Raw genomic sequence first — 144,179 nt, 5'->3', positions numbered from 1 at the left:
TGTGTTTTAAAATGCATATCTAGAATGAGACCTCTTGACTCTCTTATTTTAAAACATGGGCTCTATTGGACAAAATATAATGCTAAGAAAGGCTCTTTTCTAGATTTCCTGGGTGCATAGCTGCATGTGTGTTCAGTCGTGTCAAACTCTTTGTGACCCCATGGACTGTAGCCAGCCAAGCTTCTCTGTTCATAGGATTTTTCCAGAAGAGAATACTGGAGTGGTTGCCTTTTCCTTCTCCAGGGGATCTTTCCCACCCAGAGATCGAACCCAAGTCTTCTGTGTCTCCTGCGCTGGCAGGTGGATTCTTTGCCGCTAGCACTGGGAAGCCCATTTCCTGGGTCTGAGTCACTCAGCCACGTACAATTTTTGAGATCCCATGGACTGCAGCACACCAGGCTTCCCTATCCATCACCAACTCCCTGAGCTTGCTGACTCCGAGTTAGTGATGCCATCCAACCATCTCATCCTCTGTTCTCCCCTTCTCATCCTGACTTCAATCTTTCTTGGCATCAGGGTCTTTTCCAGTGAGTCAGTTCTTCACATCAGGTGGCCAAAGTACTGGGGCTTCAGCTTCAGCATCAGTCCTTCCAATGAATATTTAAGACTGATTTCCATTAGGGTTGACTGGTTGGATCTCTTTGCAGTCCAAGGGACTCTCAAGAGTCTTCTCCAACACCACAGTTCAAAAACATCAATTCTTCAGCACTCAGCTTTCTTTATAGTCAAACTCTCATATGCATATATAACTACTGGAAAAACCAAAGCTTTGACTAGGAGGACCTTTGTTGGCAAAGTAATGTCTCTGCTCTTTAATATGCTGTTTAGGTTGTCATAGCTTTTCTTCTGAGGAGGAAGTGTCTTTTAATTTCCTGGCTGCAGTCACTGTCTGCAGTGATTTTGGAGCTCCCCAAAATAAAGTCTGTCACTGTTTCCATTGTTTCCCCATCTATTTGCCATGAAGTGATGGGACAAGATGTCATGATCTTAGTTTTCTGAATGTTGAGTTTTAAGCCAGCTTTTTGACTCTCCTCTTTCACTTTCATCAAGAGGCTCTTTAGTTCTTCTTCGCTTTCTGCCATAGGGTGGTGTCATCTGCGTATCTGTGGTTATTGATATTTCTCCCAGAAAAAGCAGTTTTCTGGGTAGTATTCAGTTACTTCTGACTTTGTTCAAAAATATTCTGACTTCAAAGTATTAGAGTACTATGGGATGACATATTCTTATCTTCTCATCTACTTTTATTTATGCGTATTGGAAAAAGAAAATGAAAAAGATATCTTGAGACATCCGAATGAAATGAAAGGCCTCAGGGCCCATGGCCAAATTGTTTCTAAGAACCAAGTGCTTCCTTTCTCGAGCAGAGATTGCCTATGTGGTCATTTTGTTGCAGATACCATGTCAAACCAACAATAGTTGTAATACATGGTGATTACTGTCTCATACTTTCCTTCTCTGCACTCTGCCCTTTCCCTGCTCCTCCCCTTCTCTCCTCTCACTACCTTTTCCAATTTTTCCTTCTTTTCTTAAGATTCCATTTTGTGCCAGGAGGTAGAGATTAAAGACATCTGCACTGTTCAGAAACATCATGATTTTCAAAAGTTGTTTCAACTTAATGCACATACAAAAGTCAAAATGTTCACTAATCTTGTTTTCTAACTGTTATTTTTCAGTTAAAAAGAAAAGAAAATGATAACAGAATTAGAGGACATAGTATAATTAAATTTTTACTCATTTTGCTTAATGATTAAGAAATCAAATCCTGATCCCAACTGCCTGAGCTTGAATTCTAACTCTGGGTTATGAGTTATTTCACCTCCTGAAGTTTATTCACCTGCAAAATGGGAATGTAAATAATACCAACATCATTCGGCTGCTGGAAAAACTGCAGTTTATGGAAAAATATCTGGTGTTCAGTAGACATCGCATCATGTCAGCTATTTTTGTGGTCACTATTATTATGAATAACAGTCTAAGTCATTTCAGTGCATTGGGAGGAATTCACTATTCTGGTACAATGAAGTCCATATTTGAGAATCATGTATTAATTTTTAAAAATTAGTGTTAGAGATACTATACTAGAAGCATGTTCAGGGCAAGTATCAATGGGTGCACAATGAAAAAAAAATGAACTAGCTTTATATATGTATTAGTTGTTCTAGTGAACTACTTTGACAACAAAGGTCCATCTAGTCAAGGCTATGGTTTTTCTAGTGGTCATGTATGGATGTGAGAGTTGGACTGTGAAGAAAGCTGAGTGCTGAAGAATTGCTGCTTTTGAACTGTGGTGTTCTCAAGAGAAGACTCTTGAGAGTCCCTTCGACTGCAAGGAGATCCAACCAGTCCATTCTGAAGGAGATCAGCCCTGGGATTTCTTTGGAAGGAATGATGCTAAAGCTGAAACTCCGGTACTTTGGCCACCTCATGCAAAGAGTTGACTCATTGGAAAAGACTCTGATGCTGGGAGGGATTGGGGGCAGGAGGAGAAGGGGATGACAGAGGATGAGAGGGCTGGATGGCATCACCGACTCATTGGACGTGAGTTTGAGTGAACTCCGGGAGATGGTGATGGACAGGGAGGCCTGGCATGCTGCGATTCATGGGGTCGCAAAGAGTTGGACACAACTGAGCAACTGAACTGAACTGAACTGAATGAACAACTGGAACTGCTCTAAGAAAACACAGAAAGTGTTCACTAGCAGAAATCCAGCAGAGGTTTCCATATCAGAGGACCCTTAAATTCAGGGAATGGGCAGAGACTAGGGACAGGTTGTATGGTCTGAGTTCAGCCTAAGTCTTCTCGCTCTCCCTATGCTCTTCCCTTGGTTCTAAATACCTGAAATGACATCCCTACCAGAGATACTGTTGGAGATGCTCTAGAGACTTGAAGGGTGGTTGAACTGTCATCATAATGTGTAAACAAAACCTCTGGTATTCTTTGGTGATAAGTTTTTCCCACCCTCTCATTCCTCCCTCCTTCCCACTTCCTTTCTTTTAAATACCCACCTTCTTATAATATTGAATTACAAGTAGAGCATTGCTAGTTGTCCTTTCACTTCCTTACCTGCTCTTCAACTAGGAAGTATTGGGAGAGGCAATCTCACATCAGCCCTGACTTCACTGAACATTCTCACCAGTTATGCCAAGAATACAAAGATTTGGCCATTCTTTCCTGGGGCCACTTTTCCAATTTCTCATAGTCTAATGTTGTAGATGTGTTTGCATTGAGAATAGTCTCAAGATTGTGTTTGCAGTGATAACCTTGAAGGAGAAGGTAACACCTCCCTTCAGGCAAAGAGTAGGCTTACTTACCTACAAAAGCAATAAATAGCCCATGCTCGTTTTTTCCTCTCCTAAAGCTCAACAATCACCTCTCCCATAATTTCATGACAAATAGAAGGAAAAAAAGTGGAAGCAGTAACAGATTTATTTTCTTGGGCTCCAAAATCGCTGCACATGGTGACAGAAGCCATGAAATTAAAAGATACTTTCTCCTTGGAAGGAAAGCTACTACAAACCTAGACAGCATATTAAAAAGCAAAGACATCACTTTGCCGACAAAGGTCTGTATAGTCAAAGCTATGGTTTTTCCAGTAGTCATGTATGGATGTGAGAGTTGGACCATAGAGAAGACTGAGTGCCAAAGAGTTAATGCTTTTGAATTATGGTGCTGAAGACTCTTGAGGGTCCCTTGGATGTCAAGGAGATCAAACTAGTCAACCCTAAATATTCATTGGAAGAACTGATGCTGAAGCTGAAGCTCCAGTACTTCAGTTGCCCGATGTGAACAGCTGACTCATTAGAAAAGACCCTAATGCTGGGAAAGACTGAAGGAAAAGGGAGAAGGAGGTAGGCAGAGGATGAGATGGTTAGATAGCATTACTGTCTCAGTGGACGTGAATCTGAGCAAGCTCCAGAAGATAGTGGAGGACAGGGAAGCCTGGTGTGCTATAGTCCACGGGGTTGCAAATAGTTGGACATGACTTAGCAACTGAACAACAAAACTCAACAAAAAGCATTTATAGAAATCCATCTAATCCCACTTGTACCATACATCAGGGAATCAATGTAAACCAATATAAAGCTTAAGATTCTTGCTGTGCAATAAGTAATAAAGTCCTTTATCTGTGATCTCTGAATTTCATGTCTTATGCCAGCATCTGTGAAATAGTAATAAGCTAACTCAGCTTGCCAATAGAGCACAATGTCAGACCCTTCAAAGACCATAACAGAAAGTATCTGGAACTTTACAGTTGAGACATTTTCAGTGTAAGGATTAAGGAGAAATTGTGTAAACTACCAGCAGGCATATGACCTCTTTGTTCTTGTAAGAAATATGCACTGTGGCTTGAGAGATACAACTGAGGTTAATTTAAAACAAGAGGGAATTTGACAGCTCAAACAGCTATCATTTTGGATGCTTCATCTCTCAATTCTCCACTCATCCCTTTCCAAGGTGAACATGCATACTTTGCTTCTTAATACTTTTACTCTCTTTTCTTGGTTACAATATCTCCATAAACATTGTGTTATCAGACAAAAGTAGTCTAATACAATTATGTCTTGTTAATGGACCCAAGTGGCGCTAGTGGTAAAGACCCGCCTGCCAATGCAGGAAATGTAAGAGAACTGAGCTTGATTCCTAGGTCTGGAAGATCTCCTGGGGGAGGGCATGGCAGTATTCATGCGTGGAAAATCCCATGGCTAAAAGAGCATGGTGGGCTACAATCCATAGGGTAGCAAAGAATTGGACATGATTGAAGCAACTTAATACTCACACGATGGACCCAACTACTTGAAATCTATGAGCCATGGCACCAACTACATCACTTGTATGCAGATGACTTTGCCAGTGGGGTGGGGATATTTGAAGTCCACTGGTGAAGCTTCATTTCCTTTCAATTATTTTTAGATCTTTATTGTAATTGTTTGTCTCCTTGATGCTTTTGTGAACTTCTTTGGCTGACTCTTCTCCTTCCTTTTCTGAGTGACAGGTAGTCCTTTAGAAATGTTAATCCATTTAATCAGAGGAATACACTAGGAGGAATATGCGCTGTTTTGCTTACATCTCTTAAGTGTTGATTTTTATACTTTAATATTAAGGAATAAATTTTTAGTTACATAAATTTAAACTATAAAAGTAATATGTGCTCATGGCAAAAGATTATTTAAACACTATATTATTAAATGAAAAGAAAAGTTCATCTCTTCCCCACTTTTGCCATATCTCATTCTGTGTTTCCAAATATAACAACTGTTAACTATTTCTGTGTAGTCTTCTAGACATTTTCTAAGCAAAGGCGAGTAAATATATTTCGGCATAACTTCAAATCTTAACAGAAACAAGAGTAGTCTAAAAATGCAATTTTCTTCATTCCCTTAATACATTGGCTATTATTCCAAATAAGCTCAATCATATCAACTTCATTATTTTATCAGATGTGTTTTACTCTAACATTTGAATATACACTGAAATCTGTACTTAAACAAACATGCACACCTATTTTGTAAGTAGATAAGAGTATGGAGTCCCCAGAGAAAGAGAACTAGACATGGCTTTCTTGGCATAAGAAAAACCATTTTTGGGCTAAGCCATTTTGTGATCTAAGCCTGACCACAGTGCTTGCTCTTGAACAGTTCTCAGTAACCAATTATCTTAAGGGAGCAAAAGAATACAAAGACAAATGACTGCCGTCAGGCAGAAGAAGCAATAGCAAAGATTCTGTGTCAAAGGTGAAGATTAGCCTAAAGCACTTAACTGCCAGTTCAACTGGAACCAAAGGGATGATGATATTGACCTTTTCTGACCCTCCTGACTTCAATCAACTAAATCTTGGTTTCTGTGGACTGCCCAAACCCCTTCATAAATATGCTACCCATAACTTAAAACTTCCCCAGTTTGTTTGTTTGTTTGTTTGGGGAGACCCTGCTTTGGGAAACAGCCCCAGTGTTCTCCTTACTTACTGCAAGTAAAAAATCCTTCCTTCTCCCAATCTTTGGCTTGCAATCATTTTTTGGTTCTACATCCACCAAAAAGTGAATCTAGTTTTTCAGTAATAGTGTGTACCTATGTGTATGAATTATGTATATTTTTAGTGTACCTATGTGAATATAGCTGCTAAGTCAAAGGATTTATGCATTTTAGATTTTGATTAATATTGTCTGATCGTGTTAAAGAGTAATTTTATTTCTCCCTTTTCTGGGTTCAGGGAGGGATAGACATTTCACAACAACCCTTAAGAAATCATGATGCAAGGCAAAGGTGAACATAGACAATTGGAATTTGAATATGGTCAGAGAAAGCCCCTAGCATGGTAGAGACTTTCATAACAGAAATCTTATAAAATTAGGGAGGAAATGAGAGTTTAGCTTAAGGACCAGAAGGGTTGGAGAGAGAGAGGGCAGAGAAGGGGGAGAGAAACAGCGGTATAGCTTTTAGAAAATTGCCACATACAAACGAAGTGGACTCTGGGGATAAAAAGCATGTGGGGAAAAGAACCTCAATCATAACGGTTTAAGTTTTTAAGAAAGGGAATGTGTTTACATGTTACTTATGCAGAAAATAAAATCAGTAAAAAGAAAATGAATCTGACTTTTCTACATAGAGAATGAGAGGATGGATGTGCAGGAGGCAGATTCCACCTCAGTTGGAGGAAGGAGTTTTTTTAATAAGGACAACTGTCCACACTGGGAATGGGTTGCTTTGAGCCTATTGGGTGGTCTGACAGAGGCTGGGTGCCCAACCCTCAGCCAAAGCCCTTCCTGTAGTGGGCAGGAGGACAAGGCTCTGTGAAATGACCTCTAAGACTCTATTATGCTACCCTTCCTTGAACTAACATTGATTGTTTACTTTGTTCCAGGTGTTCCACTGAAGGGATAAATGTGGGTTATCTCACTGAACCTCACTGAGAGTCTGTGAGGGAAAATGCTTATGTATAGTATTTTCATTTAACAGACAATAAAATCCCAGTTGTGAGTCTTTTGTTTTGGTTGAGTTTTTTGTTTTAATCTGAACTTCCCCTTACCTCTGTGGCTTCCAGTCCAAGTTTTGGTTTGAATATGGTGACTCATAGACACCAGGAAGTCACAACATTCTTTAACTGGGAAGATATAATATAATACACTGAGAAAATTGGCCTCATGATGTTGTTTGTATGAATGTTCCGAAGGGAGGAGGGAGAGAGTCTTCATTTGAAACATAATAATTGGTACCTTCTGTTGCTAGATACTGGGCAGGGTACTAGGGATACCAAGGTGACCTGGACTCAGCACTTGTCTTTAAGGAGGTGTCAGGTTAGTGGGAGATGCAGCCAAGTGAACAGAAATACAAAGCAGTAAGCGCTTGACTTGAAGTTAACACAGAACCTCCCTCTGAGTTCTGGGAGCTCAAGGAGGACATTTTAGAATGAAAGGGCTGTACAGCTGGAATTCTGGCTTCCAAAGAAGAGTAAAGATTACTTAGAGTGGGAGGGAGGCAGTGTGGGTCTTGAGATGAACGTTAGAGAGAAAAGGAAGGGCTGAAGCCACACTTCTGGCCAACTGTGAGTGGTCAGTGTGGCAGAAGAGCAGAGTGGGAGGGGCCAGAGAAGCCAGGTCTGAGCTGGAAAGACAGGCGAGGTGTTTCCATGGCTGAGTTTGGAGCTCTTCCTGAAGGCAAGCTTTATGTATAGAATAGTTTTGTTGTATATTTACAAAATCAGATTGTAGTGATAGTCCTCTATTTCCAACAGTAACCCTCTCATACCTGAGGTGACTTTAGCAGGGCTTCCTTTTCTCCAGAGGTTAAGAATCCAGCCATTTCCACATGTAGTATTAGGTGTGGTGAGGCACTGGAGTTCACGTTGGCATTGATGTGTAATTTCCTCAGACTCAACCCAACACTCTTGAACAATCAAACTGTAAGCACGGTCCCCACTGACCTTCCTGGATGAAGTGGGAGTTCAACAGAAAGGATCTCTCAAGAGAGAATGTTTTCACATGTGAGCTGTGGAATTAAGCACTTGGATGGCTCCTTGGGGTCTTGTTGTCAGAAGGCTTAGGGAAGCTGAGAAGTTGGGGAAGATGAGAGACAGAGCAGAGAAGCACAGTCGCTTGGAGGCAGGGCCTCAGAGGACCCTTTGGCCAGCTTCACTTTTATTTTGGAAGCCTAGGGCAAGAGGTATACAGTTTGTCTCCTTCACGCTACCTTGTTAGTTACATCCTAAACTCCAGGCCTGGGAGCCCACTCATGTGTCAGTTGCTCTACTTGACAAAATAATACAATTCTTACTGGATTATGTAAGTTCTGGAAATCCATCTCAGGTTGGTTGTTTCTCTTTGGTGATTTTCCTGCTTTCTGGAGTCTATGAAATAATGAAAACCAACAGATTGATAGTCTGAGTTCTTAGAGATAGAAAGCCCTTTGGTAAAACAATCTCTAAATAACTCTAAAATGCTCACACTGTCTCCCTTTCTGCGAAGGGTTCTACTGACAAGGAAGCCTATTGCATATCCATGAAGGGATCTTAGTGAAGGACATTAGATGATGCAAGTATGTTTCCCCTTTGCCAATCTTCCTATTTACAATTTTCAGTTTTGCATAGAAAATATATAGCATCTGGTGAAATTATCTCACCCTATCTGAATTTAATTCCTCCCATCAGAAGATCCATGTAGATTTCCACTGACTTCACTAAAAATGCCACATATGTGTCTTAGATCAAACGGTACCCCATGGGGTTATATAGATCATAAAATAATGTTTCCACAAAGAAGCCTGCATGTGAAATATTTATATGTTCCAGTTGTGAAGATCCTCCCCAATCCTATGTGTGCTGGAGGGAATAACTGTATGTTCTTTCCCCCAACTGAAATCTCATGCATGTTGAATAAAGCAGGGGATTTGGAGGTATCAATTTTATGGTGATCCAGGAATGGTACACTTTTTGAACATAGGGCTATAAGGTCAGTTAAAGGACTCCAAGAAGGAACATGGGATGTTAGGCTGAGTTTAAACAAGGTAAAGATTACATATTTGCAAATACATACTTGGGCTTCCCAGGTGGTGCCAGTGGTAGAGAACCTGCCTGCCCGTGCAGAAGATGTAAGGGATGGATTCGATCCCTGGGTCAAGAAGATCCCCTGGAAGAGGGCATGGCAATGCACTCCAGTTATCTTGCCTGGAGAATCCCATGGACAGAGGAGCCTGAAAGGCTCTGGTCCATGGGGATGAAAAGACTCGGACATGACTGGAGTGACTGAGCATGTACTTGGGAAAGAGAGATTGTAACAACAAGGCAAACAGCAGACAGTTAGAAGGCTAGCAGTATAGAGGATGACAGTGAGCATGGCTGGATGCAGCAAAGATGAGTTTTCCAGGAAGTGATTCAAGGTGTGAGATCTGACCAATGGGTTTCTGTCCATGATGTGGTACCTAAGGAAAGAGATTTCACAGGGCTCAGAATCTAGGTGACCTACTGGGTGGGTCACACAGGTAGGGTCTGGATGGTTCAGTCTGGAGTTGAAGATGCAACTTTGAGCAAATAAAGAGGACTAGGTTCTTTCTAGGAGGAAACCATTGGCTTGGGAGGTAAACTATAAAAGGTAATATTGAATATCAAGTTACATTTTTGACTAACCGAGAAATTGTAGCTCATCTATTGGTTAATGTTTTTAATCCCTAAACAATATCTTTAACCTTAGCCTGCAGGATCAAGCCAGTCAATCCTAAAGGAAATCAACCCTGAATATTTATTGGAAGGATTGATGCTGAACCTGAAACTTCAATACTTTGGCTACCTGATACAAAGAGCTGACTCACTGAAAAATACCCTGATGCTGGGGAAGATTGAAGGCAAAAGCAGGAGACAGCAGAGGATGAGATGGTTAGATAGCATCCTGGATTCAATCGACATGAATTTGAGCAAACTCCAGGAGATAATGAAGGACAGGAAAACCTGGCGTGCTGCAGTCCATGGGGTCGCAAAGAGTCAGATGTAATTTAGGGACTGAAAAGCACCCAACTGCAGTAAAGTACAACACATATCCAAAATGTCTGTTTCTAGAGTACACTGATATGCATCTGTGAAGAGAAAGCATGCGGAGGAGAAAGGAAGAACTGAACTTGGGCTCAAAATCTGCACACTAGAGAAAAGATCAAAACTGACACTCTTCAACAGGGTATAGTTGTTGCCTAATGTGCTATAATGTGCTAAAATAACATCAGATATGCCGATGACACCACCCTTATGGCAGAAAGTGAAGAGGAACTAAAAACCCTCTTGAGGAAAGTGAAAGAGGAGAGTGAAAAAGTTGGCTTAAAGCTCAACATTCAGAAAATGAAGATCATGGCATCCGGTCCCATCACTTCATGGGAAATAGATGGGGGAACAGTGGAAACAGCGTCAGACTTTATTTTTGGGGGCTCCAAAATCACTGCAGATGGTGACTGCAGCCATGAAATTAAAAGAGGCTTACTCCTAGGAAGGAAAGTTATGAGCAACCTAGATAGCATATTCAAAAGCAGAGACATTACTTTGCCGACTAAGGTCCATCTAATCAAGGCTATGGTTTTTCCAGTAGTCATGTATGGATGTGAGAGTCGGACTGTGAAGAAGGCTGAGTGCAGAAGAACTGATGCTTTTGAACTGTGGTGTTGGAGAAGACTCTTGAGCGTCCCTTGGACTGCAAGGATATCCAACCAGTCCATTCTGAAGGAGATCAGCCCTGGGTGTTCTTTGGAAGGAATGATGCTAAAGCTGAAAGTCCAGTACTTTGGCCACCTCATGTGAAGAGTTGACTCATTGGAAAAGACTCTGATGCTGGGAGGGATTGGGGGCAGGAGGAGAAGGGAACGATTGAGGATGAGATGGCTGGATGGCATCATGGACTCGATGGATGCGAGTCTGAGTGAACTCCAGGAGTTGGTGATGGACAGGGAGGCCTGGTGTGCTGCGATTCATGGGGTCGCAAAGAGTCAGACACGACTGAGCGACTGAACAGAACTGAACTGAATGTGCTATAATAAAATACCATACTCTGGTAGCTTAAAGCAATAGGAATTTATTCTTTCACATTTCTGGGCACTAGAAGTTTAAAATCAAGATGTTGACAGTGTTTTTGGCTTTTGAGGACACTGAAGGAGACTGTTCCATTCTTTCCTCTACGTTTCTGACGACAGCTGACAAACCTTGGCATACCTTGACTTGTAGAAGCGTCATTCCAGTTTCTGTCTCCATCTTCACAGGGTATCTTCACATAGAGATCTTCTTATAAGGATATCAGTTACATAGGATTAGGTCCAGTCAACTCTAATATGACCTTATCTTAACTAGTTACATCTGTAATTACCTATTTCCAAATAATGTCACATTTTGAGATATGTGACCTCATACTTCAGCATGTCTTTTGGGGGGGATTCAATTCAACTCATGAAAAAGAGTCAGTGGTAAACACAGAAACCTCTGGGAAGTTGTGTCATAGCCAGCAGTTAAGAAAACTCACATTTCTATCCATGCAGCTATAATTTAAATCTGAAGCTGTTCTAGTCTCCAATGAACTGAATCAATATACTGAATCAATATGTCTCCTACTATTTATACTTTAAAAATGAAGAAATGAGAAGAAACAAACAAAATAGAGAGAAAAGAAAAAAATGGATGGAAAGTAAAGAAAGATGAAAACTTCTAAAACACTTTCTTGCTATAGATATTGTATCAAGTCAATCAAATCTTAATATTCTACTTGGATTTACAGAGCTCCAATAATACAGAAACAAATACACATTTGAAACAAAGAAGAGGGAAAAGTCCTCGATTAAAATCATTGTAACCATTTCAAAAGTCCACTGTGCTGTAATAGGAAATACAAAGCATGTTTTAGAATTTTCACTTTCTCTGAAAGCCCAACAGTTAAAAGTATGACAATGATGAGTGGGCATTGGTTTCAGTCATGGCTGTTTCACCATTACTAGTTTACCCGTTGGATCTTAACAAATCATGTAAGAAACGAATCACCAGTCTAGGTTCGATACAGGATACAGGATGCTTGGGGCTGGTGCACGGGGATGATCCAGAGAGATGATATGGGGTGGAAGGTGGGAGGGGGGTTCTGGATTAGGAACTCATGTACACCAGTGGTGGATTCATGTCAATGTATGGCAAAACCAATACAGTATTGTAAAGCAAAATGAAGTAAAAATAAAAATTAAAACAAACAAACAAATTATGCTGATGCCTCTTCTAAAATAAGTCTAGCTGTCCACTTCCTATACATGTGTGTGAGTGCTTAGTTGCTCAGTCTTGTTCAATTCTTTGCCACCCTTTGGACTGGAGCCCGCCAAGCTCCTCTGTCCGTGAGATTTTTCAGGCAAGAATATTGGAGTGGGCTGCCATTTTCTCCTCCAGGAAGTCTTCCCAGCCCAAGGACTGAACCCACGTTTCCTGTGTCTCCTGCATTGCAGGTGGATTCTTACCTGCTGAGCCACTGAGGAAATCCTTCCTACACATGATTAGGCCCTAAATTTTGCCTGAAGGTCCATATGTGCAATGTGTTCTATATTGCTGCTCCCAGAGGTTTAATATAAATGTAACAATGTGTTGTGCAAAAAGAATTTCACTGTGATTTAATAACTAACATGCTCAGAGGGAATCATTATTTAAAACAGCATAAGAAGGCAAAAGCCATTTGGATAAGAAGAGTGGAGCCAATTGGGATCAACTATCCTGTCATCATTTGTGCAGCAGAACATAAATCTGGATCAGATGAAAGGAAATGTGCAGGTCAAATGCTATGGGTTGTTCCAAACTGTCACAACAGAAAGATAATGCTTTGCTTGAGTAGAGAGGAAGAAATAAGTAGACATTTCTCCAAATGTTAAATGCCAGAATGAAACCAGAGTTTTTTAACTGAAGCAATTTCTTCAGTCTAATGACTTCATTTTGTCTTGTAACCTAGGGAAATAAGATGTCAAAAATAATCCAGTAAAAAAGCCAATCAAAATGTGCAAGACTTATACGAAGGGAACTAAGAAGACTTGAGTTAGTGGAGGGACATGTTGTGTTCTTAGATGCAAATACTGTAAAGATGTTAAATGACTCCAAAGTAATCTGTAAATTGTACACAATCTCAAAATTCTAACAGATAGTTTATGGAGCTTTATGAGTTGTTTCTCAGATTTATCTGAAAGAGAATATGTGCAAGAATAATTATCAGAAAAAAATTAAAAATAGAACAGTTATGGAGGTCTTCCTTAATTAATATAGGGAGTACGGGGATAGCAATAGGAAAATTGATCATTGAAACAAAACAGTGTTCATAATCAATATTTTTATACATACTAATTTTGATTATGACAAAGGTAGTATTTTGGATCTGTAGGATTAATAATTCTATGGGAAAAACTGATAGGCTATTTGGAAAACACTACATTAAGATGTCTTATCTAGTTCCCATCATTCATTAAAAAACCCAAATGAATTATAAATGTGTACTGTGAAAAACAAAATTATATAAGAATTAAAAGTAGATGGAAAAAAATTTTAAATCATGGTGGGGGGAAAGGCATTCTTACCACATACAGAACTCAGAAGTTGTAAAATAAAATAACAGATTTAATTACAAAATATTTTAAGAGCACTGTACTTATACTTAAAATACCAGATTAAGTTTTAAAAAATCTGCATCACATAATATAAAGATTAATATTCACACCACAGTAAAAGCTCCTTAAAATCAGGAAGAAAAAGATAAATAATCCAAGAGGTAAAACATAAGGTCAAAGTAAGCACTTCCCAGTGAAACAAGTAATTCACAAAGAAGACATTCAATTGCCCAGCATATGAATATGCCCTATTGCATTATCAACCAGAGAAGCTTATTAAGCACAATAAAATATTTAATCTATCAGATTAGCAAAAGTAAAGATAATAATAGTATCTATTATTGCTTTTATGGCTGGGATACAGGCACTCTTTTCTTGTCAGAGAGAATATTCACAATCTTTCCTTGGAAGTAAGTTGTTGTTGTTCAGTTGCTGTGTCTGACTACTTGTGACCCCATGAACTACAGCACGTCAGGCTTCCTTGTCCTTCACTATCTCCCAAAGTTTGCTTAAACTCATGTCCTTCGAGTCAGTGATGCCATCCAACCTTTTCATCCTCTGTCAACCCATTCTCTTGCCCACAATTTTTCCCAGCATCAGAGTCTTTTCCAGTGAGTCAGCTCTTTACATCAAATGGCCAAAGTATTACAGCTTCAGCTTCAGCACCAGTCCTTCCAATGAATATTCAGGGTTAATTTCCTTTAGGATTGACAAGTTCGATCTTGACATCCAAGGGACTCTCAAGAGTCTTCTCCAGCACTACAGTTCGAAAGCATGAATTCTTCAGCAGTTGGCCTTCTTTATAGTCCAAATCTCACATCCATACATGACTACTGGAAAAACCTTTGACTTTATGGACTTTGTCAGCAAAATGGTGTCTCTGCTTTTTAATACACTGTCTAGATTTGTCATAACTTTCTTCTGAGGAACAAGTGTCTTCTTTTACCCCAAGAAGCAAGTAGATTATATTTATTAGAATATAAAATGTATGTGTCCATTAATTTCAAAATTCTGTCTCTAAGACTATTCTAAAAAATATTGAAATATGCATAAAGATAAATATATCAGAATATTCATTTTAGTATCATTTATCCATTTTAAAGGAGCTCAGTCCTGGGTGTTCTTTGGAAGGAATGATGCTATAGCTGAAACTCTAGTACTTTGGCCACCTCATGTGAAGAATTGACTCATTGGAAAAGACTCTGATGCTGGGAGGGATTGGGGGCAGGAGGAGAAGGGGACGACAGAGGATGAGATGGCTGAACGGCATCACTGACTCGATGGATGTGAGTTTGAGTGAACTCCAGGAGTTGGTGATGGACAGGGAGGCCTGGCGTGCTACGATTCATGAGGTTGCAAAGAGTCGGAGACGAATGAGTGACTGAACTGAACTGAACTGATGATATCAAAAACTAAAACTAGACAAAATGATAATCAACATGAATTTGATTAAATAAATGAAGATATAGCCGTAGTTTGTAATATCATTTCAGGCAGGATGGGCTAGGTTATGTTGCTATGAGAAAACAATCTTAAATTCTCAGTAAGCAAAAAACAAGCAAAGATTTACTTTTTACTCATGGTACATATTCATCTTAGATCAGCTAGAATCTGTGCTCTGTCATCAGTCTGTGTCTCTGGGACCCAGACTGATTTATCTACCACAGCTCTAGTCACCACAACAGAAGATAGAAAGTGCTAAACTACAGACATTGAATCTTTAAAGCATCATGTGTGAAACAGATCGCCAGTCCAGGTTTGATGCATGAGACATTGTGCTCAGAGCTGGTGCACTGGGATGACCTAGAGGGATGGGATGGGGAAGGAGGAGGGAAGGGGGTTCAGGATGGAGAACACATGTACACCCAGGGCTGATTCATGTCAATGTATGGCAGAACCACTGCAACAGTGTAAAGTTATATTTAAAAATTTAATAAAAATATAAAGTATCACTTTATAACTTATAATGACATTCTATTTCATTAGGTGATTACACCTAACTTCGTGGCACAGAGGAATTGTGTCCTGATGCTAAATTGAAATAATCAGTAGATAACACTGACTGTCACACCGTGCAGTTATTTAACAAGAACATGTCAGATCCATATGTACTATTTAAAAAAGGAAATGCAAGCTAGGTAAGAATCAAAACAAAAACAAGTAACAAAATCTGCAAATTTTATGACATGCAAATCATCCTGATAAAGGTTTTTTTTTTTTTTTTTTTTAAGTTGCAGAACATGTGGGTATTACTGCATTTGGCTTATGTGACAGAAACCCAACCATAATGGCTTAACCAAAAATGCTTTTGCTTTTCATATACAACAAAAGAAGTTTGGATACAGGCAGTCGAGGGCTGGTTTAGCTGCCTGAGGCAGTGGTCTAGGCTCATTCCAGTTTCCCAGTCAACCATCCATGCGCTGTGTGTGCTTCATCACCCAGTCATGTCTGATTCTCTGGTTCTTTGCGATCTCATGGATGGTAGCCTGCAAGGCTCCTCTGTCCATGGAATTTTCCAGGCAGGAATACTGGAATAAGTTAACATTTCCTACTCCACAGTATCGTCCTAACCCAGGGATTGAACCTGTGTCTCCTGTATTGACAGGCAAATTATTTACCACTGCACCACCCATAACATGTGGCTTTAATTCTCACTGTTTGAAGATGCATAGTTTATCTCCAGACATGGAATCATCATCCCTACACGCAGATTCAAGGGATAATGGCAAAGATTATCTTTCAATTGGGCAAACTGCCTTTCCTGGTAAAGTCAAGGCTTTTTTAATATGAAAGAAGGTGGAATGAGAAAATAGATATTGGGTGGTTAGCTCTTTTATATCACACTCTTTTCATTGATAATGTAACATGAACATTGTCCCATATCATTATTCATTCCTTGCAAATATGCACCATAATTTATCATACTATTCCCCAGTTGTTAGACAATTAGGTTATTCCTTGTTTTCAGCATTTTACATAATGTTGCAATTAACATTCTTATATAAAAATTTATCTAAACCTCTAACTGTTTCCGTACTATCTTATGGTGCTGATGATATGAAATTTATAGTCTAGCTTTAAGGTTTCTTTTTTTTTTTTTCTTCAGTTTCAAGTTATTAGGTAGCAAAGCATAAAAACCTTTTAGATACTTTCCTGTTACTTAGGATATGAACAAGTCTTCCCTAAGTTAAGTTACCACAAGAACTTTTAGTCTAGGACTAAAGACTCTGTTTATTAAAGTACAAACACTGAGAGGCAACGTTAAGAAAATAGAGTTTTGGGCCGCTATCAATGTCTGTTTGGCTACATACGGTGGTGGAGGATGAAGATGAGAGTGTAGTCTAGCAGTGGTGATGGTAGCGCTGCTGGTGGAGGCAAAGGCGCTGACTGTGGTACTTGCTGGGGGTGTGGAGGTCGTGCTGGAAGGTGGTGGTAGCGGTGGAGGTGGTGGTAGTGGTAAGGGAAATGATAGAGGTGGTTGTGAGAAAGATAGATGGTGGGGAAGGACTGGTAGGGCTGGCTGGTAGTGGTGGAGGTGGTGGCTAGAGATGGTGAAGATATTCTCATTATAGGCTATTTCATATGCACCTTTTCAAATCCTCTCTCAGACTTAACTTCTTTACTGCAACCAGCCACTGTTGTAGCAATAAGTTCCATGGAGGCTTTAACATCCTACAAGTATAACTTGATGTAATTCAAGAGTACTTTGCATGGGATCTTCCTGCCTACTTTGACTTCCCTTCCTGGGGCTTCTCTGATGCCACATGGGATGCTTATTGATCCAGGCTTGGTACTTCTGTGTGTAGACTTCAGAAATGCAAGGAAGTTAACATCTGTGGAGTGATCCTTAATCAAAATGGGATATAAACTGACAGGATAAATGCTTTCTAACTTTGCTTCTTGGGCAAGCCACCCAGATATCTATTTCATGAAGCTCCTTCAGAGAATTCTACAGAATCAAGTTCCATTTTCCCACACTGGAAGCCAACTCAATAATACATCCTCCAGTTGATTTGTTTTCTCCTTCTTTGCTCTCTTTTATTCCTGCTTTTTATTGCTACAGCCTAGGATCACATCCCATAATTTAATACCTGATCATAAGCCTTTGCTTTAGGTTCAGTTTTTAAGGGAACCTGGTTAAGGCCAGGAAAGCTGTTTAAAGAAGGGCTTTACAGAATGATACTACCTAGGTTGATCATCCATGGTTCAGAAATGTATTTTTTTAAATTTAAGTATTGCAAATTTGATCCATCGGAATTTATTGCACTTGAGATAGTATATTTCCAGGACCTAACATAGTATTTAACACAAAGCAGATGCTCAGTAAAGCACCAGGAATGAATAAAAGAATGAATTAAAAGCAGCCAAGTTTAAAGCCCAAGGGCCAAGCTCACACCAATACATATATCTCAGTCAGAATTAGTATCTACTAGCAATAGCACCCCACTCCAGTACTCTTGCCTGGAAAATCCCATGGACGGAGGAGCCTGGTAGGCTGCAGTCCATGGGGTCATTAAGAATCGGACATGACTGAGCGACTTCACTTTCACTTTTCACTTTCATACATTGGAGAATGAAATGGCAACCCCCTCCAGTGTTCTTGTCTGGAGAATCCCAAGGACAGAGGAGCCTGGTGGGCTGCCGTCTGTGGGTTCACACAGACTCGGACACGACTGAAGTGACTTAGCAGAAGCAGCAGCTAATATAAGAAATAAGCCTGTGAAGCAAAAGCTAACTAACAGACCAAGTAATCTGACATGCACAGTATGACTCATTCTGGGCCTCTTCTCTGGAAAAAACTATATCAATCTAAAATTTTCTTACTCTCAAATGCTCTTTTTTGTTTTTTCTATTTTACAACTCCATCAACAAATTGTGTGTTTTTGCTACCCAGTGGTAGTAATATCAAAAATTTCAAGCATAAATTGACCTTTCTTAACCTTGCCTACATTTTAAGGACATCTCTGTTGGTCTCTATACAGTTTATGGGGTTGCAAAGAGTCAGGCATGACTGAGCAACTAAGCACAGCACATTGCATCATAAGGTGACTTCAAGCCACAGTATGAGATGGCCTGTCTGTAGTCCATTCCTGCAGAAAGCTCATCCTATAGACCCTACTTGGGCTTTTGTGTCTTGCCTCAGATTTTGACATAAAGCTCACTGTTGAGTCTTCTGTAACTGATAGTTTTAGTCTTATAGCCCTGGATCACCCTGAGCTGAAGAGGATAAACTCTGTGCTTTCGATTTTTCCCAAGTGTAGAGCATGAAGATTGGGCAAAGGTCCATTGGACCACCTACTCTACCACCACACACACACAAGTCTTAAGAAATCTTTTCTCAAATTAATAATCATTTCTGAGGTTACAATTTAAAAATATTGATTCTTACATTTTGATTTAAAAGCAACAAGTAAACTAAAATAAATTTGGAACACAAGTTTAGGCTGATTTTTAGAATGTATTTGTAATTGGCCACAGGACCACCTAGGACATAGAGGACCACCAGTGGCCCTGAGATCACAATTTGCGAACCATTTATGTATACCACAGCAAATGTACATCCTGGCAGAAACTGAAATGAAATAAACATGTTTAATTTTTGCTAATTTCACTTTCATCTTTAGAAAAACAAACTCTTTTTTATCCTTCTTGATTGGGTTGCAAGGAGTCAGACTTAACATTGTCACCTCTTTCAGTTCTGGGAAAACAGAATCTAGAAAAACAAGAAAAAGGTTAACAGCAGGCTTAAAGATCCAGTTTATAGCTGACTGGTGAATCTGAGAGCAGTGACTAAACCGTCTCAGGGAGCTGGCTGAGGCAATTTGCTATATATGTTTCGGAAGGTGATAAAGATTTTTTCTAGTAGGTGTGTTACTGCACTTCATGTATGTTTGCTCATTAAAATACTCTGAAAAGTGTTAAATGAGTTGTGGCTAGGAGTGGTATGTGCTAGTCTTTCGTTTTCCCATTCCTTTTGATATTTTGCCCAGTTGAAAGCCTAGATTTCCCAGCATTGCTCTCCCCATTTGAGGACCCAATAAGAAATACCAGGTCATGTTGTGTGGGGGTTCCAGGAAGTCTTCTTGAAAGGAAAAAGAGAGCATGAGAACTCCTTGATCACCTCCTTTCTCCTCTCTGAAATATGAATATAAAAATTAGAAGGTGAGGATCACAAGGATACACTCCTGCACCTTAAAAGCATGTTGAAGGATGCTAAGAACGATGGAGAAGCAAGTAAAAAGGAACAGGGATCTGGTTTCCCTATTTCGGTTTTGTTGACCTATGCAGTCAAACATAATCCTACAAAAGACAGTGAGTTTGAAAGCACATGACAGCATAGCTACTGCTCCATCCTGGTTTCCCGACTATACCATCACCAAGTATCTAGGAGGGAGGGGTATCTTCTCAGATCGTGGTTTGGGCAATAAAATGCAATCTCTTCCTTCCTTTAGCTCATGTGTCACCTTTAAAGGAGCTATTTAAAAAATAACACATCCAGACTTTTCTTCTCCTTTCTTTTTTCCTTTCCTTTCCTTCCTCCTTCTCTATCTCCCTCCCCAAGACATTTTATGAACTTACTTACCATATTTTGGAAATTTCTTCCCTATGAGATTTGGTGGGGTGCAAAGAAATCCCCAAACTTCAGTTTCTCATTTCCCCCTCGCTTATAAGCATCAGCTAATTAGATGTGTCCACCTAGGGTTTTGAACCTGGAACTAATGACAGAAAGAAGTAGGGATGGGAGATTCTCTATGGATACAGCCGGGATGGTAACATCCATCAATGGTGGTAAGTGGCATGGAGCTAGCTATGACAACTGTCAATGCCCTTTAGCCACCAACATCAAGTGTTTGTCACTCAGGTGTGTCCGACTCTTTGCAACCCCATGAACTGTAGCCTACCAGGCTCCTCTATCCATGGAATTCTCCTGACAAGAATACTGGAGTGGGTTGCCATTCCCTTCTCCAGGGGATCTTCCTGACCCAAGGATCGAACCCAAACCTCCTACACTGCAGGCAGATTCTTTATCATCGGAGCGACCAAGGAAGCTTCAACATCAAGGGCCACATCTATAGTTGAACCGGTTGAGTTCATCACTCATTGCAGTGAGGAAGTGTGTAAATCACAGAGAACCACAGGGTGTCTCAGTAAGAGGATTTTAGGAAAAAAAAAACAAACCTGTTGTAGGATTTGGGCTTTGGTTGGTAATTTCAACCAAATTTGATTGATAAGATAGAAGGGAGGGCTCACTCTAGATAGGATACTGTCAGAACCAGGGGGCAGTTCTCTGATTGTCTCAGTAAATCTTACTCACAGAGAGGGCAGACCAGAGCAAGGATAAAGCTGTAATCAGTAACAAAATAGTAGGTACTCATTCAGCCAAAGGGGAAATATTGAGCATTTTGTGCTGCACAGGGACCTTGTCTGAGAAGGCTTTACTGTGAGCAAACAATATGGTTTAATTGTGCACATCAGAGCAGATCAGTTCTCAGACATCAGGGACAGCTTTGTTTCTTGTGAGTGGTATCAGTTGTCAGCAGTAGCAGTGGTAGAAACTGTAGCATCTGGTGTTTGGTGCAATGTACTAAAGAGACAGATTCTATTTTCACCACGGTTTCTTCTTCCTGCCTATTTCATGAGGCCACTTTCCTAATCTTGTGCCTAATTATGTGAACTACCCAATACCCTATCAATAACTTTTTTTTTCCTACTTAGATCAGCCGGAGCCAACTATGACCCTTATCTTTTGCAAAACTCTTTCCTTTTGTGTAGTAACAGTTATTTTTGCAACAGAAAATGAAAGTAACATAGCTATAAATTGCTTTATAGCTATTCCCTAGTTAGGAATATATCTACATATTATTTTTATGCTAAAAGCATTTTGCCATTTTAAAACTACAGTTATATGATTCTGGAAAATGTCTATCTTTATATGAATGATGAGTCTTTCAAGACAATCTGGGAATGTATTTGGGACTATTAAACCTGAACTGATCCATCTGAGTTTCAAGGAATGTCCCACTAACCCCTGCATTAAGCAGACACTATGCCTTAACAGGAAATACCAGTGTAGAGTATCACCCTTAAAAGGGTGCAAGGATTTGAGTAAGAAAGATTTCAGATTTTATTTCAGCTTTCCAAAGCAAGTTCAATGTTATAAAACTTATATTTCCCTGTGTTGTGCCTGTGGGCTTCCCTAGTGGCTCAGATGGTAAAGCGTCTGTCTGCAATGCAGGAGACCCGGGTTTGATCCCTGGGTTGGGAAGATCCCCTGGAGAAGGAAATGGCAGCCCACTCCAGTATTCTTGCCTGGAAAATCCCATGGACTACAGAGTCTGGTAGGCTACCGTCCATAGGGTCGCAATGCGGTCATATTACTCCCAGGTAAATTGTGTTAGTTGCTCAGTAGTGTCCGACTCTGTGATCCTAGTGACTGTACCCCAGCCCAGCCTCCTTTGTCCATGGGCTTCTTCAGGCAAGAATATTAGAGTGGGTAGCCATTTCTTTCTCCAGGGATCTTCCCCACCCAGGGACTGAACCTGGGTCTCCTGCATTGCAGGCAGATTCTTTATCATCTGAGCCATCAGGGAAGCCCACTCCCGTATAACCTTGCCCACTAATCATGACTACTGGTACCAAGATTCAGCACTGGTAGTGGTCTCAGTCAGTCCACAGACTGGATAGAAATACCAGAGATATATAGGAGTCCTGTTCTCGGAATCTCCTGGGATTTCTTTTTCTTGTGTTGCCTCATCTGAAGCTGTATAATTTCCCATACTTTATTTGTTTTAGCTTAAGTGATTTATTCAGCCAAAGCAAAACGGTTAACTAGAATCTCCAATTATTGGCCAGGAAGTGTTCTAGGAGCAAGGGGAGGGTAAAACAATCTCCTTGCTTAACCCTCACCCCACCCCTACCTGCTCACAGGCCAGTGAATGAGGAGGCAGAGGACAGGTGTCAAAGCCACAAACATAATGAAGTGACAGAAGTGTCAGGAGCTGTCATTCAGTCCCCCTACCTTCCTAAGTGGGAAGCTTCCCTGCCATGGGGGGTTGCTCTCCCCTTAGGGGTATGGCTCTGAGACTGAGGTGAGAGGGGGAAGGCTGATAAAGGATACATCGTCTGATGAGGTCTGTGGGATTTTGGAGTTCTGTGCAGCAGTTGTGGCCACCAACCTGGCAAGAAAAGGGGATGTGGAGCCAGGCCCTCCTCTCTGCTGCTGGGGCAGGCTCACCTGGAGCAGAGCCAGAGCTCAGGATGGATTCCATCTCCCACCAGTCCTTGCTGGGTGATGTGGGGCACTGTAGCCTCCTGGGTCCTCCAATGATGCCTCCCACTTCCCTTCTTCTGGGCATAGCTCTCTTCCTTCTTGGGCAACCTCCTGGGCCCTGCTGGAATCCTCTGTCATCTCCTCAATTCTTTTCCTTTTCCCTGGTGTTAGGGAAAAATTCCCCCAGCCTGCCCTGCTTCCTCCTTGGAAACCTTCCTTTATTTTCTGGATCTTTCACAAAAAATCTGAAGCCTGCCCGAACCCTGAGCCCCATCGGGGACCAATGGAAACTTGCTTCCCTTTACTCTAGGGCGAGGAGGGCTGGTTTTTGACGTTTTCTCAGGAGGTCAGAACATAGAAAAGAAATTCAAGAAAAGCAAAAGAGCTTCATATATATATATGAATTGGAACATATAAATGGCGATGACAGGAACTACCATAATGGTAACTGCACTAAGAGGACCTAAAGCGAGGACACCAGGCGAACTGACCCACATAGAAAGTGATGACTGAATGGAAGAATGGCTAGGTGTTTACAGACAGAAAAACAATCTAAGAAATTTCATTATAAGAAGAGAAAAGAGGAAACTGCATGTTCTTAAGCAGAGGCTTAATGGAATGGACATTATCTCATGAGAGCACAGTATAGACTACTTTGGTTGAAAACAAAGAAGTTAGAAAATATGAGTTCTGTTGTTACCAACTATGTAATCTGATTTGAAAATGCACAAGCACACAGACATAACAGCTAACATTTATTAGGCATTTACTAAGCATTTAAAAATATTGTCCTTTCTCTTTTGCACAGTTGAATATGTGTAGCTGTGTTTTATGTCAGGCACTCTGTTGCAAAATAGTAAAATCAGGACACAGATGAAAATATATATAGTCAAGTATAAAAGATGTTCTATCTTCCTTAATCCCCACAGCTACTGAGATGGATGCTGTTTATTATAGCTATTTTACAAATGAGGGAACTGAGGGTGGAGACAGTGCGTCCTCACCCATTCTTATAAGGATGGCAAATGTACAAATTACCTCTAAGTGATCCACATATGGACAGGTGAATCAGGGCACGTTTGAAGAACATTCGGCTTTACTGAACTTTCAGATCATATTTCAAAGGATGCAGGCAGATGGAGAACTTTGGGGGTCCCTGAGGAGCTGGCTGGACACATCAAGGTAACTTGGCTGAGAAAATGTGTCCACATGGTATTTGCTAGTTCATTACACCCTTGCTGGCAAGGTTATGAGGAGATGTCACTGAGTGTGAAGGACACAGAACCTGGCATGGGAGCAAAGTTCCAACCATTAAAAACAGAAATGTGGTTCAGCCTTCTGGCTCAGTTCACAAGCTGTTGCTGTTTTTCAGTCACTAAGTTGTGTCCGACTCTTCAGGACCCCATGGACTGCAACATGCCAGGCTTCCCTGTCCTTCACTATCTCCTGGAATTTACTCAGATTCATGCTCATTGAGTTGGTGACACCATCCAACAAAGTCATCCTCTGTTGCCCCTTCTCCTCCTGCCCTCAGTCTTTTTGAGCAGTAGAGTCTTTTCTATTGAGTTGGCTCTTCACATCATGTGGCCTAAGTATTGGAGCTTTAGCTTCAGCATCAGTCCTTCCAATGAATATTCACGGTTGATCTCCTTTTGGATTGACTGGTTTGATCTCCTTGCAGTCCACAAGACTCTCAAGAGTCTTCTCCAACACCACAGTTTGAAGGCATCAATTCTTCGGTTCTCAGCCTTCTTTATGGTCCAACTCTCCCATCCATACATGACTACTGGAAAAACCATAGCTTTGACTAGATGGACCTTTGTTGGCAAAGTAATGTCTCTGCTTTTTAAGATGCTGTCTAGGTTTGTCATAGTTTTTCTTCCAAGGAGCAAACGTCTTGTAATATCATGGCTGCAGTCACCATCCAGAGTGATTTTGGAGCTCGAGAAAATAAAATCAATCACAAGGCAATCAACCAATTGTAACATTAGGTTTTTCTCCTCAGTCCTGACCAAGGAGGAGACAGTTGTGTGGCCAAGAGTCATGGAAATTCCACCTCTTTAGACTGGCCTTGTAGAAGGGCAGCTAGACTGGCTCTTTAAAAAAAATTTTTTTTAATTGGAGGCTAATTACTTTACAATATTGTATTGGTTTTGCCGTACATCAACATGAAGCAGAGAGTGGTTGATACCAAAACTTTCCTTGAGCACACCCGAAAAGGGATACCCAGGAGCTGAGGATCTCGGGATAAAATTGAAGACGAATTCCACCTGAAGCACACTCTGGCCCTTGAAGACCAGTCAGATACAGACAAGCAGCGGAGCTGAGTAGACTAAGTATCTGCCTCATGGGAGCTCTCTCTGTTCAACATTGTTTTTTCCACTTAGTGTTTATATATTACAATGTTAGTATAATAATAATAACAAATAACAACAACAGCTGCTACTATACTACACGTACTGCATAAGGAAGGTGGTGTTCTAAGCAGTTTTCACAAATTAACACATTCTTCAAAATGAATTCTTGACATTATCATTATAATCCCCATTTTGCAAATGAGAAAACTGAAGCATAAAGCAGTTAAATACTCTTTTCTGTTCACTCATCTAATGTGAAGGCAGAATCTAACCCAGGCATCCAGGTTCCAAAGCTGTCAACTTTGCCTCTTCTTAAATACTTTTTAAGATTTACTTAAGTATACTTAAAATACTTAAATACTTTTTAAGAATTACTCCTGGGACTCCAGGAGTAAACACATAATGAAGACAGTTTCCTTTCTTATAATTCAGGTTTGACTCAATTTCCCATTCCTAAAATGGGTATATATTATATATAATATAATCACCCATGATGGTGAGTATATTATATATAATATATAATCTTATATATAATCCATCATGGGAGTTTTGGAAACGTATTTAATGTTGGTATAGTACTTGGAGGCCCATTAAATGTGCTATAAAGTGTAGACAAAGAAACATTTTCAAATTGCTTATTGATGATGGCAGTGGAAGTTGAAGTTTCCTTTAAAGTTTCTTACTTTAAAGGTTCTCCAGTGGTTCCTTCTTTGTGGTATTTCCTATGGCCCCTTTTTCTAGCTCTCCCATGGAGAAGAAAATAGAATGGCAGAAGGGAACTGCCCACCCACATCAAGTCAGCCACTCATAATTAGCTTCCTTAATCAAAGGTAACCCTCCTTTTTTGATTAATCATCATTTTACTGTACAATTAAGAGGAAAAAGAACCAAATGAAAATATTAAGTTGGAGGCAATGAAAACTCATTCGATAATATTGCCATTACACTGAGCAAAGAAATACACAGAGCTCCCCTGGAAATATTTTCCCTGTCAAAATTTATGTCTTTTCTAAAGGGTGTGTGCAAGGGGGTGTTTTTCTTCACTCACTCTATGTGGATGTAATGAGTAAATGTTAGCTTTGTGTCTTAGTTTGGCCCATTAAGAGTTATGCACCATGGCAATTTACAAACAAGAGGGTGACCAGGTAAGCAGAGCCAACAGAAGTTTGATGAATCAGGAGAAAATGACAAATTATTGACAAAACATAATCTGGGAGCTGAGATTGTCATATTGCACTTTAGGGAAAGGCAATCAACCCCTAAGTAGCCACCACTTCGATCAAGTTAGGTTGGCTCTTATCTTTAATGACTAGGGGCCGTGGATTCACCCACCATTTGCAACAAAGCACTCCAATATTTTTCAGGAGCAAAAGCACTTTTCACTGGATGTTCCAGAGTAGCTCATTGAAGTAAGAGCCAGGCGTGTAAACGACCTCCTGAAAGAACTGGCAGGCTAGGAGAACACTGAGCCCCAAAGCAAGAGTTGTTTGTGAGGCGTTCCTCCAGCTTTAACTGGGGAGGGGAGGCCAGCAGGCAGGGAGGCAGGCAGAGGTGGGCGGCTGTCTGAGGGTGGAGGGGAAATGTTTATACAGAGCAAGTTAAAAGGTGGAGAGCAGACAAATCGCTGTGTGGGGCTGCTGGAAGGGTGAATTAGGGAGATACCTACTGGGCTCCCAGGAGTAAAGGAGAGATGCTAATGCTAGCTGTGTTGCAACCTAAACCCATCTTTCCCATCTGGGGTTAAAATCTTTGCTTCTTCGCAAAGAAGGCACAGGCTCTCCTGCCCCCAATCCCCCTGGGCACAGGGAGTGCAGAAAGTTTTCCTTGGTAGGTAAGTTGTTTTTATGTGAAACCATTTTGGCCAAGATGGGGATTTTTCACTTGGGTGTCAGTGGTGCCCTTCTGATGTTTATAAAATGTAGCAAATGTACAGTTTGAACAGTTATTTTAGGTAAAAACGTCAATTTCTTCATAGAGTCAGGCACTCTAAGTTCTGTGTTTGAGACAAATTCTTAGATTTTCCAGTGTTGAGAAAACTTTCACCTTGCTTCACACGGTTCTCAAGTTGAGTTATGACCCCGACAGCCCTCGGCTCTCGAAAGTGCGCTGATGGGGGTCAATTAAAAACAGCCGAAAAGAAGAAAATGTAATTTTCTGTCTCATAAAGGAGGGAGAATGATACAGATCCGTGCAGGGTAGAATTTCTGCTGTCAACTGACCTTAGCATTCATCTCTCTTTGAGACTTGGTCCCCTTGCTAGGAGCATTGGCAGGGGGTGAGATGGTGGTCACTAACTCAATGCTGCGTCTTAAAGCTAATTTTCAAATCTCTCTCCACCTCAGCTTCTACCTACTGAAATGCATTTATGGTCACTAAAATGTCCAGATAAATTTGATATAAGGGGATATTTGTCTGAATCATGACCATTATCCCTCTGGGTTTGTGGTTTGTGATCTCTTTCCTTCCACTTTGAAAGCCTTCCTTGGTTTCCTGACTCTGACTTCCTTTCCTTTCTCTTTTCACTTCCTCCCAAAGCTGTTCAAAATCACCCTGATTCAACTGCATGATTATCTTGGGACTTGAGGTGTTTTAGCATAGAACTCTGCAAACTCCACGCCAAGACTAGAGATGTCAATCTATTCAGTATTTCAAAAGTTCCTGAGGGAATGATTGCTAGGCATCACTCATTCATATGACTGAGAACTTCTCATATTCAGAAACTCAGGCGTTCTTCCTAAGCGTAAATCTATTTTCTCATAAGGATTCATGGAATGGTTTTTCATTCATTTTCCGTTTATAAATTTTGAGAATGATTAGAGTTCTTAATTAACCTTTTTCACATAGGATAATTCCATATTCTTTTTTCTTTTTGCCACATAATTTATTTCCTGCTTCAAACTGTATAGTGTATTTTTAGAGAATCTAGAGAGGTGTTGAATAAAGGGTTATATCTCACTTGATCTTTTAAGTGTAATTTTTATTTTATATTACAGTATAGTTGATTTCCAGTGTTGTGTTCGTTTCAGGTGGACAGCAAAGTGATTCAGTTATCTGACACATATATCCACTCTTTCAGATTCTTTTCCCATATAGGTTATTACAGAATATAAAGTACAGTTCCCTGTACTTACACAGTAGATCCTTGTTGATTATTTTGTATAAAGAAGTGTATATCTGCTAATCCCAAACTCCTAATTTATCCCTCCCCTACTTTTTCCCCTTTGTAACCATAAATTTGTTTTTGAAGTCTGTTCTGTTTTGTAAATAAATTCATTTTTATCTTTTTTTTAAAAAAAGATTCAACACATAAGTGATATCATATTTGTCTTTATTGGTCTGACTTACTTCCCTTAGTATGATAATCTCTAGGCCATCCACGCTGCTGTAAATGGCATTATTTCGTTCTTTTTTATGGCTAATATTCCATTGTGTAGAATATATATATATATATATATATATATATATATATATATATATATATATATATATATATATCTTTATCTTTATCCATTCCTTTCTCAGTGGACACTTATGTTGCTTCCATGTCTTGGCTATTGTAAATAGTGCTGTACTGGGGTGCATGAATGTTTTCAAATTGTGGTTTTTTCTGTATATATGCCCACTTGATTTTTTAAATCTTCCTCCTTCTTTCTCAAAGAGGTTCTCTATAGGGATTGTTGCCATTTACTGATTATCTTCTCTGTTTTTATATTTAAGGGCTTCTTGAGTAGCTCAAATGGTAAAGAATCTGCCTACAATACGGGACCCCTGGGTTCGATCTCTGGGTCAGGAAGATTCCCTGGAGAAGTGCATGGCAACCCACTCCAGTATTCTTGCCTGGAGAAGTCCATGGACAGAGGAGCCTGGGGCTTGAGTTCATGGGATTGCAAGGAGTTGGATACGACTGAGTGAGTAACATGCACACCATTTACTGATGGTCTTCTCTGTGTTTTATATTTACCACCATATTTGCTCCTCACAATGTTCCTCAAGATATATGTTAAATATAGCTATTTTGTAGGAGAAGAAATGTGTTCAGAATGCTCAAAATACTTACCAAGATTCCTGGCTAGAATGCAGTGCAGTAGGGGTCACAGCCAGACCTGCCCACCCCCAGTCTCTGCTTCTGTGCACCTGTAATGCATAAGACTCATGTGCGACCAGAAACGTTTATAAGCAAGAACTCTTCCCCTGAAGTTCAGTGGTGACCCTCTGACTTTCCCCCTGACACTTGAGTGAATCCAGCTGTATTGTCTCTCCTATTGTGTAGGTTTTTACTTGGCTGCATTTTTTTCTTATCTTTCTTTGGTCCCTAATTGTTCACATTACCAGTCAGTCCAATTTGATGTCTCATCTTGTTCTCAGAAGTGAGGAGAAAAATCAAATACAGGGAGAAAAGTCTACTTTGTAGCCTTTTAAAGTTTTTTAAAATTAAAATTCCAAAGTAGTACATGAGTACATGCCCTTTGCACAAATTTCAAATAACATTGAGGCAAAAGGAAGGAAAACATGAAGTCCTTCTTTACCAACTTGGGTACCCATGTAGTTTCATAGGGATCATTTTTCTATGCCCTCAAATTATTTGTGGAAATGAGTAGGGAATAAACAAACAGCAAATACTCCATTTGAACTTTCCAATCAAAACTAACCACAAGAGATTTGAGGGGCCTCCAGAGCTGTTTTATTCACCTATTAAATGAGAAACCAGTAATGTCATCTTTGACCACTTGCTGAGCTTCTTTACTTTTGGTTTAAAAAAAGTCTGCTTTTGCTGCTCCTTCTGGAAATTCTAGGACACACTTTTTCCAGACTCATCCTTGGTTATCTCTCTGATCCTGTCCCACTGCAACTGACAACCAACGTATGTGGGTTGGATACTATAGTTGGAGACCTATGCCTTCCAGAAAATGGTGGGCAGGCTTCTGAAGGGATGATCTTCAGTTTTCAAATAGGATGAATAGTCTCTGTATTTGGAAATCATGATCAGCCTTCATCTCCACCTTTGCTGCTGTACTTTCTTGTTTATTCTTTTCTTTACTCTGAACCCCTCTCTGTTGATGTCCCCAGTCATGCACACCCTCGCTTGAATTGTATTTGGACTCATGTCTTATTAGAGCTTCCCTGCTGGCTCATATGGTAAAGAATCTGCCTCCTTTAAATGTGGGGTCAGTCCCTGGGTGGGGAAGATCCCCGGGAAAAGGAAATGGCTACCCACTCTGGTATTCATGTCTTGTACTTTGTGACCCTTCCTGTGCCTTTCTTTACAATGCAGAGTCTAAGTTTTAATATGAGGCCAATAAATGTTGCCATCTACACAGTGGTAATTCCCCCCATTGCTTTGTCTCTTCAAAACCGTACAATCTCCAGAGAAAATGAAACCAATTGTTCACTTTGTAGTGTAAATAGCCTTCAGTAGTTGTGGCCGTATATTTTCTCTTCTCTATATAGTTACTTCCTATGAGAACACTTCATAGGAAAGAGATTTATTCTTCACCCTTGTTGTATCAGGTAGGATAGGCCCAGTTTTGCTGCAGTGATGTGCAACCCCTATGTCTCAGGGGCTCAGAGAAACAAAGGTTTCTCTCTTGCTCATGCTGCATGTCTTTGTGGGACCATCTAGGGGCTCTGCTCAACATTATCTGAGGAAATCTGCCTATTATCCACTAGCTCTCCAAACACCTGCTTTGGTTGTGATAATTTTATCTAAAAGGAGTAGAATGTGCACTGCTGTGGTGTTTCTTTTTTTTTTTTAATTTTTCATAAATTTATTTTATTTTATATTTGTTCAGGTAATATTGTGCATTCTTTTTTCCCTTGTTTTTTATCTTTATTTTTTTTAATTTTAAAATCTTTAATTCTTACATGCGTTCCCAAACATGAACCCCCCTCCCACCTCCCTCCCCATAACATCTCTCTGGGTCATCCCCATGTACCAGCCCCAAGCATGCCGTATCCTGTGTCAGACATAGACTGGCGATTCGATTCTTACATGATAGTATACATGTTAGAATGCCATTCTCCCAAATCATCCCACCCTCTCCCTCTCCCTCTGAGTCCAAAAGTCCGTTATACACATCTGTGTCTTTTTTCCTGTCTTGCGTACAGGGTCGTCATTGCCATCTTTCTAAATTCCATATATATGTGTTAGTATACTGTATTGGTGTTTTTCTTTCTGGCTTACTTCACTCTGTATAATCGGCTCCAGTTTCATCCATCTCATCAGAACTGATTCAAATGAATTCTTTTTAACGGCTGAGTAATACTCCATTGTGTATATGTACCACAGCTTTCTTATCCATTCGTCTGCTGATGGACATTTAGGTTGTTTCCATGTCCTGGCTATTATAAACAGTGCTGCGATGAACATTGGGGTACATGTGTCTCTTTCAATTCTGGTTTCCTCAATGTGTATGCCCAGAAGTGGGATTGCTGGGTCATAAAGTAGTTCTATTTCCTGTTTTTTAAGGAATCTCCACACTGTTCTCCATAGTGGCTGTACTAGTTTGCATTCCCACCAACAGTGTAGGAGGGTTCCCTTTTCTCCACACCCTCTCCAGCATTTATTGCTTGCAGATTTTTGGATCGCAGACATTCTGACTGGTGTGAAGTGGTACCTCATTGTGGTTTTGATTTGCATTTCTCTAATAATGAGTGATGTGGAGCATCTTTTCATGTGTTTGTTAACCATCCGTATGTCTTCTTTGGAGAAATGTCTATTTAGTTCTTTGGCCCATTTTTTGATTGGGTCGTTTATTTTTCTGGAATTGAGCTGCATAAGTTGCTTGTATATTTTTGAGATTAGTTGTTTGTCAGTTGCTTCATTTGCTATTATTTTCTCCCATTCAGAAGGCTGTCTTTTCACCTTGCTTATATTTTCCTTTGTTGTGCAGAAGCTTTTAATTTTAATTAGATCCCATTTGTTTATTTTTGCTTTTATTTCCAGAATTCTGGGAGGTGGATCATAGAGGATCCTGCTGTGATTTGTGTCTGAGTTTTATGCTGTGATTTATGTCTGAGAGTGTTTTGCCTATGTTCTCCTCTAGGAGTTTTATAGTTTCTGGTCTTACATTTAGATCTTTAATCCATTTTGAGTTTATTTTTGTGTGCGGTGTTAGAAAGTGATCCAGTTTCATTCTTTTACAAGTGGTTAACCAGTTTTCCCAGCACCACTTGTTAAAGAGATTGTCTTTACTCCATTGTATATTCTTGCCTCCTTTGTCAAAGATAAGGTGTCCATATATGTGTGGATTTATCTCTGGGCTTTCTATTTTGTTCCATTGATCTATATGTCTGTCTTTGTGCCAGTACCATACTGTCTTGATGACTGTGGCTTTGTAGTAGAGCCTGAAGTCAGGCAAGTTGATTCCTCCAGTTCCATTCTTCTTTCTCAAGATTGCTTTGGCTATTCGAGGTTTTTTGTATTTCCATACAAATCTTGAAATTATTTGTTCTAGTTCTGTGAAAAATATGGCTGGTAGCTTGATAGGGATTGCACTGAATTTGTAAATTGCTTTGGGTAGTATGGTCATTTTCACTATATTGATTCTTCCGATCCATGAACATGGTATATTTCTCCATCTATCAGTGTCCTCTTTGATTTCTTTCACCAGTGTTTTATAGTTTTCTATATATAGGTCTTTAGTTTCTTTAGGTAGATATATTCCTAAGTATTTTATTCTTTTCGTTGCAATGGTGAATGGAATTGTTTCCTTAATTTCTTTTTCTACTTTCTCATTATTAGTGTATAGGAACGCAAGGGATTTCTGTGTGTTGATTTTATATCCTGCAACTTTACTATATTCATTGATTAGCTCTAGTAGTTTTCTGGTGGAGTCTTTAGGGTTTTCTATGTAGAGGATCATGTCATCTGCAAACAGTGAAAGTTTTACTTCTTCTTTTCCAATTTGGATTCCTTTTATTTCTTTTTCTGCTCTGATTGCTGTGGCCCAAACTTCCAGAACTATGTTGAATAGTAGCAGTGAAAGTGGGTGCTCTTGTCTTGTTCCTGACTTTAGGGGAAATGCTTTCAATTTTTCACCATTGAGGATAATGTTTGCTGTGGGTTTGTCATATATAGCTTTTATTATATTGAGGTATGTTCCTTCTATTCCTGCTTTCTGGAGATCTTGCTTTTAAATTAGCAAATAGATTATATAATCTTACCTTTGCAAAAGTTGATTCCTACACCCTATCCCTTAGAATTCCCTCATTCAGCAGTCATTTTATCAACCTTTTCTCATAACGTAAACACAGCTATAAAAGAAAACAAAAATTCCAGTCTTGCTTTGTTAGAATTAAATGTTTCCTTTCTCTTTTTTAAGGCCTTTCCATATTCTTCTCTATCTGGTTTATTAAAGTCATGAAATATTTTGACATTATCACAATTTTTACTTTTCAATCTTTTTATGCATAAATACCCTCTCATTATTTATACCCTTATGAGGATACATGCTTTGTTTTATTTTCCCACATTCTTGTTCTAATTGGAACAAGTTTTTCATATCGTGCCAATGAAGAATATTCAGCTGGTCTAAAATCTTTTTTGATACTTAGACTTTTTCCTCATGAAATGGCTTCTGTTTCTTGGTATTATTGTTTGTTCCTAGTTCTTTCTTTATGATCATTAATTTTTCTTGTTTTAGAAATGATTCCTTCTTTGTAGCCAATGTTGTTTCTTTCCAACTATAGACTGTCATAGTGTCATAAACAGAATGATGTATATAAGTGCTATGTGTGCATAAATATGGGCTCCCCTGGTGGCTCATAGGGTAAGAAATCACCTGCAATGCAAGAGACCTGGGTTTGATCCCTGCTTTGGGAAGATCTCCTGGAGGAGGTCATGGCAACCCACTCCAGTATTCTTGCCTGGAGAATCCCATGGACAGAGACCCTGGTGGGCTACAGTCCATGGGATTGCAGAGTTGGACATGATTGAACAACTAAGCACAGCACAGTGTGGATAAATGCGTAAATACTTATCTTGATATTCTCAAAATATGCACATGTACCTGGCGTGTTCCAAGAATGGTTCACTCAGATAAATATTTGGGGTGATATTTAAAATGTTTATAAATATTCCTTCTCCTGGTCATTGTCTCTGCTTACACTTCCAGTTCTCAATGAAGTAGAACTTATAGTTTGATTACATGCATTTTTAAAAAAAATGGCATCAATGTATTAATTATATAGTTGTGAACCAAAGACAGAACATCCCTGCCTGCAAACTGAAAATTAGGTCAATGACAGGAAGATATGTTGTTGCTATAATTTGCTGATTAAAAAGTTATATTAGAATAATATAGATCACTTGGCTATTTTCAGATATATAGCTATTATTTATTTTTCATTTAATACAGGCTTCATAATATGAATAAGATATTAAGACTGAACAACTGAAAGGTTTTGAATTAATTTCCAGTCCACTAGAAGGAGTTTAGGCCTTCTGCTGAAGAACACATGTGGGGTAATTTAATCAAACACAATTTATGACCTTTATGTGCTTTATTGTATAATTCTATACATGTATAATATGGACTTCCCTGGTGGCTCAGATGGTAAAGCATCTGTCTACAGTGCGGGAGACCTGGGTTCAATCCCTGAGTTGGGAAGATCCCTTGGAGAAGGAAATGGCAATCCACTCCAGTACTATTCCCTGGAAAATCCCATGGACAGAGGAGACTGGTAGGCTACAGTCCATGGGGTCGCAAAGAGTCGGACACGACTGAGTGATTTCACTTCACATCACTTCATGCACGTATAATATACACCAAGGCAAAGAGATAAGTAGGTGTGATTGTAAGAATGTTGAGCATGGGTTAATAGCTACATCATAGCATAATGTCCTCCTGCATAGCAATATACATAGCATGCTCTGTGTGTGTGTGTGAATTTGTAAATGCCTGAGGATGACAGATGGAGACCAGCTACAGAGCAGTAGTTATTGTCCTCATGGCCAGAATGATTACTGAAGATGGTGCCTAGTGGGAAGTTGGTGGTCAGAGGTCATAAGAGGTAGGATCTTCAACATGCATCTCATCTTTTATCATCATCATCCATCAAGACCACTGTGTCACATATGACATTTTCCATTCTTTTTGCCTCTGTGTTCTGGTTCTGCTCAACAGCAGCAACCTGTTGATTCTGGACTGCTAAGTACTCTTGGCTGGCATAAGAGGCTGCAGGGTGACTTAACTGTGGGAGACAGACAGAATTGTTTCCAATGTACACCTAAGGAGGCCCTCAGCAAAGCAAACATTGATTTTGGAGGAGCAGTTTTTTTTTTCTGTATTTGCTTGCTGCCAGGAGCCTCTAAATAGGATCCCTATTTTTTTTCCTATTAATATTAACCCATTTAAAGGCTGGACGATAAAGTTCAAGCCAATAAGTCTCACAGGATGTTGTAAGACACCATCAGCTCCCTAGACAGAGCACCTCCTGGTGAGGATTCGGTAGGTGAGTGAACGTGAATTAAAACCTTGGAGGCCGCCCTGAGTGCCTGGGTGGCCTCTAGTTTACTGCTGGTTCACTGGGTTCCTTCTGCCTCAGTGGGCCAACTCCCAGTATTATAAATCATATAGATGTGAACTTCTTCCTGAAGTAACTTGTTTGCTTTATTTATTTGGAAAATTTCGGTAACTGCTCTCTGAACGGCCAGGCTGTTGAACTTGCCATAACTGAGGCTTACTCAAGAATGTTTAGTCTTAACACTGTGTGGTTTCCTTTAGTGACTCCCGGGCCACATTTTGAAGAGAGACGTGCTGGTACTAAAGTATGGTGAATTCACTTCCAGGTAACCCAGGGGCACCTCAAAATACCTTGGGTTTTGAGACAGAGTGGGTGGCAATGGTGAAGTGGAACCTCTCCCTAAACAAACCAGGCCCACGCAACCACAAACACACCCACACCCACATACACCTTGATGTTCGAGGGGTTGAAAATGCAACAAATGAATGCAGTTCTCCATGGGAGTTTTCGACAGAGTAATTTTTAATATTTTTCATGTCAAAGTCGTCATGTAAGTCTGCCTCCTGAAATTAAACCTCTTCCACTTCCTCTTGGGGCACTGCATGTCTTAAAAAGTGTATTTGAATAAAAAAAAGAAAAGAAGTACCTAAAAATGAATAAAATCATTCATTGGTAGCAGTGATGTGAGTTTACATTTGGGGCTCCCAAGCCAAACTGTCAGAAAAGACCACATTATTCTTTGTAATTTGCCAAACAACTTTCTGGTGGAGAGCAGAGTAAGATGCAGGGGTGGAGATGGGGGGAGTGAGGGCTTTACTTGAGGATGTGTCTGAAATGCAGTAGCTACTTACATGGCTTCTCAGCCAGGGGTTAGGAGATAAATGTGGACACCTTGGAAAACACTTTGAGTCTATGAAAAATGAGGTAGTTTTTTAACTTCATGTGGAAACACAGTGACATTTTGTTGGTGCCTGGATTTGGGACTTTTTCATGGATTCAGTTGCATTAGGAAAGCAAAATGAGTGTGGAGGAGGGAGGGATTTGGTGCTTTCCAGAGAAGGAGATCTATTCCAAAGGATGTCACAAGGACATGCCTTTTGTTAGCTTTTAAGGTTAAGGATAGGGAGTGCTCCTGCCCCTCTCTTCACACCCCACTGTACCCACAGCAGCCTGCAGTTTTTTAGATGATCTGTTTGTATTGTATGCTCAAAAACTGAGCATCTTTATAACTACTTAAGTCCCTTCCCTAACTCTTTTAAAATGCATATTACTGTCCAAAATGCTATGTTCTAATAGCCAAGAGCAGAATATGGAGAGAGTTAGAAATGCCAAATTTATGGTTTATCAAGCTCTGTTGGGCTCCTGGGGGGGTAGATTATATTACCCAAAATATTGTTTGTTTTAAATATATATAGGATGACAATAAGAAGGCAGGGCATACATGGCAGAAGAAATGAGGATTTTTTAAAAAATGACTTGGGAGGATTCCAGCAAAGAGTGGAAGCTGGCAGTCCAATCAAGAGTAATGGCTCCCATTACTTATGCTGAAATGATACAATCAAATGAAAGTCAAAGTCACTCAGTCGTGTCCGACTCTTTGTGACCCCATGGACTACACAGTCCATGGAATTCTCCAGGCCAGAATACCGGAGTGGGTAGCCTTTCCCTTTTCCAGGAAATGATGCAATGAAAACTGATAAATTACTCAAGGGAAACCTGAATTTTCTCTTGTGTGATCTCTTGGATTTTTGCGTGTATACATGTTTGTCCAAAGGTGAAATTTTCTTTCAGAAAATGGCTACACTTTTCAAATCTTCCTACTACTAAGAGCATAATTAAGGAATTACAGAGTACAAATGGGCTCTTAAAGATACAGAATAGCTCCTCGGCTGAGTAGAACTGTAACCTGTTTGAAAACACTAACTTCTGTTCTTGTTATAGGCAAAGATATTAAAACAACTTAAAACAGCAAGTCTAAATTTACTGTGTGTAAGAATCATCTGGAAAGCATGTTCAACACAGATTCTTAGTTCTATTCTTGAGCTTTTCAGTTGGAAGGTTAGCAGTTGCAAAGGTTAGCAGCACTTCCTTGTGGTCCAGTAGCTGAGATTCAGAACTCATAATGCAAGGGGCCTGGGTTCAATCCCTGGTTGGGGGAGTAGATCCCATATGCTGCCACTAAGACCCAGTGCAGCCAAATAAATAAATAAAAATAAATATTTATTTTTTAAAGAAAGGTTACCAGTTAAACAAGAGAATTTTCTACAGGCTCCTAGGTAAAACTAACATGCTGTGGGTACTTGGACCATGCTTTTAATAGTCTGTCTTTAGAATGTTTTTGTTCAAGAAAAGGAAAGGAGGAGGTGAAGTGGAGTGGTGATGGATCAATAGTTGGGATTAAGTAGTATTTGTTTCGGGCTTCCCTAGTGGCTCAGATGATAAGGAATCTGTATGCAATGCAGGAGACCTGGGTTCCATCCCTGGGTTGGAAAGATCCCCTGGAGAAGGGAATATCTACCCAATCCAGTATTCTTGCCTGGATAATCCCATGGACAGAGGAGTCTGGTGGACTACAGTATTTGTTTAGGTGTGTAACTCAAGGCCACAACATGATACAAAGATTTAACAGAGGAGCCCAGTTTTAGCACAGTGTGTGTCTGAGGCTGGAATACTCTCCAAATTGTCCTTCACAATGACTGTACTTGGGGAATACTTCATTGAGCTCTGAATGGTGAATTTAAATAGCGTTCACCCTTCATGTGTTCTTATGCAACCTGGGTGTGAACCTTCCCTTGAGTATGCAGCAATAATGGGCATATTGACTGCAGGACCACTTTTGGACTAGGGCATCTCAAGGCAGCCAGAAACAGCAGCAGTGATGACCTCTAGTTCTTTTGATGGCTTGCATTGTTTTTGCAAGTAAATTAGTAGTATGGAGTGAGCCCCAAATGGAGAGGGAAATGGCAACCCACTCCAGTGTTCTTGCCTGGAGAATCCCAGGGATGGGGGAGCCTGGTGGGCTGTAGTCTCTGGGGTCGCACAGAGTCAGACATGACTGAAGCGACTTAGCAGCAGGAAGAAGTAAAGTCTTGGAAGAATGACACCCTGCTAATAAGATTGGGGTCAGGGGCAATAAGTTGGATTATTAGTTGGAATTCAATGTGGCTTTGTTTGCACCCCAAGTTTGTAGAGCATAGCATTCAAATTTGGAAGGGATCAACATGTCAGTCAGATGGGAGATTAGCTGCGATGCAAGAAAAGAAAGGAAAAGAATAGAGAAGCAAACATGAGCATAGCATCTTCAGTGGTATCTGTAGAAGAAAGCGTGATCTGCAAGTAACAGATCCCTTCTGGAAATGCTTTTCCCAATGTAAGATAAAGTCATCAGGTAATTTCAGATTAATAATGCCTGCCATTTTGATAACCCAGTTCTATCCTCTGACTCAGACTGCAGACTCATCAGCAGTTTTGCCAGTCTCCTCAAAGGGCTAGCTGAGATTTTTTTTTGAATTGGAATTACATTAAACCTATATATCAGTTTGGGCTTCTCTGGTGTCTCAGTGGATAAAGAATTTGCCTTTAATGTATTAGATGCAGGAGGCATAAGTTCAATCCCTGGGTTAGGAAGATCCCCTGGAGAAGGGCATGGCAACCCCTCCAGTATTCTTGCCTGGAGAATCCCATGGACAGAGGAGTCTGGCAGGCTACAGTCCTTGGGGTAACCCAGTCAGACATGACTGAAGCAATCTAGCATACACAACACATACACACACACACACACACAACTTGTGCAATATAAAGATCTTTCCATTTTCTTCATTGGATTTATTCTGTTTTGATGCATTTTGATTCTCTTATAACTAGCAGTCCTTTTACATTTCATTTGTATGTTTTTTTGTTTGTTTGTTTGTTTTACTGGTGTACAGAAATATGGGGCTTTCCAGGGGCTCAGTGGTAAAGAATTAGCCTGCCAATGCAGGAGACTCAGTAGATGCGGATTCAGTCCCTGAGTGAGAAAGATGCCCTGGAGGAGGAAATGTCAACCCACTCCAGTAATCAATCTTGCTTGGAAAATCCCAAGGACAGAGAAGACTGGTGGTCTGCAGTCCATGAGGTCGCAAAGAGTCAGACACGATTGAGTACAACACAGCCGCAGTATACAGAAATATGATTGATTTGGGTTACTTAACGGAGCCTGACTCCATGTTTTGATGTTTGCCTCCTGACTTCTTATAAGCCCCAATTCCCTCTTCCCCTTCTGTTCTACATCAGCACAGAACTGATAGAAAGCCCAGGTAAGCACCTTCTTTTGGCACGTGTGGCCAGTCCCCAGGCCTTTCCTTTGTTCCCTTGCCCCTAGAAAGGCCCACCCACTCTCTCTGCTACGCTCAAGCATGCTTCGACCTGTTTGTGTCCTACCTGCTTTTCACTGCAGTAGCTTGTGGGAGTAATGCACTCTCAAATTCCCTTGGAATGTCGTCTCCCTTAACATCCTATCTGTTCATTGGGAAGCATTACATCCTGCCTCTCTGGGGTAAACACAAAGCAGGATATAGTCACCTTGTATCCAGCATTCTTCCTAAATATTCATTATTTCTAATTGCTTGTACATTATTTTGAACTTTTCATACATACAGTTATATCATCTGTGAATAACAGTTTTACTAATTATTTTCCAACCTGTTGTTCTTAAAAGCATCTTCTTATATTGCTTCTTTGAACTAGTTAAGACCTCCAATTTTTAATGAAATTGGTGGTTGTGGATTTCTGGTCTTGCCATTCTCAGTGTGTGGGGAAATGGTCAATATTTTACCATGTTATATTAATATTTCATTTTGTAGATACCTCTTACTAGATTAAGAAAATTCCTGGCTATTTCAGTTATGTTAAGAATTTTTCTTTTTAATAAATATGTATGTTTACATATTTTTACACATATTTTCTATATTTTTTGAAATAATCAGATGGTTTATCTCCCTTGTTCCCTAGGTTTGTTGTATTGATTGATTTTCAAATTTTTGAAAACAGTTTCACCTAGTTTTGATGTACTCTGCTTTTATATAAAACTAGTTTCTGTTAGCTAATATTTTAATATATTCATATTTACATTAATAAGAAATATTGACTCATATTTACCTTTTGTATAAGTCCTTTTCAGGTTTTGGTGTAGGGTTTTGCTGGCTCATAAACTGAGTTGATTGTTGGTAAGTTGCCTATTTTTCTATTCTTTGGAAGAATCTATGTAAGGTTTATATTGTTTATTTTACTAACAGGAATAATTCACCAGTGAAATAAATGATCAACATCTGGAATTTTTAAGAGAAAAAAATTTTATAATGGGTTTGATTGATTTAATATAGGACTATAAAGATGCCTCATTTCTTCTGGGTCATATTTTTGGTAGATTATACTTTCCAAGAACTTGCACACGGTATTGTCATTTGTTGACATGAAGTCATTATAATATCCTCTTATTATTCTTTTGATGTGTATGGAATCTGTAGGAATGCCCTTTTTTTATTCCTTTATTAATTATTTGTATTCTCTTTCTCTTGCTAAGTGTTAATCAGTATTACTAATGTGCTCAGAGAACCAAAACCAACGCTCTGTTGATTTTTCTATTTTATTGATTTCACCACTTATTTTCATTACTTTTATCCTTATTTCTTTGAGTTTAACTTGAGTTAGAAGTATAGACTATTGGCTTTGAAATCTTCCTTCTTTTCTAATATTTACACTTAAAGCAATAATGTATGTTTATCCCTTGAAGCATTTTTTTGTATCCCACAAATCTTGATATGTTGTGTTTTTATTATCACTTAGTTCTTTACATTTTCTAAATTTTTTATTTCTTTTAAACCTGTGTGTGTGTGGGGCGGGGGGAAACCTGTGGGTTTTTAAAAGCATGTTGCCTAATTTCCAAACATTTGGAAATTTTTTTAGTTATCATTGTTGCCACTTCATAAATTAATCCCATGTCATTCAGGGGACATACATTTTATAATTGGAATCCTTTGGTATTTGTTGAAACTTACTTTATGGACCAAAATAAATCTAAAATAATTTATTTTTTGTATTTATTTCTTCAACTGTGGAATGCAATGGTCTCTGTTTTAAGTTAAGATGGTCGTTTCCTTCAAATCTCTTATAGCCTTACTGATTTGTGTGTGTGTGTGTGCTTGTTTCACTAATTATTGAGGTGGTCAGAGTCTGAGAATTTATTCTGCTTGCAATCCAATGAGGTAGCTTCCCACAGTTTCATGCATAGGATTATTGGCTATTTGGATTTCCTCTTCCATAAACTGCCTGTGCATATTCTTTTCTCATTCTTTATTAGGTAGTCTGTTTTTCTTAAAAATGAGTTTATAAGGCATTGTTTTGTTTTATAATGAATATTGTTCTTTAAGACATATATGTACTATAAATTAGCTTTTTTCCAAACCATGATTCATTTTAACTTTTCTTAAGATGTCTTTTATTTTTTTAAATTATATTTCAATCTATTTAACTTATTTAAATTTTCCTTCATGGTTTGTGTTTTCTGTATCTTATTTAGGACCTTTTTCCTTTATTGTCATATAGGTATGGCTATTTGTTTTTCTAACATTTTAAAGTTTGCTTCTAATTCTGCCTAAAATCTGCCTAGAATTTATTTTTGCGTATTGTGTGATTTAAGATGTTTTTGAACATAATTAACCACTTTTAATAACTTTGAATAGTCTATCTTTTTCCATTTATAATGGTTTTAGCTCTGCAAAAATTGTTTAATTTATGCATAAATCTGGAACTCCATATTCTGTTGCTTTGGCCTTTATGTCTATCCTTCTGCCCTTTATACACTGTCTTAATTAAGCATCTATAATAGTTTTTCATATCTTCAAAGTCTTTTCATCTTTGTTCTTAAAAATCTGTTTTTAGGTATTCTAGTCTAGGTCTTTCTACAAGAATTTTTGGATCATCTTGTCAGATTTTACACAAAACAATGATAGTTTACTGGAGTTACATTGGATTTATAGACTAGTTTGGGAGAACATTTATATCTTTAAATTATCAAGTAGAACCATAGCTTAGATCTCCATTTATTTGGTCTAATATGTGTCCCAAATATACGTCACTCAGTGCAACTACCCATTTTCCTCATTATTTTGCAATCCAGGTCAAAATTCTTGTTCAATCATTTTGTCTTCTGATTGGCATGTCTACAAGAAAGACTGAGTGCAACTTGGATGATTTACATTAACTGAGGTTTTATGGTAATCATACTTTGACATATAAAACAGAATTTCTTCAACTGAGTAATATATTCTTGTCAAATTTAGACAGTATTGCTATCATACTATATAATCATATTTTCATAAAACATTTTGCAGCCAATCAGTTAGTTATAGTTAACTGGACTGTAAACATGGAAATGAGACAAGGTCTGGAAAATGAAAGATGAAGTGGTAAGGCAAAGCTAAGTGCCAGCTGGGTATGTAAACAAAACGAACAATCTTAAGAAAAAATGACATCTTCTTGATTAATATTCCATTACCAGAAATAAGCATGTCAAAATTAACCCTGGAATCTGTTTAGATGAAAAACCACTATAAACCAATATGACTAAGTTAGCAGACATTTAAACAATTTGCTCCTTGGCCAAAAGGGATGCTGTTTCCTTTCTTTGATCCCCAAATATTTATGATTCAAATGTTCTCATAACAATGATATGTTTATTTTTTCTTAGACATTTTATACCATTGCCCACATTGTCTAAAAAGATAATTTATAGGCTACTATTTTCTTCCAGCATTGAGATAGGGCAATCTCTTCCTCTTAATCAAGATTCCTAATCATAAAATAATTTCAATTATTTCACCCCTTATATACTGTTTAGGAGTATATGGTACCAACTTTCCTAATAGTCTACAAGAATTCCCTGAATCACCCTGAAAGCAGATTATTAAAAATGAGTTAGAAAGCTGGTTACTTAACATGTTTATATATAAACCATCAAAGGATTAGATGAAGTCCTTTCCTACTCACAGATTTTAGAGTTCTAACAGGTAGTAAACACCAATTTATTCTCAAAGGGAAATGTTGGAGGTCATCATAGTATCATTTATCTGCTGGGTGACTGAGCTTTTAATTTATACAGTCACATTATTATTTTAAAAGAAAGTATTTGGTTAACCAAAAAATTCATTTGGGTTTTTCTGTAAGATTATGGAAACAGTCAAACAAAATTTTTGACCAAAAACCCAATACATTGAATAATCTTTTCTATTAATCTGTTTTATATTTATTATCTTTACACTTTTCTATTATTTTGACTTCTCTTTTTCATATCTGTTCCTCTTTTTATTACCTTTTGCCCCCATTTTAATGCTTTCTCATTATTGTTCTCCTTTTATTGTCTATTTGGATGAATTTTCCTTTGGGAAAAAAGGTGAAAAGCATTCTTTGATTTTCATTAATGTTTGCAATGTGTCTTCCTAGGCAGTTTCTATAGAATGGTATTTTGTGGATAACGTGGGAAAACAACCCTGGGTAGAATTGGTGTGCTCTTTCTAGGTAATGGTTAAGTCCTGTCTCTGCTGGTTGCTGGCTGTATTGTAACAGCTTAGATTAATTAACCTCTTTATTCTGCAGGTGATGTTAGTGATTATCATTTGGATCGTTGAGAAGGATAAATAAGTAAACATATGTAAAGCGTATTTTCGCTATGCAGCCAGGTTTTGATTAATTGTATGTACAGAGATATTCCTAGCTTCTTAAGTTAGCTGATGGAATTGAAAATCTTTCACCCTCATAATGTTGATACCTTCAGCTTTAAGCAAAAATTCCATTCCTGTTCTAAAAATCCTTGGAATTCATTTCTGTACACATTCTCCAGTTTCTCCTCTGACGTGAAGGAGTAAATCCTTAAAATTCCTTTTGAGTCTGAACCTTTCCTCCCAAGTTTGACTTCTAGATTGATCCCCTGAGGAATGCTGAGGTCTGAATCTCAGCCTAGATGTGGAGGTGACAGGTGGAAGGATGAGGTACTGGAGAAGTGGCATTTCCTTAGAAGTAATAATCTCCAGGGAGATTGGTCTATGTCTTCTAGCTGGGAACGACTTGTTTCGATAGACAGCACCACGGAGACTCAGTGGATTTAGGAATTGAAGATACTCTCTGTCTTCCATATCTGGCAATATTTGTAATTCTATTTCTCGGCATTTCATTTTTTCCCCAGTGTCATAATTTTCACAATTTTCAACTGATTAAATTTTCACTGTAAGTTAGGTATTTGAGAATTTGTTTCGACTGATTTTTTTTTTAACTTTTTATTTTGTACTGGGGTATAGCCAATTAACAATGTTGGGATAGTTTCCGGCCGACAGTGATTGGGCTTTAATCATACATATGTGTGTGCTCAGTCACTCAGTGTCTGACTCTTTGTGATCCCATGGGCTGTAGCCTTCAAAGTTCCTCTGTCTGTGGAATTTTCTAGGTAAGAATACTGGGGCGGTTGCCATTTCCTACTCATGGGGATCTTCCTAAACTAGGGATTGAATTCGCATCTCTTAGGTCTCCTGCATTGGCAGGCAGATTCTTTATCACCGGGAAGCCCCAACCATACATATACATATATCCACTCTCCCTCAAACACCCCTCCAATCCAGGCTGCCAAGAAACATTGAACAGAGTTTCATGTGCTACACAGTAGGTCCTTGTTGTTTATCCATTTTAAATATAGCAGTGTGTACATGTCCATTCCAAACTCCCAAGTATCCCTTCCCCACTTTCTTCCACCTGAAAGCCATAAGTTCCTTGTCTGTGATCCTGTTTCAGTTTTGCAAGTAAGTTCATTTGTATCATTTCTTTATAGATTCCACTCATAAGGGACGTCAAATGATATTTCTCCATCTCTGTCTGACTTACCTCACTCAGCATGACAATCTCTAAGGCCATTTTTGTTGCTGCGAATATTATGCCTCTGATTCTTTATTACTCCAACACTGAACCATTAGAGATAGATTTTTCTGGACAGTCGTAAAAGCTTCCTCATTTTCTGATCATTCTTGTTACTAGGAATTTAAAACCCCAATTCTGCAATTTAAAAAGTTTCACTGGCAGTTTTGGAAGTGACCACTCCATCTCACAGTCTTTATACTCCACATGCCATATGTATTATGTAAAGGCCATCACCACTTGACCTGCCAACAATACCACACTTTTAATTAGCATTTTATTCCAAGTGAACACAGGTAATACTTTAAATTTCCTTAAATCATCTGTATCTTATCCTTTGATGCTACCCAGATTGTTACTGCTCAAAATCAAAAGGTGAGATGTAAATAATCTAAACAGATTCTCAACCATAAAAATCTGTTTCCTACAGCCACTTCTTAGTATCAAATACTGTATATGTTAAGGTCAGCTGCAGATAACAGATGTCTCTAGCTAGTTTAAGGGAAAAAAGATATAGAATATTAAATGCTTTCAAAATAACTGAATAATCTAGAAAAAGCCAATAGGCTGGGCTTCTATGAAAGATTCCCATTAGAACATTACCCTATTGGCCTGCCAAGGAGGCTATTGCTTCCATTGTGGTTAGTTAGTTGGGAAATCAGAAATCTGCTGCTACAAGTATTGCTCCAGGATTTCAACACTGCAACTATGGCCCATCCAAGAAAATCAGATACCCTGATTCACCTTTTAATAGGCGTAAAGCCCTGTGACCAGACACTGGGCAGAAAATGCAAATATCATGTGCTTGCAGGCAGGAGGTGCAGAAGTGGGATCTCAATTCCACCTTCTACCTTTCAGTAAGGTACTTTAGCCCTTTGTCCATGCAATACATTTAGGCCAATGGCATTTTTTACAACTAATGTGGAACAATAGACCAGAGAGTTTATTTAACTACTCCCATTGGATAGACAAAGGTCTCCTTGGATAGACAAAGGACCAAAGGATAGACAAAGGTCCCAATGGATAGACAAAGGCCAGCAAAGGTCCATCTAGTCAAAGCTATGGTTTTTCCAGTAGTCATGTATGGATATGAGAGTTGGACTATAAAGAAAGCTGAGCACTGAAGAACTGATGCTTTTGAAGTGTGGTGTTGAAGAAGACTCTTGAGAGTCCCTTGGACTGCAAAGAGATCCAACCAGTCCATCCTAAAGGAGATCAGTCCTGAATATTCATTGGAAGGACTGATGCTGAAGCTGAAACTCCAATACTTTGGCCACTTGATGTGAAGAACTGACTCATTTGAAAAGACCCTGATGCTGGGAAAGATTGAAGGAGAGAGGAGAAGGGGACAACAGAGGATGAGATGGGAGGAAGGCATCACTGACTCAATGAACATGAGTTTGAGCAAGCTCTGGCAGTTGTAACGAACAGAGAAGCCTGGTGTGCTGCAATCCATGGGGTCACAAAGAAGTGGACACGACTCAGCATCTGAACTGAACTGAATGGATAGACATTTCCATTGTTTTGTTTTTAACTAATATAAAAAATATTGAAATGAACATCTTTGTACAGACCACCTCAATCACATATTGAAAGCTTTTATCCAACATAAAAACAACCAAGTGCAATCATAGAGAGTGCTCATCTTTAGTTTTAATAGATACTACTCGATTATTAAAAGTCTTTCTTAAGTTGCCATATCAACTTACTCTCTCATCCTTTATATCTAGCAAGCCTAGACAAATTTTGTAATTCTGTTTCTTGGGATTTTATTTTCTTACCAACTTTTTATGCATTCTTGCCAACACTTGATATATTAATTTGTTAAAACTTGTTAGTTTCAGGAGTAAAAAGTTCCACCTTATAGATTGAATTTGTCTGAAGCTGTGTCCAACTTTTTGTGACCCCATAGACAGTAGCCCACCAGGCTCCTTCTCTGTCTGTGAAATTCTCCAGGCAAGAATACTGGAGTGAGTAACCATTCCCTTCATTAGGGGATCTTCCCAACCCAAGGACTGAACCCACATCTCCTGCATTGCAGGCAGATTATTTACCATATGAGTCACCAAGGAAGTCCCTGAATTTGTATATTACTGATCATATGTGAGATTGAGCATCTTTTTGCTTATTTAATATTTTACTTTTACTATGACTTTTCCAATTTACATCTGTTGCTTCTTATTTTTTGTTGGAATATTTTGTTTTTTTTCCCTTGATTTAATTTGCCTTTAATCTGGACACTAGTTATTTATACTTTTTAAGTTTTATAACTTATTTAACAGGCCTTATCCACCCTGAGGTCATAAACATTGTATTTTCTTATTTTATTTTTGTAGCTTTTGATTTTTCATTTTGACTTTTAATTCAAATAAAATTTTAATGTTGTGAGGTGACCTAACCTTATTTATTTATTAAAAGAATTAGCCTTTTGCCCCAATAGCTTTTGGTCCATGCTGACTTAAATGCTCCATTATCATACATTAAACTTTTATATACATAGCCATATTTTCTTTGGTTTATATTTTATTTCACTGAATAATCCTACAAAATCATAGCCCTGTATTAATTTGTATAGCTTTAAAGTATGGTTTTATATCTGGAGGGCAAATGTTTCCCCTTCTCAGTCTTTTCATAATTATCTATTTAATTCTTGTATATGAACTTCTTATTTAACATTAAAATTTTCATAATATATTACTTTGAGATTTTGATTGGGATTGTATGGATTTATATATTAATCTTTTATTAATTTTATACTTTTTAAAATATAGAATCATTATATCTCTAATAGGGTATGGCTTTTTGAGTAAGTTTTTAAAATTTTATCTCTATAAATATCTTCTATGTGTCAAGTTAGTTTATGTGTTGGTGAAGGTTAGTTACTTTAACTGCTGCAAGAAACAACCCCTCGATCTTACATATGTCATAGTACAACACAGGCCAAGTAAGGTAGTGTTCTTCATTCAGTCATTTTGGAACCTAGACTGACAAGTGCTGTGTCAGCAATGAGAGACTCCAAGGTTGCTCTGAGTCTTATCATCCAGTAGCCAAATAGAGAAGAAAGAATGTGAGAGATAATTTAAGAGATTTATGACCAAACTTGGAAGTGGTGTGCGTCCATTCAAAACCTGATCAATTGCCCCACATTGTTGGAAGTGAGGCAGGGAAAGTATTCTCCATGTGAGCCCAAGGGGTAAACAAGATGATTTTGGCAATCTCATAAAATTGCCTCCCCCCTTGCTTGAAAGTACAAGAGAATCAACTGAAAATCTATTCAAATTCATAAGAGATGAGAAGAGGTCAAGATGACAGGTTAGAAGGACACAGAACTTACCAGCTTACATGAACACTCAAGAAATATCTACATGTGAAATAATTCTCTCTGAAAACCAACCAGAGACTGGCAGACAGACTCCCATACTACAAGGGCTGAAATAAAGATTCACACAGAATCAAGCAGGAAGGGAAGAGAAGCAATCAGGTCAGGACCAGGGCCTCTGGGAGGGGACTCAGAGGATGAGGGAGATTACACAGAGATACTCCATGGGTAGTGAATTTTTAGAGCCATATATTGGCTGTCCCAGGTCTGGGGTCTGACCCAAGGAAGATGAGCTCCCTTGGCTGGTTGCAGGACAGGAGAGATTAACAGGAGGGCTATGGGAAGCCTAGACTCTGCTTATGAAGAGCACATCACATGTTTTCTTGTTCCAAAAGCAGGACAGAGAAGGTGGGTTGAAAATTGTATGGGTAGCTGGATGGTTTCTCATGACTACACTGCCATACACTCCACTCCAAGCCATGTAAATTATTCAGCCCTGCTTGGGAGCTCAGCCGTGAGACATGGAGGTGGCTCAGACCTGAACTGGCATCTGAGCAGGATGGGGCAGCCATTACTGGTGCTTTAGGGACAGCACAGGAGAAGCAGCCCAGATCTCTGTGGCCAGAATAGCACAACCTGTGCCCCACACAGGCTCCACCTGCCCTGCAGGGCAGTTCCATACCAGGGTAAGGACAGCAGGGGTTTAGGGGAGAGATATGCTATAAGGTACAAAGTAGAATCTGAGCAGGTGGAGGCAGCCGTTGCTGGCACTTACCCAGGTAGTGCATCAGATAGGTAGTGACCTATCTGATCAGCCATAGGCTATACCTGGGCCTGTGCTGGGTACCCCTTGCCAGATCCTGTTGCTATAACACTTCTCCTCCCTGGGACTAGAGTGTCAGTGCTGAGAGCAGGGGATAGGAGGGAATCACACACTTAATGGAAACTGAGCCAGCTCAGATCCAACCTTCAAGGTTTTTGCTTTACTAACTGACCCTGCCACCAATAGGACCAGAAAGGCCACTGAGCAGAGAGGAAGCCACAGCTCATACCTGGCTTTTGCCATAGCCCCTCCATCTCCAGCCCATCTACTATTCAGAGGATAGCTGCCAGTAAACCCTGAGGAAAGACATGACCTATTTTCTTGTCAGATCCATACCTCCCACCAAAGCCACTGGGCACATGGAGACGGTATAGGAATGCTTCCACATAAAGATACCCTTTCAAGACAGTAAAAGGTAATGGTTTCACCTAATCTTATAGAGAGAAAGAGAAAGTTAATCAAAATGAGAAGACCTGAATTTGTCTCAATTCAAAGAACAAGAGAAAATTCCTGAAAAATACTAAGAAAACATAAATAATTTACAATATAAAAATTAAAAACTTTAGTAATAAGCATGCTAACTGAATGAGAGAAAAGAATAGATGAAAACATTGAGAATTTTTAACTAATAGATATAAAAAAGAACCATTCAAGACTGAAGAATACAGTATCTGAGATAAAAGACACACTGGAGGCATTATTAACCGACTATGTGACACAAAAGAACGCACCCAGGATCAAGAAGATAGAATAATGGAAATCACCCAATCAGAACAGAAAAAAAAAAAAAAAAAAAGAAGAAGAAACAAGAAAAGAGAGTAACTTAAAGAAACTCTGGGACAGGGCCGAGCTTACCAATTTTTAAATTATAGAAGTCCCAGAAAGAGAAAAGAGGGAGAGGTATGTATTTGTTGACATTTTGTCTGAAAAAGTTTCAAATCTGAATAAGTAGACAGATATTCAAGCACAGAAAGAACAGTTTCAAACAAGATGAACCCAAACAGACCCAAACCAAGACATGATCATAACTTAAATGGCAAAAGTTAGAGAGAATTCTAAAGGCAGCAAGAAGAAAAAGTCATGCAAAGGAACACCCATGAGGCTATCAGCTAATTTTTCTGCAGAAATCTTGCAGACCAGATGCAAGTGGCATGATATATTCAAACTGCTGAAAGGAAAGAGCCTCCAATCTAAGACACTCCATCCAGCAAAATTATTATTTAAAATTTAAGATAAAGAAGTTTTCAGACAAGCAAAAACAGAGTTTATCAATACAATAAAACTAAGAGTCTATCATAAAACTAAAAGAGAAGAAATAAATAAAGAACAGAGAAGAAATACAAAAACAAATGGTAAACCAGCAATCAAATGACAATAAGTACATAATTATCAATAATTATAATACTTTCAATGTCAGTCAACTAAATGCTCCAATCAAAGTCAGAAGATGGCTGATTTGAATTAAAAAATAAGACATTTCAATATGCTGCTTACAAGAGACTCAGTTCAGAGCTAAAGAGACACTCAGACTGAAAGTGAGGGTATTGAGAAAGATATTTCATACAAAGAAAAATGACAAGAAAATGGGGGTAGCCATGCCCATATAAGACAAAATAGAATTTAAAACAAAGTACATAACAAAAGACAAAGAAAGGTATTATATAATATAATGGAATCAGTGTAAGAAGAGGATATTACACTTGTTAACACATATATGCAACCAATGAAGGAACACCAAAATATATACAGCAAATACAGACATAAAAGGAGAAATTGACAATAGCATAATAAAAGTAGGGCACTTTAACACTCCACTTATACCAATGGAGAGATCATCCATACAGAATATCAATAAGAAAACAGTAGTTTTAAATGATACAATAGATGAGTTGGACTAATTAGATATCTGCAGAACATTCCATCTTAAAACAAGTTCACGTGGAACATTCTTCAGGATATATAACATTCAATGTACAAAACATGTCTTAACAAATTTAAGAGGATAGAAATGATATCTAGCATTTTTTTTTCCCAACAACAACAGTATGAAACTGGAAATCAATTACAGGAAGAAAAATGGGGAAAAAAATCCCAAATACCTGTGAACTAAACAACATGCTATGAGAAAAAAAAAATCAATGGGTCAATGAAGAAACTGAAGAGGAAATCAGAAAATACCAAAATAGATGAAAATAGAAAAATGACTTTCCAAAATTTATCAAATGCAACAAATGCAGTCCTAAGAGGGTTTATAGTAGTATAGGCCTACCTCAAGAAACAAGAAAAATTCCAATAAATAATCTAACTTATCATCTAAAGGAGTTATAAAAAGAAGGACAAAAAAACCCTTAAGAGAAAGAAAGAAGTAATATGGATCAAAGAAAAAAATAAATAAAATACATACTCTTCCAAATAGAAAAGATTAATGAAATCAAGAGCTGTTTTCATGAAAAGATAAATAAAATTGATAAGCCTTTAGCCAGTCACTAATAAGAAGAGCGAGGACACTTTTAAAATAAGAAATGAAAGAAGAGAAATAACAACTGATACCACCGAGATACAAAAGTTATAAGATAATACTATGAATAGTTATCCGCCAACAAATTAAACAAACTAAAAGACATGGATGGACAAATTTCAAGAAAAATACAACCTTCTAAGACTCAATCAGGAAGAAATAGACAATCTAAACAGACTGATCACTAGTAATGAAATTGAATTTATAATAAAATATAAAAACTCCCAGCAAAATAATTCATAATAAAAAAATAAAATTCCCAGAAAACAGAGACCAACATTATCCTGACAGCAAAACCAGACAAAGAAACTACAAATTAATAAAATTACAGGCCAATAACTGTGATGAATACTTACACAAAAAATCCTCAACAAAGTATTAGTAAACTGAATCCAACAATATATCACAAGACTCATACAATGTGATCAACTGGGATTTATTCCAGGGATGCAAGGATTGTTCAATAATTGCAAATCAATCAATGTCATCAGTTCAGTTCAGTCGCTCAGTCGTGTCCGAATCTTTGAGACCCCATGAATCACAGCACGTCAGGCCTCCCTGTCCATCACCAACTCCTGGAGTTCACTCAGACTCATGTCGATCGAGTCAGTGATGCCATCCAGCCATCTCATCCTCTGTCGTCCCCTTCTCCTCCTACCCCCAATCCCTCCCCGCATCAAAGTCTTTTCCAATGAGTCAGCTCTTCTCATGAGGTGGCCAAAGTACTGGAGTTTCAGCTTTAGCATCATTCCTTCAAAGAACACTGATCTCCTTTAGAATGGACTGGTTGGATCTCCTTGCAGTTCAAGGGACTCTCAAGAGTCTTCTCCAACACCGCAGTTCAAAAGCATCAATTCTTCAGCGCTCAGCTTTCTTCACAGTCCAACTCTCACATCCATACATGACCACTGGAAAAAAAAAAATAGCCTTGACTAGACGGACCTTTGTTGGCAAAGTAATGTCTCTGCTTTTTAATATGCTATCTAGGTTGGTCATAACTTTTCTTCCAAGGAGCAAGTGTCTTTTAATTTCATGGCTGCAATCACCATCTGCAGTGATTTTGGAGCCTAGAAAAATAAAGTCTGACACTGTTTCCACTGTTTCCCCATCTATTTGCCATGAAGTAATGGGACCAGATGCCATGATCTTTGTTTTCTGAATGTATACACTACATTAATAAAAAGAAGGGTAAAAATCAATTATCATCTCAATAGACTCAGAAAAGGCATTTGAAGATTCAGCATCATTCATGAAGAAAGCTATCATCAAAGTGGGTATAGAGGGAACATATCTCAACATAATTAAGAGAAATTTATGATAAATGCATAGCTAACATCATATACAATGGTGAAAAACTGAAAACCTTTCCTCTAAAATCAGGACCAAGACAAAGATGCCCACTTTTGCCACTTCCACTTAATACAGTATAATGTTGGAAGTCTTAGCCACAACAATTAGATAAGATAAAGAAATAGTAATCCACAATGGAAAGGAAGAAGTAAAACTGTCACTATTTACAGATGACATGATACCATCTATAAACCCTAGAGTTTCCACCAAAATACTATTAGAACTAATAAATGAATTCAGTGAAGCTGCAGAATAATGATTAATACACTGAAATCTATTGCATTTCTATATGCTAAGAATGGATTATCAAGAAAAAAAAAAAGCAAGGAAATATTCTTATTTAAAATCACATAAAAAAATACCTAGGTATAGACTTAGTCAAAGAGGTCAAATACCTATACCCTGAAAACTGCAAAACATTGGTGAAGGAATTTGAGAATTCTACAAAGTCATGTAAAGATATTCCATATTCTTTCACTGGAATATTTTAAACTGTTAAAATATTTATTTATACTACCCTCAGCAATCTACAGATTTTAAGCAATCTCTGTCAAAACACCCATGGCATTTTTCACAGAACTAGAACAACTAATCTTATTGTGGCATATTGGAAACCACAAAATAACCTGAAGAGCAAAAGTGATCTTGCAAAAAAGAACAAAGGAAGAGGTTTTGTGCTCCTTGACTTCAGACTAAAACACAAAGCTACAGTAATCAAAGCAGCATGGTACTAGCACAGAAACAGATATACAGATCAATGGAACAGAATAGAGAGCCCAGAAGTAAACATATGCACTTACGGTCAATTAATTTATGCCAAAGGTGGCAAGAATAGTGGAGAAAAGACAATCTCTTCATGAAGTTGTGCTGGGAAAACCTGACTGCTTCATGTAAGAGATGAAATTGGAACATTTCCTTACACTATAGATGAAAATAAACTCAGAATGAATTAAGACCTAAATATAAGACCTGAAAACATAAAATTCCTAACAGAGAACATAGGCAAAACAGTCTGACATAAATCAGCAATTTTTTTTTAATAGATTTGTCTTCTAAGGCAAAAGAAATAAAAACAAAAACAAACAAATGGAAACTTCTCTGGCAGTCCAGTGTTTAAGACTCCATGCTTCAAATTCATGGGTCTGATTTCTGGTCAGGGACTAAGATCCCACATGCTTCACAGTGTAGCCAAAAACAGTATAAAAAATTAGACCTAATTAAACTTAAAAGCTTTTCCATAGCAAAGAGAACCATTGACAAAATGAAAAGACAATCTGCTGAATGGGAGAAAATACTTACAAATGATATGACCAACAAAGGTTAATATTCAAAGTATAAAAGTAGTTCATACAACTGAATAGTGACAACAACAATGAAAACCCGTATAGACTTTTTCCCAAAGAAGACATGCAGATGGCCGACAAGCACATGAAAAATGCTCAACATTGCTAATTATCAGAGAAATGCAAATCAAAACTGCAATGAGATATCACTTCTCACCTGTCAGAATGGCTGTCTTCAAAAAGACCACAAATAGCACATATTGGTAAAGATGAGGAAAAAAGGGAACCTTTGTACACTGATAGTGGGAATGTAAATTGACATAGCCACTGTGGAAAAATATTATTCAGGTTTCTCAAAAATCTAAAAATAGAATTACCATATGGTCCAGAAATTTTGCTTCTGGGTATATATTTGAAGACAAAAACACTATTTCAAAAAGATACATGCACCCAATGTTCATTACAGCACTATTCACAATAGCCAAGATATAGAAGCAATCTGTGTCCATCGGCACATGAATGGATAAAGATGTAATATATACACACAATGGAATACTGCTCAGCCATAAAAAGAATGAAATTCTGCCATTTCCAATAGTGTAAGTGGACCTAGAAAGTATTATGCATTGTGAAATACGTCAGACAGAGAAAGACAAATAGTCTGTATTATCACTTGTGTGCACGTATGCTTAGTTGCTCAGTCGAGTCTGACTCTTTGTGACCCCATGCAGTCCACCAGGCTCCTCTGTCCATGGGGATTTTCCAGGCAAGGATACTGGAGTGAGTTGCCATGCCCTCCTCCAGGGGATCTACCAAACCAGGGACTGAACCCAGGTCTCCCATATGGCAGGCATATTCTTTACTGTCTGAGCCACTAGGGAAGCCCATATGATTATCACTTACATGTGCAATTTAAAAAATAAAATAGATGCATATTACAGAATAGAAACAGACTTGCAGACAGAAAACAAACTAGTGGTTGCAAGTGGGGAGAGAGAAAGACAGGGGCAAGACATACTTCTATGTATAAAATAAAGAGGCAACAAGGATGTAATGCATGGCACTGGAAAACATAGCCTTATTTTTTAAATAACTTTAAATAGAATATAACCTATAAAAATAGTTGGATCTCTAGTTTGTACACCTGGAACTAATATAATGTTGCAAATTAGCTATACTTTGATAGAAAGCAAAACAAAAAACTGGTAACAGATTTTTAGCAATATAATTGGAACGAAGATTAGCTTATAAAAATAAACTTGCTAAGCAATAGCTGGTAAGAGTTATAATAGTTAATATGACAGAATTTTCCTAGTTTTTAAACATTGTCTCCAAATAGTGAATATTTTGGTTCTTTCTTCCTGGTATTTTAAATCTCTGAGTTTTGTTTTAAATTTCAAGGCTGGAACATTTCATGATATTGAATTAAATGGGACTAACTCTTGTTTGTTGTAATAAAATTTAAATTGTTAAAGAAAAAAAAATCCTGGAATGCCGCTGGCTGGATTTCTGAAGTGTCTGTCTTGTTGGAATTTTCTCTCTTCATAACAAGTCATGATTTTTAGATCATTCACTTGATAATGAACCCCTACTTGTGTGGTTCTGAGCTTTTTCTCTCCAAAAAGACAATATTCTTATTGTTGAAGTAAATTTAACGGTGCTTTTGCCTTAAGGTTTCTGGAAATCATTTTTCTTTTTTTGGGTGGTGGGGGGAGTATGGTTTTAGAAACTAACATTTGAACAAAAGTAACAGTTGAATGATAGTTGAAATATTGACTGTCCATCAGAGTTGCTTCTGCATTTTAGTTGCCCACATAACCTATAGTTTACTCAACTATATTGTTATTTATTATTTGAGCAAACTCCAGGAGATGGTGAAAGATGGGAAAGACTGGCCTGCAACAGTTCATGGGGTCACACAGAGTCAGACACTACTTAGCAACTGAACAACAAATTCATGGTTGAAATAGCAAAATTTATAGGATTCAAGCTCTTTACTAATTGTTTTTTGGGGGCCAGCTACATTTTTTGCCTTAACTCCATTTTTAAAAGGCACTGAAAATATATTTCCTTCTGAAAAATGTGAACTGGACAATGTCGTTCTTATTTTCTATTATTATTTCATCTTTTTCAAGTTTTTTTCCTATTCCTTTTTAGTATTGATGACTTCTCAAATTATGTCTTCAGCATTGATCTCCCTGCAGAGTTCCAATTCAGATTTAAAAATCCCTATTGGCATCTACATTTGAATAAAGGACTAACACCTTAAATATACTTTCTCCAACATATAACACATTATCTTATCCCTCAAACTTGATCTTTTCACTGTGTTCTCAAAATTTATATATAATATTACTGTTCAAGTGGAAATATTGTATATAAATATTTTCTTAAATAATCCTATACATATGAAATACTTTCTTTATCTTTCAATTAAGTAATGTTTACCCCATGCTTCTGGCAAAACTGTTTTTAAACTTTCTCATACACATTATGAGGATTTTTTTTCCTCAATAAGCCTGGAGAATACTCTCAATCTTGATGACTTACAGTTATGAAAATCAACCCTTTCTGTAATTAAACTCATGAGCCAGAAATGAAGGATATATTCATTGTTAATTGAATAGTTAGGTTAATCATCCTAGGTCAAGCTTTCTCTCTAAGCATATTCTCTCCTGTGAAATGACTTTTATCACAGATATGACAACAATCTACTTTATGAAATTATTCTTTTCTTTTTTCACTCCATTTATTCTCCATGAATGATACTATCCTCTCCTAAATCTTTAATTACTGTGTGCTTACCAAAACATCCCAAATTATTTCTCCAGCACAGGTCACTCTGACCACTAGATCAGCATGACCACATGCTGACTGGACACTTAGATGCCCCATAGTTATTCAAGTTATTCATTGATTCTTCTACTCCATTTACTAGATGCTAAAACCAGAAGCTTTCTTCTCAATCTTGACTCTTTAAACAATCTACTCCCTACATCGAATCAATCACCAAATTCCAGTCATCTTTTTCTCACCAGCTTGAAATCAGGCTACTTCTCTCCATCTCACTGGTATTGAATTAATGTTATCATCTTGTCTCATTCAGACTTTTGTAGTAACCATCTAACTGCTTACCTTGACTCTGATTTGATTCACTTTCAATCCTGTCTCCAGAGTTCTCTTCAAGCAAAATGATCTTTTGAAAACTAAAATCTGGTAAAGTTATTTCCCTGCTCAAAGTCCCCAATCCTTCACATAGCTTATAAGAAGTTTGATATTGTGTCTTCAGATTTTCTTCAAAGCCACATCTTTCACCAGCCACTTAACACATTTTACTAGGTCTCCAAATGTTTTGTGGTCCCTGTCACCATGGGGGCTTTGCTCCCTGAGCATGGCCTTTCTAATCCCCTTCCTCTCATCCTTTATATTTTCTCACTTTCTTTCAATTCAATTTCCCTGAGCAGTCTTTTTGACCCCCTATAAAAGACTCAGTATTTTCTCACTCATGTCATCTGAGTATCCTTTACTCAGTCTCTATTGTAGTATGTATCACACTATAGTATACAACAAATTGTGATAACTGTAAACTTGAGTTTCTCTTTTATCAAACTGTGGGAGCCTTGAGGAGAAGGAGAGGATTATATTTTGTTCATTTTATAGACTTAGTGCTGAGGACTTCGCCTGGCACATAGTATTCATTAATTATTTACTAAACAAAAAAATTAATAAGGACTACCTAAAATATTTGCAAACTATTCTATGTAAATATTTCAAGTAGTGGTAATAAGGGGTACTTTTTAAAAGAAATGAAATTATTAATTTTTAGTTATTGTTACCCTTGCCTAATTTTAAATGAAGCCTATGAAAGGACATATTCTTTTGGAGTTTTCCCCACTGAAGTTCATGAACTTTTTCTCTTAAAGAAGATTTGTAGGAGGGTTCCCTTTTCTCCACACCCTCTCCAGCATTTATTGCTTGCAGATTTTTGGATCACAGCCATTCTGACTGGTGTGAAGTGGTACCTCATTGTGGTTTTGATTTGCATTTCTCTAATAATGAGTGATGTGGAGCATCTTTTCATGTGTTTGTTAGCCATCCGTATGTCTTCTTTGGAGAAATGTCTGTTTAGTTCTTTGGCCCATTTTTTGATTGGGTCGTTTATTTTTCTGGAATTGAGCTGCATAAGTTGTTTGTATATTTTTGAGATTAGTTGTTTGTCAGTTGCTTCATTTGCTATTATTTTCTCCCATTCAGAAGGCTGTCTTTTCACCTTGCTTATATTTTCCTTTGTTGTACAGAAGCTTTTAATTTTAATTAGATCCCATTTGTTTATTTTTGCTTTTATTTCCAGAATTCTGAGAGGTGGATCATAGAGGATCCTGCTGTGATTTATGGGAATGCAAACTAGTACAGCCACTATGGAAAACAGTGTGGAGATTCCTTAAAAAAATTGCAAATAGAACTACCATATGACCCAGCAATCCCACTGCTGGGCATACACACCAAGGAAACCAGAATTGAAAGAGACACATGTACCCCAATGTTCATCGCAGCACTGTTTATAATAGCCAGGACATGGAAACAACCTAGATGTCCATCAGCAGATGAATGGGTAAGAAAGCTGTGGTACATATACACAATGGAGTATTACTCAGCCATTAAAAAGAATTCATTTGAATCAGTTCTGATGAGATGGATGAAACTGGAGCCGATTATACAGAGTGAAGTAAGCCAGAAAGAAAAACACCAATACAGTATACTAACACATATATATGGAATTTAGAAAGATGGCAATGACGACCCTGTATGCAAGACAGCAAAAAAGACACAGACGTGTATGACAGACTTTTGGACTCAGAGGGAGAGGGAGAGGGTGGGATGATTTGGGAGAATGGCATTCTAACATGTATACTATCATGTAAGAATTGAATCGCCAGTCTATGACGCAGGATACAGGATGCTTGGGGCTGGTGCATGGGGATGACCCAGAGAGATGTTATGGGGAGGGAGGTGTGAGGGGGGTTCATGTTTGGTAATGCATGTAAGAATTAAAGATTTTAAAATTAAAAAAATAAAAAACTAAAAAAAAAAAAAGAAGATTTGTAGACTTGAATTCGAACCAAAAATGAAGCATTAGCTCTTTCATGTTTAAAATAACAATTAAATTTGCAAAGAAGTTCTGTCATAACTCTTAGGCCAAAACACACAAATTCTGCTTATAAAATTATATTTTTGTAATATAATTATTAAGTGAGAGGAGACATATCATTTTCTCTTTAAAAACACTGATTTTATTATGTTTATTTATTATTTATGTTCTCGGTTAAGGTTCAGGATTTTCACTGGCAGTTTTTTTCTTTACATATACTTTTATTTTCTATGCTGCTTACATTTCATTTAATTTCTCATCAACAACATGTTGAATTATCTATTTTATCTTGAGTAGAACATACAAATAAAATATGGCCTTTTTATTGCCATAAAGACATCTAGAGGCTGTATAAAAGGATATATTCCAAATAACCACCTAAGACAATTTTTTTCAAATTTGTCATCAATAAAGAAGTGAATGAATATTCCCTTAAATAAGTGAAGTCATGCTTTTGAATATAAAGCAAAGCAAAAGGAAACAAACCAAGCAAAAGCAAAATCACAAAATGCTCTCTCTGTCCAGTCACCACACTGGGAACCCTATTTGTAGACATGCTCTGTCCCAGAGAGTGCCCACTTAACCTCTTCTGCCTTACTTTCACATAATAGAAGCAAAAAGAAGCTTGCAGAAGAAAGGACAAAGTTCATGAAGCAGAATATTTTTGTTTTAAATTACTTTCATCATGGAGGGAACAGTAGTTATTACATCCAAAACATAGGCGCAGAACACCATGCAAGAGGAATATATGGGGAACAAGAACTCTCAGAAATTGCAAGCACAAAACCAGAAAACTTTTTAGAGGAGTTTGCAAGAAAATTTGAAGAGATTTCATAGAAAATAGAAGGAAGAGACAAAGATATGAAAAATGTGAAGTCTGATTTTTAAAATGGAGAATTAGAGAGGTGTGGACCAGATGGCAAAACAAGAAAACGAGCTCACCGCCTCCTACAAGCACACCAGAATTACAACTATTTACAAAGTAACTATATATGCAAACGAGCTGAAGACTAGCAGAGAATATTTTCTACCACTAAAGATTTAGAGAAAGAATCATAGCAAGACAAATAATTGGGACAGAGGTTCAGTATAGTCAATCTAACTAGTATAGTCACCTAACTAGTCCCCTCTAGTTAGGTGACCCACAAATGGGAGGATAATCACAATAGCAGAGGTTCACAGGAATGAGAGTTTCAAGCTCTACACTGGGCTCCCCAGCTCAGGAGAACTGCACCAAGATGAGCCCCCTGAAAGCTTGGCTTTGTAGGCCAGCTGGGCTTGCATATGGGAGAGCCAGAAATCTAGAGGAAAAATGACTTCAGCCTTAAATGGCACACACAAAATCTCCAAGTCCCAGAGCACAGAGAGTAATTTGAAAGGAGGTTGGGTCAGGCACATTTGGTGATTTTTGGAGAGTCTCTGGGAGAGGCAGAAGGTAACTGGAACTCTCCCTGGGGACATAGACATGAGCAGCAGCCATTTGGGGGCGCTCATTTTACCACAAGGTAAAATGGCAGGAGCCGTTTTGGAATCTTCCCTCGAGCCTGTTAGCACTGGAAGCCTTCCATCCCATCAGATGGCCAGTATCAACTCTGGATACCCCCTTCGCCATGCAGTCAACTGCCCTGGAACCAGGTTCTACCCAGCAGTAGACAAGTAAAAGCCTCAGACCCTATAACCAGCTGCCTTGGGACACAACATCACCCAGAGGTGGACAGACACAAGACCTGGAACTGCTGAGCCACACAGCTAACCACTCTAGGACAGAGTCCTACTCACCAGCTGGCCAGCAGCTACTACTTAAGGCACAGCCTGGCAGCCAGCAAGGCCAGGGGCCAGCCTCACTTACCAGGACATTGGCAGTTGTCTACCCTGCCATAATAGGAAGGCCCATAAAGCTAACATAGGGAGCAGCCCGAGAGCACAGGGCTCTGGTGACCAGAGGGGAGTGTACTATTGAGCCTCATGAGACTTCTCCTACATAAGGCTTCTTCTCTGAGACTGGAAAATGTAACTGACCTACCTAACACTTAGAAGTAAACACAGAATATTAGGCAAAATGAGGAGACAAGAATACATTCCAAATGAAAGAATAAGACAAGACCTTGGAAAAAGAACTAAAGGAAGTGCAGATAAGCAATCTATTTGATCAAGAGTTTAAGGTAATGATCATAAAACTGCTCAATAAACTAGGGAGATGAACAGATAAACAACAATGAGAATTTTCACAGAGTTGGAAGATATAAATAAGAACCAAACAGAGCTGAAGAATACAAAAACTGCAATTAAAAAATACACTGGAGAGAGTCAATAGCAGACTAGATGATGCAGAGGAACAGATTAGTGAACTGGAAGACAGAGCAACGAAAATCATCCAGTCTGGACAGAAAAAATATTTAAAAAAAATGAAGATTGTGTTTAAGAGACCTCAGGAACAGCATCAAGCATATTAACATTTGTGTTATAGAGGGGCCCAGAAGATGAAAGAGAGAAAAGGGCAGAAAACTTATTTGAAGAAATAATAGTTGTAAACTTCCCTAAGATAGAAAGAAAACAGACATGACGGGAATTCCGAGCATAAAGGTGAAGGGTGATCCCAGATAACACAAATGGATCAGACTTTCATAGCAGCCAATCCACATAGAGTCAGGAAAAGGGACTCTTGTAGGGAAGAGAAAAGAACCTAAAATAATACATTTTCTAATGTGTAGGGATAAATTAGAAATTTATCATATTTTCAAGAGTTTGGGGCAACAATTGTGATAGAACTTCAGTTAAGGTTTCAGTCCAGTTCAGTCACTCAGTCGTGTCCAACTCTTTGTGACCCCATGGACTGCAGCATACCAGGCTTCCCTGTCCATCACCAACTCCTGGAGCTTGCTCAAACTCATGTCCATTGAATCAGTGATGCCATCCAACCATCTCATCCTCCGTTGTCCCCTTCTCCTCTGCCTTCAATCTTTCCCAGCATCAGGGTCTTTTCCAGTGAGTCAGTTTTTTGCATCAGGTGGCTAAACTATTAAGAGTTTCAGCTTCAGCATCAGTCCTTCCAACGAATATTCAGGACTGGTGTCCTTTTGGAAAGACTGGTTTGATCTCCTTGCAGTCCAAGGGACTCTCAAGAGTCTTCCAAACCCACAGTTCAAAAGTATCAATTCTTTGGGGCTCAGCTTTCTTTATAGTCAATCCTCAAATACATACATGACCACTGGAAAAACCATAGCTCTGACTAGAGAGACCTTTGTTGGCAAGTTAAGGTTTAGAGAGAGAAGAACACCACTGTGATATATATTCAGGGATAATTACTGGAATTAAGCCACACATATTGTGAGACAAGCTGGAAATGTAAAATCTGGAAGGGGCATTAAAGACTTAGAGAGGGGATCTTCCCAACCCAGGAATCAAACCCAGGTCTCTTGCATTGCAGGCTAATTTTTTACCATCTGAGCCACCAGGGAAGCCCAAGAACTAAATAATTAAGCTACTAACCGGCTCTCCTAAAACCCTGGTACATGTGAACAAGTTGGAGCTTGTAGGAAAATCTAACTGGCCAAGTATGTCTAGCCACTGAAGTGGGTCCCTGAGAGGGGAGCTCATGGAGAGATCTGTAGGTAATTCTGTGTAGACACTGTATCTGGTGGTGGACATGCAGTCAGTAAAGCCTGTAGTCTAGAAGGAGAACTGGATAGGGGGCAGAGGAAAGTAAGCCCAACCTGTAGCTCCTTGGTGCCTCTGTGTGTATCTGACATTGTTCTATCCATGAAAAGACCTTTGAAAACCAGTGCTCAGAGCTGCATCTGCACCTTCAAGATCTTGCACAAAGTGTTATTTTGGAAGATGTTAATCTGGAACCATGCAGAAAAATGAATTCCAGAAAACAGTTTTCAGACACATCAAGTTAACAGAGGAATCCAACATAGGTAGGAAAGAGAGGTTTAAAAAGCAATTAAGGAAAAACTATCTTAGGCAATTATTAACTCCAGAGGAAGAAACGTTAATACAGGAAACAAATTAGAGCATTTCATTTGGCTCATCTGTGAATAATAATTACATAATCATCATGAAATTATCTGACATATTAATTTAACCAAAATTCATAGCTATATTGAATGCATGGGAGGGAGGAGAATATTTGCATAGAGAATGAGGTAGAAAATAAGATTGAAGGCTGTTAAATCCTTATATTCCAGAATAGGAATTCCAAGCATAATGAGTAAAATTTTTTAAATCAAGATATTGTGGTATTATCATTTATATAGACTTAAGCATATAAATGTAAGGACCCAACTAAAAATGTTGAAGTTGTTTTGGGGGAGGTGATGAAGGGTGGGAGACGAGACTACTTGTTTTCATAAGGCTTAGAGAACCAATTTACATCTTAAACTTGTACAGATAATACTGTAACAAAATGAAACATTTAACAGAAATAATTGGGGAGCTAATGCTATAATAATCTACATATGCAAACAGGGTTAAAATTATAATGAGATATTTCTAGGAATATTTTAAGATATAATCAGTGGAGAAGGGATCTCTTTTCAAATCTGTGAAGAGGATATCACAAAAAAAGTAGCGATTAATAAAGGTGCCACAGCTAAAGAAATATTTCAGATTCTTTAGGAAAAAATTGCCATGTTCAGGTACCATTAAATTTTAAGGAGAAGCAACAATTTTATCCAACCAATGAGTAAAATCCATTTAGAACTCAATGGTCAGAACCTAACTTACTCTGTAAAACAATAGCAACTACCATCATAACTTAATTTAAAAAGTATTTTTATGATTTTGCTAGAGCTCATTATTGATAATTAAACTTGAATTACTTAATTGCCTTAGAATAGCAGCTAGCATGTAAATAAGTAATACTTTTTTTTTCTGTCTGCAGTTTTGAGAGTGACCTTTAACTAACACTGAATACATTATGTTTTAATTAAACTCAACTAACCACTTGAAGAATTCTTCTCACAGTGAGAATTTCAGATATGCAAACAAATTCTTGAAACATCTGTCATTGGAATAACCACAATTTTAGTCCAAATGTTAAGACATTTGAAGCTAATGTTTTTGAAAAAAATTCTTTACCTCATCAAATGATTGTTCTAGGTTGAGTAGTGTTTAATGTTTATTTTTTTTAATTTATTATTTTTAATTTTTTATTTTTACTTTATTTTACTTTAATTTCACCTTTTTCTCAAGTGCTCACGGAAACTTTTCCAGGATAGATCACGTCCTGGGCCATAAATCTAACCTTGATAAAGTGTTTAATGTTTAAAGTAGTCAAGATAGCTTAATAAAGAATTAGGACATGTCTGAGAAGACAGAATTATTTCCATTTAAGGGCACTTAAAAATTCACTGAGCAGGAAGTTATTAGCACAGTATTCAGTAGCCTTTCCTCAAACCATCTGATCAGTAAATACAATAATTGAAGAACAGTTTCATATTGTGACCTGTGAATTTTGAGACAGTATGAGCATTTTTAGGATTCTAGTGATTGGGTTAAGCAACATTCCTAGAAAGACATTAGAACATATTTTTTTCTTGAGATTCTTGAAGATTATATGTTATGAGGCTATGCACCTTTAAATTCCTTTCAGCTACATCCTTGTACCTTTCTACTAAGGATGAAAGAATAAGCTAATCTGTAGACAGAGTGAGGGAGAGATGGAAAAGCAGAGGAAGAAGTGTAACGGAACATAACAGTTGTCCTTCAGTGTCCCTCAGTGGGGGATTGGTTCTAAAATATACCCCGCCATGGATAACAAAATCCCTAGGTGCTCAAGTTCCTGTTATAAAATGGTGTGGTATTTGCATCTAGGTTACTTCCATGTCCTGGCTACTGCAATAAACATTGGGATGCATATGTTTTTTTGAACTATGGTTTTCTCAGCCTCCCATATGAAAATGAAGTGAAATGAAATGAAAGTTGCTCAGTTGTGTCCAACTCTTTGAGACCCCATGGACTGTAGCCAGCCAGGCTCCTCTGTCCGTGGAATTCTCCAGGCAAGAATACTGGAGTGGATTGTCATTCCCTCCTCCAAGGCATCTTCCTGACCCTGTAATCCAAACCATGTCTCTTATGTCTCCTGCATTGGCAGACCAGTTCTTTAACACTGGCGCCATAAACAGAGATGGGTTAATCATAAGTAAATAAAGTAATTCAGATCCATGTCAAAAGGAATTTTCCTCAATGGGCTAATCATTAGAGTATATTGCAATTTTCAACTTCTTCTGAATTATAATATTAGGCCACAGAGTGGTTTTAGAATACAAATGTTATCAAGCAATGAACTGTACTGAAATAATGCTCTTTTTCCTTTCACACACTGATAATAAAGTCAGTCTTTTGCTCTTAACCTGTATATATGCTTCATCAGGGAAGTTGTGCTTTCTAAATTGGTTTTCTGCCCTCAAAATCATTTGACTATCAATATTTGCAGCTACTACAGTTTAATAACTGTAGTATGACTACAGGAGAAGCCATTCATTGCGAGAGGTCAAGGTCATAAAGAAGCTGATGAGATGATTCCTTAAGAAATGATGGCAGCATCAGACTAAGCAGTAACAGAAAGACCACCCAGAGAGGCTGCCTTTCAGCCAAGGCTCCCCCAGCCACACCCACGTGAGAAAGAACTGCTGACAGCCTAGTTAAGAGGCACAGCCCTAACAAATAAAAAGACTGTCATCAGCTTTGCAGATGGGCTCAGAAAAACGTCTTAGCTTATAAAACATTGATCTTTCCTCAGATAGCCCTAGCTTTCTACACCTTTATTATGAATCATAAGTAAATGAAGAGCAGTGGAGCCTGAAAAACTATTTTCTAATGTGAATACCTTGTGTCCAGACAGTTCTTTCACAAACATTTTATTTGACCCTCTTAACAAACTATGAGAGAGGCAATGGAGTTACAATTATTACGTTTTGTTGACTAGCAATCTAGAGACCTCTATTGTCTTGCTCACCTGATTAATGCCACTGTGTTATTACTTAATAGAACATTTTTACAGCAATTATGCTAGGCATTGTGGGTTAAGCACTTTAAGTGAATTGTCTCATTCACCTTCACAGAACCACTTTAGAGTGGATAATGTTTCAACATTCAGAAACCAAAATCATGGCATCCAGTCCCATCACTTTATGGCAAATAGATGGGGAAACAATGGAAAAAGTAACAGACTATTTTTTTGGGCTCCAAAATCACTGCAGATGGTGACTTCATGATTTTATTTTATTTTTTAATTAAAAAATTTTTATTTTATTTTTTTACTTTACAATATTGTATTGGTTCTGCCACACATCAACATGAATCCACCATGGGTATACACATGTTCCCATTCCTGAATCCCCCTCCCACCTCCCTCCCCATACCATCCCTCCGAGTCATCCCAGTGCACCAGCCCCAAGCATCCTGTATCGAACCTGGACTGGCGATTCGTTTCTTATATGATATTATACATGTTTCAGTGCCATTCCCCCAAATTGTCCCACCCTCTCCCTCTCCCATAGAGTTCAAAAGACTGTTCTATACATCTGTGTCTCTTTTGCTCTCTCACATACAGGGTTATCATTACCATCTTTCCAAATTCCATATATATGCATTAGTACACTGTATTGGTGTTTTTCTTTCTGGCTTACTTCACTCTGTATAATAGGCTCTGGTTTCATCCACCTCATTAGAACTGATTCAAATGTATTCTTTTTAATGGCTGAGTAATACTTCATTGTGTATATGTACCACAGCTTTCTCATCCATTGATCTGCTGATGGACATCTAGGTTGCTTCCATGTCCTGGCTATTATAAACAGTGCTGCTAAACAGACATTTCTCCAAAGAAGACATACAGATGGCTAACAAACACATGAAAAGATGCTCAAGATCACTCACTATCAGAGAAATGCAAATCAAAACCACAATGAGGTACCGTTTCACACCAGTCAGAATGGCTGCTATCCAAAAGTCTACAAGCCATAAATGCTGGAGAGGGTGTGGAGAAAAGGGAACCCTCTTACACTGTTGGTGGGAGTGCAAACTAGTACAGCCACTATGGCGAACAGTGTGGAGATTCCTTAAAAAACAGGAAATAGAACTGCCTTATGACCCAGCAATCCCACTACTGGGCATATAGACTGAGGAAACCAGAATTGAAAGAGACACGTGTACCCCAATGTTCATTGCAGTCATGATTTTAAAAGATGCTTGCTCCTTGGAAGAAAAGCTATGACCAACCTAGATAGCATCTTAAAAAGCATTAATTTACCAACAAAGTCCATCTAGACAAATCTATGGTTTTTCCAGCAGTCATGAATGGATGTGAGAGTTGGACTATAAAGAAAGCTGAGCACTGAAGAATTGATACTTTTGAACTGTGGTGTTGGAGAATACTCTTGAGAGTCCCTTGGACTGCAAGGAGATCCAACCAGGCCATCCTGAAGGAAATCAGTCCTGAATATTCGTTGGAAGGACTGATGTTGAAGCTGAAACTCCAATACTTTGGCCACCTGATGCGAAGAGCTGACTCATTGGAAAAGACCCTGATGCTGGGAAAGACTGAAGACAGGAGGAGAAGGGGACAACAGAGAATGAGATGGTTGGATGGCATCATTGACTTGATGGACATGAGTTTGAGCATGCTCTGGGAGTTGGTGATGGACAGGGAAGCCTGGTGTGCTGCAGTCCATGGGGTCACAAAGAGTCAGACACTACTGAGTGACTGAACTGAACTGAACTGAACTGAACTGAATGTTTCTTAATTTAGATGTGAGAGAACCTGGGTCTAGGGGCGTTACTTGTGCAAAAAATTCAGAAATTAAACCTGGAGTCTAAAATACATGCCTTCATGTAGTCCTGACTTGAATGTCCATTGCTTGAATTATTTTACCTAAAAAAAATTGAGGGGGGGTATTGCCAATCTAACTAGTTTTTGACTGTTGTCCTATGAGCTTAATTATTTCAACACTTATTTTATGGGTATATGCTAGGCACTATTATAAGTTTTGAGAAAATATTAGCTTAAAAATGTCATTTTTTTCTATTAACATGGTTATACTTGCTTTTTTTCAATTTTTTGTAATTAATTATGCAAGGATGATGTCTTCGTTTTTACATGTGGTGTCCCACATGGAATAGCAGAACAGTAGTAGGAATCTTGGAACTTAACACTGAAAGGATGTTTGCAGTTAAGAGACCTTCATTAAATATGCAAAAGGTAACAGGAAAAGGGACTTGTCTGTTAGTAAAATGATTGCTATTTGGGAGAGCACTTGTCTCCTGTTCATCACAGTTCACTGTAGAAGAAACCTCCACTGGAGTAACTCTTGACCTCTCTCTGCCTCTTCACTTACCGTTTTCTGAGTTTAGTAGGAGGAACTGAAATGCCTGGCTCAATATCATCTGTGTTTGGTTTGGGGTCAGATGAAGATGATGGTAAAAAAAACCCGCCTGCCAATGCAGGAGACATAAGAGATGTGGGTTTGATCTGTGGATCAGGAAGGTCCCCTGGAGGAGGGCTTGGCAACCCACTCCTGTATTCTACCTGGAGAATCACCTGGACAGAGGAGCCTGGCAGGCTATAGTCCATGGGGTCGTATGAGTGAGACGTGACTGAAACGACTTAGAACGCACACATGCAAATAAAGAAACACATACAACTCTGTGTATGTAAAACTAGTAATATTTGAATAAGATCAGTGGATTGCTTTGCTGTCAGTTTCCTAGTTGTGATAATGTTCTATAGTTATACAAAATGTTACCACTGGAGAGACTAGCTGAAGGGTACATAAGATCTCTTTCAATTGTTTCTTACAATAGTATGTGAATCTACAAATACTTCAAGAATGAGTTTAATTAAAATAAAAAGACCCAAATGCAAATTTCAACAAATAAATATTGAGAGACTGCACTGCTAAAGAATGTTAAAGAACATTCTTCTGGAAATAAAATGATACTATGTAGACACTTGGACCTAAGCATGAGAATTAATTGTGACAGACATTATAAATTTATGGGTAAATATAACATTTTTCTCATCTTTAATTTTTTATTAAAATGATATTTGAATGTTTAAAGCAAAATGGATAATAATATATTATGGAATTAAGAGAATATGCAGGAGTAAACTGTATGCCAACAACAGGATAAAGACCAGGAGAAGGAATTGAAAGTATAGTATTGGGAGATCTTTCTCTGCATGAAGTTAAAATTAGACTGATAAATTAAGTAAATATATTTTCAATTTGCAACCACAAAAGCAACCAAATAAATAAAAAGATAAGGCTAATAAACCAATGGGGCTTCCTTGGGTGACTGAACAACAACAATCTTTACTTTGAGTGTTTTTTATTATTGATAATGTTAAGTTTAAATCTTCAGTCTAGTTCGTTTTCTCTTTGCCTCATCTACTCTTTGCTTACCTCCTTTTACCTAATTCCATGCTTTCTTCTGGATTATCCAGAAAACAGAAAACAGACTAGACTGCAGATTTAAACTCAACATTATTAACAATAAATAAGATATAAATTATTTTAGCACTCCACTTAAAAGTAAATATTGTTGTTCTTGCTGTTGTTCAGTCATCCAGTCATATCTGACCCTTTGTGACCCCATGGCCTGCAGCACACCAGGCCTCCCTGTCCCTCACCATCTCCTGAAGTTTGCCCAAGGTCATGGGACCCACAGAGAGAGACCAGAGGTGCACCCAGAAGAAAGACCAAGTAAGGACACAGAAAGAAGGTAGCCATTGGCAAACCAAGGATCTGTGCTCAGTCATATCTGACTCTTTGCAACCCCAAGGACTATAGCCCACCAGGCTCCTCTGTCCATGGGATTTTCCAGGCAAGACTACTGGAGTGGATTGCCATTTCCTTCTCCAGGGGATCTTCCTGACCCAGGCATTGAACCCAAGTCTTCTGCATTCCAGTCAGATTCTTAACTGCTTGGGCCAAAGGGGAAAGCAAGGAGGAATGGGCAAACAAGAAGAAGTCAAACATTCTGACAACTTGAGCTTGGACTTTTAACCTCCAAAACTGTGAGAACATAAATTTCTGTTTTTTATACCACCCAGTCTGTGAGATTTTGCTACAGCAACACAAGCTGACTAACAAAGCTTGGCCAATAGTTTCTCAACAGGAGAATAGTACTCTCTAGGAAAGCATTTGAATATGTTTCACATTTTTTTAAATTGGGGCTTCCCTGGTGGCTCAGATGGTAAAGAATCCATTTGCAATACAGGAGACCTGGGTTCAATCCCTGGGTCAGGAAGATCCCCTGGAGAAGGAAATGGCTACCCACTCCAGTGTTCTTGTCTGGAGAATTCCATGGACAGAGGAGCCTGGCGGACTACAGTCCATGGAGTCACAAAGAGGCAGACACAACTGAGTGACTAATATTTTCACTTTCACATTTTTTTTTTATTATTCCAATGACCCGGGAGCACTATTGGCCTTTAGTCTGAATTAAAAGGGGAGGCAAAATTATTAACCATTGGCAGTATAATCCTGTACAACCATTTAATAATAAGCTCTCATCTTTCTACTGACAAAAGCTTTCTTTCTGAGAATTGATGCTTACAACAATCATGATCAACTGACTAAGACTGCACATTTCTGTCCTGAAACAAAATCAAGAGTTCCATTAGTAAGCAAGAAAAAGATGGTCTTGGTTGGAAATCAACAATGCTTGCCATACATGCCTTGATACTGTGTGGTCATTCCTGATACTAAAGAAGAAGGGGTAATTAAAGATTTCAAAGAGATGGAGATAAATTATTAATGTTTCTCTCTCTCAAGAGATAGTGAATTATATACCATTTAAAACATTATCTTAAAAGTCAATTCATTTTCTGAAGATCAATTTCTTTATGAAACGAGTGATACACAACATTTGACTTTCTTTTTAATTACAGAATTTGCCAAGGTCAAATTAATGATATAGTTTTCAAGCTCACAATTTTCTAACAAATTTAGATGAAAAAGAACATAGCAAAAGACATAATGTAGTATTGTTTAGTCTCTAAGTTATGATCAACTCTTTTGGGACACTATGGACTGTAGTCTGCCAGGCTCCTCTTCCATGGGGCTTTCCAGGCAAGAAAATTTGAGTGGAGGGCCATTTCCTACTCCAGGGGATCTTCCCAACCCAGGGATAGAATCTGCTTCTTTTGTGTCTCCTGCATAGCAGGCAGATTCTATCAGTTCAGTTCAGTTGTTCAGTCGTGTCCGACTCTTTGCGACCCCATGAATCACAGCACGCCAGGCTTCCCTGTCCATCACCAACTCCCGGAGTTCACTCAGATTCACCTCCATTGAGTCAGTGATGCCATCCAGCCATCTCATCCTTGATCGTCCCCTGCTCCTCCTGCCCCCAGTCCCTCTTAGCATCAGAGTCTTTTCCAATGAGTCAATGCTTCACATGAGGTGGCCAAAGTACTGGAGTTTCAGCTTTAGCATCATTTCTTCCAAAGAACACCCAGGGCTGATTTCCTTCAGAATGGAATGGTTGGATCTCCTTGCACTCCAAGGGACTCTCAAGAGTCTTCTCCAACACCACACTTCAAAAGCATCAATCCTTCGATGCTCAGCCTTCTTCACAGCCCAACTCTCACATCCATACATGACTACTGGAAAAACCATAGTCTTGACTAGATGGACCTTAGTCAGCAAAGTAATGTCTCTGCTTTTGAATATGCTGTCTAGGTTGGTCATAGCTTTCCTTCCAAGGAGTAAGCATCTTTTAATTTCATGGCTGCAGTCACCATCTGCAGTGATTTTGGAGCCCCCAAAAATAAGGTCTGACACTGTTTCCACTGTTTCCCCATCTATTTCCCATGAAGTGATGGGACCAGATGCCATGATCTTCGTTTTCTGAATGTTGAGCTTTAAGTCAACTTTTTCACTCTCCTCTTTCACTTTCCTCAAGAGGGTTTTTAGTTCCTCTTCACTTTCTACCATAAGGGTGGTGTCATCTGCATATCTGAGGTTATTGATATTTCTCCCGACAATCTTGATCCCAGCTTGTGTTTCTTCCAGTCCAGCATTTCTCATCATGTACTCTGCATATAAGTTAAATAAGCAGGGTGACAATATACAGCCTTGACGTACTCCTTTTCCTCTTTGGAACTAGTCTGTTGTTCCATGTCCAGTTCTAAGTGTTGCTTCCTGACCTGCATACAGGTTTCTCAAGAGGCAGGTCAGGTGGTCTGGTATTCCCATCTCTCTCAGAATTTTCCGCAGTTTATTGTGATTCACACAGTCAAATGCTTGGCATAGTCAATAAAGCAGAAAAAAATGTTTTTCTGGAACTCTCTTGGTTTTTCCATGATCCATGGGATGTTGGCAATTTGATCTCTGGTTCCTCTGCCTTTTCTAAAACCAGCTTGAACATCAGGAAGTTCAAAGTTCACGTATTGCTGAATCCTGGCTTGGAGAATTTTGAGCTACTTTACTAGCATGTGAGATGAGTGCAATTGTGTGGTAGTTTGAACATTCTTTGGCATTGCCTTTCTTTGGGATTGGAATGAAAACTGACATTTTCCAGTCCTGTGGCCACTACTGAGTTTTCCAAATTTGCTGGCATATTGTGTGCAGCACTTTCACAGCATCATCTTTCAGGATTTGACATAGCTCAACTGGAATTCCATCACCTCCACTTGCTTTGTTCATAGTGATGCTTTCTAAGGCCCACTTGACTTCACATTCCAGGATGTCTGGCTCTAGATGAGTGATCACACCATCGTGATTATCCGGGTAGTGAAGATCTGTTTTGTATAGTTCTTCTGTGTATTCTTGCCACCTCTTCTTAATATCTTCTGCTTCTGTTAGGTCCATACCATTTCTGTCCTTTATTGAGCCCATCTTTGCATGAAATGTTCCCTTGGTATCTCTAATTTTCTTGAAGAGACCTCTAGTCTTTCCGATTCTGTTCTTTTCCTCTATTTCTTTGCATTGATCACTGAAGAAAGCTTTCTTATCTCTCCTTGCTATTCTCTGAAACTCTCCATTCAGATGCTTATATCTTTCCTTTTCTCCTTTGCTTTTTACTTCTCTTCTTTTCAAAGCTATTTGTAAGGCCTCCCCAGACAGCCGTTTTGCTTTTTTGCATTTCTTTTCCATGAGGATGGTCTTGATCCCTGTCTCCTGTACAATGTCACAAACCTCATTCCATAGTTCATCAGGCACGCTATCTATCAGATTGGATTTAAATCCACTATCTTGCTTACTGTTTTTTGTTTCATCAGTTCCTTGCTTGAATTACTGCCTTCTCTTGAATGAGTTGATTATTTTATATCATATTATTTATCTTCATAGTGGACTGTGAATATGTGTATATATATGTACATATATGGTCTTCCCAGGTGGCTCAGCAGAAAAGAATCTGCCTGGAATGAAGGAGATGTGGGTTTGATCTCTGGCTCAGAAAGATCCCCTGGAGGAGGACATGGCAACCCCCTCCATTATTCTTGCCTGGAGAATCCCATGGAGAGAAACCTGGTGGGCTGAAGTCCCATAGGGCTGCAAAGAGTTGGGCTTGACTGAAGTGACTGAGCACTCACAGACACACACACATATGTTCTTATATATATTCTTTTTCAGATTCGCTTCCCTTATCAGTTCAGTTCAGTTCATTTCAGTCGCTCAGTCATGTCCAACTCTTTGAGACCCCATGAATCTCAGCACGCCAGGCCTCCCTGTCCATCACCAACTCCAAGAGTTCACCCAAACCCATGTCTACTGAGTCAGTGATGCCATCCAACCATCTCATTCTCTGTCATCTCCTTCTCCTCCTGCCCTCAATCCTCCCAGCATCAGGGTCTTTTCAACTGAGTCCACTCTGCGCATCAGGTGGCCAAAGTATTGGAGTTTCAGCTTCAACATCAGTCCTTCCAAAGGACACCCAGGACTTATCTCCTTTAGGATGGATTGGTTGGATCTCCTTGCAGTCCAAGGGACTCTCAAGAGTCTTCTCCAACATCATAGTTCAAAAGCATCAATTCTTCAGTGCTCAGCTTTCTTCACAGTCCAACTCTCACATCCATACATGACCACTGGAAAAACCATAGCCTTGACTAGATGGACCTTTGTTGGCAAAGTAATGTCTCTGCTTTTTAATATGCTGTCTAGATTGGTCATAACTTTCCTTCCAAGGAGTAAGCATCTTTCAATTTCATGGCTACAATCACCACCTGCAGTGATTTTGCAGCCCAGAAAAATAAAATCAGCCACTGTTTCCACTGTTACTCCATCTATTTGCCATGAAGTGTTGGGACCTGATGCCATGATCTTAGTTTTCTGAATGTTGAGCTTTAAGCCAACTTTTTCCACTCTTTTCTTTCACCTTCATCAAGAGGCTCTTTAGTTCTTGTTAACTTTCTGCCATGAGGGTGGTGTCATCTTCATATCTGAGGTTATTGATATTTTCCCAGCAATCTTGATACCAGCCTGTGCTTCCTCCAGCCCCACGTTTCTCATGATGTACTCTGCATATAAGTTAAATAAGCAGGGTGACAATATACAGCCTTGATGTACTTCTTTTCCTCGTTGGAACCAGTTCTAACTGTTGCTTCCTGACCTGCATACAGGTTTCTCAAGAGGCAGGTCAAGTGGTCTGGTATTCCCATCTCTTTCAGAATTTTCCACAGTTTATTGTGATTCACACAAAGGCTTTTAGATTATTAAAATATATTGAGTATAGTTGTCTGTCATTATTGGTTCTATTTTATATATAGGAGTGTGCATTAATCCCAAACTCTTAATTTATCCTTCCCCTCATTTCTTCTTTGGTAATCATAAGCTTGGTTTCTGAGTCTGTGCATCTATTTCTATTTTATAAGTAAGTTTATTTGTATCTTTTCTTTGGCTCCGCATTTCAGTGATATCATTTGATATATGTTTAAATCTGTCAGACTTCACTTAGTCTGATAATCTGTAGGTCCATCTATGCTGTGGCAAATGGCATTATTTCATTCTTTTTATGACTGATCAGCATTCTATTTATATATGTATCACATCTTCTTTATCCATTCATCTGTTGATGGATGTTTAGGTTGCTTCCATGTTTTAGCTGTTGTAAATAGAGGCATAATGAACATTTTTGAGCATGCATCCTTTGGAATCCTTTGGATAAAATTCGGTCTGGATATATCCCCAGGAGTGGAATAGTGGAATTATATGGTAACTCTATTTTTAGTTTTTTAAGGAAGGAATCTTTCTTCTGTTCTCCATAGTGGCTGTACCAATTTACATTCCCATCAACAATGTAGGAGGGTTCCTTTTTCTCCATACCTTCTCCAGCATTCATTATTTGTAGATCTTTTGTTTATGGCCATTTTGACATGAGTCTTGTCCTCATTGTAGTTTTGCCTGTATTTCTCTAATAATTAGGGACGCATTTTCTTAGTGACTAATTATATTGGATATCTTCTCGTGTGCTTTTGACCATGTTGTATTTTCTTTGGTAAAGTTCAAATTTTTGCCCATATTCTTATTGAATTTCTCACTTTCTTACAGTTAATTTTGAAAGTTTTAAAAAAATATTCTTAATACAAACCCTTGATCATATAGACATGTATATTGCACACATATTCTTCCAGTTTGTGGCTATCTTCGCAGTCTTTTCATTGTCTTTCAAAGAGCAGTATTTTTTAATGTTGATGAAGTCCAATTTATTATTTATTTCCTTTAAAATTTATGCTTTTGGTGTTGCATCTAAGAACTTTTCTCCTAACCAAAATATACCAATTCATTTTCCTATGTTTTCTTCTCCAAATTCTAGTTTTATAGTTAGGTCTATAATTCTGCCCAAGATAATTTTTCTGTAAGATATGTGCTTTAGATTGAAATGGATTGTCTTGCTATGGACATTTAATTGTTCAGTACTATTTGTTGAAGAAATTGTGATAGCTAATTTTGTATATCAATTTGACTAGGCCAAGGGATGTCCACACATCTAATTAAAGATTTTTTTCTGGGTGTGTCTGTGAAGATGTTTCTGTAAAAGATTAGTATTTGAATTGGTGGACACAGTAAAGCAGATGGCCCTCCTTAAGGTAAGAGGGCATCATTCAATCTTATGAGGGCCTGGGAAAGGAAAGTTGAATTTTTCTTCCTGCCTAACTGGTTATTCTGGGATACCAGTCTTCTGCCCTCTTTTGGGACTATCCACCCTCTGGTTCTCAGGCCTTCAGACTCGTACTGAACCACACTACCAGCTTTCTGGATCTCCAGTTTTCAGCTGACATGTCTGAGCTCTCTTCTGTTTCATTAGCTTAAAGATTTACCCTTTCTCCAATATGACTCCTAGGTAATTATCCATTACAATGACAAAAATAAGAAAAATATAAATATTTAAAATACATTCATCTTAAATATATTTGTGAATCCTCATGTCTGTGAGCAGCATCCAAGTCTAGTGTCATAGCCCTTTTGGTGGAAGAATTATCTTTAATACCTCTTATAGCACTGGTTTCCTTGTAATGAATTTAGTTTTTGTTGTCTAAAACAGTATTGTGTCTTTATTTCTGAAAGGTATTTACTGAATGTAGAATTCTCCACTGAAAAGTGTCTGTTTTCATTTGTTACTTTCAGTATTATAAAGATATTTCTCACTGTCTTCTTGGGTACTTTGTTTCTAATGAGGAATTTTCTATAATCCTAATCTTTTTTATGTTTATTTTTTCTCTCAGTACTGAATGTATCTTTCCCCTCTATCTATTGTTAAGATATTTTTAAATCATTGGTTTTCAGCATTCGATTAAAATATGCCTTGGTATATTTTTTATGTTTTATTTTCTTTGTGCTTGATATTTGTTGAGTTTCTTGGATCTCTTGGATTATATTTTCCATCATATTTAGAAAATTTTCAGCCATTATTTTTTCAAATTTTTTTCTACCTGCCTCCTTCCATAGGGACTCCAATTACATGTATATTGGGTTAGCTGAAGTTATCACACAGCTCACTTTGTTTTTTAAATTCTATTTTCTGTATATGTTCCTTTTAGTGTAGTTTCTAAAGCTATGTCTTCAAGTTAAGTAATCTTTTCCTTCACAGTGTTTAATTTGCCATTAATCCTATCTGGTGTATTTTTCGCCTCAGACATTGTAGTTGTCAACTGTGGAGATTTGAGGCCTTGTCAGTACTCTGTCCTGCTGACTCTAGCTCTCTTGCTTTCCTCAGACTCTCAGCTCTGCATCCTCAACTCGGGGGTGGCCTGGACTCTGCTTCTGTTTTCTTTCCTTACTCTGAAGCATGTAAATTCATTCAAGGTACTGTGTTAGTCACTCAGTCAGTCATGTCTGTCTCTTTGTGACCCCATGGACTGTAGCCTGCCAGACTCCTCTGTCCATGGAATTCTCCAGGCAAGAATACTGGAGTGGGTAGCCATTCTCTCCTCTATGAGATCTTCCCAACCCAAGGATTGAAACTGGGTCTCCTGAATTGCAGGCAGATTCTTTACCATCTGAGCCACCAAGGAACTAAGCCCAGGCAAAAATAGTATCTATCTCATTTGTTTCCCATTTTTCATGGGTCATTGTCCTTCATTACCCCCAATCTTCAGACAATGTTTTGAAAATGTTATTTCATAAATTTAGCTCAGTCTGTGGGGTTACTTTCTATGGAAGGATGATAAATCTAATTTCTTTCAGTTCACATACATTAGAAGTGGAAGTCCCCTCTGTTACTTTGATAACTTCAAGTTATATTGCTGTTTCCATTGTACATCATGTTCTCACCAGCCTCTGGCCTCTGTAGATTTTGGCTATTCCATCTCTTTCAAACCCTTCCTTCTTTTCTCATCTGACACATTCCTTATCATCTGTCACATCCTATTCCTGAAATCTCTTCATTTACTTATTCAGTTGATTGGTTTTGAGAGTTTACTAGATGTTGTCATTTTATGTGATCCTCACAGCATTCACAATTTGACTTTCTTAAATTTATCCAGCCAATAAGTGATGAAAGAAGGGTTTGAATTCTGATCACTCTGCCCATATTCTTTTCATTATGCAATATTTTTCTTCATAATTTTTGAGCTTTTGTAACTTTTCAAGCCTTGAATTTTAGAAGTTGTTCTAGTTCCAGAAAACATGGCACCTTTATCCTCAAGTATCTTCAAATATGGTTGGCATTAACACACTCAAAACAAAAGATAATCATGTTAAGAGATTTAGGATGAACAGTTAAAATGAGTGGCACAGAGGATCCTTGAAGTGCCTCTTAAGAGATCATAACAGGCTACGATAGTTGATAAAAGTGCTTCATGGATGACTTGGAAGAGGAATAAGATTTTGATGGTTAATGGAGATTTGACCAGATCAAATATTCCTAATTGATTTGCTGAGGTTCAATCGTATTCCACAAAAAGGTTAGAGATATGTCTAAGATACTGGAAAAGCTATGTCTAAGCTCAGGGTGCCTGACCATGACCAGAAATCATTCATTTATCCCTTCAGTTCAGTTCAGTTCAGTTGCTCAGTCATGTCCAACTCTTTAAGACCCCATGGACTGCAGTATGCCAGACTTTCCTGTCCAGCACCAGCTGCCAGACTCAAACTCATGTCCATTGAGTCGGTGATGCCATCCTTAGTGTCTAATAAATATTATGATCTTTTATAAAGTAAAAAGATTGTGATGTTCTGGGATAGATAAAGGGAAAATGAAATACCAGAAGAGCAAATGAGAACAATACTCAGAATAGAGGGGACAGAGGGACAGTTTGTGATGAACAATCATGAAAAAACTAAGAGAAGTCAAGAGTTGTGAGACTATGGAAAGGCATTTAGGCCAGTCACTGTACAAATACAGTGCCTATTTGTAATACCATTTGCTCAAAAAGAAAAGAAGGAATGGAGAATAGAGGGGAAAAAAAGAGAAAAACTGGGACAGTATAGAGGAGGTTTTTCAAATAAAAATTATAGTCAATGAATTCTTAAATTCATTAATTCCAGTCGGTGTCCTTATCTTGTCTCCTTACTTTTCTGTAGTGTTTTATGACATTAGTTCTTTGAGGAAAGGGAGCATAGTTAAGTATTTGATTTTTATTTATTTATTTTTTCTTTTCTTTTTTTTTTTAGTTTTTTATTTTTTAAATTTTAAAATCTTTAATTCTTACATGCGTTCCCAAACATGAACCCCCTTCCCACCTCCCTCCCCATAACATCTCTCTGGGTCATCCCCATGCACCAGCCCCAAGCATGCTGTATCCTGCGTCAGACATAGACTGGCGATTCAATTCTTACATGATAGTATACATGTTAGAATGCCATTCTCCCAAATCATCCCACCCTCTCCCTCTCCCTCTGAGTCCAAAAGTCCGTTATACACATCTGTGTCTTTTTTCCTGTCTTGCATACAGGGTCGTCATTGCGATCTTCCTAAATTCCATATATATGTGTTAGTATACTGTATTGGTGTTTTTCTTTCTGGCTTACTTCACTCTGTATAATCGGCTTCAGTTTCATCCATCTCATCAGAACTGATTCAAATGAATTCTTTTTAACGGCTGAGTAATACTCCATTGTGTATACGTACCACAGCTTTCTTATCCATTCATCTGCTGATGGACATCTAGGTTGTTTCCATGTCCTGGCTATTATAAACAGTGCTGCGATGAACATTGGGGTACATGTGTCTCTTTCAATTCTGGTTTCCTCGGTGTGTATGCCCAGTAGTGGGATTGCTGGGTCATAAGGTAGTTCTATTTGCAATTTTTAAAGGAATCTCCACACTGTTCTCCATAGTGGCTGTACTAGTTTGCATTCCCACCAACAGTGTAGGAGGGTTCCCTTTTCTCCACACCCTCTCCAGCATTTATTGCTTGCAGATTTTTGGATCGCAGACATTCTGACTGGTGTGAAGTGGTACCTCATTGTGGTTTTGATTTGCATTTCTCTAATAATGAGTGATGTGGAGCATCTTTTCATGTGTTTGTTAGCCATCCGTATGTCTTCTTTGGAGAAATGTCTATTTAGTTCTTTGGCCCATTTTTTGATTGGGTCGTTTATTTTTCTGGAATTGAGCTGCAGAAGTTGCTTGTATATTTTTGAGATTAGTTGTTTGTCAGTTGCTTCATTTGCTATTATTTTCTCCCATTCAGAAGGCTGTCTTTTCACCTTGCTTATATTTTCCTTTGTTGTGCAGAAGCTTTTAATTTTAATTAGATCCCATTTGTTTATTTTTGCTTTTATTTCCAGAATTCTGGGAGGTGGATCATAGAGGATCCTGCTGTGATTTATGTCTGAGAGTGTTTTGCCTATGTTCTCCTCTAGGAGTTTTATAGTTTCTGATCTTACATTTAGATCTTTACTCCATTTTGAGTTTATTTTTGTGTGCGGTGTTAGAAAGTGATCTAGTTTCATTCGTTTACAAGTGGTTGACCAGTTTTCCCAGCACCACTTGTTAAAGAGATTGTCTTTACTCCACTGTATATTCTTGCCTCCTTTGTCGAAGATAAGGTGTCCATATATGTGTGGATTTATCTCTGGGCTTTCTATTTTGTTCCATTGATCTATATGTCTGTCTTTGTGCCAGTACCATACTGTCTTGATGACTGTGGCTTTGTAGTAGAGCCTGAAGTCAGGCAAGTTGATTCCTCCAGTTCCATTCTTCTTTCTCAAGATTGCTTTGGCTATTCGAGGTTTTTTTGTATTTCCATACAAATCTTGAAATTATTTGTTCTAGTTCTGTGAAAAATGTGGCTGGTAGCTTGATAGGGATTACATTGAATTTGTAAATTGCTTTGGGTAGTATACTCATTTTCACTATATTGATTCTTCTGATCCATGAACATGGTATATTTCTCCATCTATATGTGTCCCCTTTGATTTTTTTCACCAGTGTTTTATAGTTTTCTATATATAGGTCTTTAGTTTCTTTAGGTAGATATATTCCTAAGTATTTTATTCTTTTCGTTGCAATGGTGAATGGAATTGTTTCCTTAATTTCTTTTTCTACTTTCTCATTATTAGTGTATAGGAATGCAAGGGATTTCTGTGTGTTGATTTTATATCCTGCAACTTTACTATATTCATTGATGAGCTCTAGTAATTTTCTGGTGGAGTCTTTAGGGTTTTCCATGTAGAGGATCATGTCATCTGCAAACAGTGAGAGTTTTACTTCTTCTTTACCAATTTGGATTCCTTTTATTTCTTTTTCTTCTCTGATTGCTGTGGCCAAAACTTCCAGAACTATGTTGAATAGTAGCGGTGAAAGTGGACACCCTTGTCTTGTTCCTGACTTTAGGGGAAATGCTTTCAATTTTTCGCCACTGAGGATAATGTTTGCTGTGGGTTTGTCATATATAGCTTTTATTATGTTGAGGTATGTTCCTTCTATTCCTGCTTTCTGGAGAGTTTTTATCATAAATGGATGTTGAATTTTGTCAAAGGCCTTCTTTGCATCTATTGAGATAATCATATGGTTTTTATTTTTCAATTTGTTAATGTGGTGAATTACATTGATTGATTTGCGGATATTGAAGAATCCTTGCATCCCTGGGATAAAGCCCACTTGGTCATGGTGTATGATCTTTTTAATGTGTTGTTGGATTCTGATTGCTAGAATTTTGTTGAGGATTTTTGCATCTATGTTCATCAGTGATATTGGCCTGTAGTTTTCTTTTTTTGTGACATCTTTGTCAGGTTTTGGTATTAGGGTAATGGTGGCCTCACAGAATGAGTTTGGAAGTTTACCTTCCTCTGCAATTTTCTGGAAGAATTTGAGTAGGATAGGTGTTAGCTCTTCTCGAAATTTTTGGTAGAATTCAGCTGTGAAGCCGTCTGGACCTGGGCTTTTGTTTGCTGGAAGATTTCTGATTACAGTTTCAATTTCCGTGCTTGTATTTGATTTTTATTAATGACTTTATACCTATGGTATGGCAGTGATATGAAGTATTAATTAAAATATCTGAGAATATGTGTTTGACAAGAACAAACTAGTTATCATCCTTTTTCCCAACTCCTCAATGAGATTCTTCAGCTTTATTAAGTGGAAGAAGAACTAGACAGGAATAAAGATAATAAACTTCTTAAACAGCTCTCAGCCAGAACTTCATCCTATTATATTCTACCCTATTTCCAATGTTATCTCTGGGAGTGGAGTGTGGGCAAGCTCCCAAGTTCTCTGCTCTGTTGTGGTATGGGAGGGACAGGAATGTGTAAAAGAAAGATACACATTAGGCATTCTCTGAGTCCCTGAGATGCCCCATTTGCCATGGTAATAGCCAAATATTTTACTATGGTAAATGGTCAAATGTGGCACTGAAAATGGAAAGACCTAGAGGGTCTCATGGTGAGGATAAGGGAATACCCTCAGCAGCTGGGAATTCAGACATCTCAATGGATGCAAAAATGGAGGAAGAGCAATAGGGATGGACAAGAATCAATAATGTGCATATCAGCAGATGACACATAACTCTGCTGTCCCACCCACATTCCTTTGACACAACCTGGAGTACACCATGGAACTCAGGTGCCATCATCTGAGTGATGAAATGAGTTGGAAGATGAAATCATAAGGGTAATTCTGAATTTACAGCAGTAAACCTTATATTACTCTACTTCCCTGCAATTGATCAAGACTGTATTTCCTAACACCAGATACGATGGGGATTTAAAGTAGATATTGTACTGATTTGTTTAAAAAAAATAGTTTTGCACCCCTAAATTCAGTTCAGTTCAGTTCAGTCACTCAGTCATATTCGACTCTTTGTGATCCCATGGACTGCAGTATGCCAGGCCTCCCTGTTCATAACCAACCCCCAGAGCCTACTTAAACTCATGTCCATTGAGTCAGCGGTGCCATCCAAACATTTTATCCTCTGTCATCCCCTTCTCCTCCTGTCTTTAGTCTTTCTCAGCATGGTCTTTTCAAATGAGTCAGTTCTTCGCATCAGGTGGCCAAAAAGTATTGGAGTTTCAGATTCAACATTAGTCATTCCAATGTATATTCAGGACTGATTTCCTTTAGGATGGACTGGTTGGATCTCCTTGCAGTCCAAGGGACTCTCAAGAGTCTTCTCCAACACCACATTCAAAAGCATCAATTCTTCAGCACTCAGCTTTCTTTATAGTCCAACTCTCACATCCATACATGACTACTGGAAAAGCCATAGCTTTGACTAGATGGACCTTTGTTGGCAAAGTAATGTCTCTGCTTTTTAATATGCTGTTTAGGTTGGTCATAGCTTTCCTTCCAAGGAGTAAGTGTCTTTTAGTTTCATGGCTGCAATCACCATCTGCAGTGATTTTAGAGCCAAAAATATAAAAAATAAAGTCTTTCACTGTTTCCACTGTTTCCCCATCTATTTGCCATGAAGTGATGGAACTAGATGCCATGATCTTAGTTTTCTGAATACTGATTTTTAAGCCAACTCTTTCACTGTCCTCTTTCACTTTCATCAAGAGGCTCTTTAGTTCTTTGCTTTCTGCCATGAAGGTGGTGTTATCTGCATATCTGAGGTTACTGATATTTCTTCTGGCAATCTTGATTCCAGCTGTGCTTCACTGAGACCAACGTTTCTCATGATGTTAAATAAGCATGGTGACAATATTCAGCTTTGACATGCTCCTTTCCCTATTCGGAACCAGTCTGTTGTTCCATGTCCAGTTCTAACTGTTGCTTCCTTACCTGCATGTAGTCTTAAAATTTCTTGTCCTCTATTTGAACTGTGGTGTTGGAGAAGACTCTTGAGAGTCCCTTGGACTGCAAGGAGATCCAACCAGTCCATTCTGAAAGAGATCAGCCCTGGGATTTCTTTGGAGGGAATGATGCTGAAGCTGAAACTCCAGTATTTTGGCCACCTCATGAGAAGACTTGACTCATTGGAAAAGACTCTGATGCTGGGAGGGATTGGGGGCAGGAGGAGAAGGGGACGACAGAGGATGAGATGGCTGGATGGCATCACTGACTTGATGGACGTGATTCTGAGTGAACTCCGGGAGTTGGTGATGGGCAGGGAGGCCTGGTGTGCTGCAATTCATGGGGTCACAGAGTCGAACACGACTGAGTGACTGAACTGAACTGAACTGATAACTCTATTCTGACTAGGTGATTAAGCTACCAATGTAAGGAGATGAAGAACAGAGAACCCTATGTTGTTATTCCAATTTTTTAATCAGCTCTTTATGATATTTTGCCTCAACCTCTCTATTCAAAAAAGCAAATTTGGCATGTTTCCTTCTCATAACTAATGGTACCTGGGGTAAGGATACCATGTGGTTTCAATTTTTCAGAGTGTGAATTCAGCTATATAAGTTTCACTGTCAGCTTTAAAGATAGGAGGGAATTTTAAGTATAACTTTTCCTGAACTTGGCATTCATTTTCCTAATTTTTGCTTACTTGGTGCCTTATAATATGGTAATGTATTCCTATGACCTTGGGAGAGATGTATATTCAAGGTAGAGGCTTGTGTGGAAAAGATCTTTGATTTTATTTTTTAGAAACTGCATAGTGCACTGATTCACTTTTATAATATGAATACTTTCAATGTGCTGAGTCCTCAGGGTTGAAAGACACTAAACTGGTCCACTTGGGCACCTGCAACTAAAAGCTATTAATGTCTAACATATATCAGATGCTTCAATTGACTTGGTTAGGATTGGCCCCTAGTTTAAAGAGAAAAGATTTCCTTGTACAGAACCTTCCCTGCCTCCACTCAAGTGGGGAGGCCAGCCAGGAGAACGGGCTGTTTATTTTTGAGCCCATGTAAAAGGAGCTCATGAGCAGACATCTCCTGCTGCACACCAAGCCTGTCTCAGAGGTCATCTTTGTTGCAAGTGTCGGAGGAATTGCCTCCCCTGCTGATGATTGGAGATATTTTTAGCTACAAGCTGAAACTTTTCATTCTTGAAATTGTTTTCATTTCTACCCAAAGAGGCAAACTTCATGAGTCCAGGGGAAAAAAAAAAAAAACAAAAACAAAATAGGAGGCATAAGCACTAAGAGGAGCCGTGTGTCTATGTAAAAAGAAACCTGATGAAATTGCTTCCCCTGGTGCTGACAATTTGGTCCTGGCACCAGGGCGGTTCTAATAGCTGTAGGCTAAAAGAATCATTTCCATAGCACAGCTCATAAGGATAAGGTAAATTTCACTTAAGTATATATGATTACAGAAAATTGCACAGAATTGCAACAGACTTTGTGCTGTACTATATATGGAGCAATATAGATTTACCATTTTTTTTTTCTAAATTCAATGTGAGACAAACTATTTTGACTTCAGGAGAGGATAAAGGTCTACAGCACTGCATTGATGTGTATTAACATTCTTAATCAGGCTTGCCACACATTCTACCAATGAGTTGGGAAGTGGTAGGACTCTACTACATTACCAGCTCTGAAGTGTTTCATGAAATCACCAAGTGTCCTCTATCTCTATGGTTTTGTGGCATATGGAAATTCTCCTAAGGGGCTCACCATTTAAGAGTTGTGTGAAGATATACCTAAGACATCTGCTAGGCCATGTGCACATGTCTAGAGGCACTTCCTTATCCCATCACATATTACCATAGTTGACATACATGCTGGGCATCTCTATACTCTCTTGTCTGTTTCTAGAAAACAAGTACTGTGTTTTTCTCATTGAGTTCAAGTTCTGTACCTTATCCTGGTATATCTTCAATAACTATTCATCAAATTAAATTGAACTGAATGAGATGATTCCTTCTACTAAAAACAGAGGCACACTTGTAGGGAGAACTATTTAAATCATTATTAATCTTATTTGACTTCCCTGGTGGTCCAGTGGCTAAGACCCCTTGCTTCAAAAGCAGGGGGCCCAGGTTCAATCCCTTGTCAGGGAACTAGATCCCACATGCCACAACTAAAGATCCCACACGCTGCAACAAAGATCAAAGATACTGTTTGCTGCAACTAAGACCTGGCAGAGGCAAATAAAAAATAAACATTTAACAAATATTATTGTATTCTTACAATAGCAGGGCTGTCTGTCAGATATGATAGAAAGATGTGCTTATGGAGTGTTTTAGCAGGGAAGTAAAACCCAAAAGGAAAGGAAAAGGAACTAACCTTATCAAGAGGGATTAATGCTCATTTACTCATTCAATCCTCACAGCAATTCTGAAGGAGATATCTTAATTCTCATTTTATGGATGAGGACATTGAAATTCAGAGAGGTTAAATATATTTCCCAAGCTCATATAGCTGAGATTTGATTTCATCTCAGAATAAATAACCATTCTAAGAATCCACTGTCTTATCCTACTTTCACTGAAAAAGAGGAATAACTTACCTGTGACCAATGACAGAACCAAGCTTCCATTTCCACTCCAAGTTACTTTCCCTAAAAGGCTATTAATCAAGTAAGTTATCTTCAGAGAGAGGATTATAAGATATTGAATCAGATTTCAGTCAAGAATCCAAGATGAATCCCACCAACTTCTCTCCTTTACTGGTGATTGATTCACACTATGGGTGATTCCTGGGAGTCACAAAGGCCTCTTGCTCATAGATGACTGACTCTTCCTCTTCCCATGTGTTTGCTTTTGGGATTCAACTGCTGTTCCTGGATTATGGTGAATAACAACATTCCTGGGTGGTAATAGCAGAGGACAGGGATTCTGAAGCTAGGCAGAAAGCTTCCCTGTGGGTTTGGTGGGATTGAAAATCTCAGGGAGAAGTAGATGAGAAGGGAGCATCATGCAGATTAGGTACAGGAGTCTGCTATCACAGAGAAAGATGACTCCTCGGCCATGAGTAATCTTTTGGAAAAAACGAAAGGAGAAATGCCAAAGAAGCACTTTCTCCATTCCAACACACATCCCATTGCTCACCTATATACAGTAGTTAGTGTGTTAATTTCCCAGGTACAGAAACAAAGGCCCTGTTTAATTATTCCATAATTAGCTGGAAATTATGTCAAGTGAATTTCTATAAATATTTCTAGGATGTTCAACTTGCTTGTAATTAGACTTGGAGTCCTTAAAAGAATCTGGGGTCTTTGAAAATGCTTTCCACTACTGTATGTTACTGGTGCCATGTGAAACAGAGTACAGCTGAGATGCACTATGACTTTTTGGTTTTTAGATACATGTATGTATGAGTGGTTTGACAATAACCTAGCTTGTCCCTTGTTTCAATTAAAATCAATAATAATACATATTGATTTAAAATAGTACAAATTTGAGGTATGGAAATGGGACACATATATTTTCCTCTTCACGATCATAGTAGACACTTTACTTCCTTCTGTATGTTACTCATGAAGAAGTAGAGGTGACCAAGTGCCAAGTGAAGTACAGAGAAAGGGTTTGTGCCAGCCTGTCAGTGATTTTGAAAAGCTTGAACACAACGGTAAAATGAATTTATATTCATTTTTGCCCTGAAAAGTTTCAAACTTAAAGACCATCTCTTACTCATCTTCATATGTATTCTTTGCTAACCATTATATAGTTCTTGCAATCCTGTGGTTTCTGACTTTACTAATTTTTACTTTTCTCAATTGAGACTAGTTGCTCAATAAATAGTTTTGGAATGAAGAAACGAAGGGAAGAAATGAGATGATCGAAAGTAATCCTATTATTTATAATAGGGAGACTGGTATTCTGAAAGTCAATAACTTAAGCCTTTCTAATTTTCAAATGAGGGTTGACAGTTAAAAATTTTGCAAAATGTATGAAATGACAAAAAGCAGAGAAGTATCTCTAATCCCATTTTTCTGAGAGTGAAGAATTAAGGAGGGATTCTTTTCTAGAATACCTCATTACTTTTATTTGAAGATAGGTTTCTTGTATCATGTGATTAGATGATTCAAAAGATTTACTATAAGATCTTAAGTTGAAAATTATGTGCTAATCAGAATCTGACAGGTAATTACATTTGATTATTATATTACTACCAATGAATTTTAGACAATGCTTCTCAATTTGCTGGTTTGTTTGGTTGAATTGCATGGAGTTGGGAAAGTTGGAGTCTTTTACAAATGTTTCAAATATATATGGACATTCTTTGATACTATACCAAAATTTGACAAGGAATAGTTTCTTAAAGGTTAACACAATGTGAAATCTGAAATCATATCAATGAAATCCTCCTTCACTATCATATTAAAATCAATTGCTCAATCTTGTGCTTTTTAAAAAAATCATGATTTTTTAAATCATTTGTAGTCATTTGCATAAGATTGGTTTATTGAGTTAAACAGATTTTCCAGATGTGACAGATTTTATTACATAATGTGAAAAAAACACACTGGTTAATAATTTCACCAATTTCATCAGAAAAGTCAAGTAGAAGAATGCTGTTCAATGACCAGTGGTGAAGAAACCTTTGCTGGCAACTAAACTATCTATTGTTTTCCTTGTTGTGACAGGCTCAATTGCTTTTCATTTTTGAGAGATTGTCAACCAAATGCCCAAATGTGAATAACAAACTCACAGTTTGTCTGTAAGTTGGTCTTTCGGGAAAAAATGGTGTTCTATGAAAAAAACCTACCTATTCAGTTCATCATTTTAAGCATATTTCACAGAAAAGATTTTCTTTTAAGCAACTTTCTTATTTCTATATATCTATATGTCAATCCTAAAGGAAATTAAACCTGAATATTCGTTGGAAGGACTCATGCTGAAACTCCAATACTTTGGCCACCCTAAAGCAAAGAGCCAGCTCATTGGAAAAGACACTGATGCTGGCAAAGATTGAGGGTAGGAGAAGAAGAGGGCAACAGAGTATGAGATAGTTGGATAACACTACTGACTCAATGGACATGAGTTTGAGCAAGCTGTAAGAGCTGGACCATAAAGCTGAGCGCCGAAGAATTGATGCTTTTGAACTGTTGTGTTGGAGAAGACTCTTGAGAGTCCCTTGGACTGCAAGGAAATCCAACCAGTCAATCCTAAAGGAAATCAGTCCTGAATATTTATTGGAAGGACAGACACTGAGGCTGAAGTTCCAATTCCTTGGCCATCTGTTGTGAATAATTGAATCATTGGAAAAGACCCTGATGCTGGGAAAGATCCAGGTGGGAGGGAAAGGGGATGACGGAAGATGAAATGGTTGGATGGCATCACTGACATGATGGACATGAGTTTGAGCAAGCTCTGGGACTTGGTGATGCACAGGGAAGCCTGGCATGCTGCAATCCATGGAATCACAAAGAGTTGGACATGACTGAGTGACTGAACTGAACTGAACTGGCAACATGCCATTTTTTTTGCAAATGTCAATCTGATGAAAAGGCAAATCATGTCTTAACATAATCACGAAAATAGTTTTTAACCTTGTAGACCTTCAGAAGACCCAAATTTACTTTGAGAACAGCTGTTCTATAACAAATAAATTTGAATTCACCACATATGTTTTTGGTTGTGTTCCATAGAACACACTGGTTTATCAAAGAGGAAATATGATGCAGTCTTAGCACTTGAGAAGGAGTTCTACTGAGCTACACTTTTATTGAAAGTCACATCAGCTTTATTATTTTTCTTTTCATGACACAGAGAGCTCAAACTTGGTACACTGTGACAACCTAGAGTGGTGGGATGGAGTGGGAGGAAGTCTCAAGAGGGAGGGGAAATATGCATGCTCATGGTTGATTCATACTGATGTATGGCAGAAACCAACACAATATTATAAAGCAGTTAAAAAATAATAAAAGGAATAAAATTACATTACCTTTAAATCATAACTTTCTTTAAAAATGTTTCTTGGTTTATTGGACTTATGCACAGTGAAGGACAGTGGGGTGAACACAAATATTTAATTGATGTAGTTTTTGAGATGCTCATGGTTATGATAAGCCAGACAGCCCCTTTGGAGGTAACATGGTATGTGATACATTTTGAAAGAGAGACCCATACAAGACACATAGGTCATCAGGGAAAAGTCATCAATAAGAGATGGATTGAATGAATTCTTTGGAAATGATTCTGCTCATAGGACATAAGTGTTGCCTCTGCAAATCAACCATTTGTTCTATCCTTATCCCAGGTTGTCTTAGTTATCTCTCCTGACTCCACCAACTCTGCTCATTCCTTCCCTCTATCCTCGCTCCTTCCCTCTATCCTCACTCCTTCCCTCTATCCTCACCTCCTCTTTTAGCTGTATTTCACTCTTTGTCTAAACAATGAAAAGAGTAATGTACTTTTTTTAAGATCAGTAACCTGATCTTATGCACATATACACACCAGACAAAGTAAGTGGAATTGAGCTTCCAAAACTATATTAAACTCCATTACAGCCTTTCAACACAGTGCTCTTAGAAAATATTTCCTTCTCTGTATTCTTCTAAATACTATGAAATAGCTGTGAGGCAGTAGGACACAGTTATTAACATCAATAACAAAATAAAGGTCATCATTTGTTTCTTTTCCTTCCAATATTTACAAATGAAGATATATTGATTTCACATAAAGGGGGATAAACTAAATATTAGAATATTCTTTATTTTAAATTGTGATGATTTATTTGGTTTTATATAATTATTGTATTTAGGTCTTTATTAACTTCTTAAACTTTGCTATCTTCCTGGTAAAGGCAGGCAATTATTTAGAGACTGCCACGCATTCTAAAGGAGATCAGTCCCGGGTGTTCTTTGGAAGGGATGATGCTAAAGCTGAAACTCCAGTACTTTGGCCACCTCATGCAAAGAGTTGACTGATTGGAAAAGACTCTGATGCTGGGAGGGATTGGGGGTAGGAGGAGAAGGGGACGACAGAGGATGAGATGGCTGGATGGCATCACCGACTCGATGGACGTGAGTTTGAGTGAACTCTGGGAGTTGGTGATGGGCAGGGAGGCCTGGTGTGCTGCAATTCATGGGGTTGCAAAGAGTCGGACATGACTGAGCGACTGAAATGAACTGAACTGAACTGAACTGATGGGTCTATTATGACAACAAATACATATACAAAAAACATACATATGTGTATTTATACACATGTATATAAATAGGGCTTCTCTGGTGGCTCAGATGGTAAAAAAACCTGCCTGCAATGTAGGAGACCTGGATTTGATCCCTGGGTTAGGAAGATCCCCTGGAGAAGGGAATGATTACCCACTACAGTATTCTTGCCTGGAGAATTCCATTAACAGAGGAGCCTGCTAGGCTACAGTCCATGGGGTCCAAAAAGTCAGGCATTAAGCAACTAACACTTTCACTTTTTGTGTATACAAATGGATGGCAAGATGATTTATAGCAGTTACAATGTAAAGCCAAGAAGTAGGTACTCTGTTGATTTTTGCGGACTGAAACTTTAGATTTACTATTTTCTAAGTAGGAAAATATCAATATCATAAAGTCATCAATGTAATTTGGTGATGTTGTTTCTGGGTCCCCCGTGAAGTTTATTATTTAAGAGACTCAAATAGTCTTTACCTCTAAGGGGCTATCTCTGGTTGTTTTGAGATAGACATGGATAGGGAAATCTCTCTGGTTGCTTCTTATCTACTTTCCATTCTGAATAAGGAGACATCTAAGATTCTGTTACTCCAGCCAGTGCTTTGTATTGAATAATTTTTTTTTTTAATGATAGAGGCAGATCATGGACAGATGAAATGCTCACTGTAATAATAAGAGCCAATATTTTTCTCCTTCATTATACATTTATATTCCCCACCCAACTCACTTTCTCAAGGGACTGGTCGAGGTCATTCACAGAAAAACAAAACTGATTGTTGAGTTTGGCTTATTTGACTGTTTAGAAGGTGCGACAGTTTTATTCCTCAAATGAAAGAGACAGACTTTGTAAGCCAGAACACACAAGGGAAATCCACTTTCCTTGAAAAGTCTGGCTTCTTTTTAACCTGGCACTTAAGTCAGTTCTACAAAAGGTCTACTTTCCATTTCTACACAGTTTCAGCGAAGTTTAAAGTTGGTTCAAAGGCGTAATTGTATAGAATGGACTAGACTCATCAAGAAATGGAGAGTATTTGCTCACTACTTAGATGTCCTTAGGAACTTTCTGTGTTTATCTGGCACTCCCTTTGCATTAGGTCTGGAATAGAGATACCGTATGTTTCAACTCCAGAACAGAACACAGGCCTTTAGCTTTGTGTGATATTTCAAGACAACTGGATGAGCCTTATTGTCTACCAATGCCAACATTTTCCCTCAGAAAATTATGCTACTTCTTGTGTTTAAATCTGGTACTGCTGTGGGGTTTTCTCAAACTTTATTTAGTAAATTATTATAATATATTCAAATAGGAGAAGATAGATGCCAAAAATCTACCTTATATTTTTATAGCACTTCAAACATTGTTGAAATATTCTCAACATTAAACCATACAATAACTCTCAAAGCATCACTAAAACTTTTATCTGCAAATTCCTGAAAATGGTGATATTTAATAAAGCAACCTCTGTTATCTATCCAAATAGCTCTGAATCTTGGTCTGAAAAACAGCATTTCAAATAAATTTTTAGTCTATTTTACAAAATAATGTATCAAAGATCTCTTATTCAAAGATATAAAAAAATATTCATACCCAAACATACTTTAGGCACCTGCCACTTACATATTTGAGGTCAAGCTATCAGAAATGTAAAAACTAAGCTCTCTAGGCATTTGTACTGACAGGCTCTGAATGTTTGTTGGATACCAACCAATGAGGCAACCATTCTTACTAGCATCCTTTTGCAAGGGTATGGAAATTCAATTAAGATTAAAATGTCAAATGTTTGCTTCCTATTCAAATTTCATTCTGTGTAGACGTTTGATTGTGCTAGTATCTACGTGACATGATTGCAACTAGTTGAAAAATGAGCTAGTTGCCTATTTCAGGGCTAGGCAACTGGTTTGATGGACACTCTTCAAGTGAATTGACTAACTTGGCTTGTTATTTGGCCAACTTCTTTTTCATGTAGACACAGGCTAAGAGAAAAAATAGCCCCACTTATTTCCTTTGGCACTTATCAGGCAAATAGGTTCCTGTAGTCAAGTTGTTCTCAAGTAATAGAACAGCTAATAAATCTGACCTGAAGATTCTTCTTGGGATACCAATTATCCCTGAGTATTTGAATCCTGTTTTTACCCACTCACAGTTTATAGCAAACTTGGTTTTTCTACCATTCGTAAATCCCTACTGTTCTTGGCTGTACAGGGATAGAATTTGGTTCTGTCTGAAACTTTAGAGTCTTAAAGAAGAAAATACAATTTCAAGGAATTGAACATTCACCATCTTAATGGTTTAATTGTTTTTTTTTTTTTAAATCTCTCATGCACTCTCCTTTAACTATCTATGCAAAAATTTTCAGTGTCACTTGTTGACTCACTAACCAATCAGAACAATGCAGAAGCCAACTTTTGGTTCTAAATGGAAGTTTTAAGAGAGTAACTTTTCTTTCATCTTAATGTTCCCAAAAGAAAGAAGTAAAAACTCAGCCCGGATGAAGCTCATCTTTCAGGAGTTGTATTCTATAAAATATTATATTAAGAAAAGATGAGTTCTGAGAAGCAAAAGTTGCAATTTTAAGGCATTCTACTTTCCTATAGTCACTGTCCTGGGGAAATCTAGCATCACAATGATAATATCAGAGAGCATTCTATTGACATAGTGATTCTACATACCAACAATTGCCTCTGTTCTTACATTAGAAAAGAATTCCATATGTGAGTCTACCAGTTATTTCAATGGAAAGACCAAGTGGTTTGGATAAAACAAGATCTTAGTTGAACCTTTGCCTTAAACTGAAATTGAACCTGAATCTTGTTTGAGGTTCAAGAAGTTGAGTTAACTTTTTCCCCTTTATTTTAATTTTTTGTGCATCTCTGCACTTCCTGATTTTGGTTGGGAGTAGAAACCAAAATACCGCAAGAAAAGCTATTCTTGTTGCATTTCCAGCCTTTCAAAGCCAAAAAGCACTAGAAATCTCATGAAGAAAACAGTTCCCACCTAATTTCTAGCCCCAAAAGGTTCAGATAAGTTTGAATAAACTTTGGATAATGTTGTATCTATTACTTTGAGAATATCTAATATAAGCAGTGATAAAAAGCTTTAAGATATAGAAAGAAGGAAGGAAATCAGATGACAACAAATTGGACATTTATTCAAATTCAAGTAAGGACATTATCATAATCAAACCAGACTCTTTTTTGCTTCATGGCACAAAAGTCAGAACGTTATAAATTTCGGATGAAAAATTTGAACTCAGCTTTCTAACTTCTTGATTGTTGGCATTCACAAAATACTCTTCCCATTGAGATTATTACCTTTCAACCATTTAAAACATAATCACCAAAAGCCATTTTAAAATAATTTCATTTGTCAGCACATCAAGGATCTGTGGGAATAAGGCATAATGTATAATTACAGTGTTTTTTGAGCTTAATTGTCCGATTGTCCACTGACTCATTCAAGTCTACTCAACAAGTATTGATTGAGGACTCACTATGTGTGAAGTGCCTTAGGAAGTGCTAGGGAGATGATGATGAGTAAGATACATACTATCCCCCTAAAACTCACACTCTGGTGGGGTTTACAGGCACCTTAACTAGCTGGATCTAACAGAGCTTGCTTACTGCTGTGACAGGAATAAGCAGAGAGGATTTAGGGAATTGAATGGAGGTCCCTAATCTGGTTTGAGTGCTCATGCAAGGTTGCCTGAAGGAACTGGTTTTAAGGAGAATGTAGTCAATGAAATAAAGAACTGTTGCTCTGTTCAAAGTCCTTTTTTTTTTTCACCTTTTTTTTTCCTAGAGATAACTTCTCAGAATCAGGACTTGGTTGGCAGCCAAACAGAAATGATAGAACTGCGAAGGCAAAATTGAAACTCTGGGAAGGAGTCTGAGGAGGCCAAAGGTCAAGCTGGGGAGAGGAAGAGGCATAGTGTTAGGAACATCTGGCAGTAGACAGCAACAACCGACAGCAGGGTGGACACTGGGGAGAGGGCAGGGCCGGTGCTAAGAAGGCTGACCCAGGGACAGAGGTCCAACTTCCTTTTGGACTCTGCAGGAACAAGATTGTTATTATGATTATTGATATTCTTATTTAATACAGTTTGGTGTTATAGAAAATAATGGGTTTTGGAATCAGACAGACAATTTTAATTCCTGGCTCCACATCTTATAAGTTCTGTGGCTTTGGATAATTTACTTAACTTCACGTAGCCTCTGTGTGATGGAGATGATGATATCCTGTCCTAAGGTTAATGTAAGAATCAAGTGGGAACTGTTACAGGAGTGGGCCTGTCATGATCTCTAGGAGACAGCAGTGCCAATAAATGAGAGTTTCCTTCCTTCTTGCTCCAAGGCCCACCCATTTGGCCTCTGCACAAAATTCCCCTTTGAGCTGCAGAGTTCCCAGTTTACCTACCTCTAGCTATCTGTCCTTAGGGATAGCATTTTCTCTTCTTTTTCAGTACAGCATTGGTTCTTGTGGATTCATAGCCATTTCTATTCCTCCAAACACCATTTTGAAATGAGGAAACAGGTTTAGACAGGTTAAGCAAGTTGCCCCAGGGTACAACTGATAAATTACGGTGTTATTTTCAGAACTGAGCCTCTGTGAATCCTGTCTGTATTCTTTCCAGAAAATTTCTCCTTGTATCTATATAATAGGTAAGAGGTACATTTTACTGGGAAATCGCTTTTGTAGTTCAGTGTCTGTGCAGTGAGCTTGCAAGGGCATTCATATTGAGAGGTTCCATTTAGGGAGAAGTCTCCATACATTTCCTTATTTTACCAACCAAGTGAAAACAGGATAAAGAAAATTTTCATAATCTTTACTAACAACCGGTAGGGATTGAGAATTAAGTGATCCACTACCGTTTTATCCGGCCAAGTGAATGCTTTAGTCTTTGAAGATAAATACATATCTGTTTAAAAACATTCTGTATAAGTTGGTTCAGCTATTAAAAATATGCAAGGCAAATAATCCTACAGTCAGTATTCTTGCCAAAAAAAAGAAGGAAAAAAAATGACTTTACCCTAAATACAGACAGCTCATATGCTGGCCACCAGGGCAGATCTGAAATTTAAGTCTGTCTGAATTCATTGCATGAATGTGCAATTTTTGCCCGGGATTTCTCAGCTCCTTTTTAGAGAAGGAGAGAGTTTATCATCCATAGCATGAGGCTTGCTGTTTTTTTTCTCACAGTGGATGGATACTTTGTGCAAGGAACAACATTTTAATTATCTGTGATTTTGTGGCTGAGAGGTTGCCCCAATGGAAAGACATATTCCTAAACAAATGGTTTGATATATATCTTTAGTCTTCTTCATATATTAATATAGCCCATATTTTTTAATTGACTTTCTCCTATGAGAGAACTCATTCACTCTTGCTAAGGAAAACTTTGTAAGTCAAGAAACACTCAGAGTTGTCTATTTGCCAGAAACTGCCGTTTCAGGTTTCTTCTGGGGAGGATGACCACAAATGCCACTTAGCAACCTAAATTAAAGTACTCATCTATAGCTGGTGTTTGAGGTTGAGCCATATACAAATAGAATTAAGGCCAGCCTTTACCAAGATGACTCAAGAGAAATGGCCTGTTTCTGTACTAGGCAGGGACTCTCATCTACAGTGGCCTTCCTCGGTTTTGTGGTATCCCAAGCAGAGTGTTTTGTGGACAGAAGGGGAGATGGTGAACAAGTTAGGGGAGGAAATTGCTCTGCATATGCAGAAGTCTCACATCTCCAACATTTTTTTCTGGAAACAATTATAATTTAATCAGAGAATAGGTTATAGACTATTCGGTAGTGTGAAATCATTAATAAAGGAAGATCAGATCCCCTATTCTTTTCTCATACCATGGCCTGTTTCGACTTAAAACAATAATTTCCTCCATTTCTTGGGAACACTTGCAGAAAATAATAATAGAAGGTACTTGTTATGAGTTGAATTATGTCCCTTCAAAATTCATATTGAAGTGTTAAGCCTCAGTACCTCAGAATGTGACCTTATTTTAAGAAAGAGACTTTATGGAGATAATTAGGGTAAAACAATGCCATCATTTGGAAAAGGCAATGGCACCCCACTCCAGTACTTTTGCCTAGAAAATCCCATGGATAGAGGAGCCTGAAAGGCTGCAGTCCATGGGGTTGCTGAGGGTCGGACACGACTGAGCTATTTCACTTTCACTTTTCACTTTCATGCATTGGAGAAGGAAATGGAAACCCACTCCAGTGTTCTTGCCTGGAGAATCCCAGGGACGGGAGAGCCTGGTGGGCTGCTGTCTATGGGGTCGCACAAAGTCGGACACGACTGAAGCAACTTAACAGCAGCAGCAGCAATGCCACCATCCAATATGGCTGATATCTTTATAAAAAGGGGAAATTTGCAAGCAGAAATATGCACAGAGGGAAGATACGAAGAAAATGGCAAGCCAAGAAGAATTTGAAGCATTCTTCCTCATAGCCCTCAGAGGGAACCAATTCTTCTGACACCTTAAACTTAGATGCCTAGCTTGCAGAACTATTGTTCTTCAGTTGTCGAGTTCTGTCTGTTTCTTTGTCACCCCATGGATTGTAACACACCAGGCTTCCCTGTCCTTCACTGTCTCCCAGAGTCTGCTCAAATTCATATCCATTGAATCAGTGATGCTATCCAACCATCTCACCCTCTGCCCCTAGCCTCCTCCTTTTGCCTTCAATCTTTCCCAGCTCAGGATCTTTTCCAGTGAGTCAGCTCTTCGCATCAGGTGGCCAAAGTATTCTGAGCTTCAGCTTCAGAATCAGTCCTTCCAGTGAATGGATATTCCAATGAATATGCAGAGTTGACTTACTTTAGGATTGACTGGTTTGATCTCCAACTGTTAGATACTGTGTCTCTTACTTAAGCCCCCATTTTGTGGCACTTTGTTTAACAATGCTAACAAATGAGCACAGTACACTCATGAGTATACTGCATTCAGTATTGTCTGTATTGTCTTACCTGATTCATACACATTGCATGCGTGTGTGCTAAGGCGCTTCAGTTGTGTCTCACTCTGTGCGACCCTGTGAACTGTAGCCTGCCAGGCTCTTCTGTCAGTGGGACTCTCCAGGCAAGAATACTGGAGTAGGTTGCCATGCCTTCCTCCAGGGGATCTTCCCGACTCAAGGATTAAGCCCATCTCTCTTAACTCTCCTGCATTGGCAGGTGGGCTCTTTACCATTAGTACCACCTGGGAAGCCCTCACATTTATTTTCCATGAAAACTTTTAGGAAAAACTGTTCCTGCTTAAGGAAGGTTGTTATTAAACCCACTTAGAAGTGTAGAAACTGAGGCTTAGGAAACTGAATAATTTACCCAAGGTCACATATTGGAATTGTATGATAGAACCAGGATGTTTCTGAAATCCCTTGACTTCCACTATGCCATGCACTTCATATGGCAAACAACTGATATTAGATTAGGGAGTGGCAGAGGATGAGATGGTTACATAGCAACATCAACTCAGTGGATATGAATTTGAGCAAACTCTGTGGGATATTGGAGGACAGAGGAGACTAGCATGCTGCAGCCCATGGGGTAGCAAAGAATCAGACACAACTTAGTGACTGAAAAACGGCAAAGATTACACATATCAAAATAGCTTTACATAGCGTGTTAGGGAAATTGGTGTTAAGTTCTGAGGACCTGGTAACCACAGTTCCTTTGAACTGAAAGCCTGTGATAGTTCTCCAGATTTATTCCCTGATTGATATTTACCAGCACAGGTTGGTTGATATTAGGGAAGCTATAGTAAAATAATTGTCTAGTTTTAAGTTTTTCTTCTCTTTGCCAGACCTCTTTAAATACAATTGCTACCTTCCTAAAGGAAAAAAATTAGTATATAATACCTTTTTTCCATAAATTTTCATTGCAGTTACTTGTTGATTGATCCTTTTGAATTCCTGGTTTGCAATTGTATTGAAGATAATGATTAATAGCTGGTTTGGATCTGTCTGCTTACTTTCATGTGATTTCAAGTACAAATTTTCTCTCACTAAAATACAGTTAAACTTCTCATTGCAGATCTAATAAACTATACACATGTGGGCATATATACAAATATATTTGAACTCAATTGCACTTATTGTAATTAATGATCTGTTTGGCTTTATTCCTGACATTTTGTTTTGTGTCTCCTGTTTTCTATGATTTCTTATTGTGTATTTTTCCATCTTTTGTTGGAATACTTGACTTTCCTTTGTTCCATATTATTTTTCTTCTAGTGGTTTGGCAGTTGATATATCACATCCCAGCTATTTTATAGATATATTCAGCATTTAATGAAATATTTATTGAGGCTACCAAGGGAGCCTAACTATTCATCCCTTTTCCTCTTTGGAATTTAGACTCACTGAGAAGTAGATAGAGCAGCATGTTAGAAATTTAAACATAGCTTTTACTTCAGTGCTAGTAAAACTGGGTTAGAGAAGGAATGACTCTGAGTTTGAAACAAAGCTTCCTACTCCTTTCCACGCAAATGGAACACAGCCTCCTGTAGGAAGGAGAACAAGGAGCAAGTGACTTGCCCCTATGTGCTAGCCCCATGCCAGTGGGAAGAAAAGTCATAGGCAACTTTCCCCAGGCCAAAATGAAGAGGACAAGAGAACAAGAGAGCAGAGGCAGAGCAAGAGTCCCAAAAGGCTCATTCATGAAGAAACAGAATTGTTGGTGGCCTCCACCCAGACTCATGAATCAAACAAATGACTTCTGGGACTGTCCTAAGACTTGTGCAGGTCCTGGCAACTTTTATTCTAAAAGGTCCCTATGTCAAATCAAGTGTATTTATGCACATTCACACTAATATATATATATATACACACACTATATATTTATAATATATATGTTATATATTATTTATATTATTTAATATATTAAATATATAATATATAATATATTATATAATATATATATTATACTTTTGGAAAGGTTTTTGTGATTTTTGATTGTGAAAGTATTTCGCTCTGAATAAATCTTAATTTATGCTCAGGTATGATGTCTTCACCAGAGAAGGCAATAGCACCCCACTCCAGTATTCTTGCCTGGAAAATCCTATGGATGGAGGAGCCTGGTAGGCTGCAGTCCATGGGGTTGTGAAGAGTTGGACACGACTGAGCAACTTCATTTTCACTTTTCACTTGCATGCACTGGAGGAGAAAATGGCAGCCCACTCCAGTGTTCTTGCCTGGAGAATCCCAGGGACTGGGGAGCCTGGTGGGCTGCCATCTATGGGGTCACACAGAGTCGGACATGACTGAAGTGACTTAGCTTAGTAACATGATGTCTTCACAGTTATTATGAAGACTCAGATATTCTGATTAAGTAAAAAAAAATTAATCTATAAATTGTTTCCCAAAGTAACTAATTTCAAATATCATATTTAGCAGTTAAAAAGGTTAATATGTGGCATGTTAGGAAAATGATTCCACATTTTTTAAATACTAAAATCTCAACTTTTCAGTGGTCATTTTGGAGAAAATAGTTTTTTTTAAATCAGTTTCAACATATCCATGAGTTCTAGACACTGGGTCTATAGTTTCTTATGGGTGATACCTAAGTTAAGTGTGATACACAGTTCTGTGGGGAGGAGCAGTCTGCGAGGGGAGTGGTTTGCATGATGAACATTTTCTATAACTTCCTAGAACATTTCTAGAACAATTTCCTAGAACTTCTCTGAGGAGATTAAATAATTTATTTTTAGGGACTGAGGATAGGACACTTCAAGAGTTAGAAAACTTCGAGAGACATCCTTATATTTCTCTATTATCCGTTGATTTAATCAGTATCTACTTGTTATTGTTGTTCAGATGTTCAGTCGTGTCCAGCTCTTTGCAGGAATCCTGCATGGACTGCAGGATGCCAGGCTTCATTTTCCTTCACCATCTCCTTGAGCTTGCTCAAACTCATGTTCATTGAGTTGGTGATACCATCCAGCCATGTCATCCTCTGTCATCCCCTTCTTCTCCTGCCCTCAATCTTTTCCAGCATCAGAGTCTTTTTCAGTGAGTCAGCTCTTTGTATCAGGTAGCCAAAGTATTGGAGCTTCAGCTTCAGTATCAGTCTTTCCAATGAATATTCAGATTGATTTTCTTTAGGATTGACTGGTTTGATCTCCCTGCAGTCCAATATATATATTCTTCCATATATACATCAAAAATATTATGTACTTTACTTTTACTCCATCCAAGAACTCTAATTTTGAAATTACTTATGATTTTCAAATCAAACGCTATATTTTATTTTTATGTTATGCATCACCAATTATTTAGACAATGGGAAGATTTACTGAAGGACAAATGGATAAATAGCATGTTAGACATATATGTGTATATATATATATATCATATAGATAGATACATTTGAGCTTCCCAGGTGACTCAGAAGGTAAAGAATCCACCTGAATGCAGGGGATCTGGGTTCAATTCCTGGGTTGGGAAGATCACCTAGAGGAGGGCATGGCAACCCACTCTAGTATTCTTACCTGGAGAATCCCTAGGGAGAGGAGCCTGGTGGGCTACAGTCCACGTGGTCACAAAGAGTCAGACATGACTGAGTGACTAAGCATATATATATACACACACACACACACATATATAATATATATATCTATGGGCTTCTCTCTGGAGAAGGAAATGGCAACCCACTCTTGCCTGGAAAATCCCATGAATGGAGAAGCCTGGTAGGCTACAGTCCATGGGGTTGCAAAGAGCTGGACATGACTGAGCAACTTCATTTTCACTTTATGGGCTTCTCCAATGCAGGAGATGTAAAAGACCCCAATTCCATCCCTGGGTCAGCAAGATCCCCTGGAGGAGGGCATGGCAACCCACTCCAGTATTCTTGCCTGGAGAATTCCAAGAATAGCCTGGCGGGCTATTCTCTTTGTGACTAGTGTCACCTGAGAAGCCCATATGTGTGTGTGTAGACATACACAGATACCCACATACCTGAATGTTCTAGTGGTTTTCCCTAGTTTCTTCAATTTAAGTCTGAGTTTGGCAATAAGGAGTTCATGAGCTGAACCACAGTTAGCTCCTTGTCTTGTTTTTGCTGATTGTATAGAGCCTCTCCATCTTTGGCTCCAAAGAATATAATCAATCTGATTTTGACATTGACAATCTGATGATGTCCTTGTGTAGAGTCGTTTCTTGTGTTGTTGGAAGAGAGTATTTGCTATGACCAGTGAATTCTCTTGGCAAAACTCTGTTAGCCTTTGCCCGGCTTCATTTTGTACTCCAAGGTCAAACTTGCCTGTTACTCCAGTGTCTATTGACCTCCTACTTTTGCATTCCAGTCCCCTATGATGAAAAGGATATCTTTTTTGGGTGCTAGTTTTGGAAGGTCTTGTAGATCTTCATAGAACCATTCAACTTCAGCTTTTTCAGCATTATTGGTTGGGGCATAGACTTGGATTACTGTGATATTGAATGGCTTGCCTTGGAAATGAACAGAGATCATTCTGTCATTTTTGAGACTGCACCCAAGTACTGCATTTCAGACTCTTTTGTTGACTATGAAGGCTACTCCAGTTCTTCTAAGGGATTCTTGCTCACAGCAGTAGATATAAAGGTCATCTGAATTAAATTTGCCCATTCCAGTCCATTTGAGTTCACTGATTCCTCAAATGTTGATGTTCACTCTTGCCATCTCTTTTTTGACCTCTTATAATTTACCTTGATTCATACACCTAACATTCCACATTCCTGGGCAATATTGTTCTTTACAGCATCAGACTTTACTTCCATCACCAGTCACATCCACAACTGGGTGTTGTTTTCACTTTGGGTCCATCTTTTCATTCTGAAATTATTTCTCCACTCTTCTCCAGTAGCATATTAGGCACCTACTGAGCTGGGGAGTTCATCTTTCAGTGTCGTATCTTTTTTCCTTTTCATACTGTTCTTGGGGTTCTCAAGGCGAGAATACTGAAGTGGTTTGCCATTCCCTTCTCCAGTGGACCACGTTTTGTCAGGACTCTTCACTATGACCCATCTATCTTGGGTTGCCCTACATGGCATGGCTCACATTTTCATTGAATTAGACAAGGCTGTGGTCCATGTGATCAGTTCGATTAATTTTCTGTGATCGTGATTTTTATTCTGTCTGCCCTTTGATGCATAAGGATATGAGGCTTATGGAAGCTTCCTGATGGGAGAGATTGACTGTGGGGGGAATTGGGTCTTGTTGTGATGGGTGGAGCCAATTCTGTTGATACACGGGGCTGTGTTCTCTTTCTGTGGTTTGACCTGAGAACAAACTACGGTAGAGGTAATGAAAATAATGGCAACCTCCTTCAAAAGGACTTGTGCACCCACTGTTTTATTCAGTGCCCCTTGACCCTTCAACAGGCCACTCTCAACTCACACTGCTGCCAGAGACTCCTGGACACTCACAGGCAAGTCTGAGTCAGTCCCTTGTGGGATCACTGTTCCTTTCTCCTGGGTCCTGTTGTGCACAATGTTTTGTTTGTGTAATCCAGGAGTCTGTTTCCCCAGTCCTATGTAAATTCTATAATCAAATCCCACTGGCCTTCAAGGTCAAATTCCCTGGGAATTCTCAGTCCCTTGCCAGATAGCCCAGGTTGGGAAATCTGTTATAGGTCTTAGAACTTTCTTAACAACATGAGAATTTCTTTGGTATAATTGTTCTGCAGTTTGTGGGTCATCTGCTCAGTGGCTCTATGGTGGGGTTAATGGCAACCTCTATCAAGAGGGCTTATGCCACATGCAGTGTGACCCAGGTCTGCCACACCCAGATTCTCTGCCCATGTGGCAGGGTACTGCTGACCTATGCCTCCACATGAGACACTTAAACACTCAAAGGCAGGTATGGCTCAGTCTCTGTGGGGTCTCTGGGTCCTGGTGAGCACAACGTTTTGCCTGAGCCCTCTGAGCATCTTTTACAGGTATGGGGTTTGATTCTAAACACGATTTTGCCCCTCCTACCATCTTGCTGGGGTTTCTCCTTCACCCTTGGATATGGGATATCTATTTTGGTAGGATCCAACATTCTCCTGTCGATGGACAGTGAGCTACAATTTTGGAGTTCTTGCAGGAAAAGAGTGTATATCCTCTACTCCTCCATTTTGCTCCATATATACCACTAGACGATTCAAGTACGACCTAAATCAAATCCCTTATGATTATACAGTGGAAGTGACAAGTAGATTTACAAGATTAGATCTGATGGAGAGAATGCTTGAAGAACTATGGACAGAGGTTCATGACATTGTACAGGAGGCAGTGGTCAAGAACATCCCCAAGAAAAAGAAACATAAAAAGGCAAGATGGTTGTCTGGGGAGGCCTTACAAATAGCTGAGAAAAGAAGAGAAGCTAAAAGAAAAAGAGAAAAGGAAAGATATGCCCATCTGAATGCAGAGTTTCAAAGAATAGCACAGAAATATAAGAAAGGCTTCCTCAGTGATCAATGCAAAGAAACACAGAAAACAATATAGAGGGAAAAACTAGAGATCTCTTCAAGAAAATTAAGAGATAGAAAGGGAACATGTCATGTAAAGAAGTACAAAATAAGGACAGAATGGTATAGACCTAACAGAAGCAGAAGATATTAAGATAAGGTGGTAAGAATATACAGAACTATACAAAAATATCTTAATGATCCAGAAAACCATGATGGTGTGATCACTAACCTAGAGCCAGACATCTTGGAGTGTGAAGTCAAGTGGGCCTTAGGAAGCATCACTGTGAACAAAGCTAGTGGAGGTGAGGGAATTCCAGTTGAGCTATTTCAAATCCTTTAGGTCATTTATGATGATGCTGTGAAAGTACTGCACTCAATATGCCAGCAAAATTGGAAAACTCAGGCATGGCCACAGGACTGGAAAAGGTCAGTTTTCATTCTAATCTCAAAGAAAGGTTATGACAAAGAATACTCAAAGTACCACACAATTGCACTCATCTCACACACTAGCAAAGTAATGCTCAAAATTCTCCAAGTGAGTCTTCAACAGTACATGAACCTTGAAACTCCAGATGTTCAAGCTGGATTTAGAAAAAGCAAAGGAACCAGAAATCAAATTCCCAACATCAATTGGATCATAGAAAAAGCAAGAGAGTTCCACAAAAACATCTACTTCTGCTTTATTGACTATGCCAAAGTCTTTGACTCTGTGGATCATAACAAACTGTGGAAAATTCTTAAACAGATGGGAATACCAGACCACCCAACCTGCCTACTGAGAAATCTGTATGCAGGTCAAGAAGCAACAGCTAGAAATGGACATGGAACAATGGGCTGGTTCCAAATAGGGAAAGGAGTATGTCTAGGCTGTATATTGTCACCCTGCATATTTAACTTACATGCAGAATACATCATGCAAAATGCTGGGCTGGATGAAGCACAAGCTGGAATTAAATCTTAATGCCAGGAGAAATATCAATAACCTCAGCTTGCAGGTGACACCACCCTCATGGCAGAAAGAAAAGAAGAACTAAAGAGCCTCTTGATGAAAGTGAAAGAGGACAGTGAAAAAGTTGGCTTAAAACTCAACATTCAAAAAATGAAGATCATGGCTTCCAGTCTCATCACTTCATGGCAAATAGATGCGGAAACAATGGAAACAATGAGAGACTTTATTTGGGGGGGCTCCAAAATCACTGCAGATGGTGACTGCAGCCATGAAATTAAAAGACACTTGATCCTTGGAAGAAAAGTTACAACCAACCTATACATCATATTAAAAAGCAGAGACATTACTTTGCCAACATAGGTCTATCTAGTCAAAGCTATGGTTTTTCCAGTAGTCATGTATGGATGTGAGAGTTGGACTATAAAGAAAGTTGAGCACCGAAGAATTGATGCTTTTGAACTGTGGTGTTGGAGAAGACTTAAGAGTCTTGTGGACTGCAAGGAGATCCAACTAGTCCAACCTAAAGGAAATCAGTCCCGAATATTCATTGGAAGGACTGTTGCTGAAGCTGAAACTACAATACTTTGGCCACCTAATGTGAAGAACTGACTCATTTGAAAAGACCCTGATGCTGGGAAAGATTGAAGGCAGAAGGGAAAGGGGATGACAGAGGATGAGATGGTTGGATGGGATCACCGACTTAATGGACATGAATTTGAGTGAGCTCTGTGAGTTGGTTTCAGACAGGGAAGCCTGGTGGCTGTAGTTCACGGAGTCATAAAGAGTTGGGCACGACTGAGCAACTGAATTGAAGTGAACTGAACTGAAGGTAGTGAAGTTCAGGTTCTATATATTTTACCACAATAAAAAAAGAAAATGTGTTTTATTTGTAAGTTAATGGATTTGGTTTACTAACATTTTGATTGGAACTTTTGCATATGTGTTATAAATGAAATTGGTCAGTAGTTTGTCCTTTCTTACAAACCCCTTGTCAACTTTTTGTATTAAGAATTGCCTAAATAAAGAATATATAATATAGCAATGTTCCTACATATAACAATAATGATGTTTCTACATATGATAATATATAATAATACTCCTACATATAATAATATAAGTTAAATAAGCAGGGTGACAATATACAGCCTTGACGTACTCCTTTTCCTATGTGGAACCAGTCTGTTGTTCCATGTCCAGGTCTAACTGTTGCTTCCTGACCTGCATACAGGTTTCTCAAGAGTCAGATCAGGTGGTCTGGTATTCCCATCTCTTGAAAAATTTCCCACAGTTTATTGTGATCCACACAGTCAAAGGCTTTGGCATAGTCAATAAAGCAGAAATAAATGTTTTTTCTGGAACTCTCTTGCTTTTTCGATGATCCAGTGGATGTTGGCAATTTGATCTCTGGTTCCTCTGCCATTTCTAAAACCAGCTCGAACATCTGGAAGTTCACAGTTCACATACTGCTGAAGCCTGGCTTGGAGAATATTGAGCATTACCTTACTAGCATGTGAGATGAGTGCAATTGTGCGGTAGTTTGAGCATTCTTTGGCATTGCCTTTCTTTGGGATTGGAATGAAAACTGACCTTTTCCAGTCCTGTGGCCACTGCTGAGACTTCCAAATTTGCTGACATGTTGAGTGCTATGCAGAGTACATCATCAGAAACGCTGGTCTGGAAGAAGCACAAGCTGGAATCAAGATTGCCGGGAGAAATATCAATAACCTCAGATATGCAGATGGCACCACCCTTATGGCAGAAAGTGAAGAGGAACTAAAAAGCCTCTTGATGAATGTGAAAGAGGAGAGTGAAAAAGTTGGCTTCAAGTTCAACATTCAGAAAACGAAGATCATGGCATCTGGTCCCATCACTTCATGGGAAACAGATGAGGAAACAGTGGAAACAGTGTCAGACTTTATTTTTTGGGGCTCCAAAATCACTGCAGATGGTGACTGCAGCTATGAAATTAAAAGATGCTTACTCCTTGGAAGGAAAGTTATGACCAACTTAGATAGCATATTAAAAAGCAGAGACATTACTTTACCAACAAAGGTCAGTTTAGTCAAGGCTATTTTTTTTCCAGTGGTCATGTATGGATGTGAGAGTTGGACTGTGAAGAAAGCTGAGCACTGAAGAATTGACACTTTTGAACTGTGGTGTTGGAGAAACCTCTTGAGAATCCCTTGGACTGCAAGGAGATCCAACCAGCCCATTCTGAAGATCAGCCCAATACTTTGGCCACCTCATGTGAAGAGTTGACTCACTGGAAAAGATTCTGATGCTGGGAGGGATTGGGGGCAGGAGGAGAAGGGGACGACAGAGGATGAGATGGCTGGATGGCATCATTGACTCAATGGACGTGAGTCTGAGTGAACTCCCGGAGTTGATGATGGACAGGGAGGCCTGGTGTGCTGCGATTCATGGGGTCACAAAGAGTTGGACACGACTGAGCCACTGAAATGAACTGAACTGAACAGAACTGAACTGAACTATATAGTTGATTGTATTATTTGGGTACCTATGCTAACTTCTCTTCATGGCTGCTTTAGCAAAGCACAGCCGCTGCTCCTTACCTTGGACATGGAGTAGTTCCTCTAGGGTGTGCTTCTATGCTGCTGTTGTATCCACTGCGTACAAGGTAAGAGAAACCCAATTAAGACGGTAGTCACTGATAGAGGACATCAGAGGACAGACAGACTAAAACCACAGTCACAGACAACAGGCCAATCTGATCACATGGACCACAGCCTTGTCTAACTCAATGAAACTAAGCCATGCCGTGTGGGGCCACCCAAGACAGATGCGTCATGATGGAGAGGTCTGACAGAATGTGGTCCACATGAGAAGGGAATGGAAAACCACTTCAGTATTCTTGCCTTGAGAACCCCATAAACAGTATGAAAAGGCAAAATGATAGGATACTGAAAGATGAACTCCCCAGGTCAGTAGGTGCTCAATATGCTACTGGAGATCAGTGGAGAAATAACTCCAGAAAAAATGGAGGGATGGAGCCAAAGCAAAACAACACCCAGTTGTGAATAGGAGTGGTGACAGAAGCAAGGTTCGATGCTGTAAAGAGCAATATTGCATAGGAAAGTGGAATGTTAGGTCCATGAATCAAGACAAATTGGAAGTGGTCAAACGAGATGGCAAGAGTGCATGTTGACATTCTAGGAATCGGCGAACTAAGATGGACTGGAATGGGTGAAATTAACTCAAATGACCATTATTTCTACTACTGTGGGCAAGAATCCCTTCTGGAGTAGTCATCATAGTCAACAAAAGAGTTGGAAATGCAGTACTTGGAGGCAATCTCAAAAACGACAGAAGAATCTCTTCATTTCCAAGGCAAACCCCATTCAATATCACTGTAATCCAAGTCTGTGCCCCGACTAGTAATGCTGAAGAAGCTGAAGCTGAACAGTTGTATGAAAACCTACAAGACCTTCTAGAACTATCACCCCCAAAAGATGTCCTTTTCTTTATAAGGGACTGGAATGCAAAAGTAGGAAGACAAGAAACACCTGGAGTAACAGGCAAATTTGGCCTTGGAGTATGGAATAATCCAGGGCAAAGGCTAATGGAGTTTGGCCAAGAGAACGCACTGGTCCTAGCAAACACCCTCTTCTAACAACACAAGAGAAGACTCTACACATGGACATCACCAGATGGCCAACACAGAAATCAGATTGATTATATTCTTTGTAGCCAAAGATGGAGAAGCTCTATACAGTCAGCAAAAACAAGACTGGGAGATGACTGTGGCTCAGATCATGAATTCCCTATTTCCAAATTCAGACTGAAATTGAAGAAAGTGGAGAAAACCACTAGACTGTTCAGGTATGACCTAAACCAAATCCCTTATGACTATAAATTGGAAGTGAGAAATAAATTTAAGGGACTAGATCTGATAGACAGAGTGCCTGATGAACTATGGATGGAGGTTCGTGCATTGTACAGGATACTAGAATCAAGACCATCTCCAAGAAAAATAAATGCAAAAGAGCAAAATGGTTGTCTGATGACCCCTTAAAAATAGCTGTGAAGAGAAGGAAAGTGAAAAGCAAAGGAGGAAAGGAAAGATATACCCATTTGAATGCAGAGTTCCAAAGAATAGCAAGGAGAGATAAGAAAGCCTTCATCAGTGATCAATGAAAAGAAATAGGGGAAAACAATAGATTGGGAAAGACTGAATATCTCTTCAAGAAAATTAGAGATACCAAGGGAACATTTCATGCAAAGATGGGCTCAATAAAGGACAGAAATAGGATGGACCTAACAGAAGCAGAAGATATTAAGAGGTGGCAAGAATACACAGAACTGTACAAAAAAGATCTTCACAACGAAGATAATCATGATGGTGTGATCACTCACCCAGAGCCAGACATCCTGGAATGTGAAGTCAAGTGGGCCTTAGGAAGCATCACTATGAACAAACCTAGAGGAGGTGATGGTATTCTAGTTGAGCTGTGTCAAATCCTGAAAGATGATGCTGTGAAAGTGCTGCACTGAATACGCCCGCAAATTTGGAAAACTCAGCAGTGGCCAAAGGATTGGAAAAAGTCAGTTTTCATTCCAATCCCAAAGAAAAGCAATGTCAAAGAATGCTTAAACTACTGCACAATTGCTTTCATCTCACACACTAGTCAAGTAATGCTTAAAGTTCTCCAAGCCAAGTTCAGCAATACATGAACCGTGAACTTTCAGATGTTCAAGATGGTTTTAGAGGAGGTAGAGGAACAGAGATCAAATTGCCAACATCTGCTGGATCACCAAAAAAGCAAGAGAGTTCCAAAAAAACATCTATTTCTGCTTTATTGACTATGCTAAAGCCTTTAACTGTGTGGATCACAATAAATTGTGGAAAATTCTTCAAGAGATGGGAATACCAGACCACCTGACCTGCCTCTTGAGAAACCTGTATGCAGGTCAGGAAGCAACAGTTAGAACTGGACATGGAACAACAGACTGGTTCCAAATAGGAAAAGGAGTATGTCCAGGCTGTATATTGTCACTCTGCTTATTTAACTTCTATGCAGAGTACATCAAGAGAAATGCTGGGCTGGAAGAAGAACAAGCTGGAATCAAGATTGCCAGGAGAAATATCAATAACCTCAGATATGCAGATGAAACCACCCATATGGCAGAAAGTGAAGAGGAACTAAAAAGCTTCTTGATGAATGTAAAAGAGGAGAGTGAAAAAGTTGGCTTAAAGTTCAACATTCAGAAAACGAAGATCATGGCATCTGGTTCCATCACTTCATGGCAACTAGATGTGGAAACAATGTCAGACTTTATTTTTCTGGGCTCTAAAGTCACTGCAGATGGTGACTGCAGCCATGAAATTAAAAGATGCTTACTCTTTGGAAGGAAAGTTATGACCAACTTAGATAGCATATTAAAAAGCAGAGACATTACTTTGCCAACAAAGGTCTGTCTAATCAAGGCTATGGTTTTTCCAGTGGTCATGTATGGATGCAAGAGAGAGTTGGACTATAAAGAAAGCTGATCACTGAAGAATTGATGCTTTTGAACTGTGGTGCTGGAGAAGATTCTTGAGAGTCCCTTGGACTACAAGGAGATCCAACCAGTCCATGCTAAAGGAGATCAGTGCTGAGTGTTCATTAGAAGGACTGATGTTGAGGCTGAAACTACAATACTTTGGCCAGCTGATGTGAAGAGCTGATTCATTTGAAAAGACCCTGATTCTGGGAACGATTGAGGGCAAGAGGATAAGGGGACGACAGAGGATAGATGGTTGGATGGCATCACCGACTCAATGGACATGGCTTTGGGTGATTCCTGGGAGTTGGTGATGGACAGGGAGGCCTGGTATGCTGTGGTTCATGGGGTTGCAAAGAGTTGGGCATGACTGAGACAGAACTGAACTGAACTATGCTAACTTGGTTGGACTTGTAAACAAATTGGACTTAGGAATGTGGTCTCGGGGGACTTTAATATTTCATGTTGGGAAAGAAAAGATTTACTGAACTTCTTGCTTTTTAAACTAGATTTATTTTTGGATTTAGCATTTGTTCTGTAATTCTTTTATAGAAGGTAGATAAAATTCAGAGCACACACACTGGGTTTAAAGCTATAGATTCAAAATTACATTTCTTTATGGAGAACAAACAAATGAACCTATTGTTCTGGGGTCTTTTGTCTTCAGTGTTGCTAGTTAAAAGACTGGTTGTCAATCTAGTTTCTCAGTCTTTGGTATATAACATATATTTTATTTTTCAAGACTTTTAGGATTTACTTTATATTAGTATCTGAAGATATAAATATTGGTAAATTCCTCTTGATCAATACTTGGTGCAATTTGAATATGAAGTTCTGGGCTTTCTTTTCATTCTGGTGGGTTTTTCTATTGTTTCTTCATATTCAAGTCTTTCTGTGCTCTTCTTTCAGAACTACTGTGAGATGGGTATGGATCATCCTCTATGTCTTCTGACTCCTCTTCCACATATTCTTTGATGTCTTTATGCATCAGTTAATTATTGGGCTGAATCTTTCAGTTTTATGTTTTCTCTTTGATTATATCCATTCCATATAGTTAGACCACCTTTGAAAAAAATTTTTTTAATGTTAATAAAACCTTTTTATTTCTGAGATCTCATTGTGTGTGAGTGTGTGAAGTCGCTCATTCATGTCCGACTCTTTGCGACTCTGTGGACTGTGGGCCGCCAGGCTCCTCTGTCCATGGGATTCTCCAGGCAAGAATACTGGAGTGGGTTGCCATTTCCTTCTCCAGGGGATGTTCCCAACCCAAGGATCGAACCCAGGTCTCCTGCATTGCAGGCAGACGTTTTATCCTCTGAGCCACCAGGGACTTTTAATTGTTGTATTATAAATGTGAGATCACTTATCCTTCTAAAGATGTCATTCTTCAAAAAAGTTTAAATAGCTTTATTGGCATAGAATTTAAATGCCATAGAATTAAGCTGTGTGAACTATGCAGTTCAGTGGTTTTTGGTATATTCAAACAGTAATGCATCTGTCACCTCAGTTGTTCCGTGGTTGTTTGCAGCATGGTCTATAGTTGTCTGCTAGCCCTAGTTGGTTTATAGAGCCGTTCCAGTGTTTCATAACTTTGCTGGTCTTCTGCCTAGTTGTTCCATTCATTATGAAAGTTGAATTGAAATCTTGGGTTATCATTGTTGAATTGTCTACCTCTCTCTCCAATTCTGTCAGCTTTTGCTTCATATAGTTTGGGGCTCTTTGTTTTTCTTTGTGCATATTTACAGTTATTACATCTTCACAATAGATTGACAATTTTATCTTTATAAAATGTCCTTTATATGTAGTATGACTACTACAGTCCTATAGTAGCTTTCTCTATTCTAGATCTCTTTTTCTTGTTTGTATGGAAAGAGATATTCCATATTATATATATATAATATATATTATATCATCTATATGTTATCTCATATCATATTAGATATTAATATTAGATTTCCTGTTAGATAGAATATCACTTTCCATCCTTTAGTTTCCAACCATTTTCATCTTTGAATCTGAATTATTCTCATTTAGACTGTGTACAATTGGATCTTGGTTTTTTTTTAATCCAACCTGACAAAGCCTACCTTTTATTAGATTGCTTAATTCATCTACATTTAATGTTGATATTGACATGGTTGCTTTACCTGTATTATTAACACTGTTTTGTAAGTTATTTTCTATATGTCTCATGTATTTTTTGTTCCTCTATCAGTCTTACTGCTTTCTTTTGTATTAAGTGAAAATTTCTAGTGTAATATTTTAATTCTTTTATAGATTTTTTTCACTATACTCAGTTCAGTTCAGTTACTCACTCATAACTGACTCATTGTGACCCCATGGACTACAGCACGCCAGGTTTCCCTGTCTATCACCAACACCTGGAGCTTTCTCAAACTCGTGTCTATTGAGTCGGCGATGCCATCCAACCATCTCATCCTCAGTCATCTCCTTCTCCTGCCTTCAGTCTTTCTCAGGATCAAGGTCTTTTCCAATGAGTCAGTTCTTCACTTCACTTTGGCCAAAGTATTGGAGTTTCAGCTTCAGCATCAATCCTTCCAATGAATATTCAGGACTGATCTCCTTTAGGATGGATTGGTTGGATCTCCTTGCAGTGCAAGGGCTCTCAAAGGGTCTTTTCCAACACCACAGTTAAAAAGCATCGATTCTTCAATGCTCAGCTTTCTTCACAGTCCAACTCTCACATTCATACATGACTACCGGAAAAAACCATAGCCTTGACTAGATGGACCTTTTTTGGCAAAGTAATGTTATACAATTATATTTATATATACTACCCATCCAACACCAATTATTTAAATTATCACTTTAATATTTTTAAATTTTATTCATTTTAATTTGAGACTAATTACTTTACAATATTGTAGTGGTTTTTTAAAAATTTTTTTTTGCCATACATTGACAAGAATCAGTCACGGGTGTACATGTGTCCCCCATCCCAAATCCCCCACTCACTTCCCTCCCGATTTCATCCCTCTGGGTTGTCCCAGTGTACAGACTTTGAGTGCCCTGTTTCATGCATCAAATTTGGACTGGTCATCTATTTCTCATATGGTAGTATACACGTTTCAATCTATTCTCTCAAATCCACCCCCCCCCCCCCACTTTGCCTTCTCCCACAGAGTCCAAAAGTCTGTTCTGTGTTTCTGTCTCTCTTGCTGTCTTGCATATGGGGTCATCATTATCATCTTTCTAAATTCCATATATGTGCGTTAATATACTGTATTGGTGTTTTTCTTTCTGGCTTACTTCACTCTGTATAATAGGTTCCAGTTTCATCCACCTCATTAGAACTGATTCAGATGCATTCTTTTAATCGCTGAGTGATATTCCATTGTGTATATGTACCACAACTTCTTATCCATTAATCTGCTGATGGACATCTATGTTGCTTCCATGTCCTAGCTATTGTAAACAGTGTTGCAATGAACATTGGGGTACACGTGTCTCTTTCAGTTCTGCTTTCCTCAGTGTTTGTGCCCAGCAATGGGATTGCTGGGTCATATGGCATTTCTATTTCCAGTTTCTTGGCAACCCACTCTAGTACTCTTGCCTGGAAAACCCCATGGGCAGAGGAGCCTGGTAGGCTGCAGTCCATGGGGTCACTATGAGTCGGACACAACTGAGCGACTTCACTTTCACTTTCATGCATTGGAGAAGGAAATGGCAACTCACTCCAGTGTTCTTGCCTGGAGAATCCCAGGGACGGAGGAGCCTAGTGGGCTGTTGTCTATGGGGTTACACAGAGTCGTACATGACTGAAGCGACTTAGCAGCAGCAGCAGCAGCAAGAAATCTCCACACTATTCTCCATAGTGGCTGTACTAGTTTGCATTCCCACCAATAGTGTAAGAGTTATCTTTTCTCCATACCCTCTTTAGCATTTAATGTTTATAGACTTATTGATAGCAGCCATTCTGACTGGCCTGTGATGGATACCTCATGGTGGTTTTGGTTTGCATTTCTCTGATAATGAGTGATGTTGAGCATCTTTTCATGCATTTGTTAGTCATCTGTATGTCTTCTTCGAAGAAATGTTTGTTTAGTTCTTTGGCCCATTTTTTGATTGGGTCATTTAATTTTCTGGTGTTGAGCTGCCTGAGATGCTCGTATATTTTTGAGATTAGTTCTTGGTTAGTTGCTTCATTTGTTATTATTTTCTCCCTTTCTGAAGGCTGTCCTTCACCTTCCTTATAGTTTCCTTCGTTATGACAAAGCTTTTAAGTTTAATTAGGTCCCATTTGTTTATTTTTGCTTTTATTTCCTTACCTTGGGAGGTGAATCATATAGGATCTTGCTGTGATTTATGTCAGAGAGTGTTTTGTATACGTTGTCCTCTAGGAGTTTTATAGTTTCTGGTATTACATTCAGATCTTTAATCCATTTTGAGTTTATTTTTGTGAATGATATATAAAAATGTTCTAGTATCATTCTTTTACAGGTGGTTGACCAGTTTCCCCAGCACCACTTGTTAAGGAGATTGTCTTTTCTCCATTGTATATATTTGCCTCCCTTGTCAAAGATAAGGTGTCCATTGGTGTGTGGATTTATCTCTGGGCTTTCTATTTTGTTCCATTGATCTATATTTCTGTCTTTGTGCCAGTATCATACTCTCTTAATGACTGTAGCTTTGTAGTATAGTCTGAAGTCAGGCAGATTGATTCATCCAGTTTTATTCTTTCTCATGATTGCTTTGACTATTTGAGGTTTTTTGTATTTCCATACAAATTGTGAAAATAATCATTCTAGTTTTCTGAAAAATACCATTGGGAGGTTGATAGGAATTGCATTGAATCTATAGATTACTTTGTGTAGTATACTCATTTTCACTATATTGATTCTTCCAATTGATGAACATGGTATATTTCTCCATTTATTTGTGTCATCTTTGATTTCTTTCATCAGTGTTTTATAGTTTTCTGTATATAGGTCTTTTGCTTCTTTAGATAGATTTATTCCTAAGTATTTTATTCTTTTCATTGCAATGATGAATGGGGTTGTTTCCTTGATTTCTCTTTGGTTTTCTCATTGTTAGTGTATGGGGATGCAACAGATTTCTGTATATTAATTTTATATCATGCAACTTCACTATATTCATTGATTAGCTATACTAATTTTCTGGTGGTGTCTTTAGGGCTTTCTGTGTCCAGGATCATGCCGTCTACAGAGAGTGAGAGTTTTACGTCTTCTTTTCCAATATGGATTCCTCTCATTTCTTTCTCTTCTCTGACTACTGTGGCTAAAACTTCCAAAACAATGTGGAATAGTTGTGGTGAGAGTGGGCACCCTTGTCTTATTCCTGATTTTAAGGGAAACGCAATCAATTTTTCACCATTGGGGATAATGTTTATCATCAGTTCAGTTCAGTTGCTCAGTTGTATCCAACACTTTGTGACCTCATGAATTGCAGCACGCCAGGCCTCCCTGTCTATCACCAACTCCCAGAGTTCACTCGAATTCATGTCCATCGAGTTGGTGATGCCATCCAGCCATCTTATTCTCTGTCGTCCCCTTCTCCTCCTGCCTCCAATCCCTCCCAGCATCAAGGTCTTTTCCAATGAGTCAACTCTTCCATGAGGTGGCCAAAGTACTGGAGTTTCAGCTTTAGCATCCGTCCTTCCAATGAACACCAAGGACTGATCTCCTTTAGGATAGGCTTGTTGGATCTCCTTGCAGTCCAAGGGACTCTCAAGAGTCTTCTCCAACACCACAGTTCAAAAGTATTAATTCTTTGGCACTCAGTTTTCTTCACAGTCCAACTCTCACATCCATACATGACCACTGGAAAAACCATAGGCTTGACTAGACAGACCTTTGTTGGCAAAGTAATATCTCTGCTTTTCAATATGCTATCTAGGTTTGTCACAACTTTCCTTTCAAGGAGAAAGTGTCTTTTAATTTCATGGCTTCAATCATCATCTGCAGTGATTTTGGAGCCCTCCAAAATAAACTCTGACACGGATTCCACTGTTTCCCCATCTGTTTCCCATGAAATGATGGGACCGGATGCCATGATCTTTGTTTTCTGAATGTTGAGCTTTAAGCCAACTTTTTCACTCTCCTCTTTCACTTTCATCAAGAGGCTTTTTAGTTCCTCTTCACTCTCTGCCATCAGGGTGGTGTCATCTGCATATCTGAGGTTATTGATATTTCTCCTGGCAATCTTGATACTGTTTGTGCTTCTTCCAGCCCAGACTTTCGCTTGATGTACTCTGCATAGAAGTTAAATAAGCAGGGTGACAATATATAGTCTTGACGTATTCCTTTTCCTATTTGGAACCAGTCTGTTTTTCCATGTCCAGCTCTAACTGTTGCTTCCTGACCTGCATATAGGTTTCTCAAGAGGCAGGTCAGGTGGTCTGGTATTCCTATCTCCTTCAGAATTTTCACAGTTTATTGTGATCCACACAGTCAAAGTCTTTGGCACAGTCAATAAAGCAGAAATAGATGTTTTTCTGGAACTCTCTTGCTTTTTCGATGATCCAGTGGATGTTGACAATTTGATCTCTGGTTCCTCTGCCTTTCCTAAAACCAGCTTGAACATCTGGAAGTTCACGGTTCACGTACTACTAAAGCCTGGCTTGGAGAATTTTGAGCATTACTTTACCAGTGTGTAAGAGGAATGCAATTGTGCAGTAGTTTGAACATTCTTTGGCATTGCCTTTCTTTGAGATTGGAATGAAAACTGACCTTTTCCAGTCCTGTGGCCACTTCTGAATTTTCCAAATATGCTGGCATATTGAGTGGAGCACTTTCACAGCATCATCTTTCAGGATTTGAAATAGCTCCACTGTAATTCCATCACCTACATTCGCTTTGTTCATAGTGGTGTTTCTTAAGGCCCATTTGACTTCACATTCCAGGATGTTTGGCTCTAGGTGAGTGATCACACCATCGTGATTATCTGGGTCGTGAAGATCTTTTTTGTACAGTTCTTCTGTGTATTCTTGCCACCTCTTCTTAATATCTTCTGCTTCTGTTAGGTCCATATCATTTCTGCCCTTTATTGAGCCCATCTTTGCATGAAATTTTCCCTTGGTATCTCTAATTTTCTTGGCGAGATGTCTAGTCTTGTTGTCCCATCCTGTTGTTTTCCTCTGTTTGCATTGATTGCTGAGGAAGGCTTTCTTATCACTCCTTGCTGTTCTTTGGAACTCTGGTTTCAGATGCTGATATCTTTCCTTTTCTCCTTTGCTTTTTGCTTCTCTTCTTTTCACAGCTATTTGTAAGGCCTCCTCAGGCAGCCATTTTGCTTTTTTGCATTTCTTTTCCATGGGGATGGTCTTGATCCCTGTCTCTTGTACAATGTCACAAACTTCCATCCCTAGTTCATCAGGCACTCTGTCTATCAGATCTAATCCCTTAAATTTATTTCTCACTTCCACTGTATAATCATAAGGGATTTGATTTGGGTCATACCTGAATGATCTAGTGGTTTTCCCCACTTTCTTCAATTTCAGTCTGAATTTTGCAAAAAGGAGTTCATGATCTGAGCCACAGTCATCTATCTCCCAGTCTTGTTTTTGGTGACTGTATACAGCTTCTCCATCTTTGGCTGCAAAGAATATAATCAATCTGATTTTGGTGTTGACCATCTGGTGATGTCCATGTGTAGAGTCTACTTTTGTGTTGTTGGAAGAGAGTGTTTGTTATGACCAGTGCATTCTCTTGGCAAAACTCTATTAGCCTTTGCCCTGCTTTATTCCGTATTCCAAGGCCAAAGAATTTGCCTGTTACTCCAGGTGTTTCTTGACTTCCTACTTTTGCGTTCCTGTCCCCTATAATGAAAAGGACGTCTTTTTTTAGGTGTTAGTTCTAAAAGGTTTTGTAGGACTTCATAGAACCATTCAACTTCAGCTTCTTCAGCATTACTCGTTGGGGCATAGGCTTGGATTACTGTCATATTGAATGGTTTGCCTTGGAAACAAACAGAGATCATTCTGTCGTTTTTGAGACTGCATTCAAGTACTGCATTTCAGACTCTTTTGTTGACCATGATGGCTACTCCATTTCTTCTAAGGAATTTCTGCCAACAGTAGTAGATATAATGGTCATTTGAGTTAAATTCACCACTCCAGTCCATTTTAGTTTGCTGATTCCTGGAATGCCGACGTTCACTCTTGCCATGTCCTGTGTGACCACTTCCAATTTGCTTGATTCATGGACCTAACATTCCAGGTTCCTATGCAATATTGCCCTTTACAGCATCAGACCTTGCTTCTATCACCAGTCACACCAGAACTGGGTATTGTTTTTGCTTTGGCTTCATCCCTTCATTCTTTCTGGAGTTATTTCTCCACTGATCTCCAGTAGCATATTGGGCACCTACTGACCTGGGGAGTTCCTCTTTCAGTATCTATCATTTTGCCTTTTCATACTGTTCATGGGGTTCTCAAGGCAGGAATACTGAAGTGGCTTGCCATTCCCTTCTCCAGTGGACCACATTCTGTCAGACCTCTCCACCATGACCCTCGCATCTTGGGTGGCCCCACACAGCATGGCTTAGTTTCACTGAGTTAGACAAGGTTGTGGTCCACGTGATCAGACTGGCTAGATTTCTGTGATTATGGTTTCAGTGTGTCTGCCCTCTGATGCCCTCAGTCAACACCTACCATCTTACTTGGGTTTCTCTTACCTTGGACATGGGGTATCTCTTCACATCTGCTTCAGCAAAGCGCAGCTGCTGCCCCTTACCTTGGATGAGGGATCTCTCCTCAGGGCTGCCCCTCCTGACCTTGGACGTGGAGTTGCTCCTCTCAGCCCTCTTGTGCCTGCGTATCCTTGGCTAAATCTTGCCTGCACACCACCAGCCTCAGGGTCTTGTAGGATCCTTTCACCAAGGAAATGGCCTCCCTCCGGGAGCTGCTCAGTGCCACCTCATTGATGTTCACCACCTCGTCCCCAGCCTGCAGTCTGGAGCTCACCAGGTCTGCTTTTTTTGGGTTTATCATAGATGGCTTTTATTATGTTGAGGTATGTTCCTTATATGCCTGCTTTCTGGAGGGTTTTTTATCATAGATGGATGTTGAATTTTCTCAAAACTTTCTCTGCATCTACTGAGATAATCGTACGTTTTTTATCTTTCAATTTGTTAATGTGGTGTATCACATTGATTGATTTGCGAATAATGAAGAATCCTTGCATCCCTGGGATAAAACCTACTTGGTCATCATGTATATGATATTTTAATATGTTGTTGGATTCTGTTTGCTAAAATTTTGTTGAGGATTTTTGCATCTATGTTCATCAGTGATATTGGCCTGTAGGTTGTTGTTGTTGTTGTTGTTGTTTTTTGTGACATCTTTGTCTGGTTTTGGAATTAGGGTGACGGTGGCCTCATAGAATGAATTTGGGAGTTTACTTTCCTCTGCAGTTTTCTGGAAGAGTTTGAGTAGGATAGGTGTTAGCTCTTCTCTAAATTTTTGGTAAAATTCACCTGTGAAGCCATCTGGTTCTGGGCTTTTGTTTGTTGGAGGGCTTTTGTTTGTTGGAAGACTTTTGATTACACTTTCTATTTCTGTACTTGTGATGGGTCTGTTAAGATTTTCTATTTCTTCCTTGTTTACTTTTGAAAGGTTATAGTTTTCTAAGAATTCATCAATTTTTCCAAATTTTCCATTTTATTGTCATATAGCATATTGCTGATAGCAGTCTTTTATGATCTTTTGTATTTCTGTGTTCTCTGTTGTGATTTCTCCATTTTGAATTCTATTTTTGTTGATTTTATCCTTCTCCCTTTTTTCCTCGATGAGTCTGGCTAGTGGTTTGTCTTTTTTATTTATTTTCTCAAAGAACCATCTTCTGGTTTGTTGATTTTTGCTATAGTCTCCTTTGTTTCTTTTTCATTTATTTCTGCTCTAATTTTTATGATTTCTTTCCTCATACCAACCCTCGGGTTCTTCATTTCTTCTTTTTCTAGTTGCTTTAGGTGTAAAGTTGGGTTGTTTATTTGATTTTTCTCTTGTTTCTTGTGGTAAGCTTGTATTTCTATGAAACTTCCCCTTAGAACTGCTTTTATATATTTATAATTGTTATATTTTCTTCTTGGATTGATCCTCTGATAATTGTATAGTGTCCTTTGTCTTTTTTCATGGACTTTATTTCAAAGTCTGTTTTGTCTGATATAAGTATTGCTACTCCTGCTTCCTTTTGGTCTTCATTTTCATGAAATAACGTTTTCCAGCCCTTCACTTTCAGTCTGTATGTGTCCCTTGGTTTGAGGTGGGTTCCTTGTTGACAGCATATATAGGGGTCTTGTTTTCTTATCCATTCGGCCAGTCTTTGTCTTTTGGTTGGGGCACTCAACCCATTTACTTTTAAGGTAATTATTGATAAGTATGATCCCATTGCCATTTACTTTGTTGTTTTGGGTTTGAGTTTATAAACCTTTTCTGTGTTTTCTGTCTAGAGAAAAGCCTTTGGCATTTGTTGAAGAGCTGGTTTCATGGTGCTGAATTCTCTCAGCTTTTGCTTATCTGTAAAGCTTTTGATTTCTCCTTCATATTTGAATGAGATCCTTGCTGGGTAATCTGAGTTGTAAGTTTTTCTGTTTCATCACTTTAACTATGTCCTGCCATTCCCTGCTGGCCTGAAAGATCAGCTGTTATCCTTATGGGGATCCCTTTGTGTGTTATGTGTTTCATTTCTCTTTCTGCTTTTAATATTTGCTCTTTGTGTTGGATCTTTGTTAGTTTGATTAATATGTGTCTTGGGGGTGTTTTGCCTTGCATTTATCCTGTTTGGGACTCTCTGGGTTTCTTGGACTTGGGTGGCTATTTTCTTCCCCATTTTAGGGAAGTTTTCATCTATTATCGCCTCAAGTATTTTCTCATGGTCTTTATTTTTGTCTTCTTCTGGGACTCCTATGATTCGCATGTTGGGGCGTTTAACACTGTCTCAAAGGTCTCTGAGGCAGTCCTCATTTCTCTTAATTCTTGTCTCTTTTTTCCTTTCTGCTTCATTTATTTCCACCATTCTGTCTCCCATCTCACTTGTCTTCTGTCTGTTATTCTGCTGTTGGTTCCCTCCAGAGTGCTTTTGATTTCAGTTATTGCATTATTCATTATTGATTGGCTCTTCTTTATTTCTTCTAGGTCCTTGTTAAACATTTCTTGCATCTTCTCAATCCTTGTCTCTAGTCTATTTATCTGTAACTTCATTTTCTTTTCAAGATTTTGGATCATCTTTACTATCATTATTCTGAATTATTTTTTCTGGTAGACTCCCTAACTCTCCTTTTGTTTGGTCTGGTGGGCATTTATCATGTTACTTTAGTTGCTGAATATTTCTCTGCCTTTTCATTTTGTTTAGATTGCTGTGTTTGGGGTGCCCTTTCTGTGGGTCCGAAGTTCGTGGTTCCTCTTTATTGTGGAGCCTGCTCCCTGTGGGTGGAGGTTGTCAAGGTTTCCTGGCTAGGGGAGATTGTGTCTGTGTTCTGGTGGGTGGAGCTGGATCTCCTTTCTGAAATGCAGTGAAGTGTCCAATAGTGAGTTTTGGAGTGTCTATGGGTTTGTCAGGCTTTTGGCAGCCTGTCTTTTAATGCTCAGGCTGTGTTCCTGCTTTGCTGGAGAATTAGCATGGTATGTCTTGCTCTGGAACTTCTTGGCTCTCAGGTGTAACTTGGTTTCAGTGTGGATATGAGGGATTTTGTGTGAGCTCTTATCTATTCATGTTCCCTGGAATCAGGAGTTCACTGATGTTCTCAAGTTTGGGAGTTAATCCTCCTGACTCTAGCTTTCATTCTTATTCTTACAGTAGCCTCAATACTTCTCCATCCATACAGAATGGATGATACAACATCTTGATTAATGGTGAAACAATTCTCCACAACAAGGGACACCCAGAGAAGTTCACAGACTTACATGGAGAAGAGAAGAGGGAAGAGGGAGATAGAGGTAACCAGGAGGAGAAGTTCAGCTCAATTGCTCAGTTATAGCAGACTCTTTGTGACCCCATGAACCACAGCATGCCAGGCCTCCCTGTCCATCACTAACTCCCAGTGTTTACCCAAATTCATGTCCATTGAGTCGGTGATGCCGTCCAACCATCTCATTCTCTGTCGTCCCCTTCTCCTCCTGCCCTCAGTCTTTCCCAGCATCAGGGTCTTTTCCAATAAGTCAGTTCTTCGCATCAGGTGGCCAAAGTATTGGAGTTTCAGCCTCAATATCAGTCCTTCCAATGAACACCAAGGACTGATCTCCTTTAGGATGGACTGGTTGGATCTCCTTGCAGTCCATGGGACTCTTAAGTCTTCTCCAACACCACAGTTCAAAAGCATCTATTCTTGGGTGCTCAGCTTTCTTTATTGTCCAACTCTCACATCCAGACATGACTATTGGAAAAACCATAGCCTTCACTAGATGGACCTTCTTTGATTTATGCTGTCTAGGTTGGTCATAGTGTTTCTGCCAAGGAGTAAGCATCTTTTAATTTCAAGGCTGCAATCGTCAACTGCAGTGATTTTGGAGCCCCCAAAATAAAGTCAGCCACTGTTTCCACTGTTTCCACTGTGGAATTGATGTGACAAGACACCATGATCTTTGTTTTCAGAATGTTGAGCTTTAAGCCAACTTTTTCACTCTCCTCTTTCATTTTCATCAAAAGGCTCTTTAGTTCTTCTTTACTTTCTGTCATAAGGGTGGTGTCATCTGCATGTCTGAGGTTATTGATATTTCTCCCAATAATCTTGATTCCAGCTTGTTCTTCTTCTAGCCCAGCATTTCTCATGATGTACCCTGCATAGAAGTTAAATAAGCAGGGTGACAATATACAGCCTTGACATACTTCTTTTCCTATTTGGAACCAGTCTGTTGTTCCATGTCCACTTCTAACTGTTGCTTCCTGACCTGCATACAGGTTTCTCAAGAGGCAGGTCAGGTGGTCTGGTATTCCCATCTCTTGAAAAATTTTCCACAGATTATTATTATCAACACAGTCAAAGGCTTTGGCATAGTCAATTAAGCAGAAATAGATGTTGTTCTGGAACTCTCTTGCTTCTTCAATGATCTAGTGAATGTTGGCAATTTGATTTCTGTTTCCTCTGTCTTTTCTAAAACCAGCTCGAACATCTGGAAGTTCACGGCTCATGCATTGCTGAAGCCTGGCTTGGAAAATTCTGAGCTTTGCTTTACTAGCATGTGAGATGAGTGCAATTGTGAGGTAGTTTGAGCATTCTTTGGCATTACTTTTCTTTGTGGTTGGAATGAAAACTAACCTTTTCCAGTCCTGTGGCCACTGCTGAGTTTTCCAAATTTGCTGGCATATTGAGTACAGCACTTTCACAGCATCATCTTTTAGGATTTGAAATAAGAGGAGAAGAGGGGGTGTCAAAAGGGGAGAGGCCATTGTAGCCAATAATCAGTTCCCTAAGTGTTCTCCACAGCCGGGAACACCCAGAGGGATTCACAGACTGAAGCAGAGAAGAGAAGGGGGATGGAGGAGATGGAGGTGACCTAGGAGAGAAAAGGGAGAGTCAAACAGGAGAGAGCAATCAAGCCAGTAATCACATCCCTAAGTGAAAATGGATACTGAAGATTAGATTCTTAAAGGTATAAAATTGATTTTAAAAAAATACCAAAAAATAAAGATTAAAAATCTAGAGTAGAGGTTAGACTCTGAAAAACACGATATTAAAAATACAAACCAAAATCAATCTCAAAAATTATAAAAAACATATACATGAAATTTGCTTTAAAAATAGGGTCTTTTTTTGCAAGGTAATAGTAGGTTACAAAAATGAAATTTAAAGGAGTAATAAAGGACTTACTTTTTTTAAAAAAAGTAAAGAGTGATAATAGTAAATATATATCTAGCAATTTCTCTGGAGCTGTTGTGGGCAGTGTGGGGGTCAGTTCCTTTTCAGATAGTTCCTTGTTCCAGCTTGTACTTGTTCTCAAAGTCTATAGGCCCCCTCCGATGCTTAGTCAATGTTAACTACAGAGTTTTAATCTGTTGCACCTGTCACTTCCAGAGCAGTTCCCTCTTTGTTTATTTTGGCTTCCTCTGTTTGCAAGTCTCTTCAGTGTCTAATTTCCACCCAGACACAAGGGGGCGAAGGTGGTCACTTATTTAGGCTCACTTGTTCAGTTGTGCTGAGGGGAGGGAGGAACACTGCAAACAAATATCACTGGCATGTGTGGGGATTGCTCGCAGTGTATGGACCACATTGGGTTTTCCCCAGCTTTAGGAAGTGTGTGCTTCCCAGGTCTACAGTGCTCAGGCTCCAGGGTGCTCTGCAGGGGTACTGTCCAAAGTGGGGCCTGCATTTCATGCAATTCCCAGGGCTAAGCCACTCAGGTTCTCCAGTACTCCGCAAAGGCCCAGACTCGGTTAGGTGTGCCTTTTTTGCCCTTCCCAGTCCAGAGCAGCTCAGGTGACCAGGTGCTTTGTGAGCGCTCTGTCCCAGGTGGGCTGTGCATCTTAATCCCTCCCCGGTCCCAGCCACTTGGTTTCCCAGTTGCAACACAAGAGCACTGTTTTAGGGGTGCTGTGTGTTTCCTCTGGGGAGCTGATATCTGGCTGTGATGTCAACTGTCCAGGATCCCAGGAAAACGTGGTTAGCAACTGGGAGCCTGCTCACAGTTTGGTGGAGAATGCTGGTCTCTGGGGCCGAGAATACAGCAGCCCCTTACCTTCTGGCTCCAGCTGTCACATACCTGTCTCTTTGCCTCTGGTGAGTGGGGGATAAGGCGGGGGGTTGGGGCCTGTAGGCAGCCAACTAGCTCTCCTTTGGTATTTTCTCAGTCCTTTGTTCTGTGAGCAGGCCAGGCTGTGCATTAGTGTTTTACAGGAAAATTCTCTTTTTTTTCTCTCTCTATTGATCCCACAGTTTGGGTTGCTATGTCTTGTTAGCTCCCTCAGATTGTCCTCAGGTCATTCAGGCCTGATCCTTAACCTAAGCATGCAGCTCGCTCCTCCTTGTCCAGCCCCCACTCTCTGATGGCGGAGGCAAGCCTCTGGGCTACTTCTCTGCTGGCAGTTGCAGTTAGGTGCATATTCTGTGGGGTTCCCCCCACCCCCCATTATGTTCCCTCTGAGATTCAAAAACTCCCCACAGACCCCACTGTGAGAGAGTTTCCTGGTGTTTGGAAACTTCTCCTTCATGACTCCCTCCCTGGGACTGGTCTCAGTCCCTAACTCTTTGCCTCTCTTTTTGTGTTTTGTATTTTGTCCTACCTCCTTTAAAAGAGAATGGGCTGCCTTTCTGGGTGCCTCATGTCCTCTGCCAGTGTTCAGAAGTTGTTTTATGGAAGTCATTCAGCATCCAAATGTACTTTTGATGAATTTGTGGGGGAGAAAGTGGTCTCCCTGTCCTATTCCTCCACCATCTTGAGACCACCACCCATCACTTTATATTATTTTATCATTTAAAGAAACTGAGAGAGAAAAGGAGTATAAGTGCATCCTTATGTGTGTGTGCACATGTGTGCTTAGTAAGTCACTTGTATTTGACTCTGAGCAACCCAACCAATCATAGCCCATCAGGTTCCTCTGGCCATGGGATTCTCCAGGAAAGAATACTGGAGTGGGTTGCCATTTCCTCCTCCAGGGATCTTCCCAACCCAAGGATGGAACCTGCGTCTCTTATGTCTACTGCATTGGGCAGGTGGGTTCCTTACCACTAGTGCTACCTGGCAAGCTCATGTGTGTGTATAGGCTTCCCCAACTCAACAAGTAATTCTTGGACAACAGCAGGGTGTCTGACTTTTCATACTGTTCATGGGGTTCTCAAGGCAAGAATACTGAAGTGGTTTGCCATTCCCTTCTCCAGTGGATACGTTTTGTCCATGCTGAAGGATTCTTGCTTTCAAACTGCATGCCTGGAGAAGACTCTTGAGAGTCCCTTGGACAGCAAGGAGATCAAACTAGTCAATCCTAAAGGAAATCAACCCTGAATATTCTTTGGAAAGACTGATGCTGAAGCTGGAGCTCCAATACTTTAGCCACCTGATGAAAAGTTCTGACCCACTGGAAAAGACCCGGATGCTGGGAAAGATTGGAGGCAGGAGGAGAAGGAGTGACAGAGGATGAGATGGTTGAATGGCATCAATGTCTAAATGGACATGAGTTGGAGCAAACTCCAGGAGATGGTGAAGGATAGGGAAGCCTGACGTGCTTCAGTTCATGGTTCCACGAAGAGTTGGACATGGCTTAGTGACTGAACAACAACAAGCAGGGTGTCTGAGATTCAACTCAATTCTGAAACTATCTCTCTGGAGGTGGAATCAGATTCCATAGATAAAAGGCTCAGTCCCACAAGACTTGTCTTCACTTCAGACTTTAGTTGCAGGCCTGGGTTATTACCTGTGCTCCTGACTAATCAGCTACAAATTAGATTCCAACAATCCTTCCTTACTCAGAATGCCAACTGAAAGTCCAGATTGTTACCTGTATTCCTGATTGACTGGATATAAATCAGAGGTCCCCACAACCCCCTCCTTGGGTTCTATTAACTTTCTAGGACAGCTCACAGAATTCAGGAAAACCTATTTACCCTCTAATTACCAGTTTATGACAAAGGATGTCAGAGGATATAAATCAACAACCAGAAGAAGAGAGACCTAGGGGAGGAGCTGAACAAGAGTTTATATCCTTGTGGAGCCTGGCTCCAATGTGGAAGCTCTCCAAAAGGCCAAAACACTGTCCTTTTGGGTTTTAATGGCAGCTTCATTACATAGCCATCATCAACTCAGTCATGGATGAATGGCAATTGGTTCAATCGCAAACCCCTTTCCCCTTCCCAGAAATCAGGGGGTGGGAATGAAAATTCCAACCCTTTAGTCACCTGGCTGATTCTCCTGGCAACCACCACCAGGGAGGGAATTAAAAAATCACCTTTATTAACATAAACTCAACTACATTGGAAAGAGCTTGTTATGAATAACAAGACACCCATTTACCTTATGGCCCTGAAGGAACTGAGGATAAGAGAACAAGTGTTATAATAAAGATGCTCCCATTGCTCTTATCGATCGGAAAACTCCAAGGATTTTGTGAGGAATTGTGGAAGAAGACCAAATTATCTGGAACTATATTTTAGTAATCTGAATGACTACATGTATTTCTTATAAAAAACAATATCACAAGTGTCCTTTGCTTCTAATGAGATACATACTTAGATGCTCAGTCATGTATGACTCTTTGCAACCCTTTGGACTGTAGCCCACCAGGCTCCTGTGTCCATGGGATTTTTCAGGCAAGATTACTTGAGTGGGTTGCCATTTCCCTCCTCCAGGGGATCTTTCTGACCCAGAGATTGAACCTGTATCACCTGTGTCTCCTGCATTTGAGGCAGAATCTTTACCTGCTGAGCCATTGGGAAAGCCCCACTTATCATGAGAAGTTAGTTATTAATGCTGCTGGGGTTCCTTTGTATGTGCTGAGTCATTTTTCTTTTCTGCTTTCAACATTTTTGTTTTTGTCTTTTAGCCTTTTGACAATGATGTATTTTTATGTGGTTCTCTTTGTATTGCTCATACTTAGAGTTCATTGAGCATCTTGGACATTTAGAGGAATGTTTTTATTACATGTGGAAAGGTTTCAGGCATTATTGCTTTAAACATTTTACCATCTCTTTTCCTTTTAATCCTGAAAACTCGGTTTTTCTCTACATCAGTACCAAATTGAATCTTGAATCAGAGTTTTGGGTGAAGTAGGAAAAGAAAACTTGATTACTTTGCCAGACAAAGGGGGCCACAGCAAGCTAATGTCCTCAAAACTGTGTGTTCCAACGTGGAGAAGATAATAGAGAAGTTTTATAGTACTTTTTCAAAGAGGGTGTGATCAGCTCATTGACATTCTTCTGATGTGTTGGTGTTAAGGTAAGTAGAAGTCAATTATCATCAGTCTTCAGGTCCAGCTTCTCTGGGGTCTACACGATTGTGAGCAGCATACCATCACCAATCATTAACTTCTGCACCCAGAGGGGTTTTCAGTATCTGCAAAATAGTTCAAAGATATTGCATGTATCCATTAATGGGGAAACAGGACCTTGCCCCAAGGCCGCTCTTGACTGCTTGTTTCTTCTGATTTTTAATTCCTTCCCTTCCCTAATTAACAGTTCCTTAAATCTGCTCATTGAAACAAAGGAAAAGTCATGGAGACTGAATGAAGGCTGTTTCCTGTAATCAAAGAGATGGGGGTAAGTCTTTGTGCCCAGGAGCTCCACAGGGCCTTGCTTGGTATCACTGCTTCTTCTTCTCTTGGTACTCCCATAACAAATATGTTGGTCCACTTAATATTGTCCCACATTCCTCTGAAATTCTTTCCATGTTTCTTAATTTTTAAATTTCTATTCTTTAAGAGTATATACTCTTGATCACTCCAATATCAATTCACTAATCTTTCTTCTACTGGCTCAAATCAACTATTGAGCTCTTCCAGTGAATTTCTCATTTCAGTTATTATAGTTTCCTGTTATAAAATTTTCTTTTGTTTCCTTTTTATATAAAGTTTCTTTCCTTTTTAAAATTGTATTTATTTATTTTTGGCTGTGCTGTGTCTTTACTGATGCACACAGCTTTCTCTAGTTGTAGTGAGTGAGAACTACTCTTCATTGGGGTGCATGGGCTTATTGCAGTGGTATCTCTTGTTGCAGAATATGGGCTCTAGGAGTGTGGGCTTCAGTAGTTGTGGCCCACTGATTTAGCTGCTCTGTGACACGTGGAATCTTCTCATACCAGGGATCGAACCTGTGTCCTTTGCACTGGCAGGTGAATTCCCAACCACTGGACCACAGGGAGCTCCCTTTTTGTTTCTTTTAAAAGTTTTTCTTTCTGTTTCTTTTATTTATTTATATTTTCTTGCTTGTTACTGCCCCAATCTTGGCTATCTCTGTGATGCCCAATAAAAAATATAGAGATAGAGTTTGGAAGAAATAGAAAAGTTGGCTTTAATTCTCAGCCAGCTAAGGGGACAACACAGCAGGCCCAGTGCCTCAAGAACTATGAGTTAGGGGAGATAGGTGCAGGATGTAATTGCATCGTGTCAAGGAGTGAGTGATTAATTCTTTCAGCCCTGTTCATGTTCTTCTCTAGCCTGTTCACTGTTCTCTTTACTTTTCTTATTCTCAGAAGAGGAATAGCTTCATTTCTATTTTTGCTGCAACACTTTTATTGCTATTCTGTATCCATTGAGAACTTATCTTCATATCTTCTTCCATTTATTTTGGAATGCTGTTTTCCTTTTGTTCTTTGAACATACTGGAGTGGATTGCCATTTCCTTCTCCAGAGGATCTTCCCAACCCAGGAACTGAACCCATGTCTCCTGCATTGCAGGCAGATTCTTTACTGACTGAGCTATGAGGCAAGCCCAGACATATCTGCAGTAGCTAATTTTAAGTGTTTGTCTGCTAAGAGTGACATCTGGGCTCTCTCTGAAAACAGTTTCTCTTTCTTTCTGTGCATGGATCACACTTCCCTGTTTTTGTATATTTTCCTTCTCTCTCTCTCTCTCTTTTCTCTTTTTCTTTTTTTGTGTGAGAACTGGACACTTTAAGTAATAAATTGAACAACTCTAGATGCTGATTTCTGTAACCTCTACCCTTCCCTGGCTTTATTCTTATTGTTTTTTTGGCTTGTTTATTTTTTAACAACTTGGCTGGACTGACTATTTCAGTAAATCTATTTCAACATCAGTGTTTAACTTCTTCTCTCGCTCCTCAGAGGGCCTAGCCCATGGCCTGTGCATATTCACCGTGACCTTTTCCTCCAAGAGCTGACAGTTGTTTTCACTGGGCTGTCTTTTACTGTATCTTTTCTTGATCTTTCTATTAAATTTCCAGATGTTCTGCCACTACTGGCATCATACCCAGCTGTCAGCCTCCACTAATTGCTAAGTGACAATGCTATTGTTTTTGACAACAGCCTGTGGCATAAATTGTTTCTCCATCTGATCCAATCAAATGTGGCCACTTTGCAGGAATAGTCTTCGAGGGCAGTCTTTGAAGCATGGCCTGACCACAATAGGGCTCTTGTTAGCTGCATTTTCCCTGGTTTTCCTGATTAAACTCCTCACTTGTCTACTATTTTGCCTATGTCTAGCTGGCAACCCACTCCAGTATTCTTGCCTAGAGAATCCTGTGGACAGAGGAGGCTGGTCCATGGGGTCGCATGGAGTCGGACACGACTGAAGTGACTTAGCATGCATGCATGCATCGGAGAAGGAAAGGGCAACCCACTCCAGTATTCTTTTCTGGAGAATCCCAGGGACAGAGGAGCCTGGTGAACTGCCATCTATGGAATCACACAGAGTCGGCACAACTGAAGCAACTTAGCGGCAGAAGCAGCATGGCGCTATAAATCTCTTCTTAATTGCTTGCCACCAAAATCTCCATTTCTTTTAACAGTTCCTAGAAGCTTGCACTTCCCTATGCTCTCTTCCTGGTAACATTATAACTTTAAGGGGAGGTACAGAGTTTTCTTTTTTGTGTGTGAGTTGCCTTTCCCCTTTAGAAAGAAACTTTGTGCCACTGGTGATGAGGACAATATTGGCTTCATCTCTGCTCCATAAGCAGAAGGATGTGTAAGACCTTTGACTTTCATGGCCCACCTCTCCTATTATGCAGCTTCTGGTCTGCAAGTGAACTGGGGCAAAGGAGATGAGGGCAAAGAGTGACTGCATCTTGGGTAGAGCTTCTGTAAATATGGTCTGGGTAGAAGAAGGGAGTTATAGCCCTCTCAGCCACAGCTGCTTGATATACAGCTTCTGCACACAGAGCTAGGAATAGTAAGAAATACTGACAATCTGTTTCCTATAAAAGAAGCTGTAGCTCTAGACTGGGAACTGTGGGGAGAGGGAGCCCCAGGTTCTTGACTGTACCCTCCTGGGGTAGAGCTACTGTCACGTGGAGCTGAGGGTGGGGGAAAGGGTAGCTTGTGGTTCAAATGCCAGACTTTGCCTGTTCTTACTAAGAGCTAGTGGAATTTCTTGAATAAATATTTCTCCATTTTCTGTATACCCTTAGGACACGTTAAAAAGACTAAATCTTTTTTTTAAAATAATTTTCACCAGTTATTGTTGTTTTGCTGAGGAGAGGATTCCTGAGTTCCTCATGCCTCACAACACCATTCTGGATTGTTATTGTTCTTTGGAATTTTCATATTGTTATTTGTGTTTCTCTGTTTTTAGAAGAAAGAATTCTTAGGAGTATAATGATATACCCATGTGTTTGAATGTATAGAGACCACTGGCCTCATCTGTTTGGTTGGTTGTAAAATATACAGAAAATATAAAACAAGAAGGTAAATACAAATGTGAGAAAGTAGGTATTTATTAGACAATTACATCCTTTAGGTAACAAGAAATGGGGTTTACCTTATACAATTAAGAGATCAATTTTCTTCGTTTTCCGAAAGGCTAGGGGAGAAATGAAAGGCTAGCCAAATTGGAAGAGGAGAACCAGAAGTCTTGCATATTACTGACCTAACAATTGTTACTTTTGAAATTCAAACTCTCCTTAGAGTTTAGAGCTTAAAGGGCAATTGGCTGAAGCGAAAACAACTTTGGTTAAAAAACAAGTGGTGATTCAGTTTAAATGCTGAGCAAAATTTAACTTCAGGTCTTTTGAGACCAAGCTTAGGCATGTGGGACAATTTGGATATATTAGAAACCTGATTAAGGTCTCTGGTCTTAACCAAAGGAGATCAATCTAAAGAGTTTAACTCCCACCATCCCACTAATTCCCTGGACAAAAGGCAGTGGAGAAATGGAGATTTAGCCAATTTTATGGCAAATAAAATGTTCAAATAGGTTTTGAAGCTATTTATAAAGGCTCAGATTGAGTTTTGTTTGTCAAGGTTGTGAAAAGCATTTGTCTTTTTATTAAAACCTCATGGAATTAGAATGAATAATGGTATTCATAATCTGTCAGTGGAAAGTTGGGGTGGATTGAAGGTTCTTTTACTATCCCATATCACATAATTACAAGTTAACCACTTTGGCCTTGTGTCTAAAAAGTAATGACCATTCAACACAAAAACCTTTCTTAATCTAAACACAGAAATAAATAAAGTTAAGTAGTTGGAAAAATTATTAAATAAATGAGATGGTCTTTTGTATGTTCATCTAATTTGTCTGTACTCAATAATTCAGTGTGCTTCAGATTCTCCATTTGCCCCATAGGATCCACACTCCACCCTGTTCCATTTTCCTCTGTGCCCAGGACATTGATTTATCTGGAATTAATCAACTGGACTGCTTCCTTGTTCTTTGAGTTTGACTTGCATTTGGCCAATGAAAGTTACTGGCAAGAGGTCAGAGGGTAAGATGAGATTCTGGAGTATTTTCCATGCAACCATCTTTCTTCCTGGCCAGGGGCTGACAGGCATTCCTTTACTGAAGGCATTGTTCTATCAGCAGCCTCTTCTATAGCCTCAGCAACAGCCATAGTTCTGTCTGGAATTCCCTTTCCCTTTCAGGGCTCCAAGTCTCTTACCATGGGTAACGTTTTGGTGTTTCTCCTTCTCTTATTCTTTTCATTAGACCTGCCTTCACCCTTGTAGACAGTTTCTCCATTAAACTCTACCGAACAGCACTATGTGACTGTGTCATTTATTTCCTGTCATGCTTGGATGATATCCCACTTAAATGGTACCTCCTATTTCATACTTAGTAAGTGATCCAGTACTGGTCAAACTGTCCTTGAAATCTGACTTTCACCATTCATCATCTATTTTGTAATTATTCAGGTTTAGTATACAAGTATAGTGGTTTCAGAATTGTTAACTCAGCTCCCATGGTAACAACTCTACCAGCTGAAGTAGAGTGCTTAGGTGTAGTTCCTTTTGTCTTTAGTCTTAATGGCTTCATTCATTTCTCAAATTATTTAGGTCCTGCTAATTTTTGTGTGTTAGTCATGGGCTTCCCCTGGTGGCTCAGATAGTAAAGAATCTGTCTCCAATGCAGGAGTCCTGGGTTCAATCCCTGGGTCGGGAAGATCCCCTGGAGATGGAAATGGCTACCCTCTCCAGTATTCTTGTCTGGAAAAGTCCCATGGGCTGAGAAACCTGGGGAGCTACAGTCCATGGAGTTGCAAATAGACATGACTGAGTATATATGTGTAGTAGTTTTGCAACAGTTAACTCATGCTCTCAGGGGTGACTCTACCAATGGAAGTAGAGTGCTCAGGTATAGGTCTTTTGCCTTTAGTCTTACTATCTTCATTCATTTCTCAAGTTAGTTAGGTCTTGCTAATTTTAACTAATCTTTAAAACTTTTATTTTATTCAAGAAATCTTATTGAACGCCAATTGTGAGTCAGACATGAAGTTTATAGTCTAGTGGGAGAAATAAAATAGTATACCTAACCCTTAACTTTGTGACTCATTCATTCCCCCAAATTCTGCCATTAAGTCCAAAGCTGTTAAATGAAAAAGAAAAGGTTTTCATCTATTTTAATGGAAAATTATTTGTTGCATCTTAACCACAAATAAATAAAAAATTTTCACGGCTGGAAACACTTACCATTTGGACAATTTAATCAAGTTATACATGTAAACATATAAAGTGAACAAATGAAGTTTATTTATAAAGTATAAAGTTATCAAGATCTATTGTCCTTGCCAAAGTAGGAATACAAGACTTGATGGCATACGGTGACTTGTAGGGAAGAGTATAGGGAGTCAATCTTCTTCTAAGACGCAATGCAGTCAGGTGATACTCTATTGCACATGTATTTATTGAATACTTAGAACTTTTTCATCTTTCTGCATCATTTTTTTCACCAAATTCTTCAACTTTCAGGTACTTACACAGTTTTCTTGCTCTTAAATCACATAACTAGAAGGTAAAGGCATAGAAAATCACCTTTAGGGAAAAATAAAGGCAAAACATGAAAAGATGTCCAAACACTGACAAAAACTCTTGCATACAACAGACTGAAGGGCCCTAGATGATGCCACCTCTTCTTCTTTTTTTGGAAATTATAACACTTGTGTAATGTTTTCATCCACTCCTAGCTTCTTTTTTTCATCCTTCCTGCTCCCCCCAACCCATTTTTAAAGGTGAAATTCACATCACATGAAATTAATCATTTTAAAGTGAACAGTTCAGTAGTATTTCAGCACATTCATAAGGGCTTCCCTGATGGCTTAGCGAGTAAAGAACCAACCTGCAATGCAAGAGATACAGGAGACATGGCTTCGATTCCTGAGTTGGAAAGATCCCTTAGAAAAGGAAATGGCAACCCACTCTAGTATTCTTGCCTGGAAAATCCCATGAACAGAAAAGCCTGGCCTGTTACTGTCCAAAGAGTGGCAAAGAGTCATATATGCCTGAGGACTAAGCACACATGAACGCTCATAATGTTATACGTCTGCTACATTTATCTAGTTCAAAAGCATTTTCATCAGCCCTAAAGGAAATCTTGTACTCATTAAACAGTTCCTGCCTCTTCTCCTCCTCCTCAGACCCTAGAAGCTTTCTATCACTGTGGATTTACCTATTCTGAATATTTCATAAAAATGGAATCATATAATGTATGACCTTATATGTTTGGCTTCTTTCACTTAGCATAACATTTTTGAGGTTCTTCCACATTGTGTTGTGTATCAGGTCTTTATCTCTTTGTATGGGTGAATAATACCCCATTATATGTAATACCACAATTTGTTTATCCATTGATGTACCTTTGGGCTGTTTTCACCTCTTGGCTATTGTCAATAGTGATGCTATAACATGTATGTACATGTACATGTTCAAATACATGTTTTCAATTATTTTGGGTATATCCCTAAGAGTAGAATTTCTATGAATAGATATGATATGAATATTTTGTTTAAGTTTTTGAGTAAGAATGAAACTGTTTTCCACAATGGCTGAACCATTTTACATTTCTGTCAGCAATGTACAAGCATTCCAATTTTTCTACAAGTTCACTAACATGTTATTTTTCATTATAGCCATCCTAGTGGGTGTGAAGTGGTATCTCATTGTGGTTTTGATTTGCATATCCCTAATTATTCATAATATTGAGCAACTTTTCATGTGACTGTTGACCATTAGTACATCTTCATTGGAAAAATGTCCATTTAAGTACTGTATTAGTTCATATGGGCTGATATAACAAACATACCATAAACTTGGTGGCTTATAAGCAACAAATATTTATGTTTCATAGTTTTGAAGGTTGAGAAGTTGAAGATCATAGTGCTGGCAGATTCAGTGTCTGCTGAGGATCCACTTCATAGACTGTCATCTTTTTGCTGTACTCTTACTTGATGGAAAAAGTCAGAGATTTCTCTGGGGTTTTTTATACAAGGGCATGAATCTCATCTATGGAGGCAGAGCCCTCCCAAAAGTCCTATCTAATATGACCACTTGGTGAGTTATGAATTTTGAAGGGACACTAACATTTGAATCACAGAAACTTTGCCCACTTTTCAAATTGGGTTGTTTGTTTTTTCTCATTAAGTTTTAAGGATCTTAACATAGTTTAGACCTTTATCAAATGTAAAAAATTTCAAATTATTTTTCCAATTATATAGGTTGTCTTTTCAATTTCTTGATAATGATCTTCAATGTACTTACAGCCAGGTAAGTTTGCCTAGACAGACTCTCATCTTGGTGTGACCTAAAGCATAAGTAAAAGTTAGCAGGAAAATAAAGAGTTGATGATTTGGAGATTCCACTGAGCTTTGTTCCAAGCAGAAGAAACAGCATAAACAAAGGCATCAGAATTAAAGATCATGAGACAATAGAAGAAAGTGTGCTGATCTAGAGAGGATGAGAGTCAATGGACTTCAAGTCAGATTAAAATGTTTGATCTTTATGCTGAGGACAGTGGGGATCCACCAAAATGTTTTGAATAGAGAATCAGCATAATCAGACAGTGGAGAGGACAATATATACAGTTGGGGGAGAGTAGGCAATTGGGAATTCAACATATCCTGTGGAGAGATGATGGAAACAGTAGTGAAGGAGAGATTTCAGTATATAAAGCATATTTAAGAGCTAGAACTGACTGGCCTAGTTGGCTGATTTGATCAGAAGTATAAGGAAGAAAACATTAGAAACCATTTGAAACATTTATAAGCCAAGAGTATCATTGATGCTTGCAGCAATGACAGAGTTGGGACTTGACTCTCAGCTATTCATTTACCAAGTAGTTACTTAGGACTTAAAATGTCAGATACTGTTCTAGGAAATGGGGATTCACAGTTGGCAAAACAGACCAGATCCATGCCTTTATGAGTTTTTCAGTTTATCAGCATAATATAGTGGAAGAAATGAAAGAATATGACTAGAATGAAAAAAGCATGGAAGATGGTAGTACAAGAAGGATTAAAGAAAGAGGTAGGGATCAGACTGTGCAGTGAATTCTAGGCCATCAAGGATTTTGGACTTCCTCCTAGAAAAAAGTAGAAGTCATGTGTGGCAGACACTGTTAGTCAACCACTAAAATCTTCTTACCTTCTTCCTTAAGATTACAGTTGCAGCTGGACTTGGAGCCATCTTGGAAAAGGCTATATTTCCAGTGTCACTTGAACCTAGGTATTGCTAAGTTATTGCCAAAGCCAATGCCAAGTGACATGTGCAATTTCCAGGAATAAGCATTAAAATGGGTGCAAATTCCTCCATGTTCTTTCCCTTCTCATGAATTGGAAAACAGAAGAGCCCATGACCATAATTCTCGATAGTGTCCAGATAAGGAAAGAGCTCTAGAGTTGAGGTTAGAAAACTATGGCCCATGGTCCAAATTTGGCTGACCAGTTGTTTTTGTAAATAAAGTCATATTGGAAAACAGCCACACCCACTCATTTACATATAATATATAGCTGATTTTTTTGTTGTTGTTGCTGTTATAATGGCAGTGTTGAATAGTTGCAACAGAGACCAAAGACAATAAGGCTGAAAATTTGTTGGACCTGCCCTAAAGGAAGGAAGTTTCTTCTTATTTTTTTTTTTAATAAAATAGAACAAACGTCAGCTCTGAATGATTCTGTGAAACTAAATGGCCTGCCTGTCTAGGTTTCTCTCTTCGAAGCTGTTATATGAAAGAGAAATATAGCTTTGATGTTCTTTAAGCCACTGTATTTTGAAGACTTTCATATAGAAGGTTAATCTTTAATAATTACACTCTTGAACTAAGTGGGAAAATGATAAACTCTCCTGGTTTCTGTGTAAAAAGGCTTCAGGAGGGATAAGAACAGCTAGGAGTTTGTTGGAATCTTGCAGACGAAACATAAAGTCAGTCAGGTTAGGCTGATGATGGTAGAGATGGAGTGGATTTGTTGGACACAAATAAGTAAATTAATCAAATGTGGGTATACAGGTACTCAAATGGCATTCATTGCAGAGAAAAATGGGGATATCTCAAGAAACTATGTGCTCAGATCCTGATGGCTGATCCTGACAGCTTTTATTCTCTGTATCAGGCACTTATTGACTATGGGCTTCCCAATGTGGACAAGTACCTCCAGTTCTCTCTATGTGCAAAGCAAAGTGACTCCAGCAGCCCAGGGGCAGACCTCCAAAGACAGTTTCTGGTACAGGACAGGACTGTTAGAAGAAAACAGTGCAGAAGCTTGGGGTGTAGTATGTAGAAAGGGAATAAAAGACCTTTCTACAAGGGAGATCTCAGCTGAGCAGTGGAGGTGTTAACTGTACTCTGACAGATAGGATTAAGAAAGGCTGCAGAGGAAGCATTATTTGAGGCAGATCTTCAAAGATAACTGGGGCTTTGTGAAGGGGATGAGGGGGGAATGTATAACACAAAATGTTGCAAATATGTGGATATGTACAGATGGATGCATGTGTGTTCAGTTGTATCTGACTCTTTTCAACCACATGGACTGTAGCCCGCCAAGCTCCTCTGTCCATGGAAATTTTCAGGCAAGAATGCTGGAGTGGGTTGCCATTTTCTTCTCCAGGGGATCTTCCCAACCCAGGTATTGAACCTGTGTCTCTTTTGTCTCCTACTTTGGCAGGCAGATTCTTTATCACTGCACCACCTGGGCTTTGACCACTTGATGCAAAGAACTGACTCATTGGAAAAGACCCTGATTTTGGAAAAGATTGAAGGCAGGAGGAGAAGGGGACTACAGAGGATAAGATGGTTGGATGGCATCACTGACTCAATGGATATAAGTTTGAGTAGGCTCTGGGAGTTGTGATGGGCAGGGAACCTGGTGGGCCGCAGTCCATGGGGTCTCAAAGAGTTGGACATGACTGAGTGGCTGAACTGAACTGAACTGAACACTTGGGCTTCCCAATATAAGTATAGTGAGGACTAACAAATGTTTATACCCGATAATTATACAGTAAGGTTGTTACTTACAACCCTGTAACTTTTTGGAGCTAGTCTCAGATATCACATAATTTCACCCATAAATATTTCAGTGCTGTGCTGTGCTTAGTGCTCAGTTGTGTCAGAATCTTTGAGACTCCATGGGCTATAGCCCACCAGGCTCCTCTGACCATGGGGATTCTCCAGGCAAGAATACTAGAGTGGGCTGCCATTCTCTCCTCCAGGGGATCTTCTCAACCCAGCAATCGAACTCAGGTCTCCCACACTGCAGGTGGATTCTTTACTGTCTGAGCCACTAGGGAAGCCCAAGAATAATGGAGTGGGTAGCCTATCTCTTCTTCAGGGGATCTTCCTGATCTAGGAATTGAACCAGGGTCTCCTGTATTGCAGTCAGATTCTTTACCAGCTGAATTAACAATAAGACCTGTTTAAAAAATATAATTAACTGTATCAAATTTGAAAAACTGAACAATAACAACTGAACAAATCCTTAATTCCACCAAAATTCTAATCAAAGTTCATTCAGTTCAGTCGCTCAGTCTTGTATGAATCTTTGAGACCCCATGAATCGCAGCACGCTAGGCCTCCCTGTCCATTATCAACTCCAGGAGTTCTCCCAAACTCATGTCCATTGAGTTGGTGATGCCATCCAGCCATCTCATCCTCTGTCATCCTCTTCTCCTCCTGCCCCCAATCCCTCCCAGCATCAAAGTCTTTTCCAATGAGTCAATGCTTCACATGAGGTGGCCAAAGTGCTGGAGTTTCAGCTTTAGCATCGTTCCTTCCAAAGAAATCCCAGGGCTAATCTCCTTCAGAATGGACTGGTTGGATCTCCTTGTAGTCCAAGGGACTCTCAGGAGTCTTCTCCAACACTGCAGTTCAAAAGCATCCCTTCTTCAGCGCTCAGCATTCTTCACAGTCCAACTCTCACATCCATACATAACTACTGGAAAAACCATAGCTTGACTAGAAGGACCTTTGTTGGCAAAGTAATATCTCTGCTTTTAAATATACTAACTAGGTTGGTCCTAACTATCCTTCCAAGGAGTAAGAGTCTTTTAATTTCATGGCTGCAGTCACCATGTGCAGTGATTTTGGAGCCCCCCAAAATAAAGTCTGACACTGTTTCCACTGTTTCCCCATCTATTTCCCATGAAGTGATGGGACCAGATGCCATGATCTTCATTTTCTGAATGTTGAGCTTTAAGCCAACTTTTTCACTCTCCTCTCTTACTTTCATCAAGAGACTTTTTAATTCCTCCTCACTTTCTGCCATAAGGGTGGTGTCATCTGCATATCTGAGGTTACTGAATTTCTCCCAGCAATCTTGATTCCAGCTTGTGCCCTTCCAGCCCAGCGTTTCTCATGATGTACTCTGCATATAAGTTAAATAAGCAGGGTGACAATATACAGCCTTGACCTACTCCTTTTCCTATTTGGAACCAGTCTGTTGTTCCATGTCCAGTTCTAACTGTTGCTTCCTGACCTGCATACAGATTTCTCAAGAGACAGGTCAGGTGGTCTGGTATTCCTATCTCATCAGAATTTTCCACAGTTTATTGTGATCCACACAGTCAAAGGCTGTGGCATAGTCAATAAAGCAGAAGTAGATGTTTTTCTGGAACTCTCTTGCTTTTTCCATGATCCAGCAGATGTTGGCAATTTGATCTCTGGTTCCTATGCATTTCCTAAAACCAGCTTGAACATCTGGGAGTTCACAGTTCACTTATTGCTGAAACCTAGCTTTGAGAATTTTGAGCATTACTTTACTAGTGTGTGAGATGAGTGCAATTGTGTGGTAGTTTGAGCATTCTTTGTCATTGCCTTTCTTTGAGATTGGAATGAAAACTGACATTTTCCAGTCCTGTGGCCATGCCTGAATTTTCCAAGTTTGCTGGCATATTGAGTGCAGCACTTTCACAGCATCATCTTTCAGGATTTGACATAGCTCAACTGGAAATCCCTCACCTCCACTAGCTTTGTTCATAGTGATGCTTTCTAAGGCCCACTTGACTTCACATTCCAGGATGTTTGGCTCTAGGTGAGTGATCACACAATTGTGATTATCTGGGTCTTGAAGATCTTTTTGTACAGTTCTTCTGTGTATTCTTTCCATCTCTTTTTAATACCTTCTACTTCTGTTAGGTCCATACCATTTCTGTCCTTTATTGAGCCCATCCTTGCATAAAATGTTCCCTTGGTATCTCTAATTTTCTTGGAGTGATCTCTAGTCATTCCCATTCTGTTGTTTTCCTCTATTTCTTTGCATTGATCACTGAGGAAGGCTTTCTTATCTCTCCTTGCTCTTCTTGGAACTCTGCATTCAGATGCTTATATCTTTCCTTTTCTTCTTGGCTCTTCACTTCTCTTCTTTTCACAGCTATTTGTAAGGCCTCCCCAGACAGCCATTTTGCTTTTTTGCATTTCTTTTCCGTGAAGAAGGTCTTGATCCCTGTCTCCTGTACAATGTCACAAACCCCCGTCCATAGTTCATCAGGCACTCTATCTATCAGATCTAGTTCCTTAAATCTACTTCTCACTTCCACTATATAATCATAAGGGATTTGATTTAGGTCATACCTGAATGGTCTAGTGGTTTTCCCTACTTTCTTCAATTTCAGTCTGAATTTGGCAAGAAGGATTTCATGATCTGAGCCACAGTAAGCTCCCAGTCTTGTTTTTGCTGCCTGTATAGAGCTTATCCATCTTTGGCTGCAAGACTATAATCAATCTGATTTCAGTGTCAACCATCTGGTGATGTCCATGTATAGAGTCTTCTCTTGTGTTGATGGAAGAGGGTGTTTGCTATGACCAATGTGTTCTCTTGGCAAAACTCTATCAGCCTTTGCCCTGCTTCATTCCATATTCCAAGGCCAAATTTGCCTGTTACTCCAGGTGTTTTCTTGACTTCCTACTTTTGCATTCCAGTCACCTATAATGAAAAGGACACTTTTTTGGGATGTTAGTTCTAAAAGGTCTTGTAGGTCTTCTTAGAACCGTTCAACTTCAGCTTCTTCAGCATTACTGGTTGGGGCATAGGCTTGGATTACTGTGATATTGAATGGTTTGCCTTGGAGATGAACAGAGATCATTCTGTCGTTTTTGAGATTGCATCCAAGTACTGCATTTTGGACTCTTTTGTTGACCACGATGGCTACTCCATTTCTCCTAAGGGATTCTTGCCCACAGTAGTAGATATAATGGCCATCTGAGTTAAATTCACCCATACCAGTCCATTTTAGTTTGCTGATTTCCTAGAACACCAAAATTCACTCTTGTCATCTACTGTTTGACCACTTCCAGTTTGCCTTGATTCATGGACCTAACATTCCAGGTTCCTATACAATACTGCTCTTTACAGCATCTGACCTTGCTTCTATCACCAGTCACATCCACATCTGGGTATTATTTATGGTTTGGCTCCATCCCTTCATTCTTTCTAGAGTTATTTCTGCACTGATCTCCAGTAGCATATTGGGCACCTACCGACCTGGGGAGTTCCTCTTTCAGTATCCTCTCATTTTGCCTTTTCATACTGTTCATGGGGTTCTCAAGGTGCTGGCTGCAATGGACTATGTAGAAACATGGCTGAAATGAGCTACCCCTCATCTGAGGTCAGAGGCAGTGGGCAAGAAGAGCAACCCCACGTCCAAGGAGGGGCAGCTGCACAAACACAGGAGGGACAAGAGGAGGTACTCCACGTTCAAGGTCAGGAGGGGCAGCCGTGAGGAGATATCCCTTGTCCAAGGTAACGAATAGTGGCTGCAATTTGCTGGAGCAGCTGTGAAGAGATACCCCATGTCCAAGGTAAGAGAAACCCAGGTAAGACAGTAGGTGTTGTGAGAGGGCATCAGAGGGCAGACAAACTGAAACCATAATCACAGAGAACTAGTCAGTCTGATTTCATGGACCACAGCCTTGTCTAACTCAATGAAACTAAGCCATGCTGTGTGGGGCTACCCAAGATGGGCGGGTCATGGTGGAGAGGTCTGACAGAATGTGGTCTACTGGAGAAAGGAATGGCAAACCACTTCAGTATTCTTGCCTTGAGAACCCCATGAACAGTATGAAAAGTCAAAGTTCAAATTTCCCCAATTGTACTTTATATATATAGGTATATAAAATGTATTAATTGATAT

This window comes from Capra hircus, chromosome 5 (genome assembly GCF_001704415.2).
Source record: "Capra hircus breed San Clemente chromosome 5, ASM170441v1, whole genome shotgun sequence".
Taxonomy (NCBI): Eukaryota; Metazoa; Chordata; class Mammalia; order Artiodactyla; family Bovidae; genus Capra; species Capra hircus.
The sequence above is the reverse complement of the archived record's forward strand: the minus strand, read 5'-3'. Positions refer to the sequence as shown.